The sequence below is a fragment of the Taudactylus pleione genome, unplaced genomic scaffold (assembly GCF_031769625.1).
Source record: "Taudactylus pleione unplaced genomic scaffold, aTauple2 ptg000309l, whole genome shotgun sequence".
Taxonomy (NCBI): domain Eukaryota; kingdom Metazoa; phylum Chordata; class Amphibia; order Anura; family Myobatrachidae; genus Taudactylus; species Taudactylus pleione.
In genome coordinates this window covers 5,392,126-5,536,304 of record NW_028284710.1, presented here as the reverse complement: position 1 = coordinate 5,536,304, position 144,179 = coordinate 5,392,126, and the positions used below count along the sequence as shown (strand labels likewise).

General features: G+C 43.6%; 2 protein-coding genes across 2 annotated transcripts; one reads left to right on the top strand and one right to left on the bottom strand.

Annotated features, from left to right (window-relative positions):
• The first annotated feature begins 26,678 nt into the window (after positions 1-26,678).
• Positions 26,679-91,357, top strand: EXOC3 (exocyst complex component 3). Its single transcript, XM_088442308.1, has 13 exons — positions 26,679-26,786; positions 31,305-31,455; positions 32,481-32,700; positions 33,984-34,665; positions 50,742-50,859; positions 51,429-51,554; positions 65,242-65,342; positions 67,014-67,124; positions 69,605-69,749; positions 73,415-73,537; positions 73,766-73,927; positions 74,351-74,478; positions 88,219-91,357. Exons 2-13 carry the CDS (start codon positions 31,312-31,314, stop codon positions 88,397-88,399), a joined length of 2,241 nt encoding a protein of 746 aa, XP_088298434.1. The 5' UTR covers positions 26,679-26,786; positions 31,305-31,311; the 3' UTR covers positions 88,400-91,357.
• Positions 91,358-95,720: 4,363 nt separating this feature from the next.
• LOC148511384 (uncharacterized) lies at positions 95,721-96,605 on the bottom strand. Its single transcript, XM_088442296.1, has one exon. The coding sequence runs from the start codon at positions 96,603-96,605 to the stop codon at positions 95,721-95,723; it is 885 nt and encodes a 294-aa protein (XP_088298422.1).
• Between the last annotated feature and the right edge of the window lie 47,574 nt (positions 96,606-144,179).

The following is a 144,179-nucleotide window of genomic DNA, read 5'->3' as shown; positions in this document are numbered from 1 at the left end:
ACTCTATAGCTATGGAACCTTTTGTGTAAGTGTGCATTATGTAAGATATGGGAAAAGATGCTAGTTAGGTTTATCTGATTTGGGGCAGATGTGCACGCATGCAGCTAATAAATAGCGTTCGCATGCAGGATATTATGCATTCGCTACTGAGAGTCATGTTAGCAGCTCAAATGTGCGTAATGTGCGGTGTTTATGCATGAGATTCTATCTATGATGGACTTAACATATACATATATATACATGTACATACACACACACAAATATATATATATATATATATATACACACACACATACATACACACACATCTCATTCCTCACTCACAGTTTCAAACTGCAATGCAAATGTGTTACCCCCAGCTGTGAAGCCGAGCCCTTCTGTCTGGGTGTGGGACTAAAACCTGTTTAGGATTCAGACAAATTCAATTGTGTAGATCAATGCCTGGGTTATATTACAATTGCCACAACTATACTTGTCTTCATATAGGGATTCCCAATTTGTATGTAAAACACTCACAGTATTCTGGTGCATTGTCTATTCTATTTACTTTTTCTCAGGAGGCTGTTCTTCCAGTTGCCCTTGGTAGATTATCAAAAACATTGCCATCTGTACTTAGCTAGTGAGTTGTAACTTAAAATGGCGCTGGTCGCAAAATGGCGTCTTGCAGATTCTTGTTTCTAAAATGGAGTCTAGTTGCCATTCACAAGATGGCGTCGCGCACGCTAATTTTTACGCTGATTCCGTCTCAGCCACTAATCCAGCTTCGACATCCCGCATGCTGGTACTTGTAGTTCTCCAAGTACCAGCATGCAGAAGAGGCTTGCTGGGACCTGTAGTTCCACAGCAAAAGACAATATTAACTCATCTATTTTTTTAAATCACACTACACTATCAACCCTGCACCCACCGGCCAGGGGTGCAGGGGATAGCCCCGGGCTATCAGCCTAGGCCTGGAGTGCCTTGGAGAGGAGGACCACTTTATTGGGGGGTGTCCAGCTCCCCAGGGATCCCCGGCCTGGGCTGACTAGTGGTCAGGGGTAATGCTTTGGCTGGGGGACCCAGTGAAAGGGTTTTCCTGGCTGTGGCATACCCCCCACTAGAAACAGTCCGGTGCTGGTTCTGGAATTTACAGGGGAACTCTATGCATTTTTCCCCCTGTATTTCCAGAACCAGGACTGGCTCAGAGACCAGTGCTGGTTGTGCTTAATACATGGGACCCCTGCGCCTTTTGTCCCCTGTATTTTGGCAATCAGGGCTGATTCTGAATAGACTTAACCCTTACATCATTTGTCCCATGTATTTAGCACAACCAGTACTGGGTTTCCAAAGCCCGGTGCTGGTTGTTCTTTTGAGGAGGGGGCCACACCGTTTTCTTTTCTAATTTTACACTAGTTTTCATTTTTTAACACAGAAGCACAGACAGATCTCACTGATCCTGTCCGTGCTTCTGTGTTTATTTATGTACACACAGATGCATGTATCACGAATCTCCTTGATCCGTGCATGCCTCTGTTCATTCGAGTTAGTGAAAACCGACCTAAATAGAAATGATTTATAGGAATAATTACACCATCGAACAACACAAATGACAGTAACTCAGCAGCTTAGTAAATTCAGTAACCTGTTTGAAAAATGAAACACATGAATCCGGACGATGGCATCTGAGATTGATCTCAAGATTAAATTGAATAGAAATCAGCACCTTAGTAAATTTACTCCTAAATCAGGGATTAATGCATTTTTAGTTATCAGACTCTATTAATTATGTTATGATTTGTAACACAATCAAAGTAAGCATTACTGACTCTTGTGAGAGAATATAAATTTTCATAATGGATTGATGAATGCCCTATTATTTGCAGTGTATATATGATTCTGTTATGAGAGAACTTTCAATTACATTTAGTCATGCATAAAGACTGAGGGCCTGATTCAGCTTGGATAGCAACTGCTAATACGCACACAATCGGCCAATTGTTGTGTACTGCACATGCGTATGCATCGCAGTGTGCGTGTGCGAACCAGCCACTGCGATCGGGACTGCGATCGCAGTAACTACGCAGACCCATCGCAGAGTGTTTGACAGAAAGTACTGTTTTGGGGAGGTGACAGGGGGGTTGGTCGGCGAAAAGCAGGCATGCCAGGGAGTTTGAACACCGTTGCAGGGGCGTGCATAAATTAGCTGTACGCAGCTTGAGGACTTATAGCGTGCGACAAGGTTAGCAATTCCTGAGTAAGGTCAGGGCTTGTGCAAGTTTGCGTGGGCTGCGATGGTACTCGATTGTACTGATGGTTTTGCAGTCTTGCTAAACATTACGGATGTGTGTAAGGTAAAGTTGGCATCCTTATGTAGTGCTGCAACAGCATTGCGATAGCAATGGATTAGCATACTATCGCAGTTGAACTATAGCGTAGTCGCTATTGCAATCGCTGTTGCAATCGGTAGTGAATCAGGCCCTGAAATCCTTACAACTGATGGATGAAGTGTAGATGTGGAGAATGTCTCAAGGAGATATTTACCTGATTATAAATGAACATAGGGATGTGTCCTTTTATGGAAGGTTAAGGATACATTGTAACCCTTACTATAACCACTGAAGTGTAGCCCTAATCTGAACACTTTGTATCCATATTTGCTATATAGTTTTTCCACACGAAATACTCTCATTACTAACTACTGAATGTAATACTTCAGATACGATTTGCATCATAGTCCCATGAACAAATACTTTGAAGAACAGAGAGTCACACATGATATGTGGGGAATTTATTTATTGTAAAGCAGTTTGCTTATTTTCTGGAAAACTCATGAATATTACTATCACACAAAATCATAAACAGTACTAGGTCATTATATGGGCCCCGAACCGCCTGGTGAAATTTTAATACACTTATTTCTTTCTTTATATACACATATAGTATATTTTATATTTCACTGTTTTAATTTGAATATATGGTTTTTAGTAAGGTAATAAATAAAAGTTATATTTTAATATAAGTGCATCCATAAAGGAAAATATTTTTTTTCCTTTTGTCATAAAAGTCATTGCTTTGTACACAAAACCCACTATTTTTCCTGGGCATGGAAAAGTCATCAGCATTTACGGCATACGATGGTTTTATATTACCGGATGGTAACGGATGTCTATATAATGGGTGCCGGGGGTGTGGGCTGCATACGAGCCCGTGGGTCTAGGGGGGCCCACACCGCACACCCTGCACCCATAGTCTTATACTTACCTGTCCGCAGTGCTGCTGAGCCAGCACTACAGAGCAGCAAAAATCAATGGGAAAATGTCGGCAGCCTATGTCCCGGTGACTCGCTGTCCCAGGGAAAAGGTGCTGGTGCCATTTTCCCGGAGAACTGCACATGCGCAGTAGATTCCGGCACTATCAGATTCTAGCTATTAACTTCTAGAAGGTGCTAGTTAAATATTAAGAAGAATCTGGTTGCTATGGGCAACATCTCCATTTCTAAAAACACTCACTTTTGTAAATATACCCCCTACTCTCAAAACCAAAATGAAAACGAGGAACATCATCATCTTCATCATACATAATGCTAACTTTTAAAAATATTTGTTTTTTCAGTAGACACTATTTTTTTTATGAAAATACATATAGTCAGGATAAATTGTGAACTTTAAATATTCTTAAATTGTTCAAAAATGACAAAATTCTATGTACAGCCTGTATTTTGCATTACATCCTCCATGGTGGTTTGTTTAGGACCCTTGGAACAGGGCCCATTTTATCCCACATCTGAGCACTAACTGTCGCGGCTAGATGCAGGAAACCAATGGAGACTGAAGTGCTTCATCTTTTATTCTAGCAGAAAGGTAAATCCAGTGCAACAATTTCTTACACAGGAGTATAAACATACACAAGGAAAAGGAAAAACAGGTATTCTTATGTAGGGCACACACAGATTATATCTTTCTCATGCTAACATATCAGGATAGAAATCTGGTTATATTATTAAAAAATAACTTTTATTAGATTTATTATAGCGGCAAAATATTACAAACTAATGTGCATAAAATGATGTGAAATTAAAATTGTGACTATATACCTGTTCCGTATTATTTTACAATTTATTCTTAAATAGATATAATATTATTTGTTTATAATGTTATTGACCGCTATGTTTAATATAAATTCTTTGTTGTGTATATAAAGCCTAGTAACATACAAATGGGCTTACTCAAATACCACTATTAAAAGTTTATACCAATTATGAGTCCAGATATATAACTGACACTGAGATTGTGCACAACTTCTAGGGAGAAGTAAATATATAAAGTGTATTTATTTGACTCTTAGCTATTATTACCACCAACCTTTGAATATATATTGACCTAATTTCCTTGAGGTTATATCTGTGGGAGTTAATACTACATTTATCTCCTTAATAAAATAGGAGAATATAATGATGTTTTATCATCTACTTCGTTCCTAATTTGTCAGAATAATCTGGAAATTCCTTACTGGATTTAGAAGATATATGAGTTTTATAGTAAATGAACTGGCTCTAATATCAATAGTGCTATGTATGTTCTTCCCTATATAATTTATATCGGGTAGCTAAGAATAGTGCCGCTATTTGTTGCTAACCATTAAGCTTATTATTGAAAATCAAGGTGCTTCAAAATATTTGCTTAACATTTTCATAAGAAGCACTATAGTAATTCAGCCGTGCTTATTACTCTTAAGGGGCCTATCCATTAAACGACTTTGTGAACAATCTGACCAAAACCAGGGTCCTTGCCGACCCCGACTGTCTACTGAACATGCCCGTCAATTTGACGACGCTCATCAGGTTCAGCATGTTCAGAGATAGGAGGTCGGGCTCCTGCACTGAATGACGTTCAGTGAATGCCGTTCAGTGCAGGCACCGCACCTCGGCGACCTGAAGGTCTGAGCGCTAGACGTTCAGTCTTTCAGATCGCTTAGTGGATAGGCCTCTTTACACAGTATCAGTTCCAACTAAACAGTGTACTGCTGCTCATCTAATTCAAATAGGCACAATGTATAAATTCAAAAGCACAAACCACTGTATTTCTTCATATATACATGAAATGCTGTCAACAGGCATGTATTCTGTGTGTCACAAATAGTCCTTAATTAGCTATTTATTAATTTTTAATGAAACAGCATAGATTCATATATAAATTAAGACCCAAGTGCTTCAAAATATGTGCTTAAGATTCTCACTAGAAGCACTATAGTAATTCAGTCGTACTTATTGCTATTACACAGTATCAGTTCCCAATAAACAGTGTACTGCTGCTCATCTAATTCACATAGGGCCATATTTACTACAATCAGCATTTTGAATGCAGATTGTAGTGTGATATTACTGCCTGAATTCGCATTGCGAATTCAGCCAATATCACAGGGATTTACTAAAAATCCCTTGCAGGGACAGAGCTTGCGATAAAGCTCTGTCCCTGCGAATCCCCTCTGTACACTTATCACGGTCTTTTTCGCAAAAAATACCATGACAAGTGCTTGTGTCAAAACCGGATAATTGGCGAAGACAGAATCTGTTTGCAATTGGAATCTGCGCAATGCTGTCTTGTAAAGGGCCAAGACTCCATCTTAGAAATAAAATCTCACAGCACTATTTTGTAAACAAAAGGTACATAGTCAGCCTTCCTCAAACACAGGCAGACTAGACAGGGAGGCTCCGACAGCACAGCTGGAAGCCTCCTTCCTGTATGAGAATTAAATTCACTGTATAAACACATTTTGCAATTTGCAGTTTAAGATTACTTGGTTTAAACGCAATGTCAGTATATAAAGAAATGAATGTTTGTTCTGTAACTATGGCTTAGTAAATGACAATTGGACTGTGTGTGGAACCGTACTGATCGACTTTGTTTCCACAGCACTCCGGTGACATCAATATGAAGATCGCAACATGCATTCTCAACTTATGGACCGTAGAGAGTTAAAACACCAAAATGTACCTTGTAAAATGTTAGCAGTTTAGTTATGCATGCAGGGGGGAATAAGGAGACAACAAGCTTTTGGAGGCTGATCTGTGTCCATTTGAAGTGACCTGTTTAGCATTTGTATCACACTGTTGGGATAGGAGTTTCACAGGTGGGGGGAGGAGTATGGCATTCTGAGGACACAAAGGCCGGCACACACACACACACACACTGGCAGATCTTTGGAGGAGAGAGAGGTTTCCTCTCTCACAAGACAACAGAATATGGATCTCAGTTCCCCTGGGTTATAGCTGAGTATAAAATGTGCAATATTTAGCCTATTTGGGTGTCTGTAGCTATGTTGGGTGTTAATCTGTTATTAGCTTAGCATGGTGTGTGGTTTGTAGTTTTCTAAGGATATTCATGGGTCTGTGTTGGCATGCAGTGGATGATGTGTTGTCTGGTCTGTGCTTTTCATCTGCACTGTAGGGTACAGTGGTCTGTTGTCAGCATGCAGGAAAGGGATTGATTGTGGAATTGTTGTGATATTTGTGAATGATTGATGCTGGTTGATTGAGATCCTCTGGTGTGTTCTGTGTTTGGGCCTTGCCATGTGTTCTGTGTTTGGGCCTTGCCATGTGTTCTGTGTTTGGGCCTTGCCGTGTGCTTGAACGGTATCTCTGCTTGGGAGAGATGGGCTTTGTGTGTGTTGTATACTCATGAATGTGATCATAGTGTGGTGTTGTGTGAGTCAGATGGGTATGTTGTCTGCGGTTTGTTGGAGATGGCTTGCCTCCATGTGGGGTGAACAAGGGAAATTGTGATTCTGCCCAGTTGTGGTGTTGTGTGGGTCAGATAGGTATATTGTCTTTGTTGTGGTTGTAGTCATTGATGGATGATTTGCGGAGTTGCAGCTTGGTGCAGGATGGAGTTTGCCTAGGGATCATGAGGCTTGCAAACAAAGGAAAAACATGTGCTTCGGCCCTTCCCCCTCCCCACGGTCTAGTGACTACTGGATGAGGTCTGTAGTAGGATGGTATTGTTGTATATTGGAATCAGCTTGTGTGGTACATGTTGGAATATTAAATGGTGCAGTGTTTGCCTGATGTGTTGGCATATGATATCCAGCGTGCATATTTAATTAACTATGGCATTATGGGAGATTTCAATGAGGTAGCTTCATAATGGAGTTTGTTTGTAGACCATGCATTATCACAGGGCTTTCCCCGGTACTTTTTCACAATTTATTTTTAGTAGCTTTGGCCAGATCACATTTCCCATTATAGTTATGGGAAATGCGATCTGCTTACTAAAAATAAGTGATAATTAGGGGTTGGAGTAGAATTTTACGAATTCTACTCCAATTGCCCTTTAGTAACTTTAGGTGATACTAAAATAATGTGAAAAGGGTGTGAAAACACCCTTTTTCACTTTATTTTAGTAAAAATAATGTTAAAAGATAGAGCCCAACAGCCCATAGACACAATGTATCAAGTCAGAAGCACAAAATGTAACACCACCATGCTTCTTCATTTACACATGGTATGCTGTTAATAAGCATGCATTTTGTGTGTCACGAATAGTCCTTGAATAACTATTTTCTTTTACTAATGAAACCGCCTAGATTCATATATAGGATTTTATTAGAAGTCAAATTCCTACTCAGCAGTGCTTGATACTGGGACACTGTGCTCCTAATAACCTGTTTCATATAGATATACAGCGTCTGTTTGACAATACAGAATGTAGCATACTGTGTCTCATTCAATATATATCCTGTGCTGCTAGTAAACATACACCTTGTATTTCACCAAAAGAATTTTCTACATTGACATAGTAAATAGTTAGTATTTACTAACAGGCAGTAGTGGCGGCTAAGTAACGTGGTGAGTATATGCACAGAGGTCAGCTGTGTTAACTTCCCAACCACGTGTATTTATTGCAGTGACTTGGTGTTAAGCTTCATAGTAATCGCACTTTTGATGGCATATATATTAGCTGTATCTCAGAACATAAAGCGGTTCACATGTAATGATTTAACAATATGAGGTTAAATCTATTAAAGCGGGGGAGACGCCATGCAGCGTGTCCTCCCGACCAGGGGCACCGAGAGGGGAGGGAGCGGGTATTATTTACTTGGGCCTGGGCTTCCTGAGGGGCCTGGCGCCGCCCCATTCTCCCTTGTCCCTCCCTCACAGCAGCCCAGCACACAGTGTGCGCTGAGTTGCAGTGGGAGACTGCTCGTGACTGCTAAGCAGCAGCTACAGCAGTCTCCTATGGCTGTGGGAGGGAGTGATCACACTGATCGCACCCCCCACTGCTTTGTGCCGGGCTGAGGGGCTCTCTACGCCCCTGCTCCCTACCCTGATGTGCGTATCACCAGTGGCTTACTCATAGGGACCAACCCATCCTGTTGGCTGTCTTCCCTCTTAAAGGAGTGTCTAACCAATCCTCACTTGTCTGTGATGATTGATGGCTCTATCTTCCAATCTGGAATAGATAGTGGGATTCTCATCCAATGTGGTTTGCCTGACAGTTTTCATTCATAAAATAGATCCCTCAGAGTATCATAGTGTAAAGGAATGGCTATTTCGCTGTATTATTAGGGGTTTACTTAGGGGGTGTTCATTTTAAGTTATTGTATGATAAGACTATTGATGATAAACCAAACTTCTCCATTAGTTCTTATTACCTTGGGTTGATAATATAGTAAATAAATGAAATAAAATAAATAAATAATGTGGATTGATATTAATTGATTAATATAAACCTATAATTCTATCTTTAACAATACATGATAAAATATTCGATAAGTGATTTTAAATTATTTGTTATCAGTAAAGTGAATAAAAGTAATCTGTGATTAAACAAATCATCGTGGGATTTATAAAGTGCAAAATCTCATCAACTCATTAAAATCTAAAAAAAAATAAGTACCCACTATAATATTTACAAAGTGTATAAAAGAAAATACTGTTTATAATTAGTTTATTATATGTATGTGAAATATATAGACAGAATATTGTTATGTATATATAGATATATCTGTAACCTTTCAAATTTTATAAAAATATACATTATACATTTCATTTATGTCCTAGTGTTGATGTGCTTAACCATAATATATAATAATAATGTTCAGTAAGTGATTTTAAATTATTTAATATCAATAAGGTGAATAAGTTATCTGTGATTTATTATATCGAAACATCATGGGATTTAGAAAGTGGAAAACCTCAACAACTCATGTGAAAATCTAAATAATTAAATAAGAACTCACTATAATGTTTATAAAGTGTATAAAAGAAAGTACTATTCATAAATACTATATAAATTATGGTGTATTATACAGTTGACATGTATATGAAATATATAGAATATTGCTACATGTATTGTTCAAGTAATAAAATATATCTATTACTTATCTAATTTTAAAGAAATATTTTAATTATTTAGATCTTCACATGAGTTGTTGAGGTTTTGCACTTTTTAAATCCCACGATGATTCAATATAATTAATCACAGATATCTTATTCACTTTATTGATATTAAATAATTTAAAATCACTTACTGAGACTTCCGGGCATCTTGAATAGCCGCTTCTTAACGGAGCTCTGGTGTATGAATTTTACAATCTGGCATAATTGATAGATGTGAGGATTAATGATCTCCAGACCGGTCTAGAGGCGGGATTGACCCGAATAGATTCACATGCCTCTCACATAACAGCATCGGAGTCAAGGGTTAGCGATACTGAGGATCATTTGCATTCCTGTCAGATAGAAGTGTCAGCACATGATAGTATGTTGCAACAACTTCAGGAGAAAGTAGATGACCTAGAGAATAGATCTAGGTGCAACAACCTACGATTTATAGGGGTGCCTGAAACAATAACTGGATCAGACTTAACATCTTTTAATACCACAGATGTTCCCACAGGGTTGGGGATCATGGATACTATATATTCCACACATTGAGAGAGTTCATAGAATTGGGAAGGAAAGAGTGGGAGGACGTCAAAGGACATGACCCTTGATAGCACAGTATCTTGATTACAGAGTAAGGAGCAGATCTTGATTGCATTTCATAGATATAGAGAATTATTGGTCAATGGTAACAAAATTCTGATATTCCAAGATTTTTCAGCTATAAGCCAAAAGAGGAATTAATTTTCAGAAGTCTGCTCTTTTCTACATAACAAGAATATTAGATTTGCCTTGCTGTACCCTACAAAGCTTCGAGTCCTGGAGAATGGATCCAATCTGTTCTTTACGGACCCTACCTTGGCCAAGTCGCACTTTATGTCAAATGTGTCTCCTCGTCAGTCTCCCAACAGATGATTACTCTCTAGGATTATTTTCAAAATGTAACTCTGCCTGAGCAGGAAAACAAAATATTTCAGTTATATCTTGGCAATTGAAATGTGTTTGTTCTTTTGAGTATTATAATGTACACTCTCTATAGGATTAATCCCTAAAACTTGTTCTTTTTTTTCTTTTTCCCCTTTTCCTATTTGGTATGTCACAAATGTTGAAGTGTATGCCTCTAAGTTTAGTGGGTGCCCACTATAGTTCTGTTAAGATGAAAAATTTTGAAAATGGAGGCAGGAGGGGCAGCGCAATAAGTTTTTTGCTTATTGGATATGGTCGTGATTCTGTCCGTGATTTTTATATTTTTCTAATATATTCAACTCAATTTTGTGTAGGGTAGAGTTCGGAATTTGGCACGGACCCAGGTGGGACACTAATAGCAAGATTTTCTGCAGGATATCTATGGGTGAACGGGGTGAGTAGTCATGTCGTCTTCTAGAATTGACTTTCCCACAACCCTCCCACCCCAGACCCTAGCTGTTGTTTCCTGGAATGTTGGTGGACTACATACATACTATCAAACGAAAAAGGATAATAACGCATTTAAAACTACTTAAATCAGATATAGTTTTCTTCAGGAGACACACTGGGTCTCAACTGAGGATAACTCATTAAAAGCTCCATGGATTGGTCAATGTATATCGGCCTCTTTCCATAGGAAGGTCCGGGGAGTAGCCATTTTGTTCCAGAGAGATTTACTGGTCTCAATAATTTCTAAAACCGTGGATCAGGAGGGTTGTTACATTATTATGGATGTGGAAATATTTCATACAAAACACACATTGGTAAATTTATATGCCCCTAATGTTAATACTCATTTATATATCCAGACCCTAGGTCAAATTCTGCAGGGGCGGACTAACTATGCCCTAATATTAGGAGGAGACTTAATATGGTAGAGGATCCTCTTGTAGACAAGACTCCTCCTGCCCCGAGACTTCCATTGTCACAATGCCAAATGCTTCAATCTTTTACGGTTGATCTTGGTTTGGCGAACCCTTGGAGGATTTTGAATCCTACAGACAGAACATGCACATGCCTTTCAATGGTGCATGGATCTCTCTCTAGGATTGACAAAATTCTGGTATCAGATGAATTGATGACGCATATCTCCCGAGTAGATATACATGACATAATTATATCTGACCATGCACCTGTGTCTATAGCCCTGACTCATTCCCATATGGGACAGAGAGATAGGACTTGGCGGTTCCCTCATTATTTGGCAAACTCTGATGATTTTAAGTCATATTTGACTCATCATTGGACAAATTATATTGATGATAATTTGGAATGTTGGGATCATCCAATTCTCTTTTGGGCCACATCTAAGGCCACTATGAGGGGGTGCATTATTGGTTATGTTTCACACAAAAAAAGAGAAGCTAGGGCAGAATACAACTCTCTCAGATCGGCTATGTATGCTATCGGCTATAAGCTCTTTCCAGGCTTATACAGCTAGCCCCTCCGAGGAGACATTACAAACATATAAACAAACACTTAGGTTTTTGGAGACTTATTTGGCGATGCAAGCTAAGCATTCATTGGACTACACTAGGACCAAGTACTATAGATGGGGCAATAAGGCAGGAAAATTACTGGCGGCAATGTTTAAACCGTTTAGAAAAAGACACACTATTGTCTCTTTAAAACAGTCTTCCACGGGAGCAATTTTAACTAGGTTTCCAGATATCGCGGCCGAATTCCAGACATATTTTGAGACCACATTTTGTTCTTTCCTGGTGGATCAGGAGACTCAGGAGGATAATTTTTTAACGGAGTCTGTAATACCGCACTTGACTCTGGAGCAAAGGGAGGGTTTGGTTGGGAACATAACTATGTAGGAGGTAAACATGGCCATCTCTCATCTCCCTAATGGTAAATCACCTGGCCCAGATGGTTTATCAGGGGATTACTACCACATTTTACAATCACATATAGCTCCTGTGCTACTGGAGTTGTATAGTGAGATATATACTAAAGGTTCTCAGTATACTACCTTTAATGAGTCGTTTATGACGTTGATGCCTAAGCCTGTTTATTAAATACAGATTACAAACTTTTGGCCAATATTATGGCCATGCGTCTTCAAAATATTTTATCTTATCTGACCATCAGTCAGGTTTTCTTCAGGGCCGAATACCAACAAAACTATTTGCACTGATTTAGACGCAATAATATCCTCCAAAGCTTCTCCTGCAAAATGCAATATGCTTTTAAGCCTGAATGCCAATAAGGCGTTCGATATGGTGCTTTGGCCACATCTCTTCAGAATCTTGGAACTACGGGGATTTGACAGGGCCTTTATTAATTTAATCAAATATTTTTATACTGATCATTCCACATCTCTATTGATTAATGGCATGATAGGTCCATGGTTCACTTTGGGGAGAGGGACTTGTCATTGGTGCCCATTATCTCCTCTTTTGTTTAACTTGGCTTTAGATCCTTTGCTGAGAACTCTTTAAAATTGGACGATTTTTAAGGGTATTAAGATTGGCCGTAAGGAAATTAAAATGTTGGCTTTTGCCGATGACATTCTTTTGTACATTCATGACCCTGAACACTCTCTTTCCCAAATTCTCGATAAAAATGGTCTATTTGGCTCTATTTCGGGCTTTAGTATTAACATGGACAAGTCAACAGCAATATTATTACATAATAGACAAACATATCCTCATTGGGCGAACAGATTTTCTTTTCAATGGGCCACGTCCCATATTCCATAATTGGTTAATAACCTTGCCTAGACACCATGCTAATCTATACAGTCTCAATGTAAACCGAGCTATACAAACATTGAATAGAGATATAAAAGAATGGGAAAGGTTACCACTTTCTTTTTTGGGGAGGGACAATTTATTGAAAATGTTTGCTGTACACACTCCAATCTCTTCCATTGATTTTAACAAAAAAAGATGTACAAATGATTAATGCTCTATTTTGAAAGTTTTTTTGGAAAGGGGGCCGATCCCGAATTGCCTTGAGAAAGTTACATCAACGAAAGAGCAATGGAGGAATCAATTTCTCAAATATTGAAACGTATAATCAAGTGGCACTCTTTAGGCACTTAAGGGATTGGCTCCATAAAACCTCTATTTATGCTGATATCTGATTAGACCAAGAATTTTTAGGTGATATTGATCTAATTTGTTTTCTCCACCAACATGACCAGGAAATTCCTGACTCACAAAGTTCAAACCCACTCCTCTGGACAACCAGAAAAATTTGACATATTCTACGACATAAAGCAGGATTAACTGCGTTCCATTCCCTATATCTACCCTTGATAGGAATCCCTAATTTCTTTGATGGCATGGCTGCTCACCTTTTTATTTTGTGGAGGATGGCGGGAATAGGTAATGTTGCATCATTGGTTTCCCGGAGCGATAAACGTATCCTCTCATATTCTGAGATTTCAACCAAATATGCAGTGGCAGGGTTCGCAAAATACGCGCTATAACGCGTTTTTACGCGCTTCAGCAACCTGGGGACCCAGTTTTAAAAACTGATCGGGTCCCGCAGGACGCGTTGGCGCTGTGTGTGCTGCAGCCGTCTCACCTGCCAATCCCTGCATGTCTGGCATCTCCCCAGCTAATCCCTGCATGGCGGCGTCCCCTCCGGCCAATCCCTGCATGGCGGCGTCCCCCCCCGGCAATCTCCGCGCGCGTCCCCTCCAGCCAATCACCGCGCGGCGTGCCCTCCAGCCAATCACCGCTCGGCAGACACCACTCCACATCGCTGCACGGTTACATAGGATCTAGCATCAACCGTCGCTGCACCCAGCCAGACATTGTGGATAAGAAGATACTGCCCAAGAGCCGCTACTTAAGGTACCATTCCTACATAGGGGCAGTAGGAGGGTGCATTCGGAGGACTGATAACTGCATCAATTGTACCCCATGTGCTGTTTATCCTTACCCCCTCCCTACCATCAGTACTACCCCAGCTGCAATGCTAATCCCTCCCTAATCCAAGTAATGCCCCAATATTATCTTCCCCTAACCCCTCCTTGCCCCCTAGTACTGCCCTATTTATCTACCCTTACCCCACCCTAACCCCAGTATTGCCTGCCCCCTGACCCCTTCCTTGTCCCCAGTACTGCCCTAGCTGCTAACAATGCTTTCCCCCCTCTACCTCCCATACTGCCCAAGCTGCTATCTACACTTACCCCCTCTCTAGCCCCCAGTGCTGTCCTAGCTGCTATCCTGACCTGACACTTCCCCTAACCCCCTTTGCCACCCCCAGGTACTGCTCTAGCTGCTATCTACCCTTGTCCCCTCCCTACACCCAGCACTGCCTGTCCTTAACCTCCTCCTTGCCCCCCAGCACTGTCTCAACAACTGTGTGCATTTACCCCTCCCTGCCCCCAGCCCTGCCTGCCCTTACTCCCAACTGCAGCTCTACCCCAACTTCTCCCTGCCTTTACCCTCAGCTTTATCCCAACCCCCTCTACCCCAACTGCTACATACCCCGCCCCCCAGCACTGTTCCAACTCCTGCCTGCCCTCAACCCCAATAATATGTGACGGGACCCAGAAAAAGTGGTGAAAGATCCCAATTTTTTAAAGTGAGGGGTCCCCGGGACCCACAATTTTTTTCGCTCAGCGCGAACACTGAGTGGTCGGTATGTACCCTTTGGCTTTTCTACAAGTACGTTTCTATGTATCACATTTGTTAGGTCATTTTTCAGATAATGATTGGGAGAATCGTTTGGATCAGCTACTGAGCAGGCAACTACCTACTCATAAAGCCATTTTGATACACTATACTTTTCTAAGGGAACTTATAGATCACATCACGACCTCAGGGAGTATGGCAGGATGGCTAATAAAATTCCCTACTTTAAGTATGGAACAACTTGACAAGGCTCTTTGGTTCTCTAGGAATACTTTAATGGCAAGCATGTACACAGAGCTCTTCCTAAATATTTACCATAACACTTATTTATCACCGATCCAACGTTTCCGTATAGGAACTTCGGCAACTACTGAATGCCCAAAATGCCATAGTGAAGAAGCTGACAATTACCATTGTTTATGGGCGTGCCCAATTGCTCAATATTTCTGGCATCTTGTCCGAAGATACGCTGAGGCGAAATTTATTAATTTTGTACCATTCACTCCGGAATGGGCAGCACTAGGGATTGTTGGTCCAGATACAAGAATTACAAAAGCAGGGAAGAAACTCCTGCTAGCACAGTGCTGCAGGGAGGAAAACTAATTTGCAAGGATGGATTGCTGCAGACCCCCCAAATACCTTTGTTTCTCAATAAACTTAATTTTCTATTTAGGATGGATCGGATAGAAATGCTTCTGCTCAGGGATATGAGAGCTGAAAGATTATTTATAACCTGGGAGTCTTATGTAAACACCCTACTATTAGCAGTAAGACTACAAATTCATCATAGTCTCAAAAATTCAACATGGTATTTATCTAGAGCAGTGCAGAACCAACCGATCTCATTAGATTAATCAGTGGGGACTGGTGGGTTTTTCACCTGGGGTTCCGTGTAGATACTTTATTCTGGGCTATGGAATTGCGACCATGATTAATATTATTTTATTGTTATTTGTATTGATGGTTGTATACATTTATTTCACTATTCGCTGATGTGTTTTATTGTATAGATTACTCTATACAATGCATTGTATTCAAGATTGATTGTCATGCCTTGACACTGCTTCTTGGAAATGTATTGAAGATGTTTCAGTGATTGTGAACTTTTGTTGAAAAAATGTTTCACTGTGCTTCAATAAAAATTGAAGCACATCAACACTAGGACATAAATTAAATTAATAATGTATATTTTTATAAAATTAGAAAGATTAAATATATATATATATATATATATATATATATATATAAAATACAAAAAGTGAGAACGAACGCCTTATAGTGTAATATATTAATATAATTACATGCACACTTATATAATTTACAAAGCGTACCGTGTGTGCCTAATAATTAGGCATATAGTGATATGTCCTGGGTTGGCAATCTTGCGTTCCTTTATAACATAGGATAATCACTTCACAGAATCACTGCAAAGAGGTGATAGAGCTGGCCAACTTTTGAGACTGGAAGCAAGATGGATTATGACCTTGGATACAATTAATCCCAAAAGATTGAATGACAAAATCTTGCTTGTAAGAACATGGGATTGTAATCACCAAAGAGTCACTGCCTTCTGATAGTACATAACAATATTCTATGTCTATATATTTCACATACATATAATACACTAATTATAAACAGTAGTTTCTTTTATACACTTTGTAAATATTATAGTGGGTTCTTATTTAATTTTTTAGATTTTACATGAGTTGGCGAGATTTTGCACTTTATAAATCCCACGATGATTTGTTTAATCACAGAATACTTATTCACTTTACTGATAACAAATAATTTAAAATCACTTATCGAATATTTTATCATGTATTGTTTAAGATAGAATTATATGTTTATATTAATCAATTAATATCAATTCACATTATTTATTTTATTTTATTTACTATATTATCAACCCTTGGAAATAAGAACTAATGAAGAAGTTTGGATTATCATCAATAGTCTTATCATACAATAAATTAAAATTAACACCCCCTAAGTAAACCCCTAATAATACAGCGAAATAGCCATTTCTTTACACTATGATACTCTGAGGGATGAATTTTATGAATGAAAACTGTCAGGCAAACCACATCGGATGAGAATCCCACTATCTATTCCGGATTGGAAGATAGAGCCATCAATCATCACAGACAAGTAAGGATTGGTTAGACATTCCTTTAAGAGGAAAGACAGCCCACGGGATGGGTTGGCCCCTATGAGTAAGTCACTGGTATCGCAGTGCTAATTTATGCACGCCCATGCAACAGCATGGAAACGCACTGACACGCCTGCATTCGCCCGTCCACCTCCCTATCACCACCCACAAACGGCACTTCCTGTCAATCACTCTGTCTTGGGTCTGAGTATCCTCTGCGATTGTAATCCTGATCGCAGCGTCTGGCTCGTGCACTGCAATATATACGTATGTATCAGTGATATACTGCCCTGCAACTCAAGTGTTGGTCAGCCGCTGGACCATACTTACTTACTCACCTGATTTGGCTGGGATCCCCCCCCCCGGAAAAATAGGTAAACCTCCTGGCCAGCCGCCGACCTCCTGCGACTCCCAGACAAACCCCCGCATCAGATGGGCCTATGATGCAATTCGCGCTGAATCGCATTACCATGACCGCCGCCGAAAATCTGGCCAATGTGTAGCGGGGAAGGGGCCAAATTGCCGCAATTACGTGGCTCCGCCCCCATTGCCAAGCAGTGTCCCTGGCCGCGTCCCCCTCTACCGCGTCAACCCTTGTTGTCCAACCTGGCAGCATTCTCCCGGAGGGGGCTGCAAGAATGTCGGCAAGCTTGCGCTGGACTCGCAGGGGATCTGCCATTTTGAAGAAAGTTGACTCATGGTCTCCTGCCCTGACTGCAGCTGCGGCTCAATAAGGTACCTGACGACTCCTGCTGCTCTGTTGACGATTCCTACCTTGGGGACTCATCAGGGCTGTAACTAGGGTGGTGCGGCTGGTGCCGAGTGCAGAATGCCCTGGGGCGGAACCTCTATTTTGCTGGGTGCCCGCTGCTGTGTATATCAATAGCGGTGAGCTCAGCAACTTCACTGCAGCCCTTCCTGTCTGTAACTTACAGGCAGCTCCGCCCTCCCCCATAGATCCCGCACTTGGCGCACTCTCAATAGGGATGGAAGAGACATTATAGGGTCTCCCCACACTCCCAGGGCCCACAGTAGAAAGAGGTAGAAGGGGCTGTTGGGCGCGCAGCAGCAGACCAGCATACACAAGCGGCAGACAGCCAGATTTCTCAGTCCACTAATGTCAGTGTAATTCTGTGCCTGGTCATAAAGTACCATTGACCAGGTAAGTGCACTGCTGACTGCATATAGGAGAGAGCCCGGGGAATAGGATGGGAGGAGGGGGGCGGGATTACAACATTACATGATAATAATATTAAAATGATCCTTACTGTTCCAAGTACAAGGTAATAATTTAACAGGTGACCAATAAACAAAATCTTATTTAAATAAAAACACAGGATCATATTTATTTAAGATGATGGCAAATGTATCTTTATACTCTCACAGGCTGAGCAAACTTTATGACTCATGCCATATTAAAACCAGAGTTAGTTATTTTTAAAATGACCATATATATTAGTCGGAATTGGTATGAGTTATTGCCGGACCTAAGTCCAGCAGTTCAAATCCCGACGCCGGAAGACCGGCACTAGAAGATCCTGACAGGGTAAGTATTTGTACTATTTCTAACCCTCTCCCCCCTAACCCTCCTTTAGGGGTGCCTAACCATAACCTCCCCCCCTAATGCCTAACCCTAACCTCCTCCTGTAAGTTCCTAAACCTAACTCCCCTCCCCGCTCCCTAAACCTAACCCTCCCAGGGGGGTGCCTAACCCTAACCTCCCCCCCAGGGTGCCTAACCCTAACCTCCCCTTTCCCTAGCCTGAGCCTAACCCTCCCGGGGGGGTGCCTAACTCTAAGTCCCCCCCAGGAACCCCTAACCTAACCCTCCCCCCTGCGGCTGTCCACACCCGGCGCCTGGCTTACCTTCCCAACATAGGGATAATGATAAATGTTGGGATTTCGACACCTATCATTAGTCTCTTGTCGGGATATGACAGTTGGGAAGCTGGCGGTTGGCATTTCGACCGTCGGTTTCCTGACTACATACCATATTAGTCAGCTGTGTTTGCATGCAAGGACGTAACTAGAACTTTGTGTGCCATATAGCAAAATCTAAAAAGGACAAACACAGCCCATTCAGGTTATGCCACACAGTAGTACAACTTATTCACATGATGCCACACAGTAGTAGTGCCCTTTTACAATATACCACATAGTAATGCACCTTACAGATTATGCCACATAGTAGTAGTTCCCCATATTCCACACAATAGTAGTAACCCTTACACGTTATGCCACACAGTAATGCCTTTTATAACATCATGCCACACAGTAATGCCCCTTACAAATTATGACCCCCCCCCAGCAAAGCACCTCCCTGTGTCCCTCCAGCAGCCTCTCGCCTCCTCCTATGTGCCATTAGCAGCTAGCAGATGTGGATTTGGTGCAAGAACGCCAGATAATTAAAACTGCCGCACCGGCAGGCAGCGGCAGACATAGACAGACAGTGCTGCGCAATGTTATGCCACTATTTGCATGCATGTTAGCAAACAGTTGGGTCCCTTTCAGGATAACTGGAATGGGGTTATATGTGAGGGCAATGTAAACAAATAAGGGCTGCAGATGTTCTTCAGGGTCCAGTCTTCAACCACAGATACTTCAATCCTGCTTCTACTTTTCAGGAAAAGAGAAGACTTTATAAAAAGAAAGTTTTAGAAAAATATACAAAAAGATAAATATATATATAACATTGAAATTAAGGAACATGTGTGTTAATACGAGAGAACAGGGGAAGGATGTGGCTACATGGGCAGCATGATGGCGCAATCACAGCATTGTGGCCCCACAGCATTGTGGCCCCACTCCTGCCACACAATACTGCGACACTGAAGCGGGGTCAGGGCCATGTTGACATTATTCAGTGTGAATTGCATCATCGGTCGCCCAGTTGCCCACTACTGGAGTGCCACCCAAGATTCAATAGTCTCCCAGGCAGGGGCATAGCCAGAACTTTGTGGGCCCCATAAGGCCATTCCATAGAAAGTGAAACCAAACTGAAAAAAATTATTTTGCAAACTCACTGCTTTTACAAGGTAAATTTAGTGGTGGAGAGATATGTGGCAAAACTAGTATTTCTGTAAATGCTAATCCTGAAGCTAGCTACTATTGGAAACAAATGGATGTGAATAGCAGTATTTTGTTACGGTTTTCCAAGGATACCCTGCATAAACCCCTAGAACTCAATGGGCGAGATCTTCTGCCACTAAAAGCCACCCGTTGTTCCCTTAGAACTAGAGACATTCACCGGTACTTAGGCGGCCGCCTGAACTTAAGCTTGGAGTTGTAGGGGTTTACACAGATCTCCCTGGAGCACCAGAATAATATATGACACCAACGAGAGCCGATTGCTGAGATGCAGCTAGTGCAGCACTGGCGGTATAGATGCGGCTAATGAAGCACTTGTGGTACAGATGAGGCAATTGCCGCAGGTGAAGTAATGCAGCTGGTACAGTCTGTGGAATTGATGCAGTTAATAACTGGTAGAATTGATGTGGCTGGTATAGCTTGTTGAATTGATGCAGCTAGTAGCTGGTAAAATTGAATTGGCTGGTATAGCCTGTTGAATTGATGCAGCTAGTAGCTGGTAGAACTGATGTGGCAGATATAGCCTGTTGAATTGATGCAGCAAGTAGCTGGTAGGATTGATGAGGCTAGTATAGGCTGTTGAATTGATGCAGCAAGTAGCTGGTAGAATTGATGAGGCTGGTATAGGCTGTGGAATTGATGCAGCAAGTAGCTGGAAGAATTGATATGGCTGGTATAGCCTGTTGAATTGATGCAGCAAGTAGCTGGTAGGATTGATGTGGCTGGTATAGCCTGTTGAATTAATGCAGCAAGTAGCTGGAAGAATTGATATGGCTGGAGGTGCGGCTTGGTGAGATGTGGTGCAGCTACTAGAGCCGGAGGATATGATACGGCCTGAGGACCGAGGTGCAGCTAGGTGAGCTGTGGTGCGACTACTAGAGCCGGAGGATACGATGCGGCCTGGGGACCGAAGTATGTCTTAGAGAGATGCATTAACAGAGTCCAGAGACAGGAACCGGAAGAGCACATACTGAGATGCTATAGCCGGCAAGGCCGTGAAGATGCTACCAGATATTTTAACAGACGAAGAACCAATCAAAGTAACGGAAGATCATTCTGTGTCCCAGTAACACGTGATGTCCTTCGCGTCCAGATCACCTAGCAACAGATGGTGCAGTTCTCGAATGGCAGGCAGAAGTAGAAGGAATAACCATCAAAGTGCTGGAGGGTAGCAAGCCGTGCCGGCAACTTGTAACAGTACCTCCCCTTGACGAGGGTTTAAGGAACCCTTAGAACCTGGTTTATAGGGGAAGTCTTCAAAAAACATCTTCTTCAATCTTGAAGCATGTAAAGACTTCTCTGGTACCCAAGACCTTTCCTCTGGACCATACCCCTTCCAATGGACCAGGAATTGTAATTGTCCTCATGAGAACCTAGAATCTAAAATCTTCTCCACCACGAATTCCTGTTGTCATTAAACCACGATTGGAGAAGGTCTAACCAGACACCTGGACTTGAATCTTGAGGAGAAGAAAACCGGTTTCAACAGGGAACAATGAAAAGTGTTGTTAATGCGTAAAGACTTAGGTAGTTTAAGTCGAAAAGCATCAGGATTAACCCGAGCAACAATTCGGAAAGGGCCAATGAAACGAGGGCCTAATTTTTGAGTGGGTTGTCGGAGCTTGATGGTCTTCGTAGCCAGCCAAACCCAATCTCCAACCTTGAATTTGCACTTCTTCTGATGCTTGTCCACAAGGTTCTTGGAGAGCATAGAAGTTTTAAGGAGAAATTGGTGAACCTTGGTCCAAATGGAGCGCAACTGGGAAACTGAGGCTGGAGACGTAGATCCCCAGGCATTGGGTTTCAAGGAATTTGCTCTGGGATGTTGTCCGGTGACTCAGTAGAATGGAGAAACTGAGGAAGCAGAATGGCAAAAATTATTAAAGGGAAACTTCGCCAAGGGCAAATGAGTAACCCAATCATTATGATATTTTGAAACAAAACAATGGAGGTACTGTTCCAGAGACTGACCTTTGGACTGAGGGTGATACTTAGGCCTTCCCTTTTACCGGTTTGTTTGGGCAGTTGTTAACTGAGTGTCCTCTGTTACCGCAGTACATACAAAGGCCCAAGGAGTGTATACAATACTTCTCAGGGGGCAGACAAAAAGCTCCTATCTGCATAGGCTCTTCTGAATCTGGAGGAGAACCCCAGAAAGAAACCCTAGGTGATCTAATAGGCAAATTACTTTCACGTCTGCGTTCACAAAGGCGATGATCAATGCAGATAACTAGATGCATAAGGTCATCCAGCAACTTTGATACAGGGTGTTGAAAAAAAATTTATTTTATAGGGTCAGAAAGCCCTAAGCAAAACTGACTATGGAGAGCAGGGTCATTCCAGCCAGAGTCAACTGCCCATCTATGGAACTCTGTGCAGTAGTCTTCTGTTGCCCTCAGTCCTTGCTTAAGAGATCATAAATTAGCCTCTGCCATTGCAGTCTTATACGGGTCATCATAAAGGAGACCTAAAGCTTTAAAAAATGCCTCCACGGAAAGAAGGGTGCTATGAGTGGAAGGTAACCCGAAAGTCCAGGTCTGAGGATCTCCTTGAAGGAGTGAAATAACTAATCCAACACGTTGTGCCTCAGTTCCAGAAGAAAAGGGGGCGTAGTTTAAAACAGAGCTGACATCTCTCTCGAAAATTGAGTAACCCCTTGCGATCACCCGAGAACTGGTCAGGGAGATGCATTTTGGGTTCCCTGATACTTGAGCTGAAGTGGAACGAACATTTTCCACTCTGAGGGAAGTCTCCTGCATCTTCAGGATTTGAATCTGGCTTGCCAGAACCTGAGCTTGATTCTGGGACGGCTCCATGCGTGTCACTACTATATTGTTACGATTTTCCAAGGATACCCTGCGTAAACCCCTAGAACTCAATGGACGAGATCTTCTGCCACTAACAACCACCCGTTGTTCCTTTACAGCTAGAAACGTTCACTGGTACTTAGATGGCCGCCTGGACTTAAGCTCGGAGTAGTAGGGGTTTACACAGATCTCCAGGAGTACCAGAATAAAATATGACACCAATGAGAGCCGGTAACTGAGATGCGGCTAGTGCTGCACTGGTGGTATACATGCGGCTAATGTAGCACTGGTGGTATAGATGCGGCTAATGTAGCACTGGTGGTACAGATGAGGCAATTGCCGCAGGTGAAGTAATGCAGCTGGTACAGTCTGTGGAATCGATGCAGCTAGTAGCTGGTAGAATTGATGTGGCTGATTTAGCCTGTTCAATCGATGCAGCTGGTAGCTGATAAAATTGATGTAGCTGGTATAATCTGTTGAATTGATGCTGTTTGTAGCTGGTAAAATTGATGAGGCTGGTATAGCCTTTTGAATTGATGCAGCAAGTAGCTGGTAGAATTGATGTGGCTGGTATAGCCTGTTGAATTGATGCAGCAAGTAACTGGTAGGATTGATGAGGCTGGTATAGCCTGTGGAATTGATGCAGCAAGTAGCTTGTAAAATTGATGTGGCTAGTATAGCCTGTTGAATTGATGCAGCAAGTAGCTGGTAGAATTGATGAGGCTGGAATAGCCTGTGGAATTGATGCAGCAAGTAGCTGGTAAAATGTATGTGGCTGGGGGCACATCAATGTTGAATTGATGCAGCAAGTAGCTGGTAGGATTGATGAGGCTGGTATAGCCTGTGGAATTGATTGCGCAAGTAGCTGCTAAAATTGATGTGACTGGTATAGCCTGTTGAATTGATGCAGCAAGTAGCTGGTAGGATTGATGAGGCTGGTATAGCCTGTGGAATTGACGCAGTAAGTAGCTGGTAAAATTTATGTGGCTGGTATAGCCTGTTGAATTGATGCAGCAAGTAGCTGGTAGGATTGATGAGGCTGGTATAGCCTGTGAAAATGATGCAGCAAGTAGCTGGAAGAATGGAAGTGGCTGGTATAGCCTGTTGAATTGATACAGCAAGTAGCTGGTAGGATTGATGAGGCTGGTATAGCCTGTGAAATTGGTGCAACAAGTAGCTGGAAGAATTGATGTGGCTAGTATAGCCTGTTGAATTGATGCAGCAAGTACTTGGTAGAATTGATGTGGCTGGTATAGCCTGTTGAATTGATACAGCAAGTAGCTGGTAGAATTGATGAGGCTGGATGCCGAGGTGCAGCTTGGTTAGCTGTGGTGCAACTACTAGAGCCGAAGGATATGATGCGGCCAAGAGGACCGAGGTGCGGCTAGGTGAGCCGTGGCGCGGCTACTAGAGTCAGAGGATACGATGCGGTCTGAGGACCAAGGTGCGGCTAGGTGAGCCAGGTGCGACTTCTAGAGCTGGAGGATACGATGCGGCCTGAGGACCGGGGTGCAGGCTAGGTGAGCTGTGGTGCAACTACTAGAGCCAGAGGATACGATACAGCCGAGGGACCGAAGTACAGCTTAGAGAGATGCAGGAACAAAGTCCAGAGACAGGAACCGGAAGGGCACGTACTGAGGCGCTATAGCTGGCAAGGCCGTGAAGATGCCGCCGGATATTTTAACAGACGAAGAACCAATCAAAGTAATGGAAGATCATTCTATGTCCCAGTACATAAAACCAGAAAACACAAAAAAGGTTGTTTAGGCAAGTTGGTTAAATCTGTTTGATTTAAAAAAAAAACTTGTCTGAACAGCTTCGGCCGTTTTCCGGTGTTTGGGAGCAAATGGCTGATTGTCATTTGCCCCCATGCATTATCGGATTTTCATTCCAACCAACCAACTAGTTGGACAGTGGGAGGAAAGTTGGTCTGGTGTATGGCCAGCTTTACTGAGAGGGTGAGACAGAGATTGTCACTGACAAGTCCCCCTTTTGAGACCTGGGCAATGGGCCGCACCCAATTTCTAAGCAGGCAATTTTGGGAATGTGATAGACAACTATATGAGCTGGGTCCGGGGCCTCCTTAAGGGCTCTATTAATTAATCTTTTTTTTTTAATTAAAATAATGTAAAAACAGGTGTCTACACTGAAATGTATTAAAGGGCTTTTGGAACAGTTTTCGTGAAAAACTACTCCAAGCCCTTTAATTCTCATTCCTTTAGCAAGCAGATCGCATTTCCCATACTGGGAAATGCGATCTGCTTGAAATTTATTAAGGAGGAATTGTGAAAAAATACTGGATGGGAGCCCTGCTATAACAACACCATCTGGAGATAGCGTTAAGAAGGGTTCCCCGACTCCTGCTCCACTCTAACAGGCAGGGCAGAGCCGGGAGAAGGCTTGCTGTGATCAGCATAGTGGTCTAAATAGACCACATGCTGATTACTGTAAAAAAAGAAAACCTCAAACACTTACCTGCAGCTGGAGTCCGCTGATCAGTGAGCTCTCTCCTCCGGTCAGCTGGTCGCTGGGGCTCCTGCACTGTGACCCCTGACAGCTGTGCTGTAAACTAGCAACTTACAGCACAACTGACCAGGGTCACAGACCAGGAGCCCCATCGACCAGCTGACTGGAGGAAAGAGAGCTCATCCATCATCGAGGTGTCAGTCGGTGGGGAGGGTCATGGTGGTGGTGGTGTCAGTTGCGGGGGGGGGAGCAGTGCTAGTCGGCGTTGGCACATGTGTGGTGGCACTCTCACTGTATTTTTTGTGAAGAATACATTGAATATTGTGCGGTGATGATTTGCAGGGACAGACCTTGCTCACAAGATCTGCCCCGGTGTGAGAATTGTAATAAATTCTCGTGATAATGCCTAAATTTGCAATGCCAATGTTATTATCACACTGCAATCCGCACTTGAAATGCGGATTGTAGCAAATAGGGGCCTAATGCTGCATACACACGGTCAGATTTTCTTATGAACGATAACGATTGTAAAAATCGTTCAAATCGTTGACATGTAGGGCATGCATCGACCAATGATGCGCGTTCCCGCATATCAGATAACGATCTCTGACATCGACTGTGTTTGCAGACAGATTTGGACGATTTCATTAATTTTAATACTGTCAGAAATCGTTCAATCATTCATCATTGAAGAAATCGTTCAAATTATTGATGAAATCGTTCTATCGTTATCGTTCAACGAAATCGATGATCTGACAAATCTGACCGTTTGTTTGCACCAATAACCTCTGGGCCTCATAGTAATGGCACCAACTACACCCACTATAGCTACTGACGAACGTATAGAGTAGGCAAACTATGCAACGTTGCACTTGCCTCTACATAACGAGTTTTAAAATTCAGTCTTTATTTAGAATACTTATAAGTGTACGTCCCTATTTATAATGCAAAAAAAAATCCATTGCATTTAGATTACATTTTCTCTAGCATTATAAAGTGGTGCAGACATTGTACATTTCATACCTAAAGCAGATACGCACCACCACCCCAGCCAGCGCCCCTATCACTAGTATACATCCACTGAGCACCTAGTACTGCCAACCATCGCTTCTCCCACTGAACACACATCTGTCACACTTTATTTTCCAACCACAGCATGTCTCATATGTTGCCGCACGACGTACAGTTAATAGCTAGATGGTGATTGGTCACCCCTTGTGTAGGCTTGATGCGGCAGGAGGGGCGAAGCACAGGGAAGTGTATCTCTGTGTTACCATATCAGCTTCCGGCAGTCACGGGTGTCCGTCCCCCGTCACCCACAACCAGAGACTGACACTGTGCGCTGCTGCTGGGGTATGTCTCCCTATAGTACAGTTTTACCTTTTTATTTTCTACGTGATTCATGTAATTACAGACACGTCTCATTGCAGTGCAATTTCTCTGTGTACCATGGTCATGTGTGTATGTGTTATTACAGTATCACATACATTCCTTATATGAGGGGCTCTGCCAGCCAGCAACAGATACATATTATTATTATTATTATTATTATTATTATTCACGTTTACCCCAGACACCTGCCTACACACCTAGGGGAGGGTCACATCACATCCACACCTGCATTATACCTCATTGTTTTCTGACTTCCTCTTTTACTGACAACTTGTATTGTCTGTATGGTTGTATTAAGGTCAGTGATTATCAAAGTTTCTGTAAATTATTCCTGTGTTAGAAAAGAAGTAACAATAGTCGGTGCCTACTGAATGCACAGAACAATAAGGATATTTAGGGCCGTACTCAATTTGTGGTAGAAAAACCATATTCGGTGAAAAAGTTTTGCTGGTGACGACATTTCGCCAGCGGAAACTTATCCCCATATTCAATTGTGGTGACTTTTCGCCGGTGCGGAAACGCAATGCAATGTACCCGGCGGAAAAGTTTCGCCTATGAATAGCTGTCGAAAAAAAGTGCAGAATTGCCATTTTGGGGTGCAAAGGTGGAGAAACCACCCTGCACCCTTAGGACAGGTCCTCAAAGGTAAACTGCGTCAAAAAAATTTAAAGAACACCCCAAAAATTTACTTTGAAGAAGGGGGTGAAAATTACAAAGTTGGGGTACAAACTTAAAAACTAGCAAAATAGACTTTGGGGGGGGTCTGCAAGTATGGGGGAGGTTTTTGTTTTTTTATTGCAGGTGTTTGCTGAAGGTGCGTTTTTTACGTTTTTTTAAAACCTCACTCATTTTCGTGTACCCCAAATTTGCTGGGACTAGTTATTTTCACCACAACAAAATGCTAAATGCTATTCTTCACACTAATTAGCAGCTATTGAGATCATTTAAGTATCCCAAATACCTTCAGCACGTCTATTCGGGTGTATCTACCATGATCCCCAATGTCAGTGCATTTTTTGGGGGTGTCAGGCTGATTTCCCCAAATCAGACAGTACTTTTCGCCTGTTTGTGTTTCGCCGGGTGCCTTTTTCGCAGATTTATAATTGAATACGGGGATAAGCAGGGACGCACGCAATACTTTTTTGCATGGAAAACCAGCGATGTCAGCAAAAAAGTCCGGCATGCGAAAAGTACGGGACTTTTCGCGTCTAATTGAATATGCCCCTTAATAGTGGTAAGTTATCCTTTCAATTATTGATAATTTGGGATATATTTATTTTGCTTCAAAACTGACCGCAGCATTAATATTAAATGTTTAACACCTTATGCTTTGCACATAATATTAGAGGCTCTTTAGATTTTGAGGTCAGATTGCAGAGAAGACAGCCTAATAGGGCCCATACACCTAGACGACCAGCATAAGATCCGATTCATATACGATTTCCCTACGACTCCCTGGAGCTACCTGGCAGTCCCGGCAGGATGTTTGTTGTTTTTCTTTAGCACACGATCTGACGTAAGATCGATCCTGTGTCTCACAGGCACATAAGGGAAACAGTCATTGAAATGACTTGAATTGCCACACGATGGATCACATGAACAAAATAAACGGTACGATCTGCACACGATAAGATGGACCATATGTGCTGCACATATTAATGATACTGCCTTTGAACCTTATGAATACCCCTGCCTATACCTTCTAATATCCTTCCTATAAACCTCTAAGGATGACGCTATTTTGCGTACGCAGTCATACAGTAAATAAAGACTCCAGACCTAGAACCTGTGGTTCCAAAGCACAAAGTATTATTCAAGTAAAAGTACAGCAGTTACACGCTATGATCCTCATATAATCTTAGCGCAAAGAGATTATACAGACCCAAGTACAATTATACATACGCCGCGCTCTCTGGTCCAGATGTTAGGCATCAGCAAGAAACCCCCGTCAATCAGCATTCAGCACGAAGACTAGGAACCCAGGGTCAGAGCACACATATTTATACCCCCCAGGAATAAACAACACAATAGAGAAGTTTGTTGCTAATACCATTGGTCCTAAAGGAGAGGGCATATGTTACAAGGCATTTAACAGGTTGGTTCAAATAGACACAGTCCAGCCTCTAACAACTGGTGGTCTCTTTTTTTTTCCCGCCTCATGCAAATCCTAACAGTTGTTCATATAATGTACATTTTGTTGCTTGAAGTCTCTGCGGTCCATAAGTTGAGAATGCCTGTTGCGATGTCTCCATCGATATTACCGGAATACTGTTGAGAGAGTACGCATCAGCACAATACCAAACATGGCTTACTTATCACGTATAAAACCTTAGTTACGAAGTAATGTTTATTTCCTAGCAATTATAATAAATGTGCATACTTGAATCTTATACCTTAATGGTGCATACACACGGTCAGATTTTTCCTTCAGATATGAACGATAACGATTTAAAAATCGTTCAGTCGTTCATATCTGAAGGAAAATCGTTCATATCTGACATGCCTGAACGATGGACGATCAACGATGCGCGTTCCCGATGGTCAGATAACGATTTCTGACATCTGATGTGTTTGCAGTCAGACTTGGACGATTCCATTCATTTTAATGCAGTCAAAAATCGTTCAATCGTTCAAATCTTTGGTAAAATCGTTCAAATCGTTTAATCGTTTATCTGACAAATCTGACAAGTCTGACAAATCTGACCGTGTGTATGCTCGATAAAGCTTATGGAACCTTGTATGTGAATATGTAATGTGTGAGTATGTGGGGTTTGATGTAAAGACGCTAGTTAACTTGGGGCAGATGTGTGTGCAGGAAGCTAATATTTGGCGTTTTCATACAGAATCTTATGCATTCGCTAATATGCGACTAGTTAACAGCGCTATTGTGCGTATTAATGTGTGTATGAGAAATGGTGTAAGATGCAATCGCATGATGCTAATAGTAATATCGCCACATGTACTAAAGTGTGAGTTTAGCTAAAATGGCGCTTAGGTGGCCATTCGCAAAATGGCGTCTTGCGGCCAGTCGCAAGATGGCGTCGCTGCAATCCAATTTTAAACTGATCTTGTCTCAGCCAATTATCCAGCTTCGACAATATGATCATAAGATCCGATTCCAGGAGCTGCGGGAGCGCACATCGGATCTGATCTTACTAAAAAAAAGACACGATTTTCACAAGATCCATCTTATGACTCGTCGAAAATGGTACAATCGGCCCGAAATTGTGTAGGTGTATGGGGGCCTTTAGTAAATCTAGCCCTATGAGACCACAATTCTACACGTATTACATGTTCTGATACATGTCAAACTGACACCTCTGCAAAATGTGATCACTTTCTGCTTCTACCACTTATCTTATAACTTCAATTACCTGTCATTAGTTGATGGTAAAAGTACCTGTGAATTTATTTTTTTTTATTAATCTTAAAAGCAGGAGTTTATTTAGCACTACCTCTTTAATGGATACTGACATAACTCACTGTTGCCTTACTATGCTTAAATAATGTAAAACTTCACTGGTCTGATTTATAAGGCCTTCTAGCTCTCATCTTAACCCACTGCTGTATCCTCCTCGCTCATGGTCTTTTTTTTTTTTTGTGTCACCTCTGCCTGTCTGCTGCTCACCTTTATGCTGGCCACACACATCGCGATATTTTACCCGATCTGGTCGATTCCGACACATTGGAACGATAGATCGTGTAAAATATGGCCAAATCTTGAGAAAATCGTGAGCTCGCGATTCGATGCGCGTCCCCGCTTGTCACACATCGCATCTTCAGATCTGCCGTGCTGTAGGGCAGATCTGCCAATCTGGGATACAAATGCAATGGAGAAATGTCTGGCTGCATGATAGATCGTTTGAAGATTGGACACTGCAAACACCAAATTGTGTGCAGAGCTGCCGAGGAGAGTTTTCCAGGGAAATCGTGCACAATGTCGGATCGTGAACACATCGCTATGTCTGTGGTCAGCTTAAAGCTAAGATCTCATGGGTAGAAGCCTTTTCCTTCCCTCACTTCTACCATAACCCCCCGCACCCTACCCACTGCCTGCAGTGTAGTCTTATCAGATGTTCTGCAATGTTATGTACTATAAGTCTTTTGCAATCTATTTTTCTTGTTTTGTTTGCACTATTTTTGCTTACGTATTTTGTAAGGTGCTAAGTAACCCTTTTGGTGCCAAATAAAGTATAACAACAACCTTATATTGTGTATTGATGCATTCAGTACAAATGTGACAATCCTAATCAATTGTAAAGCTTGCACCCAGTTATGGGGGGCATATAAACGTATGTCTCGTAGCTAATCATTTTCAAGTTTTGTCTATTTAATGCTTCTCACAATGGTATTCTTCATGTGTGTCTGAACACCACTACTGTACTGCACTTGTATGTTAAATCATGAAAACACAACTAAACTGTGGGTTACTAGTTTAATTGGTTTCTTAACATTTAAGATGTGTCTGGATTTTTGCAGGGTCAGAATGGAGGAGCCAGATAAGGAGGTGGTGGCCACTGCTGTGCAGCGTGTGGCTGGGATGCTGCAGAGACCAGATCAGCTGGATAAAGTGGAGCAATACCGGAGGAGGGAGGCTCGAAAAAAGGCATCTGTGGAGGCCAGACTAAAGGTCGCTATTTCATTAAAGGGATTTCCCATTTTGGGACACACTGCTTCATTTTAATAATGCCCCTTCCACAGAGGAAAACTATTATGAATATTACTTAACTTATTTCCCAATAGATTGTAAGCTTGTGAGCAGGACCTACCTTCCTATATAACTGTCTGTTATTACCCAGTTTTGTTCAATTAATGTTTACAATTGTAAAGCGCAACGGAATATGCTGCGTTATATAAGAAACTGTTAATAAATAAATTAAAAATAAATTTAGGGTGCTTCCAGATCTGGTGAGAGCGAGGGGTAAATTTACTAAGATGGGAGTTCTATTTAAGAAGTGATGTTGCCCATAGCAACCAATCAGATTCTACTTCTCATTTATCGAGCACCTTCTAGAAGATATTACCTGGAATCTGATTGGTTGCTGTGGGCAACATCACTTCTTAATAGAACTCCCATCTTAGTAAATTTACCCTCTAATCTTCCTCTTTTGTGGAACTGTTTGGTGCCTGGTTTATTATGTCGGTTTGTCCCCTGTCATGAATTATATGCAGGTTTCATTCCTTATCCCAGAGGTTCCCAAACTTTTTGGAATCAGGGCGCCCTAGTGTATCCAGTATTGTTTTCACGGCACCCCTAAGCCAAAAGTTTATGATTGAGAAATTCAGAAAACAATGTAGTGAAGTAGTAAAGTGAAGTAAATTGTGCTGACCTGTCATCCATAGGTTCAGTTACATGGTGGTGGACAGGTTTGAGCTTCTGTTTGTCCACCTATTTACATTACATTGATCAGAAATAATGTGATTTGGTGCTGGACCACCAACCTGAGACACCCCTGCAAGTTCCCTGAGGCACCCCAGGGTGCCACGGCGCACAGTTTTGGAACCATTGCCTTATCCTGAGCTAACAATCAGTACAAAGAAAAATAACTTTCATTCTCACTTGTTACACTTCCCACATAATAATGTAAAGGCGATATGAGATGTGGTTTGCACATTCTCTTAATATTCATACTATAAATGTTTTTTTTATTACAGGCAGCCATTCAGTCACAGCTGGATGGGGTGAGAACTGGTCTAAACCAACTTCATAATGCACTGAATGATGTAAAAGATATCCAGCAATCTCTGGGAAATGTCAGCAAAGACTGGCGGCAGAGCATTAATACTATTGAGAGCCTGAAAGATGTAAAAGATGCCGTGGTTCAGCACAGCCAGCTGGCAGCTGCAGTTGAGAATCTTAAGAACATTTTTTCAGGTAATTCATCTGGAAACACTGACCTGTACAAGAGGGTAGGGGTGTGGGTATATTGACATTCATCAGGTCGACGTGCTTGGTATGTTGACATTCATCATGTCAACAGTGATGACATGTCGACAGGCTTAGATTGTAGACAAAAAGTACTTTGAGGTCCATTGGTGACTTACCTTGTTGAGTGGGTCTAGCCTAGTGACTCCATCAATGTCTTCTGGGTCTGGCGGTGACGTCATGATGACTTCTGGCTCCTCCTGCAGCGGTTTCTGCAGATCACGCCCCCTAACTTTAGTCCTAACCACTAACCTCCCCCTAGTGCCTAACCCTCCGCTCCTGCAGCCTAACCATCGCTCCTTGCAGAATATCAACTCTTCACATGCCAACATGGTGATCGCATTCCAAGGGTAGAAATCGCTGCTTTCCTTATTGCAACAAGTAGCCTACCTTAATCCATATATAAATCAATTGAGATATTTTATTTTAAGTTTTGCAGTATTTTGGGAAAAATAGCCATGGTGTATATATGTTAGAAAGAAAAATAAATCATGTGGTCACCCCGTATCAGTGCCTAAAATTAATGGGGGGTTTTTCTTCTTTTGTCTGTGTGTTAAGGGGTGAAGTTGGGATTTTTTAGTTACAAGCCCTTACAATAGTCTTCTATTTATCCCAAGTATTTTTAAATTAATTGACTGTTGGGCGCCCTCCGTCACTGCTAGGAGACATGCATTTTGCCTTCTATGCCACTGGATTTTCCCCTATCGGCAGATTTGGGAACTACCGTTTTATTCACGCAATCCTTATCCCATGCCTTGAATAGTATACCTACTAATATTGGTTACAGCTACAGACAAACTATAGTTATGGCCATGTTATATATCACAGTATTAGCATTTATTACCACCAGATTTCTTTTCATATCATTTGATAGAGCGCAAATATTTGTCTTGACAGAAAATGTCTGCAACATGAATCTAATAATGATATTTTATTTTGCTGTCTATACCAATGACTTATAATGATTTTGGTGTTAAACTTATTAACAGACTACTAGCCTAAAACTATTTATTGCAGATACATACATGTTGTGTATTTTTGTAAAGGTCAATTCAGCAGTTACTAAGCAACATGGCACATTGAAACTGACAAGTTTGCATTGTGGTAAAATGTCTGTTTGAATTAATGGAAAAATAAGGTTTCCACAGATTGGAGTAGATATTCACATACATTAATTGTTACTGAATTATGGATATTTTCTGAAATTAATACATGTGTTGTTTTGGTCACAGTCCCAGAAATTGTAAAAGAAACCCAGGATCTTATTGAACATGGTGAGCTTCTGCAAGCACATCGGAAATTGATGGACCTGGAATGTTCTCGAGATGACCTTATGTATGAGCAGTACCGCATGGATAGCAAAAACACCCATGATATGAAACTAATTCAGAACTATTTTGGGAAAGTGCAGCATATATCTGATGAGCTGGCCAAACAGCTGTGGATGGTCATACAGAGATCCATAACCACTGTCCGCAAGGATCCTACCTTGCTTGTCTCAGTTGTTCGCATCATAGAGAGGGAAGAAAAGATAGATCGCCGCATGATGGATAGGAAAAAACAGACTGGTTTCATTCCCCCAGGAAGACCCAAGAAGTGGAAGGAAAAAATGTTTGAGGTACTCGAAAAAACAGTTGGAACCAGAATCGAAGGTAGTCAGGCAGACACAAGGGAGTCTGATAAAATGTGGCTGGTGCGCCATTTGGAAATTATTCGTCGCTATGTCCTGGATGATCTGGTAATTGTTAAAAATCTAATGGTACAGTGCTTTCCCCCATCTTACAACATATTCAACAAGGTGCTAGAATTGTACCACCAAGCGTTATCTTCTCGGATCCAGGAGTTAGCATCGGAAGATCTTGAAGCTAATGAGATTGTCAGCCTCCTTACTTGGGTTCTAAACACCTATCACAGGTAATGGTAAAGATTTCACTAGAAACATGGACCGTATTCGGTGACATATTTATTTCGATTGGACATGCTTTATGTAATACTAGACAAACTACTAGCGGGTGTGTGAGATGAAAGTTGCTACAACAGCTACTGGCATGCCTTGGCTTTGTGAAGCATGAAAATGTTTGATATCTCTGAGATGTGCAATATCTGTATCAAGGCGTATACCATCCATGTATTTTTAACTTTTGAGAGCTCTGCAGTGCTCCTTAGCTTACACAAGCACCTGTGTAGCCCTGCAGAGCAAGCAACTCCTGCTAGAGTCTGTAGTGCTTCATTTCTCCTCAAGTTTGCTTGTATCCTTTTAAGGATTCATCATATTTACCTGGTGTCAGTCAGGAGTTTTTTTTGTGGAGGTTTTAAATGGAGCTTTCCTATTTAGATTAGGGATGTGCAGGCTCGGATAGGTTCGAGTTTGCACGTGGAGTTCGGATTTTTCCCTCCAAAAAAACGGAACTCAGAACGAGGCAAAACGTCATCTTACATGGACGAACATCATCATTCCTGGACAAAAGACCAGGAATGATGATGTTCGTCCATGTAAGATGACGTTTTGCCTCGTTCTGAGTTCCGTTTTTTTGGAGGGAAAAATCCGAACTCCACGTGCAAACTCGAACCTATCCGAGCCTGCACATCCCTAATTTAGATGTATGGATTTTACATTATGTTGCAAAAGTTTGTTTCACATTTGTTCAGAATTTAAAATGTTTCATGCTATCTTTCAAGCCATCAGGAAAATTGCTGAAGCAACTAAGCTTTTCTTTTAGAAATGCATCTTTCACCAGATCAGACTACAGCTCAGCAGGGCCAGAGTAATGTCCAAATACGCCTGGAGCTGAAATCTATGAAGGGCCTATTGTGTGCCGCTGCAGGGGGTCTGACAAGCATTGCAGTGACCACCATATAATAAAGAGAGCATCACAGTGACCATCGTATAATACAAAGAACATCACCTTGACCACTAGATTATGCAGAGAATATCGCAGTGACCACCATATAATGCAGGCACCGTTATATAATACAGAAGGTATCTCTGTGACCGCCATATAATTCAAAGAGCATTGCCGAGACTACCATATAACACAGAGAACATTAGTGCCCCCCATATAATACACCAAACATCTAAGTGACCGCCATAAATGGTTACACACCATGGCCCCTGCAGTGGGATAAATTAAACAACAAGCTGCTGGCAGATCTATCTATACAGGGACAAATGCAGGATTTCTAGAGGGGGGTTTCCACGTCACACCACTAAAGTGTACATGACAACCATGCAAGAGGGTGTAGCTATAATTTTAGCTAATTCTAGGCTACATCTACTTCAAATATGATGCCTTAAGCTGGATCCACAACTTAATCGACCCAGCAACCAACCGACAGTCCTGCCGACCGAGAGGCCAATTTGGTAAGTGATACTAGCCTACCAATAGGCCACTCGAGGTCTGTAAAGCCATCACAACTGGAAATTGGCAGGCATTTAAATTTGCCCGCCCAGTTGTGACGCCTGTGTCGATGGTTCCTGTGGCCAGTGTACGGGTGGTCAGATGATCACCTGTACCCACAAGTAGATGTACCTTTGGCTGTGCTGCAGGACTGACCTGATATGTCTGTGAGTAGACAAATTGTTTGTACACACCCGCATATGCGATTTGCTGAATGACAGTGTGTACCCAGCATACTTTAGGCGGTAATCAGGCTTAAATTTGCATTATATTAATTTAAAAACATGACCCCCCGGTCAAACCATCAGGTACTGTTTCTGCTCACCTCCTCTTGTGGACTCCCACTCCTTGCACACACTCTCCTCTTATGGGTCACTTGAGCTATTCTTACATGACGTTAGGTCTGTTCCGCTCCCTCCTGCACTTTTTCCTACTCTTCTTTTGCTAAGCACGGACTACTCCTTCCTATGCCATACATTGCCCCCAGCCCCTGGCAGAGCTGCAATCAGCAGACCGAGAGCCCTGCAGTCTGCTCTGCTGTGAAAGATGCTGTCCTAGGCTGTCACAAACATATCAGTGCTGGGGCTCATCTGCTTCAATGATTGACAGCAGAGACAGCACCATACCTTACCGTCTCCTTGCTTCTGCTGGTTCCGGGGTGTACAGCTACAGAATGCATGGAGAGGAGCCTCAGCCGGTTTGGGGGTGGAGGTTCGGGTGACCCCGGGGGTAGGTGGGGCTTAAAACGGCTTTGGGAGTGGGATGTTTGTGTGTGAATGGGCGATGCTTTAGTCTAGGCGGCCAGGAGGTGAACGCATTGATGACAGGAAAAAAATGAATAAAACCTGTCTGCACTGCACAGGATGCTGTCGGACTATTTTCATGGGTGAGCCTGGAGCTGTAGCTCCACCCGTCCCATTGTTAATCCGGCCCTGCAGCTCAGACATTCTATACAGCTTTTCAGGCTAGCAAGATCATACAGCTCACTAAGGCCCTCTGCAAGACTAGAACAGTTTGTAATATGTAGTACTTATCCTTCTGTATCAAATTCCTATTTCTCTATAGATTGTCTGCTTGTGAGCCTCTTACCTCTCTGTCTTACCCAGATTTGTGTTATTACTATTTAGTTCCCAATTGTAAAGGGCAATGGAGTATTCAGGAGCGATATATTGATAAAGGTTAGTGAATAAATACCAGAAAAATTGCTCTCGTATATTATAAATGGTGGCTGTTGCACTGCTAACAAATCAGTTTGTGACACACATTCTGTTTACAGTTTGTGTACTTACAATGGATAAAACTGTTCTAGGTATGCATTGTTTGTCTGGCTTAGTTTCAATCCTTCTTTTAGGTGTAATATTAATCTATAATGTATTTTCAATATGGCAAGCCCATTTAGTGACTGTAAAAAAAGTTTGTTTATAAATAGTTGATAATTAAGAAATAAAGTTATCCTTTGTTTTTGTGATATTAAAAGTATATCATAGATTTTTGTGAGTGGGAAATGCATTCAAAATTAATCCATGGTTAATTAGAATTGTCTCCCTTTTTGTTTTGAGAATATGAGCCTTCATTTACCATAAAAACCATTCCACTGTTGTAAAGGATCATTTACTTATTTCCTACCCATCTCATTTATTTTGTAACTTGCTCTCTTTATTGTGACTTTTAACCCGATGATTGATAAGCTGATTTAGGTGTGTTCGGCTTCAGTATTCCAGCATTTAATTAGTTACCCAAAGAAATATTGCAGGAATATATACATAGATGCGCTGTAGTACAGTGCCAAGCAACAGGAGGCCTAGTTGGCTTTCACCTGTGGCCCCAAGGTAGTTGTTTCCGATTATTATAAATAAGACTGAATAGGAGCAGCCATCTTCTGTGCCACGTGATTGAACTGCAAAGGGAAGTCAGGCAGCATAGCAGGAGGAGGTGCAGAGCATTGTGCTCTCCCTTCTTCATTTGTGGGAGTTGTGCATCTGGAGGGCATGTGAGGTGGTCTGAAGGAAAGGGGAGGGAAGTTTTACAGTACATATTGGTTCTGAGTGCTTGTGGGTGTTTTTTTGACCCAAATGATCTCAGTAGCATGTAGTGGACCTTTGGAGTGAGGGGCATGTGTGAGGGTATACGTTCCAGATAATTTAATCTCGACGAGGGACGGATGACAGGCATCTAAATCTAGACACCTGTCATTTTACTGACGCTGGGAGACCGGCGCCAGGCATCCCGATCGAGCGGATGCCGGGCGCCGCAGCGGACAGCAGCGGGGGTGGGGGGTAGGTTAGGTTTAAGGCTCCCGGGGTGGACTTAGGGGTAGGCACCCCCGAGGGGAGCTTAGGGTTAGGCACCCCCCCGGGGGACTTAGGTATAGGCGGTGGGGAAGGGGGGATTAGGGTTAGGCACGGGGGGGGGGTTAGGGTTAGGCACCCTAAAGGAGGGTAAGGGGGAAAATAGGTTTGTTTATACTTCCCTAGGGACGATTGGAATTTCCTCATCTGTCGGCCAGCCGCTGTCGGGATTTGAACTGCCGGCCAGGGGTCCAGCGGTAATTCATACCGATTCCAAAGTGAGTACTTTCTGATGACTGGTGTGGACATACCAAAGTATCTTTTTGGGCTTTTTTTTTCATTCCTGAAATTAAGGGAAATGTACCCCCCTTTTGAAGTTTGTGGGGCAGCATGAACTGTACCATGTTGTCCTACTCTAGTAGCAAAGTTTAGGAGAGCGGTTAGAATATTTATTTGGTAAATTACTCTTTGTGGACTAAACATTTTAAACATTTTAATTTTACAAGGACAGCATTAGCCTCTATGGCCAGTGTATTTTACACCTATGTAAGCAGACCGGATTTTAAAATATTGCTTCGTGTTGGATAAGAATTTTCTGTTGCTGGATCAAATAGGGCTTTCTTTTCTATCATATTGGAATACATATATTTTTATTTCAAGTCTGTGAAAAATACAGGGAAAACAATATAATAAATGTATACTTTCTTTTTTCTGTTTTCCCATATATACTTTAAATGATTAGGCTCCCTAAAAAATGGATGACCTATTTATATTTTCTCATCTCTGAGTGCTGCTATATGTACAGGGGACACTGATTCTAACCGCAACTAATCTGCTAGCCACCTCTATGTATGCATCCAGCCAGAGGAGATGAGAGCGAGTTCTTCTGTGCAGCTCACTCCGGGGCCTCCTGGGGATGCAGTCAGGAAGCCAATGGTCGAAATGCCGACCGCCGGCTTCCCGAATGTCTAATCCTGGCAGGGGTCTAATGACAGGCGTCGAGATCCCGACGCCTGTCATTTTACCTACGCCGGGAGCCCAACACCCGGCATACTAATAGAAGGTAAGCAGGGCGGGAGGGTTAGGTTAGGGGCTCCCGGGGGGAACTTAGGGTTAGGCACCCTCTTGGGAGGGTTAGGGTTAAGCTAGGGAAAGGGTGGGGGGTTAGGGTTAGGTGTTCAGCTGTATTTACCGATCCCGCCTCCAGTACAACATTTACATTTCTCCTTTATACACTCCTCTGTGTACAGTGATAAAGTTTAGAGATAAGACTGTATCCTCACCTCTCCTGTCCCTTGCAGCTCCTGCTCATCTGTCGGCAGCTAGTCAGCATCCAGTGTTCTGCCCCATTTCCATTCTTCTGGGTTATTGCTGGCTCTTCACCTCACCTATTCTAACAAGATCTCTATCATTAATATTGCTGACAAACTTGCTGCAGATTCTTTATTAGAAGCTTATATAAAGGCAAATCAGGTCTAAATTTTCTGTCCATCTGAAGACACCATCAAATCAACTATTAGGCTCTATATCAGCATGGTCAGAGACTCATAGAACCAAACAATTCTAATTTATATATATATATAATATATATATATATATATATATATATATATATATATATATAACCTACCTGATATCAATCTGACCTATCCATCCCATGAATGTTCAAGGTGGGGATGCTGTAAGCATAGTATGTGATTATTGTTCCTAGTCAGTCTGCTTTTTTGTTTGTACAGCCATGGCCAAAAGTTTTGAGATTGACACAAGTATTGGTTTTCACAAAGTTTGCTGCTTCAGTTTTTATGATGACAATTTGCATATACTCCAGAATGTCATGAAGAGTGATCAGATGAATTGCAAAGTCTCTTTTCCATGACAATGAACTTATCGCTTGATTCAGACTCGCAAGCGCATATCGCTCGCAAGCGGGTCGATGGTCGGCCAGTCGGGTCGATGGTCAGCTTGGCGAGCGCAATATGCGTGCGTGAGCCCCGGAGCGAGTGAGAATTTCACTTGCTCCAGGGCTCGCTACAAAACGGGGCGGCTGTCGATGTTGATCGACAGCTCGCCCCGTTTTGTAGGCGGGGAGGGGGGGTGGCTGGACAAACTGAGGCATTCGCGAAGGAACGCCTGCCGTTTGTGGGCGGCCCTACTGACATCATTCGTGATGTCAGTAGTGAACTTCCTGCTCTATTAGAGCAGGAAGTTCACTCGGGCTTGCGGAAGCAGAGACCCTACCACAAGGGTCTCGTTGCAAGCCCGATGGTCGCGATAATCACGACCATCACCAGGCTGCTCACCCACAGCTATGCGAGCGGCCTGGAGGTGGATTTTTAAAATTAAAAAAAAAAAATCCGCCCTGATTCAGAGCGAGCGCTCGCAAATAGCGAGCGCCTCTGAATCAGGACCTTAATCCCAAAAACAAAATTTCCACTGCATTTCAGCCCTGCCACAAAAGGAAAAGCTGACATCACTGTCAGTGATTCTCTCGTTAACACAGGTGAGAGTGTTGACAAGGACAAGGCTGGAGATCACTTTGTCATGCTGATTGAGTATTACAGACTGACAGCTTTAAAAGGAGGATGGAGCTTGAAATCATTGTTCTTCCTCTGTTAACCATGGTTACCTGCTTGGGAACACGTGCATTCATAATAAAAGGGCACAAAAAGGGATTCACAGGCAAGGATATTGCTGCTAGTAAGATTTCACCTAAATCAACCATTTATTGGATCATCAAGAACTTCAAGGAGAGAGGTTCAATAGTTGTGAAGAAGGTTTCAGGGCGCCATGACAGTCTCCTATAGTTGATTCAGCTGCGGGAACGGGGCACCACAAGTGCAGAGCTTGCTCAGGAATGGCAGCAGGCAGGTGTGAGTGTATCTTCACGCACAGTGAGGCGAAGACTTTTGGAGGATGGCCTGGTGTCAAGAAGGGCAGCAAAGAAACCATTTCTCTCCAGGAAAAACATCTGGGACAGACTGATATCATGCAAAAGTTACAGGGATTGGACTGCTGGTGACTGAGGTCAAGTTATTTTCTCTGATGAATCCCCTTTCACATTGTTTGGAGCATCTTGAAAAAAACGCTTGTCCCGAGAAGTAAAGGTGAGCGCTACCATCAGTCCTGTGTCATGCCAACAGTAAAGCACTCTGAGACCATTCATGTGTGGGATTACTTCTCAGCCAAGGGAGTGAGCTCACTCACAATTTTGCCTAAGAACACAGCCATGAATAAAGAATGGTACCAAATCTCTCAACCATCCTAGAACAGTTTGGTGACAAACAATGCCTTTTCCAGTATGTTGGAGCACCTTGCCATAAGGCAAAAGTGATAACTAAGTGGCTCGGGGAACAAAACATCAAGATTTTGGGTCCATGGGCAGGAAACTCCCCAGATCTTAGGGCCTGATTCAGAGCCGCTCGTAAGCGGCCGCTCGTTCGCTCCGAGCGATGTTTGCCCAACTGTGCATGCGTACGGATCGTTATACGCATGCGCGAACCAGTCAGTGCGTTCGAAATTCCTGTGCTCGCAAAATAGCGAATGCCTGAAAATTTGAGTGACAGAAAGAGACGTATGTGGGTGGTAACAGGGGAAGGTGCTTGAAAACGGGGAGTGGAGATCCAAACGCAGGCGTGCTTAAAGGTCAAAACGGGCGTTTTATGGGTGTGCATAATTAAAACAGCAGCGTCATTGACCACGTCACTGGGTTATTTTATAGCCAGAACTGCTCGCAAGATTGTGGCAGCAAAAACCAACCCCAAGAATAGCGAGCAGTTCATACCCTGGTCGATGTACTCGATTAATCTAATAAATAGCGGACATGACGTAGGTTGCGAGGGGCCAGGGGGCGTAGTTTTCCAAAAAACGACCGCAAGTTTTTTTCGCTCGTTCAGACCTAGAGGCGTGAACAGACCGCAAATAGCGAACGGTTCATTTCAATAGCCACCCCTATTTTCTGGACGAGCGAGCACTAATTGCGTCCGGCTCTGAATCAGGCCCTTAATCCCATTGAGAATTTGTGGTCAATCCTCAAGAGGAGGGTGGACAAACAAAAACCCACAAATTCTGACAAACTCCTAGAATTGATGGCTGCCCATTCTTGCCTAATCAGTCAGTATGTGGCCCAGAAGTTGATTGACAGCATGCAGGGCGAATTACAGAGGTCTTGAAAGAGAAGGATCAACACTGCAAATAATGACTCTTTGCAAACCCTTAATTATACTTCAGTATACCATAGTAACATCTGACAAAAAGGTCTAAAAAACACTGAAGCTGCAAACTTTGTGAAAACCAATACTTGTGTCATTCTCAACTTTTGGCCATGCCTGTATTATCTAATTCTTTTTCCTTATTGCTGTAGGAAGAGTGAGCTTCCAGGATGGAGTAAATTATTATGGTTGGATAGCCGGGACAGTAACTTTCTCCTGTGAAGGTTGTCTTTGTCCCCAGCCGGGCATTTTATTGCCACCCTACTGACACTGAAATAGGGTTTTCTACTTCAGGGTCCATAGTGGGTCCACAGGGTTGACCTTGGGGTATAGCTGGATCTGGATCCACGGGCACCACGTAGTTAAAGCTTTGCTCCTCCCAGGATGCACTTGGGTCCGTCCTCCTCTATACCCCACCCCCGAGCCACAGGCACCTCAGTTTTAGTTGGTGCCCGGCCGGAGTCGGGTCACCCTGGCGCAGTGGGGCTGCGTAAGCAGCCCCTAAGCTTTATTTATTTTTTTAAGAAGAAGATTTTATTAGTAAAAAAAAATATCTTCAGAGCGGCAGCATCAGACTGTCCATCTGGACATCCACGCTGCCGCTCCAACAGCCCCGCTGGCGCTGCGACGCCAGTACTGATATGGGGATCGCAGCGGGACCCCGGAGTCAGTACAAGCGTGGCTCCGGGACCTCCCACTGACTGCTGCCGGATTCTACAGGGCCAGGTAAGCCGCGTGCAGCGCTTTGCGCGGGGGAAAATGCAGTCTTCTGCCGCCGGTCTCTGGGGACAGACCGGCGGCTCTAGTAGCGGCGGCGGGCTCCCCCCTCTGTGGCATACCCCGCTGGACCACCAGGGAGTAATGGCTGGAAGGGAACCAGCGTCCCTGGGGTTAATTGCTAGCCAGGGGAGGCAGCCTTCCCTGGTTTAGCGGCTCCTCCCCTCAGCCCAGCGCGCCTTCTCTCATGCGTGCTGGCGTCGCTGGGCTGTTCCTGTTTCGGCCACTCCTCCTCAGAGCTCTCCGGTGGCCATCTTCTCAGAGGCAACGCAGATCTCCCAGGCGGGGCATGGTCCGGTCCCCCTGCGTACCTCTCCCCTGCAGACGGATTGTGTTCGCAGCGCTTTAGCCTTCCCAGACACTGAATCTGGGAGGTTGATTGTAGCGAAAGGTGCAGTGAGTATAACTTCTCTGCATGGTATGTGACATTTGCTAGTGCTGCTGTCTGTGCTTATTTATTCTTACTGTCAGCTTATACCTATCCCTTTCCTTCTCCTACGGCCCGCAGGTGCGTGGGGGAGGGGTGTTCTCTCTGTGTACCTCACTTATATAGATCTAAGTATTTGTGAGGTCCGTCACATACAGCGGTGTGCTACACAGTACCATATTGTGGGCTGTTTGTGTTGCATACGTGGGAGTGCGTGGGTGTTTTACGCCTCACCTCTTTTCAATGATACACTTTTATTGCAAAAGTTATTGTGTCATGTCTGATGAGGAGAATGAGCGCTCCGTGGCTCCTGTGTTGTTTTCCTGCCGGCGCTGTTTGGCAGGGGTTGATGGGGTGGATTTGTCTCAGGACGGTCTGTGCGGGTGGTGCCAGCTGGTACCTGGTCCCTCTAAACCCCCGGTGGTGCAGAATCCTCCTTGGGCGATGTTTACGCAAGTGCTGGCGTTGATCGCGGACCGGCTTGCGTTCCCGACTGCGGTCCCTTCTAGGTCGTTGCCCCAGCCTACCATCCCCCGTTCCCCGGGGGTTACGCACCTGGTGCAGTCTCCTCCCGGGTCTCAGACTGTGGGTCCTTATGCGGGATTGCCTGTCGTACAGTCTCCCACGGTGACGCAACAGTCAGTGGTACCCTTTCAGGGGTACCCTCAGACGGTACCCCCTCCCTGGGTGGATGTCCTCTCCAGCTCTTTTCAGAGCCTGGCGGCCTCGTCATCGGCTTTTCAGTCAATGTAGCACAGTGATTTGCCCCCAAAGGCGTCCAGTTCATGGACACGGAGGGGTCTTCGGATGACGGAGAGATCCATGAGGATTCTGACTCTGATGCCGGGGCCCAGGAGGTGGAGGCTATGTCCTCCATTAATGTGCCGGCTTTGGTTAGGGCGGTGCTGGCCATCCTTCATATAGAGGAGGATGCGCCGGCTCCCAGGTCGAAGTACCCTAATTTTAAAAAGGCCAAAGTAGCTTTGACGGTTTTTCCCCTGTCCGACCAGTTGACTGATCATATGGCGGGGGCCTGGCAGTTGCCTAGCAAGAGATTCCAACCGCAGAAACGGTTGGCTTCCAACTATCCTTTTCCTGAGGCTCATTGTAGGAAATGGGAAACTCCGCCTGCGGTGGATTCCCATGTCACCCGCTTAATTAAAAGCGCTACGTTGCCTTTGCCGTCGATCTCCTCCCTGAAAGATCCCACGGACAGGAAAGTGGAGACTTGTTTAAAGTCTATCTACTCTCTCTCTGGGGCTGTGGCCCGTCCGTCCATGGCCATCTCTTGGGTGGCTAAGGCCATCGAGAGCTGGGCCAACGCTTTAGAGGATACCTTTCCGGATGATGCTCCGGATATCCAGAGAGCGTTAATAGGACAAATGAGAGATGCGGCTTCCTACATTGGGGAAGCATCGTTGGATGCAAGCTTACTGACCCCTAGGGTGTCGGCGGCAGCTGTGTCGGCGCGTCGGTCCTTGTGGCTGCGGTCTTGGAGAGCTAACGCAGACTCCAAAAAGGACCTGGAGGCCTTACCTTTTAATGGAGAGTTGCTTTTTGGTCCAGACTTGGACAAAATAGTGGATACTCTGGCTAAGTCTAAATCAGCCTTCCTCCCTTCGGCTTCTGCACCTACCAAGGTACGGAGCTCTGCCTTTCGGTCCTTTCGGGTTCAGGGCAAGGCCAAAGGTCAGTCCTTCCCGAGGCAGTCGGCGACCAAGGCCGCTTCTAAGCCCAAGAAGCAGGCTTGTAGTTCCAGGCGCCCTTCTTCCAAGCAGGAAGATAAACCTTCTGTCTGATGGGACGGGCCTCCCTCTGGGGGACCCCAGAGTGGGAGGCCGACTTCTTCAATTTGCCCAGTGCTGGCACAATACCACTACGGATGCCTGGGTTCGAGAAGTGGTCTCCCAGAGGTACGCCCTGTCTTTTCGGCACAGACCGCCCCACCAGTTTTTCTGCACGAGTCCTTCTCAGGACAAGACCAAGGCTTTACAGATTCAGGAGGCTAGAGTCCTTGCTGAAAGCAGGGGTCATTGTTCCCGTTCCTCAATCACAACGAGGGACGGGGTACTTATCTACTCTGTTTCTGGTGCAGAAACCCAATGGTTCTCATCGCCCTATCCTCAATTTGAAGTCTCTGAACAAATTCCTCAGAGTTCCCAAATTCAGTATGGAAACGTTACGTTCTATCATTCTGGCGATGGAACCTGGGGATTACATGGTGTCCCTGGATATCCAGGACTCCTACCTCCATGTTCCGATAGCACCTTTGCACCAGCGGTATTTGAGGTTCGCTATCCTTCAGCATCATTATCAGTTCCGGGCACTACGCTTTGGCCTCTCCACGGCACCGAGGGTATTCACAAAGGTTATGGCAGTCATGGCCGCACATCTTCGGACCAGAATGTACGGCTGCTGCCGTATCTGGACGACCTCCTGTTGCTGGCGAGCTCCCCGGAGGTACTGCTTCAACATCTCCACCTGACGATCACTTGCCTGCATGCGCACGGGTGGTTGATAGATTGGAGAAAGTCCTCCCTGATTCCATCACAGCAGATGGTTCATTTGGGAGCCCTACTGGATTCTCGTCAGCAAAGGATCTTCCTGACTCCGGAGAAGGTCTCCTCCCTACAGCTGCGGATACACAGTTGCCTGAGCAGTTGCCGCCTGTCTGTCCATTTGGCTATGAGAGTTCTGGGGTCCATGGTGTCGACATTCGACATGGTGGAATTTGCCCAGTTTCATTCCCGGCCCCTGCAGGGGCTGATTTTATCGGAATGGAACGGGTTACCTCACCGGATCCGCTCTCAGTTGTTGGTGTTGTTCCCGGAGGTTCGGCAGTCTTTAGCTTGGTGGCTTCAGACAGCTCATCTGGTCGAGGGGCGCCCCTTTTGGATCCCGGACTGGGTCCTGCTCACGACGGATGCCAGTCTCCGGGGTTGGGGGGCAGTGACCGGCTCATTGTCGCTTCAGGGTCGTTGGTCTGCGGAAGCAGCACTTCTCCCCATCAACATCCTGGAACTGCGGGCAGTATACAGGGCCCTGCAGTCGTCCGGCCCCGCTCTTCACGGAAGGGCGGTTTAGGTGCAGTCCGACAACGCCACCACGGTGGCATATATCAACCACCAAGGAGGAACTCGCAGTCGTGCAGCGATGTCGGAGGTGTCTCGCATCCTTGCTTGGGCGGAGTGCCACATTCCAGCGATCTCGGCGGTCTCCATCCCCGGAGTCCTCAATTGGGAGGTGGACTTCCTAAGCCGTCACGACATGCATCCCGGGGAATGGTCGCTTCACCCAGAGGTGTTTCAGCTACTCGTGGACAGATGGGGGCTGCCGGAGCTGGACTTGATGGCCTCCCGTCACAATCACCAGTTGCCCGTTTACGGGTCAAGGACAGGAGACGCAGGCGCATGTCTGGTAGACGCGCTGTCGGTGAAATGGACGTTTCACCTGGCGTATCTGTTTCCTCCGATATCCCTACTTCCTCGGGTCTTGCGGAAATTCAAGCAGTACGGCGGCACGCTCGTGCTGGTGGCTCCGGCGTGGCCCAGACGTCCTTGGTACTCCGATCTGAGGAGCCTCTCCATCGACGCTCCGTACCTTCTTCCTCAGCGTCGGGACCTGTTGTCTCAAGGGCCCTGCCTTTACCCGGATCTGGGTCGGCTGTCTTTGACGGCGTGGCTCTTGAGACAGCCATCTTGAGGTCTCGGGGCTTCTCCAGTTCGGTTATTGGTACCATGCTCAGGGCACGCAAGCCTGCTTCCGCATGGATTTACCACAGGGTGTGGCGCACTTACTTTCAGTGATGTGAGTCCAGAAGCTATGATCCTCAGGTGTTCCGAGTTTCTAGAATCTTGGAATTTCTTCAATCAGGTTTGGACCTCGGCTTACGCCTTGCCTCTCTGAAGGTTCATGTGTCCGCTTTGTCCGTGTGGTTCCAACGATGGATTGCTACACTGCAAGATGTTCACACCTTTTTCCAAGGTGTTCTCAGGATCCAGCCTCCTGTGGCTCCTTGGGACTTGGCGGTGGTGCTACGGGTCCTGCAGGGTCCTCCTTTTGAGCCTCTGGAGTCAGTGGAACTCAAGTGGCTGACGTTTAAGACCGTTTTTCTCCTGGCGATTGCTTCTGCCAGGAGGGTGTCAGAATTGGGGGCGCTTTCCTGTCGGCCTACTTTTCTGATTTTTCACCAGGACAGAGTGGTGCTCCGCACTCGTCCTGAGTTTTTGCCTAAAGTGGTCTCAAAGTTCCACATCAATCAGGAACTTGTTGTGCCAGCTTTTCAGTCACCTGATCTTTCAGCTGGTGAGGCTTCCTTAGATGTAGTCCGGGTGCTTAGAATCTATGTGGACCAGACTGCTTCGGTTGGGAAGTCTGATTCATTGTTTGTCCTCTTTGGTTTTCACAAGAGGGGTTGGCCTGCCAACAAACTAACGTTAACCCGTTGGCTTTTTTCCGTTATTTGTGAGGCTTATACACAGGAGGGTTTGCCTGTGCCAGCCTCTGTTAAAGCTCATTCCACTCGTTCTGTGGGTCCCTCTTGGGCTGCTAGACGTGGCGCCTCTGCTGTTCAGCTGTGTAAGGCGTCCACTTGGTCTTCAATTCAGACGTTTTTGAGGTTTTATGCGTTTGACACCTTCGCCTCTCAGGATGCATCCTTTGGGCGCCGGGTTCTCCTTTCAGCACAGGAGCATCCCCGTCCTTAGTTGAACTGCTTTGGGACATCCCCAAGGTCAACCCTGTGGACCCCCTATGGACCCTGAAGTAGAAAACAAGAGCTATGGTAAGAACTTACCTTTGTTATCTCTGTTTCTACGAAGTCCATAGGGTCCACAGGGCGTCCGCCCTGACGCACCTGGCTTCATATGGGCTGTGGTCACCGGTTTTCCGTCTCCCATTTCTGTGAGTATGGTTTCTTGTGTGTTCCAGTCTTCCTTCTCTCTGTTTAGTCTCCTCCTCCGGCCTTGGCTGCTTACCAACTGAGGTGCCTGTGGCTCGGGGGCGGGGTATAGAGGAGGATGGACCCAAGTGCATCCTGGGAGCAGCAAAGCTTTAACTGCGTGGTGCCTGTGGATCCAGATCCAGCTGTACCCCAAGGTCAACCCTGTGGACCCTATGAACTTCGTAGAGACAGAGATAACAAAGGTAAGTTCTTACCATATCTCTTGTTTTATCCTTAAGTTTAATTTTAAAATTGACTGGCAACAATTATTGTAGCCTTGGACTGTCAGACAGTGAGGTTAGGATATTTGGCCTTGAACAGCAGCCCGTGTCCACTGTGTTGGACACATTTACATATAACGTGCACTGCCTGCAGATGAACTGACATCTGCCTGATGTATATTTGTTAGCAATTGATGTGTGTTAGCTGTATCCATATAAGTCGTATATAGGACACTACATTTGGAAATCCTTCTTCTGTGGTATTATGACTGCATATGCAACTATGATTATATAGCTTATATCCCATCTCCTGTAATGTTTTGTACTCCAAGGGGGTTATGTAATAGGTGTCGATTTCATGGAGCTGTCTGTTTTTAATGTGAGATTGGAGCTAAATTTAAAGACGCACTCCGTTATATGGCAGAATCAGCCTTATAACAGATTGCTTTAAATTTAGCCGCAATCTCACAAAAAAACAGCCGGCTCCATGAAATAGACATCTATTACATAGTATTAATTCTAGCACCCTGCACCTGTCACAACCCGTGCAGCTCCTCTTTCCTGCCTGGGGTGTCACTCTCTGCTTTGGTGCTAGCACCCCGCTCAGCTGATGCAAAAAAGATATACAGACTAGAGTTTGCTAGAAGCACCAGAGCAGGGAGCGACATCCCAAGCAGGAAAGAGGAACTACACGGGTTGTGACAGATGCAGGGTGCTAGAATGAACACTAATAATCCGCTAAGTCTTCTGAGCTTTTTATCAAGCTTTGTTTGCACTGTTTCTGATAACAGCGCTATGAGGAAAAATCAAAGACAATACTTAATGTAAAATGTAAAAGGTGTACTTTAATCCTTACTGCACAAAAAAAGACATACATTTATATATAAAAGATACACTGATCGCATAGCAGACGTCATTGACCCCCAAATACATGCTGTAGTTGGACCAATTTCTGTGGTTGTGTAGATGTTAATTCCTGGATATATCTTAATATAATTGGCAGCTGCCACCATTTTTAGGGAGAACTGTCCAGTTATTATGGTATATTACCAGACCATGCCTGTGAATCTGGGGTTCTTTTGCAGATCCTAGTCCATGCAGAGTAGTTGTCCCCACCATTATATTATGTTAAGTGTTGGTGCTCCCAGAGGTAGTTATAGATGGTTATTCCAGGTGAATTAAATGATAACTTCACAAAAAATCCATGACCAGGCCACCGCCGATTGGTGTCTGAATATTGTGGTCAAATAGTCCCACCTAACATGTTTCGCTGACATAACATGCAGCTTTATCAAAAGTGATTAACTTGATATGCGACACTTGTATATCTGTGTGACTGAGTCTGTTAATGAAACGCTACGGAACTTGGCGTTGGTTAAAAGCCGCTCCATCCATAGCACTTTGTATAACGATTCAGACTCTGGCACACAGAGATATATAAGTGTCACATATAAAATTAATCAGCACAGTCTGCTGGTGCAGCCTAGTCGTCACTAAGATGCATTTGTGGGCAAAAAAGATACTTGGCGCTAGCAGAGCGGCACGTAACCTGGCGTACCAAGAGGGGCTTTTTGACATTACTGAAGAAACAATGTTAGAAGATACATCTGTAACAACATTTGGAAAAACTCCTATTTTTATAGTGTTTATATATTTAACCTCATTCACACTGTTACTATTTCCTTTTGAATTCTTACCTAAATGAACAAGTTTTGTTCTGCCCTTACAGTTCAGAAATGATGGGGAATGCAGAACTAATTCCTGAAGTAGATGTGAAGTCAATGAGTCCACTTCTCTCCCAAAAAGTAGTGGACCAGCTTCTTCATATGTATATGGCAACTCTCCAAGTAAGTAATGCTACCTGTAGAAGAGCTTTCATGTCTTTCCCATTACCTAATGTTAATATATGGGCAGTTGTCAGAGGCATTTGATTGTTAGCCAACTATTTTTATTGGTCGTCATTCATTTAAGGCTGTACACGATACACGATGCAATATAGCAGCCGATCCAACAGATTGGTATGATATCGCTGCTGTATCGTACCGTGTGTGAGCATGATATCGGCCAGTGGACACTCCCGTGGAGCCTTCCATCGCACCTCCAGATCTTACTGCGTGTTCACTTGATCTGGGGATGCGATGTAGGATCCCATGCAGTGCTATGCGGGTGGGGGTGCTGGCATATCGGGCGGTCGGCCACCCGATCGCTCCGTGTGTGGGGACCGCCCGATATGTCTGTTGTCGGATCGCATGTCACATAGCAAGGTGCATATCGCACTGTGTATGGGTAGCTTTACAGTAGCTACTCACTGTCTTGTAGTAAATTCTGGCGTGTTAGGTTGTGTTAGGGATGATATTTAATTTTAAGCTGCTACAAATATTACTTTTGCCTTATTTCATTTTTTTAATTTCTTTAGTCCAATATCATTGCTTGGCTGAGAAAAGCATTAGAGACAGACAAAAAGGATTGGAATAAAAACTCAGAGCCTGAAGCGGATCAGGATGGGTACTACCAGACCACACTACCATCTATTGTTTTCCAGGTAACTGATGTTGGTCATTTTGTCTGTGTCATAGAGATGGATTAATGAGGGAGTGAGCTGGTAATCATTGAAGTAAGCTAAGCAGTGCAATGGGGTTTCAAGCAACCTCCAGGACAATTAACAAAGCAGAAAACTGACCATGATTAACAGGTGAAAGCCCATGTTTTATTGAGCAGCTGTCTGTCATCAGGGTATTATTTTTCATGCAGGAAAAAAAGGCCAATATGTGCTGCAATAAACCTGACTATTCACTTCCTAAAGCATGTTTGTAGTAGCCACCACTATGCAATGGTAAAGGCCCAGCAAAGACTAGAGCTTCTGCAGTTATGCTTATATAAACCCCTCTGCTCTCACTAACTGTCTGATTCGTTACGGATCGTTATTGCAGCTCCATAATCGCATGCAGATCCACTGCTAAAATATGGTAATGTTTGCAATCGTAATGCCGTCGCAACCTAACATAAGGACACCCACATCCGAAATACTTAACAAAACAGCGAAACCATCGGTAACATCGAGTACCATTGCAGCATCACGCACAGTTGCACAAGGTCTGACCATACTAAGACAGGCATTCATTGAGAAAGCCCAAGATACAGCCCAAGCGCTGAGGGGTTGATATTTACTGAACAGATTCAATGTGGTTGTGTGGGGTAGTCAGTCCCACTCAATAAAAAGTACATGAAAGATAAAGCAACCACAGATTCTGTTAGTATAATTAAAAATCACTCAAACCAGTAGCAACAATGTATATAATAAATGAATTATATCTTTATTAAGACAAAGCAGCCAATGCTTATAAATTCAATAAGAGCAATAAAACACACATGTAAATAATGAAATTGCATGTAAATAATGGTTCCTAAAATGTATGAATATAGAGTCCCAGACTTTTGAACAACATTTGGTGAAACCCTCTGAAGAATTCCTCCATACACAAATATATTTTTTGAACTGATGTTGATTAGTTCATCATCCGGTATAAAAGTTACAAAGTAATAAATGGGTGTCGATATTACCTTCCGTATAGTTGGATCAGACCCAGATCTGGGTATATGACCACAATGTGGATGATGGTTACCGTGGCTGAAGATGGCAGACCTCCCGATCTCGACCCAGCTGACGATGGAGATGCAGAGGGGAGTGGGTGGTCGCTCTAGTGCTCCAGGTCCGGCACAGGAGGGGCAAAACAATGTACTCCGTGCTCTATGAGTGAATGGGTCGTCTGACCAAGATGCACGTGCTCTACCCGGCCAGCGGGTGAAAAGGTGAAAAAGGCGTCAGAAGGACGTTGAAACGCGTTGGTGCTTGATTTTGCTACATCTACCCGGTTTTTGATTCCTGGAGTCTCATCACTGGCTCTCTCTGCACGTCTACACACCGTGCCTGGCAAGCTTCAAGCCATTCTATCAGCTTGCAGTGGAATATCCTCCATACCCATCCGGGACGCAGAGCCCTCTGTTCCTTTCCCCCTGACACGGAGCCTCAGAGCGGCGTCATTCAATTCTTCCCAAGTCTCCCCGCTGGCCGGGTAGAGCACGTGCATCTTGGTCAGACGACCCATTCACTCATAGAGCACGGAGTACATTGTTTTGCCCCTCCTGTGCCGGACCTGGAGCACTAGAGCGACCACCCACTCCCCTCTGCATCTCCATCGTCAGCTGGGTCGAGATCGGTAGGTCTGCCATCTTCAGCCACGGTAACCATCATCCACATTGTGGTCATGTACCCAGATCTGGGTCTGATCCAACTATACGGAAGGTAATATCGACACCCATTTATTACTTTGTAACTTTTATACCGGATGATGAACTAATCAACATCAGTTAAAAAAATATATTTGTGTATGGAGGAATTCTTCAGAGGGTTTCACCAAATGTTGTTCAAAAGTCTGGGACTCTATATTCATACATTTTAGGAACCATTATTTACATGCAATTTCATTATTTACATGTGTGTTTTATTGCTCTTATTGAATTTATAAGCATTGGCTGCTTTGTCTTAATAAAGATATAATTCATTTATTATATACATTGTTGCTACTGGTTTGAGTGATTTTTAATTATACTAACAGAATCTGTGGTTGCTTTATCTTTCATTCATTGAGAAAGCCCCATGCATGGCAAAATGTACGTCTGACCCTTCTTGGAGGGACATAGGCACTGCCGTGACCCTCCTCAGTCTGTCACCCGGCAATCAGCGTCTTTCAAGGTACTATTTTCTTTTTACAGGCACTGGTCTGGTTTTCATTCTCCTGACTCAGCCTGCGCTGCACATGCAACAGGCAGCCTGAGAACAAAGAACTTGACATTTGATAACAAGCAATATCACAATAAAGTAATATGAATGAGAGCGCTACAGTATAATCAATATTTATTAAAGCATTTATTACGTTAAACAGCAATTAGCAATAATAAAAACAATAAAGTGCATAAAGCCTATACCAGCTATACAAGAAAGAAAAAAAGAGTCTTTTTAAAGGAAAAAATCATCCATAATCAGTTCAATGAACAATTATATTCCCAGTTAAATGGCACAGTGATGATTTATTTGTAAATCCAGGTATCTAGCAATTTAATTAGGAATCCTGAAAATTAAGTTCTTAACGTGTTTCTCCGTTCTTGTAATTATAACGGTTTCATCAACGGTACCTTCTGATGAAACCGAAACGCTTTAAGGACTCGGATATACTAGCTATTATTTTCCCTGTGCATCAGTTGATGAAGTTTGAGGCTGACTCCATTTACATCGACATCAAATATTGAGACCGCGGCACAAGTGGCACTGCATCTCACAGCTGAACCTGGGAGCTTGAGACGGGTGATCCTATACACTAAAACCGGACAGAGACTGTGAGTACGCCGGCAAGTGAGTGCTGATAAGCGGAATCTCCTGCAATACATGCCCTGGAGGCACTGTCATCATGAGTTGCATTTAGCCTGTTTCTCTGCCTAGTCGGCGAGCGGGCGGCAGTCAGCAGAACTTAATTTTCAGGATTCCTAATTAAATTGCTAGATACCTGGATTTACAAATAAATCATCACTGTGCCATTTAACTGGGAATATAATTGTTCATTGAACTGATTATGGATGATTTTTTCCTTTAAAAATACTTTTTTTTTTTTTTTTTTCTTTCTTGTATACAGTAGCTGGTATAGATCATATATCTCTTGATATTTTTATATGATTGAGCCTTATAGGCTTTATGCACTTTATTGTTTTTATTATTGCTAATTGCTGTTTAGAGTAATAAATGCTTTAATAAATATTGATTATACTGTAGCGCTCTCATTCATATTACTTTATTGTGATCTTGCTTGTTATTTCTGTTTGTGGAGTGTCCCCAAACGCTCCTTCTTGAGAGCTGCTGAATCAGCTGTTTGTAATTAATTTTATTAAAGTGCGCCTGATATATGATCCTTTGGAGCATATATAGAGTTTTTTAACTTGACATTTGCCCTGTACACTGCCTCTTTTCTGGGGGTGGGGACTGGACATAGGCTTGCTCACCTAGAGTTCACTGTGCATAGCACACACCTTGGGTAGTGGCAGCCTTACCCAGCTCTCCTCCCTTCCCCCCTTGTCCTGTCACTACCTTTCTGACACTCTCATTGACCCTCGGAATCAACACCTCCTGTCTGCAATACCTGGTAACAGACGGACGTGTGCAGGACGGCCCAACAGCAGATGCCGGTATCTTACTTACCTCCTTATACTCCATACAGGTTCCCTTACGCATCATCCACTGTATTAGACATGTGATGTGCAGCAGCCACCTTCTCCAGTGAGGCTAATAGGAGTTAACTCTTTTTTCTATTTATTTTCTTCCACAAGAATATCTGATCACACTGATCTCTGTCTAAGATACACGCTTCTCATTTACTGGTCAGTCAGCTCTCTTCTTCAAGCCCTAAACTCATGTATATACAATGGTACTTTGTTTGGACTACTCACAATATTATGTAACCTGTATGTTGTGCATTTAAACTATGACCTATTGTATTTTTACAGTGTCTTTAGTATGAAGATGATTATTTTGTCTTAAGCTGTATCTAAATTCACTAAAGCCGCTAGTAGCAAAATTTTTGCTTTTTACTAGTATTTTGAGCCTGAAGCTGATTACTTTGTCTGAAGCCGCATTTACATTCCAGATTCATGGTTTATTTAATATATCGCCGTGGTGACTGCTGTTAATTTATTATTCAGAATCAGTTCTTATCACATTGTATGTTATTATACTATATATTATCGCCAGGGGATGGTGGTGGAGTATCACACCACTGTCTAATGATTGGATCATATCTAATACTGTATATCCACACCATTTTTATTGACTATTCCTGATTTGAATTTTTGTGAGATAATCCTCTTAAAACATAATACCTGACTTTGATTTTGACCCAGATGGTGTCATTCTATGTTTGTATGTTGTGTTAGTTTCATATTATACAGGTTGAGTCTCCCATATCCAAATATTCCGAAATACGGAATAATTTTGGCATGACTGAGATAATGAAACCTTTGATTTTTGATGGGTCAGTGTACACAAACTTTGTCTAAGGCACATATTATTAATATTGTATAACATTACCTCATGCTGTGTGTATAAGGTGTATATGAAACATAAATGAAGTTAATTTCTGTACACAAACTTGGCTTGAGCCACAAAATTGTTGAAAATATTGTATGAAATTACCTGCAGGCTGTGTATAAGGTGTTTCTACATCAGGGTCCATAGGGTATCCACAGGATACCTCGGGGTATAGGTGATGACGTCAGGCATCGGGCACCATAGAGTTAAGTTTTCAGCCTCCCAGGATGCACTAGGGTCCCCCTCCTATACCCCGCCCCCGAGCCAAGGCATCTCAGTTTCGTTTGGTGTCCGGCCGAAGTCGGATGCACCTGTTAGAGGGGGGCTAAGAAGAGCCCCTGAAGTTTTCTTCAATGCAGCTGTGGCTGCACATCTGGAAGTACAGCATGGACAGTAGTGCTGACGTCCATGCTGTCTTCCCTACACCCCCGCCGGTACCGATCCGGGGATGCTGGTAAGCATCTGGGGTCACAGCTAGTGGTGACCCCAGATGTTTGGGACCATGGCCGGATCCAAGGGGGCAGCAGGTAAGCAGCGGGGTCCCGCGGTGGGACCCTGCTGAAACATGGTCCAGAGTCCCCAGGCAGGGGGCTCCCTGGGGACTGGCTGCAGCGTGGAGCCAGGTACCTAACCTGCGCTTCCACCACCCCCCTGGGACAGCGGACCGCGGCTGAGCGGTAGCGCTGCGGCATCCCAGGGGTCAATTGCATGCCAGGGAAGCGCGCCTTCCCTGTAGACAGCCGGCGCCTCCCCCGCTGCACACAGCCCTCTCTGCACTGTGCTGACTGGCCCTGTGGCAGCGCTCCTCCCCCAGGCCGGCCTCTATGCTCCTCGGTGGCCATCTTTCAAGACGCATGGCGAACGCTGCTGGAAGCTTTGGAGCGGTGGCATCGCGGTCTGGGTCCCCCGGCATACCTCTCCTCCGTTGGGTTCATGTCTGTGTATGCAGAGCTGTGTCCTACCAGGCTCTGTGTCTACGTAGTTGAGTATCAGCGCTGATAGTGCAGGAATTGATTTTCTTTGCATTGTATGTGACTTGTATGTGACTTCTGCTAACGCTGCTGCCTGTACTTTCATTTTCTACTGTCAGCCTTTTCACTGTCCCTGATCTTTTTCTGCTAAAGCCCTTGCGGTGCGGTGATTGCAGGGTGGTCTCACACTATACTAACAAGTATCAGTGAGAGGGGACACATACTTACCATCATGTCTGAGAGTGACTTTCCTCTCCAGCTTTTGTGTACTACGTGTAAGGTACCAATAGCGGAGGGGGAGGGTAGCGCGGAGGGGCTATGTCGGCAGTGTTATTTATTGGCGCGGCCAATTACTGTCACGGCCCCGGCACAGGAGCCGTCCTGGGCTTGTTTCACCAAATCGCTTACAACCCTCGTGGGCCAGTTAGCTCCGCAGCCTGCGTTCCCACAGATGGGATTGTCCCAGCAGTCAGTGGTGTCGTCACCCATGCAGGGTTTCCCGAGACAATTGATGGTACCGCAAAGTCTCCCTATTTCCCCTCCCCAGGTCTCTCAGGAGCCTGCGTGGGTTAATTCTCTGTCGGACGTGTTACAAGGGGAGTCTGTGTTGAGGCCACATAAGCGCCCATGGCGTGTCTGTCCGCTCCTTATGATGATGGGGAGATTCTGGATCTTTCTGACCAGGAACCTCTCCGTACTAAAGAATCGAATGCTAGGTCCAAGGTGTATATTCCTGGACTTATTCGGGCGGTCCGCACAGCTTTAGTGATTGAGGGTGAAGATCCTCCGGTGTCCAAGTCTAAATATGCCACAGTGTTTCCTCTTTCGGGTCAGTTAGTGGACCATTTAGAGGAGGCGTGGAAACATCCTGGCAAACGGTATCAGCCTCAGAGACGCTTGACGGTGGCTTATCCGTTTGCGGATAATAATTTTTCTAAGTGGGAATCCCCTCCACAGGTGGATTCTCATGTGACACGCCTAGTCCGTAGTGCCACATTGCCTATGCCCTCCATGTCTTCCCTGAAGGATGCTACGGACCGTAAGGTGATCTGCCTAAAGTCCGTTTATTCCCTTGCGGGGGGGGCAGCTAGGCCGGCTATGGCCATTTGTTGGGTAGCCAGAGCTATGGAGCGCTGGGCTGATAGTTTGGTGGCGTCTTTCGATTCCGACTGTTCGGCTGAACAGATCGAGTTGATAGGCAATCTCCGGGATTCGGCCACTTATATCAATGAAGTGGCCTTGGATATCAGTACCCTGGCGCCTCGGATTTCTTCGGCAGCTGTAGCTGCTCGTCGCACCTTATGTTTGCGATCTTGGAAGGCGGACGCTGATTCCAAAAAGGGCTTGAAAGCTTTGCCTTTTAATGGAGAAGTCCTATTTGGTCCGGACCTGGACAAAATTGTAGCCACGCTGGCGGCTGCCAAATCTGCATGTCTCCCGTCTGCTGCAGTTCCTTCCAGTTCAGGTACGTCGTCCTTATAGGGCCAGGGTAGGCCTAAAGCATAGTCCTTTCCCCGACAGGCTGGCCCCAAAAAATCGGCCAAGCCCCGGAAGCAGGCCTGAAGTACCAGACGTCCGGCCCCTAAGCCAGATGACAAGCCTGCGGCCTGATGGTCCGGGCCTCCCTTTGGGGGATCCCAAAGTGGGAGGCCGCCTGCTGCAGTTCGCCCAGTGTTGGTCGGTTACCACGACAGACACTTGGGTTCTCGAGGTGGTTTCTCACTGGTACGCCCTCTCCTTTCGGCACAGGCCTCAGTCTCGATTCTTCACCACGGGTCTTCCATCAGACGGAACAAAGCCTTGGAACTGCGGAAGGTTTTGCACACTATGCTCCAGGCTGGAGTTATAGTGCCTGTTCCATTCTCCCAGAAGGGCCAGGGTTTCTATTCCAATCTGTTTTTGGTGCAGAAACCCAATGGGTCGTATCGTCCGATCCTCAACCTCAAAGCACTCAACAAGTCTTTGCGGGTGCCGAGGTTTCGGATGGAGACCCTACGGTCCATCATTCTGGCGCTGGAACCAGGGGATTATATGGTGTGTTGGACATACAGGACGCTTACCTGCATGTCCCTATTCTTTTACGCCATCAACCGTTCCTCAGGTTTGCAATCCGCAACGACCACTTTCAGTTCCGGGCGTTACCTTTTGGGCTGGCAAAAGCACCACGTGTTTTCACCAAGGTGATGGCGGTCATGGCGGCTTCCCTGCGGCTGCAGGGAGTCCGCATGTTACCGTACTTGGACGACCTTCTGTTGGTGGCAGGATCTCCAGAGATCCTTCTACGCCACTTGGACCTGACCATTGCGGTACTGCAACGGCACGGCTGGTTGATAAACTGGCAGAAGTCCACCCTGATCCCGTCTCAGCAGATTCTGCACCTTGGAGCCTTATTGGACTCCGGACAGCAAAGATCTTTGTGACGGGGGAAAAGATCTCTGCCTTGCAGTTGAGGGTGCGCAGTTGTCTGCAGAATCGCCGGGTGTCTCTGCACTCGGCGATGAGGTTACTGTGCTCCATGGTGTCTGTATTCGACATGGTGGAATATGCCCAGTTTCACTCCCGACCTCTGCAGCAATTGATCCTGTCCAAATGGAATGGACTGCCTCCGAGTCTAAAATCCCAGATGATGGTGCTCACTCCGGAGGTTCGCCTGTCCCTAGCCTGGTGGTTGCAGACGACCCATCTCAACAGGGGTCATCCGTTCTGGGTGGCGAATTGTGTCCTGTTGACAACGGACGCTAGTCTTCGGGGCTGAGGAGCAGTCACGGGTCCACACTTGTTCCAGGGCAGGTGGACTCGGGCGGAAACAGAGCTTCCAATAAACATCTTGGAGCTCCGCGCGGTGTTCAATGCTCTCCAGCAGGCACATTGGGTTCTCCAAGGTCACCCAGTGCAGGTCCAGTCGGACAACGCTACCACCGTGGCCTACATAAATCGGCAATGAGGAACCCGAAGTCGGGCGGCTCTCGTAGAGGTGTCCCGAATCCTGGTTTGGGCGGAGCGCAATCTCCCGGCCATATCAGCAGTATTCATCCCGGGAGTTCTAAACTGGGAGGCGGATTTTCTTAGTCGCTAGGACGTTCATCCAGGGGAATGGTCTCTGCACCAGACCGTCTTTCAACTGCTGGTGGACAGGTGGGGTCTTCCAGAGATCGACCTCATGGCGTCACGGCACAACAACAAGTTGCCGGTGTACGGGTCTCGCACAAGAGACGAAAAGGCGTCTCTGGTGGATGCTCTGTCCATCCGGTGGACGTTCCGGTTTGCTTATCTGTTTCCTCCGTTTTCCCTTCTTCCTCGGGTAATCCGGAAATTCAAACAGGAAGGAGGGACGCTCCTGTTGATAGCTCCCGCGTGGCCCCGGAGGCACTGGTTCTCAGACCTCCAGGGACTGTCCGTGGACATTCCTCTGCTGTTGCCGTTACGCCCGGACCTCCTGTCACAGGGTCCTTGTCTTTGTCTTCACCCGGACCTGACTCTGCTCTCTTTGACGGCATGGCTGTTGAGACGGCCATGTTAAGGTCCAGGGGGTTTTCTAGCTCTGTAGTGCAAACTATGCTAAGAGCTCGGAAACCATCTTCTGCATGGATATTCCATCGTGTGTGGCATACGTTCTTCCAGTGGTGTCGGCCGAGAGGTTATGCTCCTCTGGAGTTCCGTCTGTCTAGAGTGTTAGCTTTCCTACAGGCGGGACTGGACCATGGGCTTCGCCTTGCGTCTCTGAAGGTGCTGGTGTCTGCCCTGTCTGTCTGGTTCCATCGTAGGATTGCTGCAATCCCCGATGTGCGTACCTTTATGCAAGGTGTTCTCAGAATTCAGCCACCTTTTGTTCCACCGGTGGCGCCTTGGTATTTAGCTGTGGTCCTGAGGGCTCTCCAGGGACCGCCGTTTGAACCACTGGGCTCAGTGGACCTCAAATGGCTGACAGCTAAAACAATTTTCCTTCTGGCCATTGCTTCGGCCAGACATGTTTCTGACTTAGGGGCGCTCTCCTGTAGACCCCCTTTTCTGATTTTTCATAGGAACAGGGCGGTGCTGCGAACTCGTCCTGGTTTCCTTCCTAAAGTTTGTTTCCAGTTTTCACATCAACGAGGAAATCGTTGTGCCGGCTTTTAACTCACCTGAGCTTTTAGTGGGTGAGGCCACTTTGGACGTTGTGTGGGCCTTAAGGATTTATGTTGACCGCACTTCTTTGTTTAGGAAGTCGGACGCCTTGTTTGTCCTCTATGGCTTCCGTAAAAAGGGTTGGCCTGCTTCAAAGCAAACTTTGGCAGGCTGGATTCGTATGGCCATTTCAAAAGCTTATCTTCATGAAGGCCTTTCGGTTCCTTCATCTGAGAGGGCTCATTCCACTAGTTCTGTGGGTCCTTCGTGGGCTGCTTGACGTGGTGCCTCTGCAGTCCAGATCTGCAAGGCTGCCACATGGACCTCGGTCCATACCTTTGTGAGGTATTACGCGTTTGACACCTTTGCCTCTCAGGATTCTTCCTTCGGGCGGCGGATTCTCCTTTCAGCACAGGAGCGTCCCCACCCTTAAAGGATACTGCTTTGGGACATCCCCAAGGTATCCTGTGGATACCCTATGGACCCTGATGTAGAAAATATGAGATATGGTAAGAACTTACCCATGTTATCTCTATTTCTACGAAGTCCATGGGTTCCACAGGACTCCCGCCCTGTCGCACCTGTGCTGCAGATGGGCTTTATTCTGGTCACCGGTTTTTCCGTCTCCCTCTGGTGAGAATGTGATTCTTGTGTGTGTCCAGATCTTTTTTCTCTCTCTTCCTTCTCCTCCTCCGGCCTATGGCTTGGTACGTAACTGAGATGTCTTGGCTCGGGGGCATGGTATAGGAGGGGGACCCTAGTGCATCCTGGGAGGCTGAAAACTTAACTCTATGGTGCCCGATGCCTGACGTCATCACCTATACCCCGAGGTATCCTGTGGAACCCTATGGACTTCGTAGAAATAGAGATAACAAGGGTAAGTTCTTACCATATCTCATATTATATAACACATAAATGCATTCTGTGTGTATATTGGGTCCTATTCCCAAGATATTTCATTATGATATGCAAATATTCCAAAATACGGAATATTCCGTTATCCATAATACCCCTGGTCCCAAGCATTTTGGATATGGTAGACTCAACCTGTATGTGAGTACGTCTGCTCCTTATCACTCTTTTGAATATTTAATAAAAGTAAAGTTTTAATTAAATCATACTTATTTATGAATCAATCTTATTTATGATGGATTAATGCCCCAACAAAGAGAGTACTGCCTTTCTTCTCCTCTTCCCTCGAATACTCTACTTACTCTCATGGGAGCAACTCTGTGAACTTCTTTATTTTCCTTTGTCATATATTACTTACCACTGTAATCTATCCATCATTTCCGAATATTTAATATTTCTTTGTACGAGGTCATATAGCCAGTGCGCCAGTCATATCCCATCCCTTCCATGGGATGCAGTCAGGAAGCCGACGGTCGAAATGCCGACCGCCGGCATCCCGGCAAGGTACTAATGACAGGCATCGAAATCATGACACCTGTCATTAGACCTACGCCGACAGCCCGACGCCCGGCATACCGAACGAAGGGAGGGTTAGGTTTAGGCTAGGGGAAGGTGGGGTTATGGTTAGGCACCCACCTGGATAGGGGGTAAGGTTACCGGTACTTGCCTCAATTAGCGATCGGGATCTTCATCCCTGTTGGGCTTCCGCTGATTGCCCTTCCATCCCCCCACATTTCTACTTAGAAATTGCTAAGCTCGTTGCACGCAGTCAGTACACAAGCTGCGTAAGCCATTGCAGTGGCTAATTTATGCACACCCCTGTAACGGTGTTCAAACACAGAAACGTCTGCGTTTCGCCGCCCCCAAATGGTCACTTCCTGTCAATCGCTCTGCGTAGTCACTGTGATCGCAGAGAGACCTTCACGCACGCTCGTTGAGATGCATGTGCAGAACGCAACAATCTGCCGACTACGTGCGTAATCGCTGTTGCGATCGGTAATGAATCAGACCCGAAGGACATAAATATATAAATCTGTTTGTGGCCACGTGATATTTAGAATCTTTGCATTTTGAACATGGACAGCTGCAGTACTCTTGAACAGAAACGTATATTAGTACTACCGAAGAATGTGCAATCTCCATTTATTGATCATTTGGATAATATGAATTTCATGCTAAATTGCTAATGTTAATGTCAAAAAAATTCTGCACACACTGTATATATTCATCATTAAAGTAATACATGGACATTTGCCTTTTATTTTTTTTCTTCTCTTTGCACATCTGTGTTAAATATATTCTGGAACCACAAAGAACATAATGGCTTCACTAAAAGTGCAACTGATTTACCCTTCTGTCTGCATAGTCGCAGCATTTGCACTGGATGCAAGCTTTCGATTCATGATCAGTGTGCATGGTTCTACCAACAATTTTACACTTTCATGGTCTCTTACTTCATTTACATACGAGAAGCACATATCTGCCATAATGGGATCACACATTTATTTCATTTTTTGGCGTTTATTGCAGGCTACCTTACTGCAGGCACACGTCCATATATCCCAGCTACATCATTACTTTAGAAAAGCTCAACTTTTGTATAGCTGATAGTGATTATATTGTATGGTGCTCCTTGGTATTATTGGTCTGAAGCTATTTTTGTAGGAGCATATGTTCTCAATCCAAGCCTTTAAAAAATGTGTAACAGATATAGGGTTGTGAGCCCTTGGAGCAGGGGTGGCCAACCAGTCAGAGGCGAAGAGCCCAAAAATATCTGTAGGTATGTCAAAGAGCCGAGATCATGCGCATGCCGAAGGCACACGTGCAAAAAGTGGCTTGACCAGCTAGGCCACGCCCCCTGGTATGATGTTTGAAGGAGCATGTAAAAGCGCATGCACATAATCACCGTGGAGGTAACTATTAAAGAGAGAGAAAAAGCCAGAACAATATAAAAAACATTGAAAAAGCCAGATCCACATAAAATACACTGAAAAAGCCACATCCACAAACAATACATAAACCCCCCCCCAAAAAAAAACAGGATTCACATGATACAATCCAACCCCTCCATGTGTCACTCCAGCAACCCCCCATGTGCCCTCCAGCTCCCCTCCCCATCCCTTCTTGCCAGGCCCCTCCAGTCCAGCCTCCTTCCCCCACACTCCCTTCCACTCCACAGGCCACTCTAGCCCTCCCCATGTCACAAATAAAGTGAAAAAAAAAACTCCCACAGCTCTTGTTGTGACTGTCTGTGTCACATAGGTAGGCTCCGGCGTCTGCAACTGCGTCCTCCTGGTGGTTGCAGGTTCAGTCACAAGTTGAACTCCGCCTCCTTTTTGTGGTGTGACCACGTCGCCCATACAAGCCACCAGAGCGGAGCAGACTGCTGCAATAAAGCATGAGCCTCCTCTGAACAGCTGCGCACCTATCAGTGGAGGCAGTCAGTGTCAGTCAGGGGAGCCAGCTGGAGAGCCGCATCAGAATAACAGAAGAGCCACAGGTTGGCCAACGCTGCCTTGGAGCATCATGGGACTGTAGGTCCTGGCAGAGACAGAGTTCTCCTGAAACACAACAGTCCTAATATGGGGCTACCATGTTTTTGCTACTTAAAGTATAAAATATTTTGAGAATTATTTATTTATTTTTTTAAAAGGTTTGTTTATTAGATTTCTAGTATACACAACATACAGGTAATTAGAAAATAGGAAGACAAAATAAGGTAAATTGTAGTTGACCGTAAGAAAGCATAATATTATTTTGGCAGGTAGGAACTACACAATAGTTAATACTTTTAATGTACTGTGCTGTGACTGCTTGGTCTGCATGAAGGGTTAAAAGGGTTATGAAGCCACATTTCAAAATGATTAATTGGAACAGGGAACCAATATCTGTGGCCAACTAGAGAAAGAGATTTATATTATTTTGTTGTTTTTATAATTGCTGTAAATTAGCACTTTCAGTATTTGTTCTTATTTCTTTCTTTTGTACTTTTGTTGGGCTTTTCTAAAGTAATGATGTAGCTGGGATGTAAATATTGTGCTGCAAATAATTATTTATGAGAGGCTTATGTTCTATGTATACAAACAAACATTTCCTGTTTTTCATTCCAGATGTTTGAGCAAAATCTACAGGTGGCTGCACAGATTAGTGAAGATTTGAAAAAGAAGGTTTTACATTTGTGCCTGCAACAAATGATTGCTTTTCTTAACAGGTACCAAGAGGCATAATACAATGACCTCCTAAGGCAGAGGTTCTCAAAAGCGGTAGTCAAGGCTCCCCAATAGTTCAGGTTTTAGAGATATCCATGGTTGAGCACAGGTGACTTAATTAGTACCGCAGTCAATTTGATGTAACTACCTGTGCTCAACCATGGATATCTCTTAATACCTTAACTCTTGGGGAGCCTTGAGGACTGCGTTTGGGAATCTAATCCCTAAGGGACTAACACATTAGTCACTTCTGATCATTGTATTTTCTTTATAGTTTAAATTTTTTTCCTTAGATCTACTGTAGCACAAAATGCTTTTTTAGTCTATAATTTAGTAGGGTAAAGAAACACCTGTAACTATCCCTACCCCCTTCGGAATATTGCTATGTGTACACACACAGACACACACAGACAGACAGAGACACACACACACACGTACATAACATTGAAACCAGCTGCATAATATTCTGTAGATCCTACTCATGCCCCTGACTCTAACCCTCCTGGGGGGCTGCCTAACCTTAAGCCCCCCCCCCCCGGGAGCCCCAACCTAACCCCCTTCCCGCACGGCTGTCTGCGCCTGGCTTACCTTCGACTGAGATGCCGGGTGTCGGGCTCCCGGCGTAGGTAAAATGACAGGCGTCGGGATTTCAACACCTGTCATTAGACCCTTGCCGGGCTTAGACAATCGGGATGCTGACGGTCGGCATTTAGACCGTCTTGCAGTCCGACTGCATACCCTTTCATACACGTTGCAGGCACTTGCGATTGTTGATAGGGGCTAGCATAGGCAATCTGATTGGTCTACAGCTACGCAGCAAGCTGTGTTGCACTGTGTATTCTGACACATTTCTATCATAGCCAGCATTAACATTTTTCAGCATATTGTGCTACAGTAGCTCTTCTGTGTGATCAGACTAGACGTGCTAGCCTTCGCTCCCCACGCATCCATGACCCTGTTGCCGGTTCATCTGTTGTCCTTCCTTGAACGATTTTTGGTAGGTACTAGCCACTTCATACATTTCACAATACCGGTTTGGAGATGATCTGACCCCTATGTCTAGCCATCACAATTTGGCTCTTGTCAAAGTCTCTTAGATCCTTACACTTGCCCAATTTTTTTCTGCTTGCAATACATGAACTTCATGAAGTGACTGTTCATTTGCTGCCTAAAATCTAACCCCTTGACAGGTGACATTGTAACAAGATTATCAATGTTATTCACTTCACCTGTCAGTGGTTTTACTGTTTTATGGTTGATGAGTGTATTTATATAAAATGTTGTGTTGTAGAGAATCAATTGTAAGTCTGAAAAGATAATATGATTTATTTTTCTTTGTGAACAACCATTACTTTTAATCACTTAACTGGCAGACACTACGAGAGGGTGCAGGGAGGCCTGAAGGTCCCTCTGCTATTGGTTGCTGCTGAAAGATTATCTTCCCGAAGCCACCCAGTGGGTCACATTGTTTGCGTCCATGTCTGGTAACGCACAGCCATGCATGAACACAAATAATGCGACCATGCCAGGCAAGTGGTTAACTGGTAAAATGTTATTGTCATGACAAATGTAAAACCATGAGTTTTTCTTTTATTTATTTATTTATTTATTTGTATGTTTTAGTCTATTTACTATACGATGATTTTTAATCTGTAAATGTGTTCTTCTATTAGGTACAATGAGGAAGCACAGTTGTATAAAGAAGAACACTTAAAGAACCGTCAGCACCCTGCATGCTACGTCCAGTATGTGATCGCCATCATTAACAACTGCCAGACTTTTAAGTAAGGAAGTTCTACCATATGGGAAGTGTACATGTCTTAGACAGCATGAATAGAAGTTTGGATAGCGTGTAACTCTGGACTGTTTGTTCCCAACAAATAGTGTTATTTCTCAGACAGGTGGTATGAAAAATAAAAGAACCAAGAAGTGAGCGTACACTCCTCCAGGTAGATTACATCTCCGTAACATGCGAAATGGCTTTTGCAATGGGAATCTCTATACTTATACTTACACAGCCCCAGTCTGCCTGCTTTATTTGGAAAATGGTGAGAAATGATACCACAGAGTTTCTTTTATTTTAACACCATTTTCTGGAAACAGGTAATCCGCTGCACTCTATTAAAACTCCTATGATAGGCACATTTTACATAGGAAAAGTTTGTTTGTCTTTGGAGCTATTAGGGAGGCTATTTTTCTCATCCAAGCAGCAAAAGACTTGTCTTATGGACTTCAGCGCAGAAATTCAGCATTGCATACACCATCGCCTACACCACAGGTTCTCAGACTCTGTCCTCAGGACCCCAAACAGTGCATGTTTTCTAGGTCTCCTCACAGAATCACAAGTGAAATAATTATCTTCACCTGTGGATCTTTTAAAATGTGTCAGTGAGTAATAAACACACTTGTGCACCTGCTAGGTGACCTGGAAAACGTGCACTGTGTGGGGTCCTGGGGACCGAGTTTGAGAACCACTGGCCTACACCATCGCCTGTCTGCAGCTGGTCTCTCTATGCTTTTAACCTACTGGGACAATCTACTTACTGGTCAAGCGACCATCCGGGAGGCCATCTTTTTATACAAATCACCATGCACACCCTTTCTCAATTTGGTTGGATTAACAGCAGAAACAAATGCTACCTCATCTCATAATATGCTGTTCTTAGGGAGGGAGTTTGACCCTTGCATGACTGGGATATCTGTTGCTATGAACTAGCTAAACCTTCTCTGAATACAGATGTGAGCTCGTACACCAAAGCCTCAATACTCCACGAGACACAAGACGCCCCGGGATGAGGGTGCCGAGCTTTGTAGCGTAGCAACTTTTTATTTACATTTGTGTCGCAGAGACAGCAAAACACCACTCAATCTGTACCAGAGATGTCAGGCTGCGACTATAACAACAGAGATATTTGTTTTAAACCTGTAAAAAGACAACAGAACTTGGAGTGAAAAAAAGCAGCAACCACTGTATCATAACACTTCGTATACAGATTCACACACAGATGTACAAGTGTCACACAACAAATTAATCAGTGCAGTCTTGTTAAGAATCTTGTTGCATTCAATTGTTTGTGTGACTAAGACACACATTCAAGCAAAAATGATGCTTGGTGCAAGCCGAATCGCACGGGAGCTGGCGCGCTGATAAGGGCTGTTAAGCGTGACTGCAGCCATAGTGTATGAGAACACATCTGTACATCTTTTTCAGTGTGTTCTCTAACTTTATTGATGAAATGTTTCTCCAGTGGTTGGTTCAAGTGACCCTATCCCCCCCCCCCCCTACCCCCTCACTCCCAAATATAAAGTTTATGTGAATCTTTAGGACCTTCCCTTAGTTCTTGTGTTCCATCAAGTGTCTCTATTTGAACAACCTCCCTTCAGCTCCTTTCCTAAAATACAAATGATTTGGTGGCATCTTGCACTCTAGTGTTTTTGCATAATGAGTCTTGAGTTTGCTGGACAATGGAATCACATCATAAGAGATACATATGATAGCTATATAATCTGCACTAAGATCAGCACACTGTTACATTGTTGGCCTGTACTTGGAGCATAGGGAACCATATGGACCAATTCCAGTTTCCAATATGACTATACTGATTGCTTTTAAAATCTTCCTACTTACAAGTATTGAGTATATTTCTGTCTCTATCTGTTTGGAATAAACTCCTTAAGGAGTGCATTATTCAGCTCTACAGGTCTGTAAAACATCCTCATGATCTTCCACCAGGTTATCGAAGATTAACATAATGGCCTCCACTGACCCCATCATGCCCATAAGGTCCCACAGGCAGCTTCTCTTTAGGATTGGCAGCATTTTTTTCCATCCAAAAGTAACAGCTTTTGGACATCCCCTAGGTGCTGTCTGCTGTTATCCTCAATCAAATGAGTTAAATGAAATGACTGTGAAATATTCTCAGATTCCCACCATTGTTACTTTTTATGCCATGAAAGCAATGGTTATTGTTACTGTGTGTTTCACTGGTTGCTTGTTTTTTGTGTTTGCTTGTGGCTTCTCTATTATTCTGGTACTAATCTGATTTAGCTCATATATTCATAATGTGGATTGATTCTCTTAGTGGCAGGACCAAAACACATGCTACTGCTCCCCCATCCCCCCTCCTTACATGAATTAGATGGTAAAAAATTTTATGGTGAGTACAAGATATACAGTTTTTACAAATAGATGGGTTATTCACTTTTTTTTTTTTTTTTGTTATACTGGATGCAATCATTGAAAGATATGACTGTTGTTTTGTAGGGAATCCATTGTAAGCCTGAGAAGAAAATATTTAAGTGATGAGGATATCATGGCAACTGGCTCCACAAATATGGACTCCATATTAGACACCATAGCCAGTAATGGATGCAAAAGTCTACTTGATGAGGTGTTCATGGATTTAGAGGTGAGGACATGCTGCCCTAAACTTCTTCAGTTCTGTATGGCTTAGTTTACATATATTTCTTACCATGTATTGTGGCAGGGAGGCCACGGGCCAACAAGGCAGAGGTAATACTCACCACCTGGGTGTAGGGTGCTTGTTAGGTCCAGTCCAGGTCTTGCAGTGTTCTGAGGTTCACAACCAAGCGATCAGCAGCACCTGTGAGTTGGGCTTAAAGCTCTGCTGCAGAGTACTGAGTAATGTGCTTACATTAAGCAGCTTGATGTAGTCATATCAAGGTATCTTTAAATATAGTGCATAGTGATGATCATGCAGAAACATACATAAATCGAATGCTCACATTTCAGCTTACATGGGATAATTTTGGACAAGCATATAAAGGTGTCTTTTCATTTCCTGGACAGATTTCACCAAGATATGATCTCCAATATATGGGACAGAAAAAATCTCATAGTGTAGTATCTCAGATAAATATGAAGTTTAATAAAGAACAAATAAATAAAAACAGAGTGGATAACCTCCGTACCAGATGATGTAAAAGGATCTGCATATACAGGATAAGAAGATGGATGGCACCCGGGTGTTTCTTATGCCGTTAATGTAGGTGATCCTGCTGGTAAACTGGAAACTGAAGGCTTCCGTCCTGTCACTCCTCCGACATGTTTCGACACATAGGTGTCTTTCTCAAGGATGGAGTGTATTGATAAAACAGGGGGTTTAAATCCCCGCGGACCGGAAGTATTGGACCGGAAGTGCTAAACGTGTGTAAATAGAACCATAACAAAGGGGATCCTATTAGTGCCCAGAAAGGCTGACTGGAGTGCCTTCAAGCATTCATATCGCTAATCACTGACCTTTTAAAACTTGGTCCGCCTAGATGACTTGCTTCCCGTAGCACATATCTATCCGCTGCTTACCCACTCCCCCACCCACTTCCGTGGCCACCGCCCATTGTGCTTCAGTTTTTATTTTTTTTGTCTGTGGACACACAAGTGGGGGCTGGCTGTCTGGGGTCACATGTGGGTGCTGGCTGTCTGGGGACACAGAAAGTGGGGGCTGGCTGTCTGGGGTCACAAGTGGGTGCTGGCTGTCTGGGGACACAGAGTGGGGGCTGGCTGTCTTGGTACACATGTGGGTGCTGGCTGTCTGGGGACACAGAAAGTGGGGGCTGTCTGGGGACCCAAGTGGGGGCTGGCTGTCTGGGGACAGAGAAAGTGGAGGCTGGCTGTCTTGGTACACATGTGGGTGCTGGCTGTCTGGGGACACAGAAAGTGGGGGCTGGCTGACTGGGGACACAGAAGTGGGGCTGGCTGGGGAACAATGATATTTATCTTTATGGGGAGCAATGTTAATCTCTGTGGGGGAGCAATGTATTTTTTCTATTGGGGAGCAGTTTGGTTCTTTCCCTGTGGGGTGGACGACTGATGGTGTAACTTGGAAATTTTAACAGGTCTTGCCGTCCCTAATCCTATGGTTATGTTAATGTTATTTATTCATAAGGCAGTCCTTTCATTTGAGGCCACGCCTCTTATCGTGGGACCACATTTACTATCTTAAGCTTTTAATGTGGGGGGGGGGGCATTATTTTAGATATTTACACTGGGAGCTCCAGCCCTGCCACTGTGGCCGCACGCACGGGTAGGTTCTCCAGGCCAGTCCAATGTCCGGTCTGGGTGTTCCTGTTGTGTTGTGCGGCTATGCCATCATAGTTAGTGCCTACTGTATCTCGCCAATACATATATATACAGACATAGATGATAGATAGGTAGATAGATATTTATCTGTATATCCGTGTTCTCCCTACACTTAATTTCTCAGGTGTTTTGCCCAGCAAAATGCACCTGCCATCTGGCACTTTGATGTGGCCGAGAAATGGGCACTGGGAAAACACGCAAAACTTCTTATTAAGACTTATTGTCACAGTGCGGGCGGCATCAGACTGGAGGGCAGAGCAGATCCCTCTCCCAGTGTAAAAGGAAGGGTGCTTTGTTGTCGGCAGGAACAGATGCCAGAGAAGAGTGGGATTCATGCGACCACTCCCTACATTTCATGGGCCGTGTGGTGTGTTACTGGGCCTTCTGTGTAGCCAGTAAGTGGTGCAGTTTCTGGGCTGCTAACTGTGTCCAAAAAAAAGTGGGGCAGGTTCTGGGCACTGTTGAAAAAAAAAAAAAAAAACATTTGTTTCCAAAAAGCAAGTGGGCAGTATATGGTCAGCTGTTAAACAATGCTGACCTGTCATGTTCCCATGCGTGGGTGCCTCTCACATGCTAAACACAACCCCATAAAGGTGCAGCCATTCTCCCACACCCTCTCCAGGGGATCCCAGGGAGGTTGCTGTACCAGGGCCCAAAATTTCTCTTGGCGACCCTGCGTGAACACCCCCCCCCCACACGCGCTGCCGCTACCACCACCCTGCCCACACCCACCAGTCCGCTCTCCCCTACCACTCCCGATGCGTGGATGGACTGGAGGCGGCAGTATTTTGGTCTAGTCTTTTCAGACCGTCCTCCTCTCTACTCAGAACGCAGGGCGTGACACGGCATTCTGGGAGAAGCACTGCAGTGTGAGTGCTGGACTGGGAGAGGCGTGATAATTAATGAGCACCCAGTGTTTCAATTCAATTGATCTGTGCTCTCGTTAATTATCACCCTCTTCGCCCCGGGTTTAGCCGTTCAGGTTAGAGCGCACTAACCAGGGGGTTTCTCACACATTTCTGCTCGCACCCTCCTGAGTATAGTCTCTATGTGAGAGCGACATTTAGGGCCGAATTCAATTAGTCGCAAGTCTCGTTAACGTGGGTTACTGTGGATTTTTTTATAAAAAAAACTGTGACCACAACTTTTTCCTATTGATTCAGAATCCGCGTTAAGCTAATGTGGATCTCAATGGGAGTTAACTTGGATTTTAGTTTGCACATTGGCTCAGAACCAATGAAACACCCAACCCCCAAGATGATTATTAAGGTGTTTAGAGGTTTTTGAAATAGTCAGATCTGGTCAATAAAGACATGCCATTTATGAGGCTATTTTCTACTAAAAGCTGAAAAAATGGTTAAATGCAAAGAGGAGACTTATGTTGCTTACCTGTTAAGTCTCGTTTTTAGACCCCATTGGGGCACAGGGATGACACTGAAGCCTGGAGAGGAGAGTCTGGGCACCAAATAATGAATTAAAATTACAGATAAGCCCAGGCTCCTCTCCTCTATACCCCTCCCCCAGCCACAGGCCATCAGTTTTGTTTGCAAGCCCATGGCAGGAACAAGGCAGAGGAGAAGGAAGTACGGCATACACACAGAACCATACAATCCATGGAAAGACTATACTTCGTGGCAGGAGCTAATGTTACACATTTTCCGCACCCCTTCATGTACCATGTTTCCTGGCCAGCATAATATGGGAATGAAAACTATAGGGTACTATACCATTACTGTAGTCTGCCAGTGTAGTATTTATTATATGCTATACAGTATTTCAATATAATGTGCCACCTACTGTTGTGTAAAATAGCATTAGAAGTTACAAGGAGGTTTGTGACCAAATGCAGACAGGAGTTTACGTAATAATTTTAAAGCTCTGCCACTACATAAATAAATATATACAGATATTATTATTTGCATTAGTTTATACTATATCAGCACTTTTATTATTATTATTCATTCATTACTTTAGCAACATCTGAATGACCTGATGACCAGGAAATGGCTTGGTGGCTCTAACGCTGTAGATACCATATGTGTCACCATAGAAGATTATTTTAATGACTTTGCGAGAATTAAAACCCATTACAAGCAGGTATGTGCCACTTTAATTTGTTCAGATCCCAATAAAATACTAAGTATGTTAGTCGTGCTTGTATTATATGTGAATAGCTGTTTATACCTTTTCACAGGAAGGCTCTCTGAAAGGTTATATTTGGGGAAAGTTTGAGGTTTAAAAAGTAATGTTAAAGTGTAGTTATAAATATGTCCTGTAACAGGAAATCTGCACATCTGCTTGTCATATTGTTTTCATTTTTCATAGAAAATGACCAGTAAAGCCCACAGGAAAGTAGTGACAGAATACATTAAAGCCATAATGCAGAGGCGGATTTGCTTCAGAAATGCCGAAGAACGCAAAGAGGGTGCAGAGCGCATGATTAAGGAAGCGGAACAGTTCAAATTTCTGTTTAAGCGTCTCACTTCTGTAAGTGGTCATTGCTTTGAATATAAAAGTAGCTACATTGTTGTATTGACATGCAATATGCAATAATTGCGCTAAACAAACTATTACAACTGACTTGGTAAATGCTGCCTTGTAACAAAATAGTGAATACCAGTTTTATAGCAGCAGTACCCCCTAGTTCTTCTACAGGGAGAATCCTCTAAGGCCACAGTTGGCTGTCAATGTTTCCATAGGCAATATATTGTAGCAGTTGTTCCATACAATGGTAGCACCGAAATGCCTGTAGTCTCCAATTCCTTTGTATTCTGTCTGCACGCGGATATGCTGTTTGAGAGTTCTGAATTCCATATAACAATGTTCTGTGTTTTTGTTTTTCTTACTGAAATGTGTCCAACTTGGATTATTTTAAACTGTATTAAATCTCAATTTTTTTTTTCTTTTCAGGGATTTGGTGAAGAGACAGATGGACTATGTAAAACTATTATAGACATTGCAGAGGTTATAAAGCTTACAGATCCCTCACTTCTTTACTTGGAAGTCTCCACTTTGGTCACTAGATATCCAGATCTCAGGTAATTTTCTTCTGCTGCTTTGTACATGTTGTGCCCTTTTTTTTCCCATTACTTAATATTCTAGCCATATTAACATTTGTTAACATGTGTAACCCTTGAGGTGTATATAGCCCAAATATCTTGTTTTTGGCGGTACAGTCCTCGTTTGCGGTCCGGCGGTTCAAATCCCGACAGCGTCAGGCCGACACGGCTGAAAATCCCAATCGTCCACAGGTAAGTATCCACTAACCTAACCCCCCAAACCCTCCTTAGGGATGCCTAAACCCAAGTCCCCCGGGGGGGTGCCTAACCCTCCCTCCCCCTAGCCTAACCCTAACCTCCCGAGGGGATGCCTAACCCTAAGTCCCCCCCGTGAGCCCTAAACCTAACCATCCCCCCCCCCACGGCTGTCCCGATCGAAGTGATGCCGGGCGCCGCTCTCCCGGCGTCGGTAAAATGACAGGCGTCTAGATTTAGACGTCTGTCATTAAACCCTCGCCGGGATAAAGCAGTCGGGAAGCCGGCTGTAGGGCTTACGTCCGCCGGCTTCCCGATTGCATACCTCGTTTGCGACCCTCAAGAGGGGTGGTGTTTCGACCAAAAGAGTGCATCTAGTCGGTAGTGGCTGATCTGGAGTGACTTTTGGGTGGATCACTAGTAGACTTATTTTGCCCGGCTATCTAATGCTTAACTGTTGGGAGATATGTTCTAGAACATAACAACTGAATGATGTAACACAACCATAATTTGTTGTTCTTTATTTTGTTTCTTTAGTAATTTGTTGTGTGTATTGTGCCATTTGTAGGGACTGACATTTGTGTTCATCACAGTGCTGTATAGGAGGGAGACGCTTAGATGTGTAAATTAATTGAGATATACAGTGCCTTGCAAAAGTATTCACCCCACTTTGCATTTTTCATGTTTTGTTGCCTCACAACCTGGAATTAAAATGGGTTGTTTGAAGGTGTGCATCATTTCATTCACAGAACATGCCTACAACTGTGAAGTTGTGTTTTGGGTTTTTTTTATATTGTGAATCAAACAACATTTAGGACAACATAACAGAAAACTTCAGCATGCATAACTATTCATCCCCCTAAAGTCAGTACTTTGTCGAGACACCTTTTGCGGCAATTGCAGCTGCAAGTCGCTTTGTATAAGTCTCTATGAGCTTACCACATCTCGCCCCTGGGATTTTTGCCCATTCCTCAAGGCAAAACTGCTCCAGCTCCTTCATGTTGGATGGTTTCCGCTCGTGAACCGCAATCTTCAAGTCTGACCACAGATTCTCAATTGGATTGAGATCTGGGCTTTGACTCGGCCGTTCCAACACATTTAAATGTTTCCCCTTCAACCACTCGAGTTTTGCTTTAGCAGTATGCTTCTGGTCATTGTCCTGCTAGAAGGTGAACCTCCGTCCCAGTCTCAAATCACAGGCAGTCTGAAACAGGTTTTGCTCAAGATTATCCTGTATTTAGCACCATCCATCTTTCCCTCAACTCGAATCAGTTTCCCAGTCCCTGCTACTGAAAAACATCCCCACACCATGATGCTGTCACCACCATGTTTCACTGTGTTCTTGGGGTGATGGATGTGTTGGGTTTGCGCCAGACATAGCGTTTTCCTTGGTGGCCGAAAAGTAAAATTTTAGTCTCGTCTGACCAGAGCACCTTCCTCCATACATTTGGGGAGTCGCCCACATGCCTTTTTGGCAAACTCAAATCGTGTCTTTTTTTTTTTTTTTTTTTTTATCGTTTATGGAATGAATTTCAGAGTACATTGAAAAAATGCAATGAGCAATAATGTAAATCATTAGAATACAATTCAAATTGGTGAAAAATCTATACAATACAATTAGAATTGGTTTATAGAATTGATTGGAGTGGGTAAAGTTGAAATTAGGGGTAAGGAGGGTTAAAGGAAAAAAAAAAAAAAACATGTGGGGAAGATAAAAGATAAAATAGATGAGAGGGTGAGGGGGGCGTTTTGGAAGAGTTGCAGCGAGAATAATCACCACTGTATTATCTAAGACCAGGAAGGGGCTCATTTTGATAATAATACCAAGGGTTCCATGTGCGTTGGAACTTCTGAACGCTATTGTTCCTTAAACTAGTAATGTATTCCATTTTTGCAACAAACCAGACTCTGTTCACGAGTTCTTGTCGGCTGGGAGTGTTCGGGGCCTTCCAATTATGGGCAATCTGATACTTGGCAGCAGAGAAAATGTGAAAAGCTAATTTATTGGAAATATTGGGTAAGTTATCGATCGGGGCGCAAAGTAGAAGATTAACAGGAGTGGGAATAGTCAGAGGTCTAATGAGTTGGGAGAGTAGGGTGCGAACCATGTTCCAGAATGGGACGATCACTGGACAGGTCCACCAAATATGGAAAAATGTACCTGTTTGACCGCAGCCTCTCCAACATAAGTTAGAAGAGTTAGGGTACATCTGATGAAGACGTTCAGGCACTAAGTACCACCTGGTGTACACCTTGTAAGAGTTCTCTCTGATAGCTACGCTGAAAGAACACTTTGAGATAGTTAGGCATATAGTATCAGAGGCCTCCTCTCCAAGGGATAAGGCTAGGTCTGATTCCCAGGCCTGTTCATGTGGTTCAAGTGGAGGAGACTCCAATGCTAGAATAGAATGATATATAGATGAGAGAGCCCCCTTGTTGTTAATTTTATAAATGCATAATATTTCAAAGGGTAGAGGATTGAGTGAGGGGTGTGCAGGGGAAGATGAATTCACAAATTGGCGGATTTGTAGGTATTGGTAGTGTAGAGTATTCGGAATTTATGTTTTTGTTGAATGTCTGCAAAGGACAAAGGGGAAAATGCCCCGACGATGTGGTGGAACCTTGTAACGCCAGCTAAGTTCCAGGGGCGAGCCATGCCAGCAGAAAGGCCTGGGAGGAATGCGGGATTGTTCCAGATGGGTGTTAAAGGGGAAGGGCGTGAGGAAAGGTTTAGTTTTTTATTTATTAGATCCCAGTTAGTAAGTGCCGATTTTATGGTGGGAAATAGAAAGGAGGACTTGGGACTGTTTTTATGAGAAAGCAATGGGAGGTAAGAGATTGAATGTAAATCAACAAGGTCACTTTCCAGGTCGACCCAACGCTTGATATGTCAAGGAGAATGCCATGAGACCAACTGACTCAGTCGGGTAGCATTATAGTAACGGCGTAGGTTGAGTAGACCCAAACCTCCCTCCCATGTGCGTTTGACAAGTATATCTCGACGGATGCGGGGTTTTTTATTGTCCCATATAAATTTGCCGAGCGTAGTTTGAAGAGAGTCTAGGGTGTGGGAAGGGATAGGTACAGGGAGTGTCTGAAAAAAATATAGCAATTTGGGAAGGACATTAATTTTTATGGCATTAATACGTCCTATCCATGAGAGATAATACGTTCGCCATTGTTGTAGGTCATTACAGATTGATCTGATGAGGGGGGGATAATTGGTTTTGGAGAGTGAGTCATAGGATTTTGTAATGTAGACTCCCAGGTACCTCAGGAAATCCCTCTTCCAAACGAATTTAAAGTTTGACTGTAACAACCTCCTCATATTACCTGGGATATGGAGGGGAAGGGCTTCAGATTTGTCATGGTTAATTTTGTAGCCCGATAAAGAGCCATAGAGAGAGAGCTCCTGAAATAGGTTGGGAAGTGACGTGAGCGGTCTTGTTAGTGTGAGAAGTACATCATCAGCGAATAAGGAAAGGGTGTATTGGGATTGTTTGATTTTAACACCGGCTATGTTAGGGTTTGCTCTAATACAGCTCGCGAATGGTTCTATGATAAGGGCAAATAACAGGGGTGATAAGGGGCATCCTTGTCTGGTCTCATTATTAATAGAAAATGAGTCTGATAGTATACTGCCTGCGGAAACCGAGGCGGAGGGGTTAAAATAGAGGGCATGAATCGCCTGTAAAAACTTGCCGCAGAGTCCGAAACTACAAGGTGTTTGGAACATAAATGACCAAGAGACCCTATCAAAGGCCTTCTCCGCGTCCAAGGCAGCACCAGAGAAGGAAGCTTGTGGGTATTGATATACTGGATTACATCAATAGTGCGTCTGGTATTGTCTAGTGCCTGCCTGGACGGGACAAAGCCCACCTGGTGAACCAGAGTGGGGAGAAGTGGGTTTAGCCTATTTGCAAGTACCTTGGCGAAAAGTTTTAGGTCGGTATTAAGCAGAGAAATTGGGCGGTAGTTAGACACTAATAATGGGTCTTTATTGGGTTTTGGGATGACGGTGATAGTAGCTTTGGTCGTATCCGGGTGAAATGATGATCCGTCTAGGATTTGGTTAAAAACCGTGGTTAAGTGGGGTATCAAGGTGGATTGGAAGGTTTTATAATAAGACATTGGAAATCCATCAGGACCTGGGGTTTTAAAGGGTTTTTGCATTTTAAGGGCCGAAAGAATTTCTTCGGCGGAGATAGAGTTGTCGAGAGCAGTGGAAGCCGCAGTATCAATGTGGGGAAGATTACAAGATTTATTATTAACAAGATGCTATGTAATCCGTAATTGAAGTGTCGGCTAGAGAGGGGAGAGGAGAACACTCAGGAATATTATAGAGGTGTTCATAATATGTTTTGAGTATCGAGTTGATGGTGGTAGGGTTATATTGAGGAGTGCCCTGATTATCTTTTAATACTGGGATTACGGTTTTGGCCTTCCGGGCTTTCAACCTATTGGCGAGTAGGGAGTCTGCTTTATTACTTTTTTCATAGAATTTTTGGTTAAGCCAACGTAAGGACTGTTCAGTTTTTTCAGCCTGAAGGGCATTGAAGGATACTTTTGCAGAAGTTAGTTGGTTATACAGGGAACGGGAGGCGAGTTGTTTATGAGAGGTTTCCAGGCGGAGGACCTCTTCTGTCAGGGAAGTCATTTGGTATCTACGTTTTTTGTTTCTGAAGGAGGCATAGCTGATATGTCCCCGGATAATGCCTTTATGTGTTTCCCATGCCAGTGGTGTGCATGTCGAGTTTGTAGTGTTCAGGGAAAAATAATCTTCAAGGGCAAGTTTAATTTTCTCCTGGAATTTTGGGATCTTCAAAAGAGTTTCGTGTAGACGTGTCGAAAAAAATCGAATGATGTAGTAATTATGGAGTGGTCAGACCAGTGATTAGTGACTATAGATGAGTCGGTGAGGTGTTTAGATGCTGGGGTGCAGCAGACGAAGAGATCAATCCTCGAGTAGGATTGATAGGGAATGGAAAAAAAGGTGAAGTCGCTGGAAGTAGGATGGAGAGCTCGCCAAGCATCAAAAAGGCCTGATTCCCGAAGATGTGAATTCAAAGATCTGGTCAAGGGACAAGGTCGTGAAGTAGTAGGGGCGGCAGATTTGTCAAGTTCATGATTGAGAACGGCATTGAAGTCTCCGCACACAAGAAGGTAGCCCCTCCTGTATTTATTTAGCTTGGAGAAAAAGGAGTTAAAAAATTATATCTGGCCATTATTAGGAGCATACACATTTGCTATTGTACATTCCAGGTTACCCAGTTTACCAGTTAATATAATGAATCTTCCATCAGAGTCGGTGTGTACTGAGTTTTGGACAAAGGGTACATTTTTGCTGATTAAAATCGCCACCCCGTTGTATTTCGATTGACTAGAGGAACAGTAGGAGGTAGGGAAGCTCTTGGAATGTAGAGAAGGGTGTATATTAGCTTTAAAATGAGTCTCTTGAATTAGAACTATCCCAGCTTTGAGACTTCGGACAGTTCGAAAAAGCGAGGATCGCTATTGAGGGGTATTCAAACCCTTGGCATTTAAGGAGGTGAAGGTTAGTGGCATAATTAAAGGGAATATTATAAAAAAATAAAAAATAATTAGTTTATAATAAGAAAGAAGGGAATCCGACTCGCTGGGGAGGTGGGGGGAATAGAAGGTCAGAGTAAAAGGGGGTAATGGGGAACGATCCAGATGGGAATTCCTCTTGTCCTGCAGAGGAAGACGCACACGGTTTTCAGGACTATAAAGTCCAAAAAGGTGGCAGGGAAAATGATCCGAGCTATCTTAGGGAAATTAGAAAATTTAAATTGTAAGATGGAGCAGTATTCAATATGGTGGGCGTGTGGAGGAAATCAGAAGTATAAGGTAGGATTGTTGGAGAGTCGTAACCCTCCAGTGGTGGTCATATAGTGAATGAAAAGAGAAATATGGCGGAAGGCGAAGAGGTCAGTGAAAGGTTAGGTATGAAGTACACAAAATTAAACCTTGAGATCAAAAGGAACAGAGCACCAAATATATAAACATACTTTAACAATCAATTGGGGTTCCCTTAGGGTTCACTAAAATTAAGTATATTACACGCATATATAAACTAAGGTAAACCGTTGAGGAATTATTGAATTGTCTGGGTGTACACAAACTTAAGAAAATAACTATTGATTGGAGCCACGACCAGACAATGGAACATTGAAAATAACTAATATATATCAGGAAGTAGAATAATAATACAGTTGAAAAGGATATAAAATGGTCGTTGGGGAAAGACCAAAAAAGTGTGTTGGGTGACCATTGAAAAAAAAGAGGGCAGTCCTGTTTGGTGACAACGAATCTCAAATTTGTAAAGTTCCCAGCAAGCATGTATTAGAATCTACAAAGTGAGGAAACAGTTAACTTCTTCAGGTAGTAGATGACGTCGTGGGAGAAGGGCCGGAATCTTCCAGATGAGTGAGAAAGTCTTTGTCCTCTCTGGGGTCTCTAATGGTAACTGTTTTCCCATTGAAGTCGATCAACAGTTTGAAGGGGAAGCCCCATCGCTAGCGGATACCCCGTGAACGTAGTGCGCTAGTCAGTTCTCTGAGTTCCCGGCGTTTGATGATTGTGAGAGGTGACAGGTCTTGAAAGAACTGGAGTTTAATGTTGTCGTATAAGATATGAGACTTATTGCGTGTTGGAGCCAGGACTCTTTCCTTATCTTTAAAACCGAGAAAGCGCACGATTACATCCCGTGGGGGTTCGCCATCTCGGGGTTTGGGTCTAAGGGCCCGGTGGGCTCTTTCTAGTTGTAGTTGCTGGGGACCCAGATCAGGGATAATAAAGGTGAATAATTTGTGTAGATAGTTCTCCAGGTTGTCTGGGGTTACAAATTCTGGGATATTCCGGATACGAAGGTTATTTCTTCTTTCCCGATTCTCTTAAGTCCTCATTTTTGGTGTGAAGATCAGCAAGGTCTTGAATAATATGGTCGAGGTCTCTGTGGGTTTCGTTTTGTGATTTTTGGAGAGCATCCTGACGGGACTCCAATTTAGAGGTTCTGGAGGACAATGATGAGAGATCGGATTTAATGGATGAGACCGCTTTGTCTAGTTTGGATTCCAAAGATTCCTTGAGGTCTGTGATAAGGGATCGTAAAGCCATGATGTCCTCTTAAGTGGATAGGGCTGGAGGTGGAGATTCATCGTCATCCGTCTGGTGACGATGCGGTGATGGGGGGGTCGATAGTCGTTGAGGATTTATCACCTTTGGAGAAGTGTTGAGCTATGTCACCACCCACTCGTTTTCTGGTGTTTGCGTTAGACCAGTTCATAATGATATCGTAGAAACAGCAGTGAGAGGGAGGTGGATTGGTGAAGGGAATACTTGGAGTAAGTTGATCAATGATAGGAGACCTGATATAACAGTGAGTTAGAGAAAAATACTATATTGAGCTAATTAACCTAATCTAGTAGCACTGGAGGGTGCAACATCGATGTGCTCAGGGACTCATTAATACAAGTTGTTGTTATATCAAATAAAGAGTGTCGTAGCAGCTCTGGATTGTTAAAGGGGGACCAACACTGCTAGCGGGAAAGTTCTGCAGGGAACTCAGAGATATATACAGTAGGTGCCAAGGACAGGAGAGTTATCTGGTTGCCTGTAGTGATGGTGACCCGCAGGGAGAAGGCAGGTCTCCTTACAAAATGGCGCCGGAGTGACTACTGGCTCAGTGCCCAGATTCCCGGTAAGTGTTGCTGTGTGGGATGAGGGTGGCAGGTAACTGTACCCCCAGGTCGTAATACCAGCAGACAGAGTGGGAGTGGGTGAAACTCTCAGTGATGGCGTCCGCAATAATGGTGTCCGCTTCAGATCCCCTGCAGGTCGCGATCAGGGGAGCAGCTTCGGGAGCTCAGGACCACTCTGTGCGGGTGTCGGTAAGCGGGGTCGGATCGGGAGCAGGTCCCGTGGGCGGCAGAGTGTGAGAAGTGCACTCCGGTGTGCACCAGGTGCTCCGTCGCGGGACGCGGACGGAAATTGAGGCCGCGGCTTCACTGGAGGCTGAGGGCCGCAACCCGCAGCTGTGTTTATAAACACTGCCCGGCTCCGCAAATCTGACTGCCCCAAGGTGTCGGGTCACTGTGGGATGAGGAGGGTGGTGATAAGCCGTCCGGGGTAGAAAATAGGCCAGAAGGTCTATCGAATTAGCAGGAGCTCCGGACACACAGGTCTGGCTTCTCTGGTTGTTAGGCCACGCCCCCCAAATTGTGTCTTATTTTATCACTAAGTAATGGCTTTTTTCTGGCCACTCTTCCATAAAGCCCAGCTCTATGTAGTATACAGATTATTGTGGCCACATGTACAGATACACCAGTCTCTGCTGTGGTACTCTGCAGCTCCTTCAGGGTTACCTTTGGTGTCTGTGCTGCCTCTTTGATTAATGCCCTCCTTGCCCAGTATGTGAGTTTTGGTGGGCGGCCCTCTCTTGGCAGGTTTGTTGCGGTACCATGTTCTTTCCATTTGATGATGATGGATTTGATGGTGCTCGGGGGATCATCAAAGATTTGGATATTTTTTTTTATAACCCAACCCAGAATTGTACTTCTCAACAACGTTGTCCCTGATTTGTTTGGAGAGCTCCTTGGTCTTCATGGTGTGATGCCTCTTGCTTAGTGGTGTTGCAGCCTCTGGGGCCTTTCAGAAAAGGTGGGTTTATACTGACATATAGCAAAGGGTGTGATTACATATGCACATGCCAATTTTCAGAATTTTATTTATAAAGATTTTTTATATATATTTTTCTCATTTCACTTCAACAAATTAGACTATTTTGTGCAGATGCATCAAATAAAATTCAGATAAAAAAAAATAAAAATACAGGTTGTAATGTAACAGAAAAAGGTAAAAAGCCAAGGGGTTGAATACTTTTGCAAGGTACTGTATGTAATATATATATATATATTTGTAGTAGAGAGAGGGGTCTATAAATATTGGTGGAAATTGTTGCTCTAAGAATGGATATGTGGCTTTCTAGAGAGAGGTATTTCTGGGCAGCTTTCTTTTTTGCACTGATGATTTGACCACTAATGGTGGCCTTGTGTGCTTCCCATATGAGACCTGGGACAATATCAAGAGTAGCGTTCTCATTAAATTATCAATATTAGCTGCTTTTATTTCAGAGAATGCTGATGGGTGTAGAAGTAGGGAGTCATCCAAACACCATCGGGGAGGGCAATAAATGAAAGGATAAGTGTGTAAATTCTGTTGGCACTTTTGTTTGTGAATTTAGTACAACACGCATAGATTTTGCACATCGAAATTGTGACTGGTAGGTTGCAAAGATTTTAATGTTATAATTAGAGGTGTTGAGCATGGTATAATTTGTGTACCCAATATTACACACCCATGTGAAGATTAAGTAGAAAGGGCGCATGGGGCATCCCTGAAAAAAGGACTTGTTTTATCCATATCCTCAGTGGAGACAGAACCCAGGCCTTCCTAGGGCTGCTGTTTGCACCTTTTAAGAGCACTATACATGGTAAAGCACAATTCTAGGAACTTTCCTACGAATGTAATCCTCCAAATATACCATAGTGACACATTTACAAAATACAGTCCTGATATTCCTTCAGTCTATTTTTAGGATAAATATGGAAAAGTTGATATTAATGGATTATTTTTACTCTTTGGACAATGCAGATTTGCAGCTGGGCCTACAAGTGATCACACATATCATTTTCACAGGATCACTTCCAAAAGCTGGCGTTTATTTGTAGTCTAGTTGTTCTCAAACTAAACCTTCCCAACAGGCCACATGTTTTGTGGATTTCTGTCTGGAAGCAGGTGGAATAATTACTGACCCAGCAAAATGTAACTCACCTGTGCATGATTCACAAAACATGACCTCTTGGTGCAACTTGAGGATTGGGGTTGTGAACCATTGCTTTTAAAACATGTGGAGACAGTGTAGTGATTTCCAAAGTGGTACAATACATGAGGAGCAACGATAGAGGGAGGTCTTGCTGGGGCTTTTAAAATGGATTGGCACATGAGGGCAATGCCAGACAGGAGGAGGTTGCAGTAGCCAATGTTGGAGAAGACTAGAGAGAATCTTGGTGTATACTAGCAATATTTCTGATTTGGAGTTGACCAGAGTGGGATAAAGTCTGGATGTGAGTAATAAAGCAAAGGGCAGAGGGGTTTGGTAGACAGGAAATTGTGGTGGTGTTGATGGTGAGGGAGATGTGAGAGAAAGTGGTCACTCTGAAAAAGGGGTATACAGTATTTACAAATTGTAGAAGAGGAGATGTTGCCCATAGAAACAAATCAGATTCTACTTAAAATGTATCTAGTTTTTTCTAGAAGATAACTAGAATCTGATTTGTTGCTATGGGCAACATCTCCACTTCTAAAACCCGCACTTTAGTAATAATACCCCCTAGAGACCATTGGTTACACCAGATAGTACTGATAAGAGGAGAGATGGGTTTGAATTATCAGCACAGAGGCTGTACTGTGGAGGTCAAATGAGCACCAGGTCTGGGAGTATGTCTGAGAGAGAGACTTCTGTAGAAGGGAGCTTGAGCAGATGTAGTGTTAAAGTAAATAGACCATGGGGTTGGGTACAGGATGCCGGTGTTCGGGATCCAGGTGACCAGAATCCGGTGCCAGCATACAGGGTTAGAATACCGACATTTGAAGATTAGTATCTTAATCCTCCCTACCCCCAACCCTAACCCTCCCTTCCTGGTGCCTACACCTAAACCCCCTCCCCCCTAGTGTCTAAACCTAACCCCCCCCTCTAACCCTAGTACTTACCGTTGGAATGCTGGCACCAGGATTCTGACAGGTGTCGGATTCTGGTGCCTGTATGCGAAGCGCCGGCATCCCGACTGTCGGGACTGTGACTGGATCCCAGAGGTTATCGTAGTGACAAGGAGGTTGAGTATTTTTAAAATGAAGAGAAATTTTGATGTGGAACATAGTGTGATCAGATGTTTTTGTCAGATGTTACTATGGTAAACTGAAGTAAAATTACAAGCATTTCATAAGTGTCAAAGGCTTTTATTGATAATTACATTAAGTTTATGCAGAGAGTCAATATTTTGCAGTGTTGACCCTTCTTCATTTGGGCATTGTTCGTCGCCAAACTGTTCTTGGATGGTTGGGAGAAGTTGCTCTTGGAGGATGTTTTGGTACCATTCATTATTCATGGCAGTGTTCTTAGGCAAAATTGTGAGTGAGTCCATTCTCTTGGCTGAGAAGCAACCCCACACATGAATGGTATCTGGATGCTTTACTGTTGGCATGACACAGGACTGATGGTAGCGCTCGCCTTTCCTTCTCCGGACAAGTATTTTTCAGATGCCCCAAACAATCTGAAAGGGGATTCATCAGAGAAAATAACTTTACCCCAATCCCCAGCTGTCCAATCCCTGTACCTTTTTGAAGAAAATCAGTCTGGCCCTGATGTTTTTCCTGGAGAGAAGTGACTTCTTTGCTGCCCTTCTTGACACCAGCACATCCTCCAAAAGTCTTCGTCCTGTGTCATGTCAACAGTAAAGCATCCTGAGACCATTCATGTGAGGGGTTGCTTCTCAGCCAAGGGAATGGGCTCACTCACAATTTTTCCTAAGAACACTGCCATGAATAAACCAAAACATCCTCCAAGAGCAACTTCTCCCATCCATCCAAGAACAGTTTGGTGACGAACAATGCCTTTTCCAGAATGATGGGGCACCTTGCCATAAGGCAAAAGTGATAACTAAGTGGCTTGAGGAACAAAACATCGAAATCTTGGGTCCATGGCCAGGAAACTCCCCAGACCTTAATCCCATTAAGAACTTGTGAACAATCCTCAAGAGGCGGGTGGACAAACAAAAACCCACAAATTTCTGACACTCCAAGCATTGATTAGGCAAGAATGTGTGGCCATCAGTCAGTATGTGGCCCAGAAGTTGATTGACAGCATGCCAGGGCGAATTGCAGAGGTCTTGAAAAAATGGTCAACACTGCATATATTGACTCTTTGCATAAACTTAATGTAATTGTCAATAAAAGCCTTTGACACTTATGAAATAGTTGTAATTTTACTTCAGTATACCATAGTAACATCTGAAAAGGTCTAAAAATACTGAAGCTGCAAACTTTGTGAAAACCAATACTTGTGTCATTCTCAAAACTTTTTTGGCCATGGCTGTAGACCTAAGAAGGAGCAGGATAAGAAAGAAAGAGGACATGATTGGTGTGTTTGAGTTTTGTTTCTGCTTATGTTGACCAGTGAGAGTGGTGGGTGTAGGAACAGTTCATAGATTCAGATTATAAGGAGGAAAATAGTGAAGATGAAATAATAGGGAAGGACATATAGGAATCCGCAGAGAGAAGAGCAGTTTTGAGAGTAATGTGGTCAACTTGAGTAGGAGAAAGGAGTAATGCCAGAAGTGTAGACCAATGTGGTTTAGCTGGGGTAGGTAATGAGTGCAGGGAGGAACAATTGATTCACGATGTAAAGGGCAATGGAGGAGGTGGAGGCTACTTTACTGTTCCCTGGCTGGGATTAATAGAGTTGGCTGTCTCTGCAGCTTTTGATGCTACTGATAGTTGGGCTTAGTGGTTTCAGTTGCCAAATAGAAATGGCAGCAGCAATAACAGGTGCGCTGGGTGGGCAGCTTAACAGATATGACAACAGCAGTGACCGATGAGCTCTGTGGTTTCAGCAGCTTAACACAGATGATCGTTTAATAGATCCTAAAGCAGCTTTGTGTTTGGAGTGATGTAAATTTTTGGTGCAACTGTTTCATTTACCAGTAATATCCACAAATATCCGATGCTTTTATATTTGCAAAAACATTAAAAAGTTGAAGTAGGGCTTAGAGTTGAACTAATGTGCAGCTACTGTAATGTTAGCTGCCAACCTCATGCCACATAATAGTAGCATAGCCTATCCCTATCCCACTCTTTGCTGCATAATAGTAGCATAGCCTATCCCTATCCCACTCTTTGCTGCATAATAGTAGCATAGCCTATCCCTATCCCACTCTTTTCTGCATAATAGTAGCATAGCCTATCCCTATCCCACTCTTTTCTGCATAATAGTAGCCTAGCCTATCCCTATCCCACTCTTTTCTGCATAATAGTAGCATAGCCTATCCCTCTCCCATCAGAGTGCTGGAATTGCCCATATATCTCCTAGATACTCAGGTTAGCTTCATGTCGGTCTAGCACTACCTACTTTAAGCCTGCCCACATGAGGACACACAAGACTTGGTTGATCAACATTCTCATTCTGTTTTACCCACACTCACATCATATCCTGCCCTTTCGTGTATCACCTGTTTTGTAGAATGAGAACCCGGCATATACCAGTTCACCTCAGTGCCTGCTTTACCCCACCCCCGCTGTATTCGCTGATCTGCCTCATCTCTGTCCTATCATTTTTAGTGCTACTCCTATACTGAATTCATCGTATTAAAATAAATGAAGAATGATAGTCCAATCAAATGTTTATATTAACATTCTGATTTCTTTCTTTTTCAAAAAAATAAAAAATAGAGATGATCATATTGCAGCTCTCCTAGCGATCAGAGGAGACGCCAGCAGGGAGATGAAACAGACCATCATAGAAACTGTGGACCAAAGTCAGAGGCAACAAAGCCCGAACTACACTCCGATATTTAAAGACATAATAGTTCCAAGTCTCCCAACGCTGAGCGTGCCAAAGCTCCTGAAATAGAAATCACATCTGTTGTTGGAGTCCGCTTGGGTGTGAATTGATTTTGGGTTTTCTTGTTGGTGGGTAAATGATTGCGGCTCCAGGTCTTTGAATTGTAACAACTAAATGTAATGGAAGTTTGCTTGTTTTATTTTACTTTATTTGCAAACAAAAACAGTTTAATAGAGAAAGAGCTTCTATTTGAAAAATATCACAAAGCCCCAATTTGTTTTACGTGATACTTCCTATGTATGTTTAACCTTTTTTAACAAAATTCACCTCACTTGATTTTTGTCATTTACCCACAAAGATTTTTAAACACCAGACTACAGTGTAATGACTTACTAGGAGAGAGATGAGCTTGTAATTATCTGAAGATACCATACCAATATTTATTTATCAGAAAGCCACTGTTATTTTTGATGTGCTTTCAGCAAGCTGGAGGGAAGCAGACAGATTGAATGTTTTAAATTCCCCAATGTTCGTGTAATAAATGTAATTAATCATATATAGTGTTTGATTAACTATTCATTCTGAAAATGCTTTGTCATGTGATATATGTATTCCTGGTGTATAGCTATATGAGCCACTAGTAAATGAGCCCTGTATCTGCCGAGTCACCCCAGCAGAACATCCTCCTCGTGTCTCTATACCTACCCTCCCAATCTAGGTCCTCTTTTCTCCCATCACTGTGATGAGCATGTGCACATCACACATTACACATAATCTGCACATGAGGTGCTTTATTTTACATGTCATAGCTACACTCACACACATTGTGTTCTCTCTCTGACAGAAATGAAGAATGTTGCATTGTTTCTGAATAGTCTGCACTACTAATAAGTACATGAAATGCCACTTTCAGGTTTTTTATAATTTTTTTAAAATCCATCACGTCCCTGCTTAGAGCCTATGGGGCGTTTCACTTGTTTTATCGCACGGGAGATCAGGGTGCGATATTCTATTGGTTTTTAGCACCCTTGCTTTATCACACATTTCGCACCCAAAGGACTTATCGCACATTTCTGCTTGCCGCCTCAGGAGAGTGCCAGCAGAAATGCCGGCAACTATCACGTCCGAATGGAGCAACAATTGAATTCCCCTCTATTTGTGTATGACCTAATTTTCTGAGTCACGAGTCATCGCTCCTCAACGCTTTCAACAGCAGACATTAAAATACTAGAATAAATGTAATATTATTTGGAATAAAATTATACAATTAAATATTTACAAGCAAACAAATGTTTAGGATACATTTAATTACCCAGAAGAATTGCAGCAAGAGGGCAGAATGAAGCAGAAAGCTCTCTGCTGAATAGCTTCTCTTGATTTCGCCTTTCTTAATATTCCCCACTTGTCCTCTTTGCAAGGTTTGACAAACCTCGGCCTTAGTATGAATAGAATGGTTTACATTTGTAACATTGTAATAAAGTGGCAGTGAATGCTATGTGAATGTTTTACCCTGTAGTTTATTGGGCATGAGTGCATGCTTGTCTCCCATTGTACTTTCACCTAGTGTATCACAAATGTGAAAACAATTGGTACTGCACTTTCAGGCTTTTAAAGGTCATTTAAATAACTTTGTATGACTATAGGTGTTATAGCATACTACAGTTTGAAATCATTTGGAAAATATAAACAATGGAAAATGTTTTATTTTAGATGTGTATGTACATTTTTCAGCTTGGAAGTATGTGTTCTTAAATTGTGTTAATATTGACATCTCTGCGTTACATAATGTTTTTGGGAAAAACCACAATTAGCAGAAATAATCTATTTTTGTAAGGATTTGTGGGAGTAAGGAGCCAATCACAACCATCTTATAATGCAGCTTTATAGGAATAACATTATAAAATACTGTAGTTAGTACAGTTGTTTTCGCATTGTTTTTATTAAATAATTCTGTACAATATCTAATAAATCAAACCCTGCTTTTTAAATTTGATGTAAGAATATAAACTTATGGTGTGAAATGATGGTGGTTTATTATTTTGTAAAGTAAAATTTTCATTGTCTGACTTGCTGAAGCTCAGAAAAGCTGCAACAATTGCCATAGTTGCTTGAAAAATAATTGTAATTTTTCCAGACTGTGTGATTCCAACACTATAGTAACAACACACTGTATGGGTTTATAATGTAAATACAGACATTTTTATAGAATGTAAAATGAGCAGACCAATATTTAATGGCTTTTCAAATACAAAATACAGCTGATATTGATATATAGAAGTAATAGAGAATTTTAAAAAACCCATAGCATGATTAAAAAGATGATGACATGCAACTGTATCAAAACTTAATGAGGATAATACAATATCCGATCCTCATATTAGGTTTCCATTAGAAATCTTGGCCGTCTGGAACTTTACTCAAGTTTAGTTCAGTTTACTGGACATCTCATTCTATGGCAATTGTAAGCTGGGTACACATTGAGACAATTTGTTTCTAGCCGAATCTGAACAACATATTGGCCGCATCACTCAGTGTGAACGGTCAATATGTGCACTACCACGGTTGCATACAGTATTGGCCAGGCTGTGCTGCCACTAAACTGGACGATATTGCATGTGTTGGGATGATGAGGCTTCCTACCCCTGGATCACGGTATGAGAAACGCTGCTCTTCGGTTTTATTAATTTTCCAGCCGGCTGGGGAGATGAGAAAAACTCAGCACACACTGTGATGAATTCAATTCAGCTCTCGGGCACATCTCCTTTGAGCTTGTCTTTTTATCAGTTCAAGAAAACTGCTGTTACAAACATTTGCCAAAAATGGTTTAACAGAAAAGTACACATATGATTGCTTAACAAGTACATAGGATGTGTCAGAGGATCTTAACTTTGTCTTGTCTCCTTGAAATCCAAACTTAGTATCCTATTTTGGGAGCTGTCGGCTGTTCCTGTATGTCAGCTGCTGGTCCGATCTCATGATATTTGTGTAAAGGAAAATGGCTTTTTCTAATAAGTACTGATGAATCTTATGTTTTAAATAAACAATCTATACATTATTATAGACCCTCACAATCCTCTCTTTTTATTAAAACATAATATCCCTCCCTTATTGGAGTCATGGCTTTTCATAGTATCTATATTACTTCCATAGTCACCCTAATGATGGTATTCAAATAGATGCTAGCATCATTCATTACTAGATTACCAAGAGTCCTGGTGCATCTTTCCCTAGAAAGAGGGGTTTCTTCCAACATCGGTACTACAGAAAACACATTTCTTCTCAGGTGTGATCAATGTAATTCTTTCACACGCTAAGCACTTTTCCTACTCTGAGGCACTCTTCTTATGTGGGACAAAGAGAGTCCCTACCGGGGCAGATGCCTGATTTACAAGATTCCTAAAATTATAAGATAGATAGCAATTCCACAAAATGAGCAAAATTAATACAATGATTATAACTATTACTAGGTGAATGAGACCACTAAACATCCTATGGACTGAAGGTGAGTTACCTGTGAACACATCCCACCAATGGTGCTGTAAATTATCTTTTAATTGTGTGGCTACTTCCACAAATTTCTCTGCTTCTACAATTGTCTGCATTTGTGCATGATGGGCAGAATAGTTTACTTTCTGTAAGTGGTGAGCAAATTTTTCTGTATTATTAATGGCATTAATGATACTTTGGAGATTAACTGTAAGGTTATGGGGAGGTATCTCAGTCACCTGAAATTCAAACTGTACATCTTCTTGTCTCTTCGCATAGAACACATAAGTAGTGTTCTTCCACCTGAGGTGTGTAACGTTAAATAAGCAAAATGGATTTGGTAAATTATACAGGGAAGTTATATTCATATCATATGTGACTAGGCATACAACCTGAGGCTCTAACTCTAAACACATATCCACCTCTTTATCATACAATTCCCAGTTGCATACACTGGTGGGGTGTTCTAACTTACAAGGCTCATATAGCTGTGTTTGCTGAGGACATACTAATCCATCCTCTGTATCAGTACATAGGGATAAGTCATGTGTCCTATTACTGGTGTCTGTGTGTACCTCTCATCTGGGGAGTCCACAACTGAGTGCCTCCAGTAGTTGTCCACAAGGGGACTGGTAAGATAAAGTACTTACACATAACCTGTTTCTGTATGTCATTATACACATGAACTTCACCTGTGCAAAAGTTGTCAGTACACATCTTTCCTTGAATTTATAGCCATAACAAGGAAGATATATTAAACATCCTTCTGTATACTTGTTCGTTACCTGTCATTAACTGTGTTTGTACTTTGCCCCTTTTGCATATTTTGATGCATGGTTCTGAGAGAACATTCAGTCCAATTAAACAGTTCAGAAACATTTGTTGACAGGTAAAGTGTGTTAAACAATGTGCTATTAAACACCTGTAAATATTCATTATCCCAAGATATACTGGTCTGTAATGGGGTAAATACTGTAGGCCAGGGCTCGACAAATCCCGGGGGCCAGGTCGCCATGGCAACCAGATTTTGCTACCTGGCGACCAGATTATCTGGGGAAGCAGATCCTCGTCAGCCCTAGCGGAGATTTGTGGGTTTAAAACTTATCGGATCCTGTAGGACGCGCTGGCAGGCACTGTGTTGTGCAGCAGTAGCCAAGTGCCGCGCAACGGCGTATCCCCCAGCCAATTACCTCTTTTGCTCCTGCTGGGAGCAAAAGCCATTTGCCGCATGTCCCCATCGAAATAGTGTGTCCTCAGCCAGTCACCACGCGGCGCTGTGTCTCCCAGTCGCCGCGCGGCGACATGTCCTGAGACCACCTCTTCCCCCCAGCGCGCCGCGCTCTATATCTATTCCCGCCGGAGGCTAGAGCTACCCGGGGGGGGCGCATAAATGGAGATGGGAAAGGCAGCATAGGCTGGGCAGCAGCAGCAGAGAGGAGCCCGGTTCTTGCAAGCTGAGGTAGAGGCACCAGGTTCCTGAAGGAGAGCGGCATCACCCTCTAGCAGCAAGCGCTCCTGAGGTGGACACTGCACGGGGCAGAAAGGAACTGCAGGCATACAACAGTGAGCAAACGATGTAACCACTGCCCCAAGTGATATCTTCCATTACCCCCTCCACCAATACTGCGCCACCTGCCATCTACCCTGCCCCTTGTACTGCCCCAGCTGTTATCTACATTTGCGCTCTCCCTACCCCCCCAGGGCGGCCCCAGCTGCTATCTTGACCCCCTAACCCCATCCTTGCCCCCCAGTACTGTGCCAGCTTCTATCTAACCTTGCCACCCCTTCCTACCCCTAGTTCTGCCTGCCCCTAACCCCCTCCCTGCCCCCTCCCAGTACTGTGCCAGCTGCTCTCTGCCCTCACCCTGCATAATATCTGTTGGGACACCAAAGTGAGGGGTCCCTGGGACCCACAATTTTTCTCTCTGTGCAATCACTGTATGCCACACGGCGGCTGCTGCTGCATACACTATCAGCTGCATTCCTCATTGCACTGTAATATAATTTATAAGACTCATGCACATTTCTTCTGGACCGTCATTTTTTTAAAATATATATTAATTAGGGACCTACTGTGGCATAATGTGAACTTTGGTTTTAATGTGTGGCAATATATGTATTTGTTTCTACTGTGTGGCATAATGTGCATTTGGGCCCTACTGTGTTTCCTAAAATGAATGTGGGCCCTACTGCATGGCATATTTTGAATCTGGGACAGAATGTGCTGACCATTGAGGAGGCATGTGTGGCATATGGGGAGGTTGAGGGGCACATGGGGAGGTTGAGGGGCACTGAAGGGGCATGTGTGGTGGTCTATACAAGCTTTCATAAATTTTGGTATGTACGATGGTCTGGCTCCTAAACTTTTAAGATGGCTCCTAGATTTTACAAAAATTTGTCGAGCCCTGCTGTAGTCATCCATGTAGCTAATCATCTCATATCTTCTCCTGCTGGCTAAAGTTTCTATATCTATACTATTAAGTAACCCTATACCTGTTCCTGATGCTCCTAGCAATCTATCATACCATTCTCTCTTTTGTCTGCTATAGCACTTTGGATCTGGGCGGAAAGAACTATTAAATCTTAATATAGTGGTTTGTCTTTGGATACCCACATTTACACAAGTGGAGAGAACTTTAACTAGTGAGTCATTCCTTATAGTGGGCTTGCTATTTAGGACTTACATCCTTGTCATTATTACTGAATTATTTATTAATTGTGTGGTATTAGTGCAAACTAGCACTACACCTCTTTCTATAGTTGTTGGGCTTCCTATGGGTATACCAGGGTCCGTACTATTGACACACTGAATACCCTCTGCCCATGTATTCTTAAATCCTTTATAGCCCGTAAACTTATCAGTACAACACTTGATTTTTTTCCCCACTTATGATAGTAATATTATCATGCTCCCTTGGTGCCCAGTAGAGATGCCTTATATTATATTGTCCAAAACTTGTTATATATATCGAACCTCCTGACCAGGTTACATTAAATCTGTGTAACTGGTAAGTCTGGTTACCATAGACTACCCTAGAGTACTCTATTTGTCCTCCTGTTGTCCCCGGGTGTGTGTGCAATACCCTTAGACTAAGTATAGCCAACATTATCAAACAATAAGGATTCATGATGGTGGTTTAATCTTGACCATCAACTGCTTGCAATGTGAGGCGTGTATCCATGTGCTCTTTCCTCCAATTTTCACTGAAGTTGTTGTAATCAACAAAACCTGATATGGACCATCATATCTTGGCTCCAGAGACTTTCTGACGTGTCTCTTAGTGTATACTCAAACACCCGGTTCCAATGAATGTACATCAGGTACCGCTTCTGGGTCTGGAAGGGAGGAGAAAACTAAAGAATGGATGTTATTTTTTCTTGACTACAAAGAGTAGCTACATAGTCTGTTAAATCTGCATGATTGTGCTGCAACTGTTGGAGGATATAACACCTGTCTTAGGAGGTCCTGAGATTAATATTTCATAAGATGACAACTTATGTTTCTTACTGGGGGTGGTTCTTACTGAATATAAAGCTATGGGCAGACATTCCACCCATGTCTTGCCTGTCTGTGCCATCATCTTTTGTATCTTTAGTTTGAGGGTACCATTTAGTCTCTCTACACGCCCACTGGCCTGAGGCCTATAAGGGGTATGAAAGGCTTGTTCAATGCCCATATCCTTCATGATATGCTGCATAATTTCTCCTGTAAAGTGTGACCCTCTATCAGACTCTATAGTTTCTGGAATACCATATCTGCAAATTACTTCCATTTCTTGGCTGTTGTTATTGCAGTGACTTTAGCAACTGGCCAAGCCTCTGGCCAATTAGAGAAGAAGTCTGTACAAATGAGGGCGTACTCATATGTCCCCACCTTAGGCAACTGAATATAGTCTATCTGCAGTCACTGAAACGGGTAAAATGGCTTTGGTGTATGCCTCTGTGGTACTTTTACTGTTTGTCCTGGATTGTGTTTCCCACACACCTGGCATGATGCTATGTATGCTTTAGCTGCCTCATTAAAGCCTGGTGCTATCCAGTGCTGGAGCACCATGTTTACCATGGCCTCCTTTGAATTATGCACTGGACCGTGGGCCAGCTGGGTCATCAGTGGATATAGAGCCCTTGGGAGGCACCACCTGGTGGCTTTAGCCCAATGCATATTAACACAGGTGGCTCCCTCTTTTTCCCAGCCTCTCTTTTCACCTTCTGTGGCTTGTTCTTGAAACTGGTGTAATGCCTGTATGTCCATGGGGTCTTTCTTTGTGTCTGTTTCTATACCATAGAGGGCTAGGATAGGTAACAGGGCAGCTTGCTTAGCCGCAGCGTCTGCTTTGGCATTCCTCTTGGCCTCAGCTGTTTTCTCCTTGGTGTGTGCTTGCACCTTTAAAATGGCTACTCTACTTGGAAGCTGTAAGGCTGCAAACAATGATCTAATGAACTCAGCATGCTTACTGGGTTTACCAGCTGAGCCCATAAAATCCCTACTCTTCCAAATAGGCCCGAAATCATGGGCCACACCCCAGGCGTACCTGGAGTCAGTGTAAATGTTTGCTGTCTGATTTTCAGCCATTATACATGCCTCAGTGAGTGCCCTCAACTCTGCTTCCTGTGCTGAGCAGGAAGGTAGGAGTGGTTGCTGAATCAATACCTCATCTAAGGTGACTGCATACCCTGTTCTTGGGGACCCTTCATGATAATATCTATAGCCATCTACAAGCAATTCCCAGTCTGGATTAAATAATGGAACATCTGTCACATTCTCTAGGTACTTAATTTCCATTTTCATAAGTTCAAGACAATCATGGTCAGAAAAATTTTGATTTGTATTTTTATCTGACTATTTGCAGTACATTATCCCCCACATTATCCTCACTGTTGTGTTTCTTATTGCCATTACCTGGTATGTTGTCAACAGGTGTATGTATGCCTGCCTCACTATTCCCCTCTTTTGAATCCTGCATTGGAAACAATGTAGCAGGATTCAACACTGCACCTCTTAATGGTCACATTGGTAGGGATTAGTAGGGCTACCTCATACTTGGTTAACCTGGCTGCAGAATGATGCTTTGTTCTGGCCTGGTTAAGTATTTATGTTACTGAGTGGGGAACCTGTATGATCAATGAGTGGTCCAGCACTAAATCTGCTGCCTTGTCTTTAAGCATAGCTGCAGCTGCTACTGCTTTTATACAAGAGGGTGCTCCTTTGATTATACTATCAAGCTGCAATGAATAATATGCCAGGGGCCGTTGTTTACCACCATGTTCCTGCACTAATACGCCTTGAGCATGTGCTTGTGTTTCATGATAGAATAGCATAAAAGGCCTGTCATATCTGGGTAATCCTAATGATGGTGCTTGTGTAACTGCAGTTTTTATCTGCATAAAAGCTTCCTTCTGTTCTGATGTTACTGTTTTGTTTTTTGTATCTGTCAACGCATCATAGAGGGGCTGCATTATGAGGGATGCATTGGCAATCCATTCCCTGCAATACCCTATTAGTCCTAGAAATGCTCTGAGTTGTCTGGTGGGAGTGGGTTCTGGCACTTTCTGTATAGCTGATATCCTATCTTGGGTCAAATGTCTTGTACCTTGAGAAATACATTGTCCTAAAATGGTGACTTTTACTTGATCTGTTTGCAATTTTTCTTTTGACACTGCAATTTTGTTCACACAGAAAAATAAGTAATGATTTAATTTCACTTTGACACTGTCCCTCTGTATCTGCACATAGGAGCAAATCATCTATGTACTGCAACAACTGGGTAGTCTCAAACTGTGGTCTCCACCTTTGCAGTATGATGGACATAGCCTCTGTAAATGCAGATGGAGAGGTTGCCCCTCCTTGGGGTAATCTAGTGTTACGAATTCTGATGCCTACTCCATGTGACACCACAAGAACCCAGCTAGCGAGATCTTCCGCAAATAACAACCACCCGTTGTTCCCTCAGAACTAGGATACATTCACTGGTACTTAGGTGGCCGCCTGGACTTATGCTTGAGGAAGTAGTGGCTCACTTGAAGATACAGGGGAATTCAATAGGTAAAGAATGAACAGTTAGGACTGACACGATGATGATAAAGATATCTATGGTCCAGATGTTGTGAGAGTACAGTTTGGTTTTTTGGACAATAGCTTGGGAGCCAATGGTGTGGCAGCTGTGCCTATAGTGCAGCAGTGATGCCGATGGTGTGGCAGTGATGCCGATGGTGCGGCAATAGCCGTAGATAAAGTCTATGGTTTAATAATGGCTTTGAGAGCCGATGGTGTGGCAAGTGTGCCGATGGTGCGGCAATAGCTGTAGATAAAGGCTATGGATTAATAATGGCTATGAGAGCCGATGGTGCAGCAAGTGTGCCGATGTTGTGGCAAGGGAGCTGCTTGGACTGGCTAAGAAGCCAAATGAGGAATGGTGGTAGCACGGGAGTTACTAGGTGCGGCTAGGAAGCTGTATGGTGAACATTGGCAGCACAGGAGCTGCTGGACACGGCTAGGAATCCGTTTGGAGATTGGTGGTAGCACGGAAGCTACTTGGAGCGGCTAGGAAGCCGAATGGTGAACGTTGGCAGCACGGGAGCTGCTGGACGCGGCTAGGAAGCCGTTTGGAGATTGGTGGTAGCACAGAAGCTACTTGGAGCGGCTAGGAAGCCGTTTGGAGATTGGTGGTCCAGTGAACAGGAGAACAGGAACAACCTGACTCTGCAGCCAGGCTGCAGGAACTCACAGACACTCTGTAATGCAGCCTGTGTCACCCGGTTGACACAAGCAGCTGAGATGGTTTAGGCAGGGGCCTAAACAGCAGACAGGTGGATTCAGATGCTGCAGTAACACATAATGGAGGCAGTGAGGTGAAAACACTGCAGGTAACAAGATAAATGTCGACAGGACTGAATGGAGACTGCAGGGCTGAATGGAGACAGGAGCCAGATACAATAACCAAAGTACTCAGTAGACCGGCAAGCACTAGGAACTGAACACAGCAAACATACACTGGTAGTGACACAGTATAACCAGCAATGAGATCAGGGCTGGGTGTAACCTTATGAGATGCAGGATCCAATCAGAGATCATTCCTGGAGAGTGATTCCTAATTAAAAGGCATGTGTGTACCTGCTCTGCAGAGAGAGAGCTAGTTAATTAGTGAAGACATGAAACAATACAAACACAGACAGACCTGAATGACAGGCTATGAATTGACACAGACAAGACAGGATTTCTAGCAGCCTGCAAAAAGCCAGAACAAGGATAGGACATGATACAGTATCCCAGTAACAACTATGACTGGAAACTGCTACCAAGATGATTTGCTAACTGCAAATCCTAACATCTAGTTCAGCAATACTGTTTGCCCATACTTACGTAAAAGCTAAGTAGAGCTGACACTCTGATGTAAGAGGTACAGAAAAAAATGCATTAGCTAAGTCAATTACTGTGAAATGAGTTGCTGTTGCTGGTATTTGGTTTAACAAGGTGTGTGGATTAGGCACTATAGGTACGTCCACCACCAACCGTTTGTTTACCTCTCTTAGATCAATCTCCATCCAGTATTGCTGTTTACCATCTGTCCCCACCTTTTTCACCGGAAATAGAGTGGTGCTCCATGGGGGACCTGCATTCTCTTATAACCCCTGTTTTCTGATATGCAGCAATCTGCTGCTGTATGACCTTTTCCTGATCTCTGGTTAGTGGGTATTGTTTAATCTTTACTGGCACTACACCTGGTTTTTAAGGTTGTACATCCAGTAATCCCACATCTGTTTTACCCTTAGACCTTAATTTTTCAGGGACCCCTGAAAGCCAGTCAGGGACCATTACTTCTATCTGTGTCTGGTGTTGCAGCAAATATATTGCTGCTGCTAGCTGACATTGAAGATCCTGCCCTGTACTTCCTTTCAGTATTACATTACCATCCCTGTATTCAATGGTAGCTTGTAATTCATTAATGATATCTGCTCCTAACAAATTAACTGTACAGGATGTGGAGGTCAGGAATTCTTCCGCCAGGGACTTTTCATTTCTTCTGACCACACTGTAACTTTTATTGGCTTACTAACATGTAAGGATATGGTATGTCCTGTTAGTCCTATTCCAGGAACTGTCTGATTTGTTACATATTTTTTGGGGAACATCTTCTGCCCTTAAAACGGTACGGCTTGTGCCAGTGTCTATTATACAGTCAATCCCCCCCCCAGTTAGTGTCAATTGTATTATTCCCTTGGGACCTGAGGTATTAATAGTAGATTGTGGGGGACCTGACACTGGACAGCTATTTCCTGTGGGCTGTGCACTGTTTGAACCCTTACTCCAAATTGTTCCCTTTTCTCTGCCCATTCCTTAGATTTCTGACAATCCCTTTTCATGTGACCTGCTTTATTACAGAAGAAACATAACCCTTTCCTTTTTGCTTCTTCTGGTGATACTTTCCTGTTATCTCTGGTCTGTCTAGGCTTTGGTTCATTATAGGGACCATCCTGCATCAAATGAATTGTCACTCTTGGAACCTGACCTCTCTCTCTTACTTTCCTCTTTTTTTCTTCTTCCTGATCTTCTATAGCTCTTAATACATCCAGTACAGCTGGAAGTGTCATACAGTCAGGTGCATAAATATTTGGGACATTGACAGAATTTTCATATTTTGGCCTCTAATCACCACCACAATGGCTTTGAAATGAAACAAACAAGATGTGCTTTAACTGCAGACTTTCCGATTTAATTTGAGGGTAATTACATCCAAATCAGGTGAACGGTGTAGAAATTACAACGCTTTCTATATGTGCCTCCCACTTTTTAAGGGGCCAAAAGTAATGGGACAAACTAAACAATCCTAAATCAAACTTTCACTTTTTAATACTTTGTTGCAAATCCTTTGCAGGCAATTACAGCCTGAAGTCTGGAACGCATAGACATCACCAGACACTGGGTTTCATCCCTGGTGATGCTCTGCCAGGCCTCTACTGCAAATGTCTTCAGTTCCTGCTTGTTCTTGGGGCATTTTCCCTTCAGTTTTGTCTTCATCAAGTGAAATGCATGCTCAATCAGATTCAGGTCAGGAGATTGACTTGGCCATTGCATAACATTCCACTTTTTACCTTTAAAAAACTGTTTGGTTGCTTTTGCAGTATGCTTCGGGTCATTGTCCATCTGCACTGTGAAGCGCCGGCCAATGAGTTCTGAAGCATTTGACTGAATATGAGCATATAATATTGCCCGAAACACTTCAGAATTCATTCTGCTGCTTTTGTCAGCAGTCACATCATCAATAAATAAAAGGGAACCAGTTCCATTGGCAGCCATACATGCCCACGCCATGACACTACCACCACCATGCTTCACTGATGAGGTGGTATGTTTTGGATCATGAGCTGTTCCTTTCCTTCTCCATACTCTTCTCTTCCCATCACTCTGGTACAAGTTGATCTTTGTCTCATCTGTCCATAGGATGTTGTTCCAGAACTGTAATGGCTTTTTTAGATGTTGTTTGGCAAACTCTAATCTGGTCTTCCTGTTTTTGTGGCTCACCAATGGTTTACATCTTGTGGTGAACCCTCTATATTCATATTTGTGAAGTCTTCTCTTGATTGTTGACTTTGACACATATACACCTACCTTGTGGAGAGTGTTCTTGATTTGGCCAACTGTTGTGAAGGGGTCTTTCTTCACCAGGGAAATAATTCTTCTGTTATCCACCACAGTTGTTTTCCGTGGTCTTCCAGGTCTTTTGGTGTTGCTGAGCTCTCCGGTGCGTTCTTTCTTTTTAAGAATGTTCCAAACAGTTGATTTGGCCACACCTAATGTTTTTGTTATCTCTCTGATGGGTTTGTTTTGATTTTTCAGCCTAATGATGGCCTGCTTCACTGATAGTGATAGCTCTTTGGATCTCATATTGAGAGTTGACAGCAACTGATTCCAAATGCAAATGTCACACCAGACCTTTTAACTGCTTAATTGATAATGAAATAACCAGGGAATAGCCCACACCTGTCCATGAAATAGCTTTTGAGTTGATAGTCCCATTACTGTTGGCCCCTTAAAAAGTGGGAGGCACATATAGAAACCGTTTTAATTCCTATATCGTACACCTGATTTGGATGTAATTACCCTCAAATTAAATCTGAAAGTCTGCAGTTAATGCACATCTTGTTTGTTTCATTTCAAAGCCATTGTGGTGGTGAATAGAGGCCAAAATATGAAAATTCTGTCAATGTCCCAATATTTATGCACCTGACTGTAGTTCCTGCTTCTGGTCTCTTCTGATATAGTTCCACACTCAAATTTTCAAGTAAGCGGGGGCGTGGCTTGGTGGCCATTTGGTGTCGAAGTGAGATCCAGGGGCTCTTGGATACTCATCCACTTTCACCAATTTGATCCTCCTCTGCCCGGACTGAGTATCCCCTGCGGGCTTCCCACCAGTGCCCAGTACCTGCTGATCTCCGCGGGTGGCAATTGCAGAGCCGGGAGAGGTCTCCTACCTCCTTGCAGGTTGTAACCGCTTACCCCACCAGAAACCGGGACTTCATCTGCGCGGCGCTGTATGGTGGTGCCGAAGACTGCTGCCATTGGTGTGCCTGCTGCCAGATGCCCTACGGAGCTTGTCCTCCGGTCCCCTTCGAGTCCTGGTCTCCTGGTGCGCCTGGAGGCTGTATGTAACCGCCGACAAGAGGCGCCTGCCATCTTGGATTTTTTCTCAGTGAGGTAGGGGAGCCAGTGATCATCACAGTGCAGCGGTGAGCGCTGATCACTGTTATACACAGAGCAGCTGCAGTTTTCTTTATTCCATTTTTTTAAGGGTGACACAGCTTTCATCTCCAGCTGTTCGGCAATTAACCCCTCCATCTGCAGGCAGTAACAGTTACCCTGCAGTGACCCTAACCATTGCTTGCAGAACTTTCAAATTCCCTATACTTCACTGTATGAAAATTAAGAAGTTGGTGACAATTATAACATATATATTCTCCAAAGAGGCCTACTAGGGATTAATCCCTACATATTACTAAATAAAAGTCTCCTATAATTATTCTACACTGATTTTATACTCATTAACAATACCAGCTCCTTTGGCTCCCTCTTGTGATGAAATTTTGGAAACTCACCATAAAGAGTTATCAATATCCTCTAGAGACTGTCATACTTCACTCCAAGTATCTTTCTTACTTATTATACCCAGCACAAGTTTTGTTTTTCTCCAATGTTATGAGACCACACCTGGTCCTGTTCCCAAAGATGATGTGACGGTAATCCTGATGGCTGCCTAGGTCCTTCGGAGGGACGGTACCTGGCGATGACCCAACTTTCTCTCTAGCTGGCTTCACACATGAGAATTATATACAGATTATTTTTCATGTCACATACTTACACTATTTAAATTCGGAATGGGGAAGGATGAGAAACAAAGGTCCAGATCGGAAGTTGGTAGTAGATCGGATAGCGGATCCCATCAAGATCTACGTCAGTTCCTAAAGCCTGCTGGTACCACTGCTGCAGATGAATCCTCCGCACCAACCTCATCTGCTGCCTCTTCTTCTTCAGACAGAATGTCTCCAGGAGATACTCATACTTCCAGCCCACCAGCATCTACCTTCTGGGACGAGATTAGTGAAATTCTCTCCCATGTTAGATCACTACCTACGAAACAAGACTTTCAGTCTCTGGAGGCCAAACTTCAGTCTACTATTCGCCAAGAAGTGGCCACTATTCAATCGGATATGGCCGAATTGGCGACCAGAATTGATGGTCTGGAAGACTACAAAGAGGTATCTGTGGACGCATTCCACCAATTCACAGATATACTCTCTCACCAACAATCTGAGATCCGCCATCTTAAATCACATATGGATGACCTAGATAATCGCGGCAGACGCAACAATATCAGGATACGTGGTCTACCTGAAGATGTAACGCAACCCAATCTCACAGATGCCCTCACGAAGATATTTGGTGAAATCCTTGGCCTAGACCCCAATAGTGAAATCCTGTTTGATGGGGCACATCGTGCTCTCCGCCCAAGAGGTCTGCCTACTGACAAACCCCGAGATGTTATATGTCGCCTTCATTACCACACCCAAAAAGAAGCTATCCTGCAGAAGGTTCGACAACTTGAAGAGGTCGATTTTAACGGTGACAAAATTCAACTCTTTCCCGACCTATCATGGTATACCTTGCAACAAAGGAAAGCCCTGAGACCACTCACAGAACAACTTCGTAAACATTCTCTGAGATATCAGTGGGGTTTTCCATTTAATCTACAAGTAACTCATAATGGGAAAAATGTTGTTCTTCATACACCCGATGATCTTCCTTCCTTCTTCACGGCTTTGGGTATAGAATCAGTGGCACTTCCGGATTTGGAGAACCTTCACAGCCCTTTAACGATTCTTTCCCTTCATTCTGACGGAGATAGTTGGCAATGAGTTTCAAACTCCTAGCGGAATACAAGACGTCTATCTCTCCCAGCGCCCACGGAAGAGACTTGATTACTTCATTTCATATACAAAATTGGTGAGACTTCCAGTTTTTCCTAGCAACATAAGACCTCGGTCTTAACCTTATATTTAAATGTTTTGATGCCAACGTTCATTTTGACGCACTTTTAGTGCACTTTAACTAATTTTTGCAGTAATATCCGTGATGTTATATCATAACATGTCTGTAAGTTTTATATTGTAAAGTTATCTGTAAGATTCTCTTAGTAGAAATTAACTTAATTTCACAATTGTAAGTTTGGGTTATTGTTGTTACTGTCCCTTCGAACCCCCCAGTGCTGCATTCTTTTTTTCACATCCTGGACATGGAGCTGATATTTGTCTCCTGGTTGTCCAGATGCAGCATGTTCAAATCTCTATCTACATTCAATATTTCAATTGTATGTTTAATATTTGCGACTATGTTATTTTCTTTATTTTTTCTTTTTCCCTTCCCTTTTTTTCATCCCTTTTCCCTCTTCACAATCTTTCCATTTCTCAAAGGTGACACATATAATTGGGTAACTTACATTCTATCTCGAGGGGCGGTTTGTTACGCTATTTCCACACTAGGAATCTATGTCTAGTCGTAAACCTGTGTTGCGGATTGTCACCATTAATGCAAAAGGATTGAATATCCCTGAAAAGAGATCCCAAATGCTTCTGTCCTTTCGTGCTGATAAAGTGGACATAGCTTTTGTGCAGGAAACGCACTTTAAGAAAAGGCACGCCCCTCCTTTAAAAAATTATTATTACCGACACACATTTTCTAGTGATAATTCAGTTGGTAAAACCTTAGTTGTTGGGGTTTTGTTTGCTTGTCACTTACCAATATCTGACGTTTCCATATATAGCCTTGAAGAAGGTAGAGGTATTTTGGTTAAATGTACTTTATACCATCAGCGTTTCTCCTTTTTTAATGTATACACGCCTAATTCTGGTCAACCCTCCTTTATCTCAAATGTGTTAGACAAAGCTGAGACTTTACTGGAGGGGATCACAGTTGTAGGAGGAGATTTAAATTGGCCCCTTGATCCTCTTCGTGACACTTCTAATAAAAAATCTCATAGGCTGGGGAACGAATTTAGGCGAATGAGATGCACCCTTCACCATCAACTTGCTGACACCTGGCGGATCGCTCATCCAGCTGAATCTGATTTCACTTTCTTTTCTCGCCCCCACCACACTTACTCAAGAATTGATTATCTTTTTTTGAGTCACTGACATATACATCTCATATCAAACACCTCAATAGGAGGTATCCAGTTTTCCTTACACTTTCTCTGCCACAACACACTCTCAACCCTTGGTCTTGGCGTTTTAACGACCTCTTTTTACAAGATGCCTATTGCAAATCCCAAATCGAGTTCTCTTTAGACTCTTACATTGAACAAAATGATCAGGATGATATTTCCAAGGTAACGGTGTGGGAGGCACATAAATGTGTTCTTCGAGGCACTTGCATACAATTAGGTTCCTACTTAAAAAAACAGAAAATGCAGCAAAGGGATGCCCTTTTAGCTGAGATTAAATCCCTAGAAACTTCCCATAAAGCTTCCTTGTCCCCACATTTTTACTCTAAATTGGAGGAAGCTAGAGCTGCCCTCCATAAACTCTCCATGGATAAAATAAAGCTATCCTACTGTAAGTGCCGTAGTCGCTTCTACCAATGGGGAAATTGGCCAGGTAAGATGTTAGCTAGGACATTGCGGGAACAACATGCTATTACATTTATCCAAGCAATAAAAGACGAGCATGGTCAGATCCATAATGAAACCAAACTAATCACTGAGTCCTTTCGATCTTATTATGTAAAACTTTATAATCTAAAGAATCCAGGTCAAGGCTTGGATATTATTACTCATCGAGAGGCTATTTCTTCTTATTTACGATCGCTTAATTACCCTCAGCTTTCTTCAGAGGAGGTTGATACTCTTGAGACACCGTTTTCTGTTGAAGAGGTAGACCAGACAATCTCCTCCTCTCCAGCTGGCAAAAGCCCGGGTCCGGATGGATTTTCTACAGCCTAATACAAGGCTTTTAAGGATAGGTTGGCTCCCCTCATGACTCGTGCTTTTAATTCGATCTCAGATAGAACCAGTTTCTCCAAACAATCATTAGAGGCACACATTACCGTCATACCTAAGGAGGGTAAAGATCCTACCTTATGCCCTAGTTATAGGCCAATCTCACTCCTAAATATTGATTTGAAGATTTTTGCTAAGCTCCTAGCCAACCGGTTGAAGATGGTTTTGTCTTAGGTCGCGAGGCCAGAGACAACACAACTAAAGTTATCAATATAATACACCAAGCCTCTCTCTCACCCGCCCAGTCCATTATTTTATCAACTGACGCAGAGAAGGCTTTTGACAGGGTTGACTGGGAGTTTATGTCAGGTCTTTTACGGCATTTGGGATTAGGGCCTACATGTCTGCAGAGAATTTTGGCCTTATATGATGCTCCCACAGCAAGAATTAGGATAAACGGGTCTCTCTCCGACTCATTTGCTATATCAAATGGTACAAGACAGGGGTGCCCACTCTCCCCACTTTTATTCGTTCTTTGTATGTAGCTAGGGCCATATGGGGTAATGTAATTATCTCTGGTATCCACATAGGTGGTCAGGAATATAAACTAGCACTCTTTGCGGATGATCTTCTTGCACTGCTTACTAAACTAGCTATTTCTCTCCCGAACCTTATATCAGAATTCCAAAAATTTGGTATGTTTTAAAATTTTAAAATTAATTATTCCAAATCTGTGGCAATGAGCCTGACTGCACCCCCGTCCTTGGTAAGTTCCTTGAAACAATCCTTCTCCTTTGTCTGGCACCCCACTAGACTTAAATATCTAGGAGTCTATTTGACTAAAGATCTGTCCCAATTGTTCTCAATTTTATGCCATTATTGCAAGCTATCCGTTCTGATCTGACTAGGTGCGCCACTCGTTTATCCTGGATCGGCAGGATTAATGTGATAAAAATGAATTCACTACCCAATATTTTATACCTTGCAAACCCTTCCAATTCATATCCCTGCAACATGGTTTACGGAAATGGAACGCCTTATTCGTAGGTTTGTTTGGAACAATTCCACACCACGTTTTAAACATGCTATCCTATACCGCCACAAACAAGATGGAGGTTTGCAGCTTCCTCACATCACTAGCTATTACCATGCCATTATGCTCAATTGTGTTCTTGAATGGACCCGAGCGGGGTGTTTCAAGCAGTGGATCATGCTGGAGGAAAGCAGTCTGGCTCAGCCTATAGAAATTGTCCCATGGCTTTCTAAACTACCAACTATTAGACATCCCACTATAACACCGACATTACGCTATTGGCAGAAACTGCGACATCTCTCCCATATTTCATCTATGGTTTCCCCTCTCACTTCCTTTCTTGGGAATCTGGACTTTCCCCCTGGGCTATCCACACTGTCCTTTAAAAACTGGTCGAGCAAAGGCCTCTTTAGACTGGGTCAGATGGTTTGTTCATCAGGGGTGCGTCCGTTTACAGAACTCCAGGAATTATGGCAATTTCCCCAATCCGAATTCTGGAAATACCTCCAAATACGGCATTTTATTACCTCCTCATGTAAGCTGTCTGATCTCACTAGGACACTCACTCCGTTTGAAACCTTATGTTTCACCTCTCAAACTCCATCTCATACTATATCCACATTATACTCACTAATTATTAGAAACTTGTTTAAACTACCCCCTCAATTTACTACAGTGTGGGAAAAAGAACTCCAGGATAAGGTCCAAGACATAGACTGGGAGATTGTTTTTAATAGCACCTTTGCTAGTTCTTCTTGTATAGCTACTCTTGAAACTCTTTATAAAGTTATATCACGTTGGTATAGATATCCAGTACTTTTAAATAAAATGTTTCCTCAGGTCCCAAAAATATGCTGGAGATGTAATTCTGCACCAGGTAGCCTTCTCCATATATGGTAGGACTGCCCTTCCCTGGCCCCTTTTTGGCTAAATGTATTTGAGTGTTCTAAGATAATTCTTGGAGGAGAGGTCCCTAGAGATCCTGGTTTTTGGCTTTTAAACATAACCTCATCGTCTACAGCTTCCTATAGGAGTTCCTTACTGAGGCACCTAAATAATGCTGCTAAAGCGGTCATTCACATCCCCCCCTCCATTAAAGAATGGTTTAGGAGGATAGATTATTATATGGACATGGAGGACATAGTATCTTTTTCTAAGGGTAGACCTACCGACTTTACTGCTATGTGGTCCCCTTGGCTGATGTTCAAGGGCTCTACGCAATATTCCATGTTTAATGGCTTAAACTCTGTACCCATATCTGTGTCTTTTTGATCTCTATTCAACCAATTTGAGGCTATGATAAATCTCCCCCTTGATCACCCGTTAATCTACCGCTCAATTTCTTCTTTCCCCTCTGACTTTCCTTTCCCCGAACTCCCCTCTATATTGTTTATTACTTATTTTTTTTATTATTTGTTCTTTCTTTTTTTTATTGTTTATTTTATTTTATTGTATATTTTATATGTGATTTATCTATATTATATTACGATTTTGACTGTACTATTCGAGATGGAAACATCACGTGTCAACATTTGTATTAACGATAATGGGCCTGGACGAGTACTGAGGCAGACGTGGCTGCCATTAGCTCCTGAGACCTTGGAGCCTTAAACCCACTCGCTACACCCAACCAGTCCACTTTCATGCTCTCCTGGGCCACTGCTGACCGGGTCCCAACCCACTGCCAATCTTGAACCCGGAGCGGTGTCTGAGCCAGTGCCCCGTGCTCGGGGCCTATAGCTGGGCTGAACCCGTGGCCTAGATTCAAAGGCCGCGGAGGTCGCGATAGGCTCCACTACATGGCCTAGGATTACAGCCGCGGACCCTGAAGACCTCGTGGGGCAGTTTGCGGGACCGTCACTGCCGGAACTCAGCAGCGGCCTTTACCGGGCGCGAAGCCGTGGCATCAATTAGAGCGGCACTCCCGGCTAGCCACAGCCGCCGGCATACACGCGGCCTTACCTCCTATCCCGGCTCCTGCTCCATTCCGTCCGGAGGTCCCCTCCTGCGGTGGTGAGATCCCCACTGACGGCTGTCTGAGGTAGGTGTCTTCTCGTGGAGCCTCCTGCGTTCTGACCAAGAGGCAGCCGCGCTCATCACCTGACAGTCACCCGGTGCCCAGGCAGCCACGACTGAACAACTGAGGCTGCTGCTCATAATCTCCCCTCCTGGTTAACCAGTTGACTGCCCTCTTCTATGTGACTGTCCTGATTAGAGACCTGCGATCTCCCCCCAGGTACCTTGCTCTCTGTTTCGGGCTCTGGATCCTCTCACTACCGGTGCTGACCTATGGAGCTGGGGATTGTCCGACATCTTGGTCCCCTCTGCTGTGCTGAGCTCCGGTGTGCCTGCTGGGGTCTGATTCTGGGGCTCGTTTACTGCAGGTTGGCCCGTGTCTGCTGCTCTCAGTGCAGCTCAGCCCTAAGGCACTGTCAGAGGCTTAAGTCCTATCTCTGCCCTGTGTGCAATTGTCAGGTCCTTAACCCTGACTATTTGAGTACAATGACACACTAAGTGGACATGCCCCCCATCCCCTGGGTGCTTTGACCCCCTATATATTTTATTTTATTTAAAAAAAAATTCTCTCTAGCCTATTTGTTCATATTTACTGGCACTGGGTCTTTTTTCTCCGGCAACCCTGACACTGGTGGCCCACACATGCAGAAATCTACTACCAAGACTCCTAAACAAGGGGGAAGTGATATTTCGCAGCATTTCACGAGAGGCACGAAATCTTCTCAACAAAGGGGTCCCCCTTCCCCCCCTTCCATTGCCATGGATAAGGATGGTTCTCACTCACCCGCTCCATCCACTAAAGAAGACATTCTAGCTCTTCGCTCTCTCATCACAGATTTTAAGGACTCTCTTGAAACCAAACTCGACAAAGCAGTTGCCTCTATCAAAGCTGAAGTTTCAACTCTAGCTGCAAGAACCACTAAACTTGAATCTCGCCAGGACGGCTTCCAAAAAGCCTTAAATGAGACCAGCAGAGACCTGGATCATATCGTTACTGAACTTTCTGACCTTCGATCTAAAAACGAGGATCTGGAAAATCGGGAACGTAGGAATAATATCCGCATTCGTAACATCCCGGAATCAGTTTCTCCTGATGCTTTGGAATCATATCTTTATAGACTTTTCTCTTTCCTACTCCCTGACCTTGGCTCATGCTCACTACCACTTGAAAGGGCTCACCGCGCTCTTCGGCCGAAACCCAGGGATAGCGACCCTCCTCGTGACGTCATTATGAGGTTCCTTAGTTATAAGGACGAAGAACTCATTCTTAATCCTACAAAGGGTAAACCATACATCCTATTCGAATCAGCCAAGCTCCAATTCTACCAGGATCTTTCACCCCTGACGATTGCTAAGAGGAGAGATTTTCGAGACTTAACCAAGGCTCTTCGTGATAGAAGAATCAGATATCGCTGCGGGTTCCCCTTTAAGCTTATTGTAGACCTGAACGGCAAGACTGTTATCATTCGAGATCTTCGTGAATATAAGGACTTGCTTCACTACCTAGAAGAATCGGGCCCCTCCCCGGAAGGGAACCCCGACGTTTCATGAGTGCCTTACCCACCAACGATTGTGCCTTGTTCCTGCTCTACTATTCTCCACACTTAAGTCTTGATTTTTTACTAACTTACAACCATGATCTGATTACTGGTTTCCGCTCTGTATTCACCCCACCCCCTGTCTCTCCCCTTTCTTGCTCATCTCTCTTGTAGGTAATATAGTTGAGATGTAGATTGTTTATTTACTTCTTAGATATGGTTACTGTTTGTTACTAATATCTGGACAAATCTGTATTATGTTCTGTATCTATTTTTCATACACATATATCTAGCTGCTCCCTTCGTTAAGGTACTACCTCATACTGATCTGTTATGATATTTACTGTCTATTTTATTTTTTATTTTTTTAATTTTTTTATGAAGACTAGAGTATTGAGATATAGTAGTGATTTCCTGTCTTTTTTCTCTTTGTAATGATAGTAACTTTTATGGTTATAATTTGTCGCTATTATTGGGACAGTTCTGTATTATGTCATGTATCCACTTTCTATACATATAATATTTTTAGCTGTTCTCTCAGTTTTGGTACTAGCTAATATTGATCTGTTATGCTACCTTACTGTTTATTATCTCAATGTCTTGTTTTTCTTTTATGATGTTTAGAGCATTGAGATTTTGTAGTGATTCTCTGCCTTTTTCTCCTTACTACAATTGTAATCTATAACTTCACCCTATATATGTCTATTTGTATTAACATGTTTTTTCTGCTGTATTCCATCTAAAATGTCTGATCCTTTTTCAATAAAAACAATTTGCATAAAAAAAAAAAAATTCAAGTAAGCCTCCCAACAAAACAGTTCTAAGCAACCACTCATGGGTAGGATTATTATCTTGGAATCCACTGTCTAAGTGTGTTTGACCATAATAATCCTTCACTGACTGTCCCACTCTCTGCCTGCCTTCAGGCACAGCAGGCATATGCTACTGTTGCTGCTCACACCACCTCCTTAACCTAGTAACAAAGAGTGTTCCTGACTCAGGAGTTTTTCTGCTATCTGCAGCTGGGACTGCCACTACTCCTGCTTCACCTATTGGCAGAGCTAGTATTTCTGTCAGGCTGCCTGTTCCCACTGTCATCCTACATATTTCCTCCAAATCTGCCCAAGTAGCTCCCCAAATAGCTACTAATCTATCCACATATCTGTGGAGAGCCATTGGATTCTTTCTGGTGTCTGGGGCTTTATTTACAATATCATTCATCTCTGAGCTGTCTAGGGTCTATACTCATTTTGAGTTCTTATTCTTATCATTGCTGCTGCATTCTGGGGATTTGGTTCAAACACCTCATTTGTAGTTACAGAATAGCTTATCCTCTACAGATGTGTTTTGGTATGGGGGTGGACCTGTCCCTTTCTGAAAGTACATCTGTTCACCCCCACAGTGTTCACAGCCACAAGGTTCATCATTATTGCCTGTGGCTTGCTTCTTGCACACCTGTGTCTGTTATTAAACATCTAAGGGATTAAGGTGCCTAACCACCCTTGTATAGGAATAGGGCTGAAATGTTCTCCTGCATAAGGCAGTGGAGGAGCTGGTGGTGTAACTGGTGATAAGTGTGGAGGTGATGGATAATGAGGTGATCTGGTTAAGCCTTGTTGATCACAGGGTTACCCGGGCCAGGGCACTTGTTTCCCACAAAATGGGCAATTAGTGTTAGCATTATGTACACATTTACCACCTCCTGGGCATTTCCTGCCATCCCTTACTGGTGTGGTAAATGGAGCCAAACTTGGGTACTTTGGGCTTAAATCAGGGGCTGTTAGTGATGCCTGTTGATTTACAAAAGGGGTCACTGGGACAGGCCTCACAGTATTTGGACCACAATCTTCCATAAGCTCAGTGTCTTGTTACCTCCTGTTCTTTATGAATTTCTTTGGCTACCTTTAACCAAGCCTGTACTTGCTTGCCTACTTTCTTACACTCTATCCAAGCCTTGTTTTCTTTTGCAAAGGTTTCCCATCTTACAGGATCCAGGGAACCCACACTGTGCGTCCCTGCTTTCTGTAGTATCTTTTGAATATCTTTAAGTGCACTTTTCCCCTCCCTGGATATGACTAGATCCACAGGAGCACATGGTAATTCTTTTACCATGCCTGTACTGCCTTAAGTAACCATTGTGGGTTTTTAAGCTCCTAGTCTTTCCAGAATCCTCTGAGGAATCTTTATTTTGTTCAAACAAACACTCTCTACTTATTCCTTAATTCTGCGTTCCTACTGGGTAACCATACAACAATACCTGTCTTATCAGCTTCAAATGCCTATCAGCTGGCAACCCCTTAATAACTGGACAGGCTACTACAGAACTATCCCTGCACAAATTATCGGGTAGCTAATTTATTAGTCTAGCCCAGTCCTCCTCTATCCTGGTAGCCAAATATGTTGACCCCCTATGAGGCAAGTGTATACCACAAGGATTTACTACAGCTATTAGATCAGGACTTACAAATGATCTGTTTTTCTTTAATATCACTACACAAGTACACCCCCCCCTCACACTTTAGTTGTATGTGGTTCGTATATCAGACTCTGGAGACCTGTTATCCCTGTCCTTAATATCCAGCCAATACAGTATTCCCAATGTCACTATAACACTCCCACAGATTATGACCCACTGTTCTAACCCTTCTGGCATGCTACACAGATGAATAACATGTACAACCCTTCAGCCCCAGGTGCCAACTAGGGGTACCATTGTGGAAAAGTGAAGGACGCTATCCCAATTCAATGGGCACCTTTCTCTGCACCCCTAAACACTTTTGCCATTTTTAGGCACTAGGTGTCACTTTTTACAGCTACTATGAGAGCAAGGAGATCAGTGAATGTCTCAACCCAGGGGTCACACTTCTCAAAAGACAGGACAAGCCTTTAGTTGCAAATGAGAAGTGCAATCTTTGGTTCATTATTTAAAGATCTGGTTCCTTCATATACATCTCATAGTTAGCACACATACAATCATACTCCTTTCACTCATCTTCAAGACAAGACAACTTATACTTTAAAAGAGCAGGTTTGTCATACAATATATTCATAGATCCCTGATTAGCCCATCCATATTGAACCCCACAATACTAATTAGGAAGTGCAGAAGAGAGCATTGAAAAGCACAAATGCGCATTTGTTTTTAATACTCACCGATCGGATTTGCTTCTGCGATTCCAAATGTTCTGATGGTTATTGGTCAGTACTGGACAGGCAGTTGGGGATCCCAGACGAGCGCCCAGGAAATGTTGGAGTATGAGGCTTCCTACCCCTGGATCACGGTATGAGAAACACTGCTCATCTGTTTTATTAATTTTCCAGCTGGCAGGGAAGATAAGAAAAACTCAGCACACACTGTGATGAATTCAACTCAGCTCACATCCCCTTTGAGCTTGTCTTTTTATCAGTTCAAGAAAACTGCTGTTACAAACATTTGCCAAAAATGGTTTAACAGAAAAGTATACATATGATTGGTTAACAAGTACATAGGATGTGTCAGAGGATCTTCACTTTGTCTTGTCTCCTTGAAATCCAAACTTAGTATCCTATTTTGGAAGCTGTCAGCTGTTCCTGTATGTCAGCTGCTGGTCCGATCTTATGATATTTGTGTAAAGGAAAATGGCTTTTTCTCATAAGTACTGATGAATCTTATGTTTTAAATAAACACTCGATAAATTATTATAGATCCTCACACATGCGGCCCCCGTTGCAGGTAATGAAGGATGGAACAAGGGGTCGTTCATTACCTCGTTCCTATGTGTACCCGGGATCCAATATGTCGGCCCGCATCGCTGAGTGTGTACCCAGCTTAAGTCTGATTTATTGTTACATTTCCAGAACAATCCTGAACAATTAATGACTTGCCAAAAACCCTAAAATTACAATTGTGAACTCCTTTTGTACAGCATTACAGGCAAATGCTTCTTACTGTCACACATACATTATAAAAGAAATGGGTATCTTTTTGGAGAGTATAATATAGACATACTCTGCAAATAATCATTACAATAAATAGATATTTCTAAATCCTATATATAGAAGATCGGTATAAAGCGTTCAAGAATCTTTTGCCTTTGAAATATTGCAATCTAAGCATACAGGAGAACATTTTATTAAAGTAGTTGTTTTGGTTTAGTGATGTGATTTTCAGATTCTTTGTAAACATACTTTTTATAAATACGATTCTAAACAAAGCAGATTACGTAAAAAAATAATTAAAATAAAAAAGGATCTTCTTTGTACCCAGACCACCTGTTGGGGGATGGATGTGGTTTTGGAGTGACACTTTCAATATTTAGGACAGAGACACAAAACAAATTGCCCATTTTTCCAAATCCATAGCTGCAGCAAGGAAAATAAATTTTACAGGTTAATATTATTTATTTATTAACAGTTTCTTATATAGCGCAGCATATTCCGTTGCGCTTTACAATTGTAAACTTTAATAGAACAAAACTGGGTAATAACAGACAGATATATAGGTAGGAAGGCCCTGCTCGCAAGCTTACAATCTATAGGGAAATAGGCATTGATACACAAGGAAAGGAGCTATATATTGCATTTGGTCCAGCCAGAATGCACAGTTTCCTGGTAGGCTGCATGATCCAGTCACACAGGAATGTCGAACAAATGTCATGAGGATGTGAGAGAAATACAATGTGTGAGATTGTGTGTGGACTGTAAAAGGGGATGTAATTAGATATGGAAGCTATGAAGGTTATGTGGGAGGTTCTGGAATTTGATAAGCTTGCCTGAAGAGGTGAGTTTTCAGGGATCGCTTGAAGGATTGGAGACTAGATGAAAGTCTTATTGTGCGAGGTAGTTCATTCCATAGAGTGGGTGCAGCGCAAAGAAAGTCCTGTAACTGTGAATGGGAGCAAGTAATGCATGGGGATTAGAGACGCAGATCTTGTGCTGAGCGGAGAGGTTGGGTTGGGAGATATTTTGAGATGAGTGAAGAGATGTATGTTGGTGTGGTTTGGTTAATAGCCTTATGTGTAAGTGAAAGTATTTTGTATTGAATACGGTAGAAAACCGGCAACCAATGGAGGGACTGACAGAGCGGGGCAGCAGAAGAAGAACGTTTTGCAAGGAAGATAAGCCTTGCAGCTGCATTCATAATGGATTGTAATGGTGATAGCCTGTTTTTGGGAAGACCAGTAAGGAGGCTATTGCAATAGTCAATGCGGGAAATAATAAGTGCATGGATTAGAGTTTTTGCAGTGTCTTGTGTGAGATATGGTCGAATTTTGAATATGTTTTTTAGGTGTATGTAACATGGTTTTGAGACAGATTGAATGTGGGGAACAAGGGACAGTTCAGAGTCAAGGATGACACCAAGGCAGTGAGCTTGTGGTGCGGGGTGGATGGTCTAGGTATCAACAGTGATAGAGAGATCAGAATGGTAACTGTTATTGGCCGGTGGAAATATAATTAATTCTGTTTTAGAAATATTAAGTTTCAGGTGGCGAGATGACATCCAAGATGAAATGGCAGAAAGACATTCAGTGACACGGACCAATACAGATGGAGATAAATCTGGAGAGGATAGGTAGATTTGAGTATCATCCGCATACAGGTGGTACTGAAATCCAAAAGAGCTGATTAGTTTGCCAAGAGAGGTGGTATAGATTGAGAATAGCAGAGGACCTAAGACAGAGCCTTGCGGTACTCCAACTGATAGAGGTAGCGAAGAGGAGGCAGAATCAGAAAAATGAACAGTAAAATAGCGATCAGATAGGTAGGAAGAAAACCAAGAAAGAGCTGTGCCCTTAAGACCTATGGTTTGTATGAGAAGAGAGTGGTCAACAGTGTCAAAAGCAGCAGAGAGATCTAGAAGAATTAGGAGTGAGTAATGGCCTTTAGCCTTGGCAGTGACAAGATCATTTACTACCTTAGTCAGTGCTGTCTCTGTGGAGTGTTGGGAACAAAAGCCGGATTGAAGTGGGTCCAGTAAGTTGTGTGAGTTAAGAAAGTGTGTGAGGCGGGTGTAGACAAGTCTCTCAAGTAGCTTGGAGGGGCATGGGAGCTGGGAGATAGGACGGTAATTTGAGAGAGTACTAGGGTCAGAATTTTGTTTTTTCAGAATGGGAGTAATCACTGCGTGCTTGAACAGTGATGGAAAGTTGCCAGTAGAGAGAGAGAGATTACAGATTTTAGTTAGGGTTGGGATAAGCACAGGAGACAAAGCTTTACTGATTTGTGAGGGTATAGGATCTAGAGGAGAGGTAATAGAGTAGGAGGATGAGAAGAGTGTAGATACTTCATCTTCGTTTGTGAGATCAAATGAGGAGAATGTGCCAGAGGGTTCAGGTAGGGAATTGAGCAGGTCACTAGCTGAGGAAGAGCCTACTATTTCATTTTGGATCTTATCAATCTTGTCCCTAAAATAGGAAGCAAGATCTTGTGCACAGATAGTAGCAGGTGGTTTGGGTGATGGAGGGGTAAGAAGCAGTTTAAATGTATTAAAAAGTCGCTTTGGATTAGAAGCTTGAGCAGAGATTAGAGATTGGAAATATGTTTGTTTGGCAGTGTACAGAGCAGTACGATAAGAGTTGTAGATAGTCTTATATGTGAGGAAGTCACTTGGAGTATTAGACTTTCGCCACTGACGTTCAACTTTACGCGAGAGTTTTTGTAGATGCCTTGTTAAGCTAGAATGCCACGGTTGACGTCTAACTCTACGTGGTGTGTGATGGGTAGCTGGAGCTACTTCGAGGGCTTTTTCTAGAATCTGGTTTAGGTATGATGCAGCAGTCTCAGGAGAAGTGAATGTAGAAATTGGCGAAAGTTGTTGTATAAGAGAGGTAGATAGTTGTTGAAGGTTAATGGCATTAATATTTCTACGGGTTTTGGGTTTAGGTTTGGTTGATTTCAATGATGTTGATGTAATGGAGGAGAGTGTGCAGGTGATAAGGTTATGATCTGAGAGAGGGAAAGGAGCATTAGTGAAATCAGAGACTGAGCATAGTCTGGTGAATACAAGATCAAGACAGTGGCCCTCCTGATGAGTAGAGGAGTCTGTCCATTGGGAGAGGCCAAGAGAGGATGTTAAAGAGAGTAGTTTGGAGGCATGAGGAGATTGTGTACTGTCAATGGGGATATTGAAATCACCCATAATGATGGTGGAGATGTCTGAGGATAGAAAGTGAGGGAGCCAGGCAGGAAAGTGTTCCAGAAATTGTTGGGGTGGCCCAGGTGGGCAGTAGATAACAGCAACTCGCAGAGAGAAAGGGGTGAAAGTCCTGATAGAATGCACTTCAAATGATGTAAATGTGAGTGAAGGTACCTGTGGGAGAACTGTGTATGTGAAAGATTGGGAGAGTAATATTCCTACCCCACCTCCTTTACAATTACCAGGCCTGGAGGTGTGTGAGAAGTGTAGGTTACCATGTGAAAGTGCAGCAGGGGAGACAGTGTCTGATTGTGTAAGCCATGTTTCTGTTATTGCCAGAAGGTTGAGGTTGGTTGAAATAAAGAGGTCGTGGATGGATGTTAGCTTATTGCAGACAGAGCGTGCATTCCATAAGGCACATTTTAGTGACTTGGATGGTGAAGGGAGGCACGCAATGTTTATGAGGTTAGCTGGATTTATAGTTCGTTGTGGGTGCGGCATGTGGGTTGGGCCTGGATTTGGTGATATGTCACCAGCTAATAGAAGCAGCAGGAGAGAGATATAAATATAATTGTTGGATTTGTCCGAAAGATTTTTATGGCGACAGGTTGTAAATGTTATTTTCAGTGTGTGTAGATAATTTAAAAGCTCATGTGTGTTCATAAGTGGAGAGTAGATTAAAGAGGCAGCAATATGTACAGAAGGGTGAGTTGCAGGAAGAGTAAAGGATGTAGTAGCCTTAGAGAGTATTCCATGGAGTGAGATTATAAAAAGAAGTTTTTGATACATTATCTTTTTTTGTATTTGCAAAAAATAAAATTTTCTAAGTAATGGGTTTGTAATTACCTGGTCTTCAATGTTTTTCAACTGTTATTTAACTGTTCAGAAATAGATGTTCAGTTAATAGATAGTAAGGGCTATTGCACACACGATGGCTTTGTCCGTCCGGCAAAAACGGACTTTTTTTTTTGCGTTGTTTGAATTAAGTGGACGTTACAAATACATTCGGGCTTTCACACTGCATGAACACTGCACGGTCACCGTGTTACAGCTGTGCTAACCACTGACTAGGACGGCTGCCGTGCCATCGCCAGGTTTCTTTAAGTATAAATGGTCCTGCTGTTTGCACTCTGTAAGATTTGATGAAGTTGCATACTTACCTGGGCTTAATGAAGTTTGACCACAGTGCAAGCAGCAAGACCATATATGCTTATAGAAACCTTTTATATGAACAAGTCAAGCTTGCTGACAGCAAGTAGTCTCCCATTGGGAGTTCATATGTTGCAGTTTCCCTGGGCAACTGAAGATTGATACATATTGTATTACGTAAGGTAACAGCCATCACTACATAGAGACATCTGGCATAATAATTAACATGTATATCAGGACTGTGACCAGAATTAGCAGTGTTACTAATTTTGGATTTCAGCACTAGTGACCACTCCTCTGGTCTCTTATATATCTTAAGGCGGGTATCCACTACCCGACAGTAAAAAGACTGAACAATAACGATATAGATTATAAGCTTGCGAGCAGGGCCTTCCCACCTATATATCTGTCTGTTATTACCCAGTTTTGTTTTATTAATGTTTACAATTGTAAAGCGCAACGTAATATGCTGCTGTATAAGAAACTGTTACTAAATAAATAAAATAAAATCGCTATTGTTCAGTCGTTCACTACACTGAAGGGTGCCCACACTGAACGATATGTTGTTCAGTGCAGGCACAATCAATCATCTGCAAACATGCTGAAACTGACGATATCGTCAGGTTGACCAGAATGTTTACACGATGATAGATGTCTAAAAGACCAAATTTACAAACAATGTTCAAACGATTATCAAATGATTATAGAACGATATCGTTCAAACTAGGGATGAGCGGGTTCGGTTCCCTGAGAACCGAACCCACCCGAACTTCGGGGATCCGGGGCGATCCGAGCCCAAGCTCGGATCTCCCTGTCTGCCCCGGATCCCTCTCCCGAGGCAAAACCTCGAGATCTGCTGTCGGATCTCGAGGTTTTGCCTCGAGCGGCCATTTAAAAAAAAATGCCTTTGCCTTTAATGGGCAAAGTGCTGATTGGCTGACAGAGCCGTCTGTCACGGCTCTCAGCCAATCAGCATTATGGTGCTCATTTGCATGTAGCACGGACTCGTGAGATCCGTGCTACATGCATCTGTGTGATTGACAGTGACACAGAGCACAGATGGGTCAGTGAGACCCGTCTGTGCTGCTGTGTATTTCAATGACACAGATGCACGCACGGACCAGGAGATCCGTGCTACTTGCATCTGTGTCATTGACACAGAGCACTAACGGGTCCGTGAGACCCGTCTGTGCTGCTGTGGTAAATAAAAATAAAAAAACCTGTGTAAAAAGAGAAAAAAATGGCGTCCTCCCCCCCAAAAAAAGAGCAACCAGCCCCGGGCATTAGTGACCCAGTGCTGGGTGTGCTTAAATACAGGGGACAAACGACATAGGGGTCCCCTGTACTTAAACACAACCAGCACCGGGCTAGTCAGAACCAGAGCTGGTTGCCAAAATACGGGGGACAAACGACGTAGGGGTCCCCCGTATTCTGCGCAACCAGCTCTGGGCTCTGATCCGGTCCTGGTTCTGGAAATACAGGGGAAAAAAATGAGTAGGGTTCCCCTGTATGTTCCAGAACCAGCACTGGACTTTTTCTAGCGGGGGGCTGATGCCACAGCCAGGGGAGCCCTTTCACCGGGCCCCCCAGCCGCAGCATCAGCCCTGACCGCTAGTCAGCCCAGGCCGGGGATCCCTGGAGAGCTGGGGACCCCCCCAATAAAGGGGTCACCCTCTCCAGGGCACCCCAGGCCCAGGCTGATAGCCCGGGGCTATCCCCGCCACCCCTGGTGGCGGTGGGTGGCGGGTTGATTGTGTGGTGTGGTGTAAATAAAGAATATCAAACATTGTCTTTACAAGTAGAACTGCAAGTCCCAGCAAGCCTGCCCCGCATGCTGGTACTTGGAGAACCACAAGTACCAGCATGCAGGGCATTAAGGGCCCACTAGTACCTGTAGTTCACCTGTAAAAAAATGTTTAAAAAAAACACAGGACACACACACCGTGACAGTATAAGTTTATTAAACATACATACACACACACACACACACATGTACACATACTCACCTATGTAACCTGTAGCATCGGTCCACTTGTCCGGTAAAGTATCCATAGGGGACCTGTGAAAAAAAACATACTCACCATCTCCTATGCGAGGTTCTGTCCTCTTCGTTCCAAAGTAGGCATCCCCGGACTTGGCAAAAAAAAAAAAACGAAAACGCGATCCACGAACTTAGTACCGTTCTATAGAACGGTACTTCCCGAATGAGAGCTTAGCGGCGGGGTATCACCATGGAAACCCCGCTGCTAAGCGTTCATTGGCTGAGAGAGGCCATCTCCCGTCTCTCTCAGCCAATGAACGGCTCCCTCCATTGTAGTCAATGCTGGGAGCCGCAAGGTTATTAAAGTTTACCCTGCGGTTCCCACCATTGACTACAATGGAGGGAGCCGTTCATTGGCTGAGAGACGGGAGATGACCTCTCTCAGCCAATGAACGCTTAGCAGCGGGGTTTCCATGGTGATACCCCGCCGCTAAGCTCTCATTCGGGAAGTACCGTTCTATAGAACGGTACTAAGTTCGTGGATCGCGTTTTCGTTTTTTTTTTTTTGCCAAGTCCGGGGATGCCTACTTTGGAACGAAGAGGACAGAACCTCGCATAGGAGATGGTGAGTATGTTTTTTTTCACAGGTCCCCTAGGGATACTTTACCGGACAAGTGGACCGATGCTACAGGTTACATAGGTGAGTATGTGTACATGTGTGTGTGTGTATGTATGTTTAATAAACTTATACTGTCACGGTGTGTGTGTCCTGTGTTTTTTTAAAAATTTTTTTTACAGGTGAACTACAGGTACTAGTGGGCCCTTAATGCCCTGCATGCTGGTACTTGTGGTTCTCCAAGTACCAGCATGCGGGGCAGGCTAGCTGGGACTTGCAGTTCTACTTGTAAAGACAATGTTTGATATTCTTTATTTACACCACACCACACAATCAACCCGCCACCCACCGCCACCAGGGGTGGCGGGGATAGCCCCGGGCTATCAGCCTGGGCCTGGGGTGCCCTGGAGAGGGTGACCCCTTTATTGGGGGGGTCCCCAGCTCTCCAGGGATCCCCGGCCTGGGCTGACTAGCGGTCAGGGTTGATGCTGCGGCTGGGGGGCCCGGTGAAAGGGCTCCCCTGGCTGTGGCATCAGCCCCCCGCTAGAAAAAGTCCAGTGCTGGTTCTGGAACATACAGGGGAACCCTACTCATTTTTTGTCCCCTATATTTCCAGAACCAGGACCGGATCAGAGCCCAGAGCTGGTTGCGCAGAATACAGGGGACCCCTACGTCGTTTGTCCCCCGTATTTTGGCAACCAGCGCTGGTTCTGACTAGCCCGGTGCTGGTTGTGCTTAAGTACAGGGGACCCCTACGTCGTTTGTCCCCTGTATTTAAGCACACCCAGCACTGGGTTACTAATGCCCGGGGCTGGTTGCTCTTTTTTGGGGGGGTGCACGCCATTTTTTTCTTTTTTTACACAGGTTTTTTTTTTTTTTTTTTACCACAGCAGCACAGACGGGTCTCACGGACCTGTCATTGCTCTGTGCCAATCACACAGATGCATGTAGCACGGATCTCCCGGGTTCGTGCTACATGCAAATGGGCACCATAACGCTGATTGGCTTCCTGTCTGCCACTGCAGTGCCACTCCTAGATGGGCCACGTGTTTGTGCCGCCCCCTTGTGTCGCTTAGCATAGTCATCCAGCTTCCTCGGTACAACCTTTTGGCCTAAAAACAATATTGTGAGGTGTGAGGTGTTCAGAATAGAGTGGAAATGAGTGGAAATTAATGTTATTGGGGTTATTAATAGCGTAGGAACAAAAAAAGGCCCATTTATGTGATTTTAGCGGGTTTTTTTTATTTTTTAAGAAAAAATCCAGATCCAAAACACAAAACCCAGAACCCAAAACACGGAAGGGTGGTTTTGGCAAAACCAATCCAGATCCAAAACACGAAGAAAGATCCAGATCCAAAACCAAAACACAAAACACGAAAAGTGTCCGGTGCACACCCCTAGTTCAAACGCTCATTTTAATTGTCTAGTGGATAGGCACCTTTAGATTGTAGGTTAGAGGTTTAATAACCATATATATGCAGGAGAAATAAATTTAATTTGCACAGCCAGATGAAAAGAATCCTCCATCTTAGATGATTGCCACAATGCACCCACCATATTTATTTATTATAATGGTGGATACACATGGTCAGATTTGTCTTCAGATCTGAACGATAACGATTTTAAAAATCGTTCATATCTGAAAGAAAAATCTGACATGTGTGCAACTATGAACGATGCGCGTTCCCATTTGTCAGATAACGATATCTGACATCTGATGTGTTTGCAGTCAGTTTTGGACGATTTCCATTCATTTTAATGCAGTCAAAAATTGTTCAATCGTTCATCTGACATATCTGACCGTGTGTATTATGCACCTTAAGTTTTAGCTTATATTTGGAAATTCCTCAATATTCCATAGTAGGGTGAAGGTGAAACAGTTTTTTGGGTAGTGCTTTAGCCTCTTCGCTGCTGAGGGTTTTCTTGCTCTTTCCTGAGGCCATTTTCTGATGATAGTGCTCGTCACATTCCAACATCAATATCGCAGATTGTTTTTTATGTGGTACCCACACAATTTATATCTTGTTTTTTTTATTTAGTAGACTTTGTAGTTTTAGACAATGTCATTAGTCTTTTTACTCATTTTGACATATATATATATATATATATATTTTTTTTTTTTATTTTTTTTTTCATTTTTTTAACCCAAATGGCCAAGAAAAAATCAAGCATGATTTTTTTTAATCTTATAATCGCCACAAAGAAATACTTTGTGGTTCTTGTTTTGCCAATGTCACCTTTTCAAAATGGTAAGAAGCAGGATTCTATAGGGTACTCAAAAAATACGGGTCCAAAGGTATAATCAAATCCCACAATGGAACTACAACATTGAAAAACGTGACTATATGATAAATAGTTGTTACATTTACTTTATTATCGTATCTCTCCTAATGAAATTTGGGATTTGATTATACCCTTGGGGGCTGAGCGCTTGGATCTGTATTTTTTGAGTACTTTCTAGTTTATGATCTGGTGTTTATCATTGGGTGGATAAGCTGCCAGCCCACAAACGTGTGTGCGCAAGTGAGTTTCTTTGCTTTTTCAAGGATTCCATGGAGTATATTTACTAAGTGTGAGATTTGTTGTCTAATTGAAACAGATGGGGCATCGATAGGTGATTTCAATCCAAAAAAATACAGTATTTACTATCGTTACTGTCATTTATCATCTGTCAGATTTCAAACCCCTATTCCACAGCAAATCCAATGGCAATCTGCCGTCAATCTGTGGCGAATTTAAAGCACTACACAGATCACTACGATCTGTGCAGACTTCGTTATATTAACCACTTAACTGACAATGTTCTTAACAACTGTTACTTGAAAATTGTTGATTTTTATTTTGAGTTAAAACAGATCTTTTTGAAATTTAATTAAAATATTTTTTCTGGACAAAAAGCATAGGGCGTGTCCATAGGCCCCCAGTGGCAGTATAACCCCCACAGTGGTAATAGATTAGTTAAAGATTATATTCCACCCCCTTAATGGTAAAAGATACTCTGCTATATAACCCCTCCACCCCCAGTGTGATATGCCCCTGGTATTTGCACGCATCTCCCCTATAACCGGTGTAATTCTTTCTTCCACTATTTTACTACCCCCTTATCCCCTGCCCCCCATTACAAGGAGAGCCAACCCCAAAGGTATTAATCCCAATAAAGCATTAACCCCTCCTCCACATGCAGAGCATGTGTCGGGGGGGGGACTGATCATCAGTCCCCCATGCTGCAGCTGATCTCTGTACTTGCAGAGATCAGCCAAATAGCCCCGGACATATGTGCTCCAGAATGACATTCACACCTCATTCTGGGGCACGTTTCTGGCAGTGATATCAGCAGTTACGGACTGCTACATCACTGCCTGGGAGGCTGGAGAGCAGGGGCGTATCTATAATGAGTGCAAGGTGTGCGGTGCACACGGTCCAGGGGCACCCGCACACCCTGCACCCAATTAAATACCTCTCCGTTGGCTGGGCGCTCAGCTGCAGAAATCACCAGGAAAATGGCCAAAGCGGCCATTTTCCTGGTGATTCGAGCATGGTCAGTAGAGATGTCTCGGGAATGCGGCACGGGCACCATGTTCCCGTAATCCTGTGCATGTACAGTAGGCTGGCACAATGCCAGCGTCTACTGCACCTCCGGAGAGAAAGGGGCCCTGTTGGAGCCTGCATTCAGGCACTCTCCTCTCTTAAAGTGCCTCTGCTGTGGAGCTATAGGAACGACGTTTGGATAGAATGGATTTCCTTATCAAAAGATTGCTGGGTGGCACGGTCACATGGGATATGATCATGTCAGCCCAGTTAAGTGGTCAGTTATGTGAATTTAAAAAAAAAAATGGCAAAGGGTCCGCTTCAAATCATTAACTAGCCCTAGGCTGCTATTGGAAAAAAGGGGGAAAAAAAAGCCCCAAACTGGTCAGCCCTAAGGAGGTTGGGCTCCCCAAGGACAACAAGAAATCACAGAGCTCTTCTCCACACCCCCTAGGGCTTTAGGTGCAGTGGTAATAGTGTTATTAAATGGTTAAATAATTTTGTTTATACAGGTTGCCAGCATGCCTGGACATCAAAGGCCTGCTGGCACCTCTACTCAACCTGTAAAAAAAAAATATTAAAAGACAAGAGACGCACAGAATATTGAACTACCTTAATAAATAAAAACACCTTAAAGCTGGCCATCCACTATACAGTTTTCTGTCCGATATCTTTCCAATCTGGCTGGTTGTAATGAAAACTTGGTAATGTATTGGAGAAAATGACAGTCAATCATGTGGTTTTAAACACTGAAAAAAAGGGCCAAAAAATTGTTCAAATTGGTTAAATTTGTGTGTTTTAACCAATTTGTCTGAACAACCATTTTTGGCTATTTTCCAGTGTTTGTGACCAAATGGATGACTGTCATTTGCTCCCATACATTACCAGGTTTTCATTCGAACCAGCCAGATTGGACAGATATCTGACAGAAAATTGTATAGTGGATGGCCAGCTTTACACAACCCTTGTTTACCTATTTATTACTCACAAAATGTCTGGATTCAACACCTCCCCGGTCCATGTAACATCCCTGAATTTTGGCAACACAAAAAACCTATGTTAATGCTGCTCCAGGATCCCCCTCATGAATGAGAGGTCACTCGGGGATACTCTCCTCAGGAATTAAAATGGTCATAAAAACAAAGCCTGCACAGATCAGTTATCTGGAGTGCTTCTCATAAACTTGCCTATTATTTGGGTGGATCTGCCATCGGCTTTGCAGCAGGTTCTATACCCGACATATAGTAAAGCCAGGGTTTCTATTCTTGTAACTAAAACAACCTCGATAGTGAGCCAGTGTTCTAAGTCGGTAAGTCGGTAATTTGGTCAGTTTGTTGTTGGTTTGGCCTTTAGAAAAGGAGAGGATTGCAAAGTCCACGCTTAGGGGTTTATATACTATGTGTAGCTTTTAACAAAAACATCTGCACTTTAATTGGAAATGCATTTTTTATATTTTCAAATAAGGCGATCCATTTTAAAAACTAGACAATTTACTGCATTAAATGAGGGATGACGTTTATTTGGTACAAGATGGGGAGATAGGTGGGGGAGATAGGGGGCTTTAGATGTGTAAAAAAAAAAAAAAACATCAGTTATTGCCTGGTGATTCCCAGATTATAACTACTAAGGGGGCGCATCATTTGAAACAGGAGAGTGTCCTCTTTCAAGACAGGCTGCCCCATGTGTGTGCTGGCCAGTATGGAGGAGATGGGTGTGTTATGATATGCCAACATTCCTTATGTCAACATGGTCATAATGTTGACGATGTACACATTCATCATGTATATACTGCAGAAGTATTGACATATTGTCCCTGGTGGCCCAGCATTCACTTACCTGCTCCTGATGGTTGCAGCGGCTCCAGTGAGACTACCTAAGCCAGGCGGTCATGTGATTGCCAACAAAGTTTGAGTTACCAAGATAACTCAAATACTGGGCGCTTCCAAGATAAAGTGCAGTACTAATCACATTACATATATAAAAACTATTTAGAAAACGCTGCTCCCCAATGGGTACTTCTGTAGTAACCCCATGTGATTGCCACTTCCAGCACAGATCCTCCAGCATTACGGTATGTCGCTTCCCCTATTCCTCTCGTCAGGCAGCCCAATTCTAATGTTGACATTCTGACAATATAGGAAATCTATAAAACATTTGCCACATAGCAGTTGTAGGCAGGATGGCAGTTTTATAAACTGTAAAATTAAAAATGTCAGGCAGCAATGCCCCAAACAGCACATAATGCAAGAAAAGAGGTGCAAGATGGAACTGTCCTTGGGCCCTTCCACCGGAATTGGTATGAAATACCGCTGGCCGTTCGATTCCCAGCAGCGGCAGCCCGACATCAGCAGAGATCCCGGCAGCGGCAGCCCGACATCAGCAGAGATCCCGGCAGCGGAAGCCCGACAGCGCTGGAAATCACGATCGTGGATAGGTAAGTATTGTCTAACCTAACCCCCCTAACCCTAACCCTCCTTAGGGGTGCCTAACCCTAACCTCCCCCCCAAGTGCCTAACCCTAATCCCCCCTCTAAGTGCCAAACCCTAACCACCCCCTTCCCCGCTGCCTAAACCTAAGTCCCCCGGGGGGATGCCTAACCCTAAGTCCCCCCCCCGGGGTGCCTAACCCTAACCCTCCCTCCCCCTAGCCTAACCCTAACCCTCCCGGGGGGGTGCCTAACCCTAAGTCCCCCCCGGGAGCCCTAAACCTAACCCTCCCCCCCACGGCTGTTCGCTCGCGGCGCCCTGCATCACTACGATCGGGATGCCGGGTGCCGGTCTCCCGACATTGGGGAACTGCCGGGCGTCTACATCTAGACGCCCGGCATTTCACCCTTGCCGGGATATGACAGTCGGGAAGCCGGCTGCTGGTATTTAGGCAGTCGGCTTCCCGATTGCATACCCTCCCACCCACCCTTATATTGTATATATGAAACAGGACATGCACAGTTTAACAAATCAATCACTTCAGGTTCCTAGATGGATAAGGTCCCTACCTCTACTTACTACTCTGATTAGAAGTAGTCCTGCATCCAATTTGATTAGGATGTCTCAGTCCTCCCTTATGCAAGATTCCTCAGAAGAATCCTTGAGTGCTACGCCTGCTGCTTCTGCAAGGACTGTTAAACAATCCTTTGCAAGGGGGAACAAATATGACAGGAGTCACCCAGTTGCAAAGCGGATCACGGACACCATAACATCTATGCTGGTATTAGATGTGCATCCAATATCCGCCAATAATGCAGTGGGTTTTAGACAGTTAATTGAGGTCCTGTGTCCCTGCTACCAAATCCTATCTAGATTCCACTTCACTAGAAAAGCAATTTCTAGCCTATTCAGGGTTGTTAAAAAAAAAACTTAATTAGTGTCCTCCAAAATGCTGTTGTACCCACTGTCCACTTAACTACAAATATGTGGACAAACAGAACAGAGCAAATGCAAGATTACATAACTGTAACAGCCCACTGGGTTGGTGTATTGCCTTCAGCGGCACCAACAGCAGCAGCATTTAAGAAACAGTAGCTCATTCAGAGGCAGGCTACTCTGTGTATCAATGGTTTCACTAAGCGGCATACCGCTGACAACATTTTAGAAAAACTCAGGGAAGTCATGGCAAAATCGCTTACCCCGCTTGGACTCTCCTCAGGATTTGTGATTTCTGACGCCACCAAGATTGTGAGAGCATTACAGCTGGGTGAATTCCATCACGTCCCATGTTTTGCTCACACTTAGTGGTGCAAAACTTTATTTTTAAAGGACAGGGCAGTGCAAGAGATGCTCTATGTGGCCCGAAAAATTTCTGAACATTTTCGCTATTCAGCAGGTGCATGTAGAAGACTGCAGCACCTGCAAGAAATGTTGAATTTGCCCTGCCACCAGCTGAAGCAAGAGGTAGTGACTAGATGGTACTCCGCCCTTTATATGCTTCAGCAGATGGAGAAACATCAAAAAGCCATCCAAAGCTACACAGTGAACTATGACATAGGAAGAGGAGGGAGAATGTACTTTCCATGTTGTGCAAAGTGCCGAAACCCTTCGAAGTAGTCACCTGTGAAGTAAGTTTAGACACTGCCAGCTTTTACACTGCAGTATGATGAACATACAGCATCACTCACAATACTATATCTTACACTGCGGTATCAATGAACTACAGCGTCACAATATTTTTATGAATATTACACTGTGGTATTACTGACAAACAGTGTCACAATACTTGTATGAATAATATTACCAGGGCAGTAACTAAGGTAGTGCAACCTGTGCCATGGCACAGGGCACTGCAGGGCAGGGGGTGCTGCTCTGGCCTGTCAATTTTCTGTTTATTATCATTCTCACTTGTAGCTTCCTCCCCAGCATCTCCTGGCCTCCACTATCTCTTCCCTGGCCCTTCCCCATGAGGCCATGGCCCTTTTTCAGATGTGCTTCTTATGTCCCTATTTGAAAAATAGTGGAGGGGTGCGCCAATGCTCTTTCTGGTACAGGGCACCAAAAAGTCTAGTTACGGCTCTGAATATTACACTGCAGTATTAATCACCGACAGCGTCACTCACAATACTTTATGAATATTACACTGCAGTATGATGAACCTACAGCATCACTCACAATACGTTATAAATTTTATACTGCAGTGTGATGAACCTACAGCATCACTCACAATACTTTATGAATATTACACTGCAGTAAGATGAACCTACAGCATCACTCACAATACTTTATGAATATTACACTGCAGTATGATGAACCTACAGCGTTACTCACAATACTTTATGAATATTACACTGCAGTATGATGAACCTACAGCGTCACTCACAATACTTTATGAATATTACACTGCAGTATGATGAACCTACAGCGTTACTCACAATACTTTATGAATATTACACTGCAGTATGATGAACCTACAGCGTCACTCACAATACTTTATGAATATTACACTGCAGTATGATGAACCTACAGCGTCACTCACAATACTTTATGAATATTACACTGCAGTATGATGAACCTACAGCGTCACTCACAATACTTTATGAATATTACATTGCAGTATGATGAACCTACAGCGTCACTCACAATACTTTCAAAATTGTGCACTGCGGTATGACGAACCTACAGCGTCACTCACAATACTTTATGAATATTACACTGCAGTATGATGAACCTACAGCGTCACTCACAATACTTTATGAATATTACACTGCAGTATGATGAACTTACAGCGTCACTCACAGTACTTTATGAATATTACACTGCAGTACGATGAACCTACAGCGTCACTCACAACACTTTATGAATATTACACTGCAGTATGATGAATCTAAAGCATCACTCACAATACTTTATGAATATTACACTGCAGTATTACTCACCGACAGTGTCACTCACAATACTTTATGAATATTACACTGCAGTATGATGAACCCACAGCATCACTCACAATACGTTATAAATTTTATACTGCAGTATGATGAACCTACAGCGTCACTCACAATACTTTCAAAATTGTACACTGCGGTATGACGAACCTACAGTGTCACTCACAATACTTTATGAATATTACACTGCAGTATGATGAAACTACAGCATCACTCACAATACGTTATAAATTTTATACTGCAGTGTGATGAACCTACAGCGTCACTCACAATACTTTATGAATATTACACTGCAGTATGATGAACCTACAGCGTCACTCACAATACTTTATGAATATTACACTGCAGTATGATGAACCTACAGCGTCACTCACAATACTTTATGAATATTACACTGCACTATGATGAACCTACAGCGTCACTCACAATACTTTCAAAATTGTGCACTGCGGTATGACGAACCTACAGCGTCACTCACAATACTTTATGAATATTACACTGCAGTATGATGAACCTACAGCGTCACTCACAATACTTTATGAATATTACACTGCAGTATGATGAACTTACAGCGTCACTCACAGTACTTTATGAATATTACACTGCAGTACGATGAACCTACAGCGTCACTCACAATACTTTCTGAATATTACACTGCAGTATGAGGAACCTACAGCGTCACTCACAACACTTTATGAATATTACACTGCAGTATGATGAATCTACAGCGTCACTCACAATACTTTATGAATATTACACTGCAGTATTACTCACCGACAGTGTCACTCACAATACTTTATGAATATTACACTGCAGTATGATGAACCTACAGCATCACTCACAATACGTTATAAATTTTATACTGCAGTATGATGAAACTACAGCGTCACTCACAATACTTTCAAAATTGTACACTGCGGTATGACGAACCTACAGTGTCACTCACAATACTTTATGAATATTACACTGCAGTATGATGAACCTACAGCATCACTCACAATACTTTATGAATATTACACTGCAGTATGATGAACCTACAGCGTCACTCACAATACTTTATGAATATTACACTGCAGTATGATGAAACTACAGCATCACTCACAATACGTTATAAATTTTATACTGCAGTGTGATGAACCTACAGCGTCACTCACAATACTTTATGAATATTACACTGCAGTATGATGAACCTACAGCGTCACTCACAATACTTTATGAATATTACACTGCAGTATGATGAACCTACAGCGTCACTCACAATACTTTATGAATATTACACTGCACTATGATGAACCTACAGCGTCACTCACAATACTTTCAAAATTGTGCACTGCGGTATGACGAACCTACAGCGTCACTCACAATACTTTATGAATATTACACTGCAGTATGATGAACCTACAGCGTCACTCACAATACTTTATGAATATTACACTGCAGTATGATGAACTTACAGCGTCACTCACAGTACTTTATGAATATTACACTGCAGTACGATGAACCTACAGCGTCACTCACAATACTTTCTGAATATTACACTGCAGTATGAGGAACCTACAGCGTCACTCACAACACTTTATGAATATTACACTGCAGTATGATGAATCTACAGCGTCACTCACAATACTTTATGAATATTACACTGCAGTATTACTCACCGACAGTGTCACTCACAATACTTTATGAATATTACACTGCAGTATGATGAACCTACAGCATCACTCACAATACGTTATAAATTTTATACTGCAGTATGATGAACCTACAGCGTCACTCACAATACTTTCAAAATTGTACACTGCGGTATGACGAACCTACAGTGTCACTCACAATACTTTATGAATATTACACTGCAGTATGATGAACCTACAGCATCACTCACAATACTTTATGAATATTACACTGCAGTATGATGAACCTACAGCGTCACTCACAATACTTTATGAATATTACACTGCAGTATGATGAATCTACAGAGTCACTCACAATACTTTATGAATATTACACTGCAGTATTACTCACCGACAGTGTCACTCAATACTTTATGAATATTACACTGCAGTATGATGAACCTACAGCGTCACTCACAATACTTTATGAATATTACACTGCAGTATGATGAACTTACAGCGTCACTCACAGTACTTTATGAATATTACACTGCAGTACGATGAACCTACAGCGTCACTCACAACACTTTATGAATATTACACTGCAGTATGATGAATCTACAGCGTCACTCACAATACTTTATGAATATTACACTGCAGTATTACTCACCGACAGTGTCACTCACAATACTTTATGAATATTACACTGCAGTATGATGAACCCACAGCATCACTCACAATACGTTATAAATTTTATACTGCAGTATGATGAACCTACAGCGTCACTCACAATACTTTCAAAATTGTACACTGCGGTATGACGAACCTACAGTGTCACTCACAATACTTTATGAATATTACACTGCAGTATGATGAACCTACAGCATCACTCACAATACGTTATAAATTTTATACTGCAGTGTGATGAACCTACAGCGTCACTCACAATACTTTATGAATATTACACTGCAGTATGATGAACCTACAGCGTCACTCACAATACTTTATGAATATTACACTGCAGTATGATGAACCTACAGCGTCACTCACAATACTTTATGAATATTACACTGCAGTATGATGAACCTACAGCGTCACTCACAATACTTTCAAAATTGTGCACTGCGGTATGACGAACCTACAGCGTCACTCACAATACTTTATGAATATTACACTGCAGTATGATGAACCTACAGCGTCACTCACAATACTTTATGAATATTACACTGCAGTATGATGAACTTACAGCGTCACTCACAGTACTTTATGAATATTACACTGCAGTACGATGAACCTACAGCGTCACTCACAATACTTTATGAATATTACACTGCAGTATGATGAATCTACAGCGTCACTCACAATACTTTATGAATATTACACTGCAGTATTACTCACCGACAGTGTCACTCACAATACTTTATGAATATTACACTGCAGTATGATGAACCTACAGCATCACTCACAATACGTTATAAATTTTATACTGCAGTATGATGTACCTACAGCGTCACTCACAATACTTTCAAAATTGTACACTGCGGTATGACGAACCTACAGTGTCACTCACAATACTTTATGAATATTACACTGCAGTATGATGAACCTACAGCATCACTCACAATACTTTATGAATATTACACTGCAGTATGATGAACCTACAGCGTCACTCACAATACTTTATGAATATTACACTGCAGTATGATGAACCTACAGTGTCACTCACAATACTTTATGAATATTACACTGCAGTATGATGAATCTACAGCGTCACTCACAATACTTTATGAATATTACACTGCAGTATTACTCACCGACAGTGTCACTCACAATACTTTATGAATATTACACTGCAGTATGATGAACCTACAGCATCACTCACAATACGTTATAAATTTTATACTGCAGTATGATGAATCTACAGCGTCACTCACAATACTTTCAAAATTGTACACTGCGGTATGACGAACCTACAGTGTCACTCACAATACTTTATGAATATTACACTGCAGTATGATGAACCTACAGCATCACTCACAATACTTTATGAATATTACACTGCAGTATGATGAACCTACAGCGTCACTCACAATACTTTATGAATATTACACTGCGGTATGACGAACCTACAGTGTCACTCACAATACTTTATGAATATTACACTGCAGTATGATGAACCTACAGCATCACTCACAATACTTTATGAATATTACACTGCAGTATGATGAACCTACAGCGTCATTCACAATACTTTATGAATATTACACTGCAGTATGATGAACCTACAGCATCACTCACAATACTTTATGAATATTACACTGCAGTATGATGAACCTACAGCGTCACTCACAGTACTTTATGAATATTACACTGCAGTATGATGAACCTACAGCGTCACTCACAATACTTTATGAATATTACACTGAAGTATGATGAACCTACAGCGTCACTCACAACACTTTATGAATATTACACTGCAGTATGATGAATCTACAGCGTCACTCACAATACTTTATGAATATTACACTGCAGTATTACTCACTGACAGTGTCACTCACAATACTTTATGAATATTACACTGCAGTATGATGAACCTACAGCATCACTCACAATACGTTATAAATTTTATACTGCAGTATGATGAACCTACAGTGTCACTCACAATACTTTCAAAATTGTACACTGCGGTATGACGAACCTACAGTGTCACTCAGAATACTTTATGAATATTACACTGCAGTATGATGAACCTACAGCATCACTCACAATACTTTATGAATATTACACTGCAGTATGATGAACCTACAGCGTCACTCACAATACTTTATGAATATTACACTGCAGTATGATGAACCTACAGCGTCACTCACAATACTTTCAAAATTGTGCACTGCGGTCAGGGTTGTCTTAACAGCAGTGTGGGCCCTGGGCAAAGTAATGCACTGGGGCCCCTACCCACCCATTCACAGGAAAAAAATTTAAATGGTCAGTAAAATGAAACCCTCTTGCATGGCCATCAGACCTCGCACACATGCAGAGAGACTGGTCTGAAGCCGGCGGATTAAGTGAAACTGGGACTGAGGTGAGTACTCGTCACATGGGGGGATGGGGTGGGGAAGGTTAGATCAAAATACAGTGCACCGGTGGCCGGCTTATAAAAATATCCCAAATTTACCAACTGGCCGCAGCTACAGGGGGGCGGGTTGGCGGGCCCCTACGAGCTTCGGGCCCTTGGTCAACTGCCCAACAAGCCCAATGGAAGAGATGGCCCTGACTGCGGTATGACGAACCTACAGCGTCACTCACAATACTTTATGAATATTACACTGCAGTATAATGAACCTACAGCGTCACTCACAATACTTTGTGAATATTACACTGCAGTATGATGAACTTACAGCGTCACTCACAATACTTTATGAATTTTACACTGCAGTATGATGAACCTACAGCGTCACTCACAACACTTTATGAATATTACACTGCAGTATGATGAACCTACAGCGTCACTCACAATACTTTATGAATATTACACTGCAGTATGATGAACCTACAGTGTCACTCACAATACTTTATGAATTTTATTTTACACTGTGGTATCAATGACCTATAACGTCACAATATTTTTATGAATATTACACTGCGGTATTACTGACCAAAAGTGTCACAATACTTGTATGAATAATATTACACTGCGATATTACTTACTTACAGTGTCACAACACTTTCTGAATTTTACACTGCAGTATGATGAACCTGCAGCGTCACTCACAATATGGCTAGCAGCGTCACAGTGCTTTTGGATACACTAGGGGGAGGGGTCACTCACAATACTTTCAAAATTGTGCACTGCGGTCAGGGTTGTCTTAACAGCAGTGTGGGCCCTGGGCAAAGCAATGCAGTATGATGAACCTACAGCGTCACTCACAATACTTTATGAATATTACACTGCAGTATGATGAACCTACAGCGTCACTCACAATACTTTATGAATATTACACTGCAGTATGATGAACCTACAGCGTCACTCACAATACTTTCAAAATTGTGCACTGCGGTATGACGAACCTACAGCGTCACTCACAATACTTTATGAATATTACACTGCAGTATGATGAACCTACAGCGTCACTCACAATACTTTATGAATATTACACTGCAGTATGATGAACTTACAGCGTCACTCACAGTACTTTATGAATATTACACTGCAGTACGATTAACCTACAGCGTCACTCACAATACTTTATGAATATTACACTGCAGTATGATGAACCTACAGCGTCACTCACAACACTTTATGAATATTACACTGCAGTATGATAAATCTACAGCGTCACTCACAATACTTTATGAATATTACACTGCAGTATGATGAACCTACAGCATCACTCACAATACGTTATAAATTTTATACTGCAGTATGATGAACCTACAGCGTCACTCACAATACTTTCAAAATTGTACACTGCGGTATGACGAACCTACAGTGTCACTCACAATACTTTATGAATATTACACTGCAGTATGATGAACCTACAGCATCACTCACAATACGTTATAAATTTTATACTGCAGTATGATGAACCTACAGCGTCACTCACAATACTTTCAAAATTGTACACTGCGGTATGACTAACCTACAGTGTCACTCACAATACTTTATGAATATTACACTGCAGTATGATGAACCTACAGCATCACTCACAATACTTTATGAATATTACACTGCAGTATGATGAACCTACAGCGTCACTCACAATACTTTATGAATATTACACTGCAGTATGATGAACCTACATCGTCACTCACAATACTTTATGAATATTACACTGCAGTATGATGAACCTACAGCGTCACTCACAATACTTTCAAAATTGTGCACTGCGGTCAGGGTTGTCTTAACAGCAGTGTGGGCCCTGGGCAAAGCAATGCACTGGGGCCCCTACCCACCCATTCACAGGAAAAAAATGTAAATGGTCAATAAAATGAAACCCTCTTGCATGCCCATCAGACCTCGCACACATGCAGAGAGACTGGTCTGAAGCCGGCGGATTAAGTGAAACTGGGACTGAGGTGAGTACTCGTCACATGGGGGGATGGGGTGGGGAAGTTTAGATCAAAATACAGTGCACCGGTGGCCGGCTTATAAAAATATCCCAAATTTACCAACTGGCCGCAGCTACAGGGGGGCGGGTTGGCAGGCCCCTACGAGCTTCGGGCCCTTGGTCAACTGCCCAACAAGCCCAATGGAAGAGATGGCCCTGACTGCGGTATGACGAACCTACAGCGTCACTCACAATACTTTATGAATATTACACTGCGATATTACTTACTTACAGTGTCACAACACTTTCTGAATTTTACACTGCAGTATGATGAACCTGCAGCGTCACTCACAATATGGGTAGCAGCGTCACAGTGCTTTTGGATACACTAGGGGGAGGGGTACGGCATACAGTGTCACAGTTTGGGGTACAGCACAAAAAAACATTTTGAACTTATTTTTTTTTTTACTTTTAGTGATTTTTTTTTTTTTACAGCCTGTAGACAGACAGCACACCACTGGATGGACAGCACACTGGATGGACAGTGCAACCCTGGACAGCACACCCCTTTATGGACAGCACAGCACACCCTGCCTGGATTGGATAACAGCCCAGCACAGCAAACCCCAGGTGGATGGGCAACACAGCCCTCTGGACAGAGCAGAGCACACCCTTGGATTGGACAACACAGCCCTCCCACAATGGAGCACAGCCGCACAGCCAAGATTCAGCAAGCAAATGGCTCTGATCACTGTGGGGAGGGACTTATACACAATCCAAAACCCGCGAGAATCCGACAGCAGGAGGATGACGTTTTGCCTCGTTTATTGCGAGTCAGGCCGGAAAATCCCAGCCTGACTCGGACCCTGCTCAGATCGGATATATTCGGGTGGGTCCGGTTCTCTGAGAACCAGACCCGTTCATCTCTAATATATGTGTATATATATATTAGGGATGTGTACCTGCCACTTTTCGTGTTTTGGTTTTGGATCTGGATCTTTCTTCGTGTTTTGGATCTGGATTGGTTTTGCCAAAACCACCCTTCCGTGTTTTGGGTTCTGGGTTTTGTGTCTTGGATCTGTATTTTTTTTTAAAAAGCATAAAAACAGCTAAAATCAGAGAATTTGTGGGTTTTTCTGCTCCTATGCTATTATTAACCTCAATAACATTAATTTCCACTCACTTCCAGTCTATTCTGAACACCTCACACCTCACAATATTGTTTTTAGTCCAAAAGGTTGCACCGAGGTAGCTGGATGACAATGCTAAGCGACACGAGTGGGCAGCACAAACACATGGCCCATCTAGGAGTGACACTGCAGTGGCAGACAGGATGGCAGTTTGAAAAACTAGGCCCAAAACAGTACATAATTCAAAGAAAAAAAAGAGGTGCAAGATGGAATTGTCCTTGGGCCCTCCAACCCACCCTTATGTTGTATAAACAGGACATGCACACTTTAACAAACCAATCATTTCAGCGCCAGGGTCTGCCACACGACTGTGGCTGAAATGATTGGTTCGTTTGGGCCCCCACAAAACAAGCTGGCAATTAATCTGTCCCTGCACAAACTGGCTCTACGGAGGCAAGATGTCGTCCTCATCCTCATCCACCAATTCCTCACCCTCTTCAGTGTTGTGTACATCCTCATCCTCACAGAGTATTAACTCGTCCCCGCTGGAATCCACCACCACAGGTCATTCTCTACGTTCTGGAGGCTGGTCTCCCTGGAAGAGTTGATAATTCATTTTTATGAACATCATCTTCTCAACATTTTGTGGAAGCAACCTCCTACGTCTTTCACTGACAAGGTTCCCGGCTGCACTAAACACTCTTTCGGAGTACACACTGGAGGGGGGGCAACTCAGGTAAAATAGAGCCAGTTTGTACAGGGGCCTCCAAATTGCCTCTTTTTCCTGCAAGTACAGGTACGGACTGTCTGACATGCCTACTTGGATGCTGTCACCGATGTAATCCTCCACCATTCTGTCAATGGTGACAGTATCATATGCAGTGACAGTAGACATGTCAGAAATTGTTGCCAGGTCCTTCAGTCCGGACCAGATGTCCAAACTTGGTCCTGCCTACCCTGCATCACCGCCAGCGGGTTGCTTAGGATACCTAAGTTTTTTCCTAGCAGCCCCAGTTGCGGGAGAAAATGAAGAAGGAGCTGTTGACTTGTCACGTTCCACTTCAGCTGACAGTGTTTTCACCAGCAGGTCTTTGCACCTCTGCAGGCTTGTGTCGGCCGGAAAGAGAGACACCACATAGGCTTTAAACCTAGGATCGAGCACGGTGGCCAAAATGTAGTGGTCTGATTTCAACAGATTGACCACCCTGGAATCCTGGCAAAGCGAAAGAAGGGCTTCATCCACAAGTCCCACATGCCAAGCGGAATCGCTCTGTCTTAGCTCCTCCTTCATTTTCTCCAGCTGCTTCTGCAAAAGCCTGATAAGGGGAATGACCTGACTCAAGCTGGCAGTGTCTGAACTGACTTCACGTGTGGCAAGTTCGAAGGGCTGGAGAACCTTGCACAATACGTAAATCATTCTCCACTGTGCTTGAGTCAGGTGCATACCCCCTCCTTTGCCTATGTCATAGGTGGATGTATAGGCTTGAATGGCCTTTTGCTGCTCCTCCATCCTCTGAAGCATATAGAGGGTTGAGTTCCACCGCATCACAACCTCTTGCTTCAGGTGATGGCGGGGCAGGTTCAAGAGTGTTTGCTGGTGCTCCAGTCTTCGGCACGCAGTCGCTGAATGGCGAAAGTGGGCAGAAATTTTTCGGGCCACCCAGAGTGTCTATTGCACGTCCCTGTCGCTTTTCAGAAAATTCTGCACCACCAAGTTTATTGTGTGAGCAAAACATGGGACGTGCTGGAATTTGCCCAGATGTAATGCCGCACAATATTGGTGGCGTTGTCAGATATCACAAATCCCCAGGAGAGTCTAAGTGGGGTAAGCCACTGGGCGATGATTTCCCTCAGTTTCTCTAAGAGGTTGTCGGCGGTGTGCCTCTTACTGAAACCGGTGATACACAGCGTAGCCTGCCTTGGAACGAGCTATCGTTTCTGAGATGCTGCTACTGGTGACGCTGCTGCTGTTGCTGCGTAAGGTGATACATCTACCCAGTGGGCTGTCACAGTCATATAGTCCTTAGTCTGCCTTGTTCCACTTGTCCACATGTCCGTGGTTAAGTGGACATTGGGTACAACGGCATTTTTCAGGACACTGAGGACACTTTTTCTGACGTTTCTGTACAGTCTCGGTATCGCCTGCCTAGTGAAGTGGAATCTAGACGGGATTTGGAACCGGGGACACACTACCTCCATCAATTGTCTAAATCCCACTGCACTAATGGCGGATACCGGACGCACGTCTAACACCAACATAGCAGTCAAGGCCTCAGTTATACGTTTTGCTTCAGGATGACTGCTGTCGTACTTCATCCTCCTCGCTAAGGACTGTTGGAGGGTCAATTGTTTAGCAAAAGTAGTGGTGTTCCTACTTCCTCTCTGGGATGATGAATGACTCCCAGCAACAGCAGCAGCGGCAGCAGGAGGCGTAGCAATGCAGGATCCTCCGGAGGAATCCTGGATAGGAGAGTCAGTCATGCCAGTGACATGGCCTGCAGGACTACTTCCGATCCTGACTAAGGAGGAAATTGACGAGGAGGGAGTTGACGGTGTGGTTTGCAGGCGCTTGGATACAACAGGACAACGGGATTTAGGTGTCCCTGGACTGCTTACGGTCTTAGCCAAAGTTTCTGAACTTGACAGTAACTTTTTATGAACGCGCTGCAGGTGCCGTATAAGGGAGGATGTTTCTAGGTGGTTAACGTCCCTACCCCTACTTATTCCACCTTTACATATGGTACATATGGCAAGACAGTTGTTGTCCGGATTTGGATAGAAATATTGCCAGACCAAAGAGGTGGAATGTTTGGTCTTCTGCCCAGGCATGACCGTGATGGGCTTTTTCATCCCACGGACAACAACTGTCTCCCCTGGAGCCTGATTTAAACAAACCACATCACCATCAGAATCCTCCTCGCCAACTTCCTCCTCAGCGCCAGCTACACCAGTATCCTCATCCTGTTGTACTTCAACAGTGACATCTTCAATTTGCATATCAGCAAGTGGACTGTGGGTGCTCCTTTCAGCACTTGCAGGGGGCGTGCAAATGGTGGAAAGAGCCACCTCTTCCCGTCCAGTGCTGGGAAGGTCAGGCATCGCAACCACCACCACACTTGGACTCTCCTTGGGGATTTGTGATATCTTCTTAGAACGCACAGTTCTTCGCTGTGCTTTTGCCAGCTTAACTCGTTTGATTTTTTTAGTGGGAGGAGGGCTTCCATCGTCATGTGAAGCTGAACCACTAGTCATGAACATAGGGAAAGACCTTAGCCATTCCTTGCCACTCCGTGTCGTAAATGGCATATTGGCAAGTTTACGTTTCTCTTCAGATGATTTAAATGTTTTTTTCAAGGTCATTTTCCTGAACTATGTCATTTGGGATTGTATGTGCCCTCTACTATGACATTGGGCATCGGCCTTGGCAGACGACGTTGATGGCATGTTATCGTCTATGTCATGACTAGTGGCAGCAGCTTCAGCACTAGGAGGAAGTGGTTCTTGATCTTATTTTGTTTGGAGTGCCCTTTGGGGGTTACAGCACCCTTTAACAGACAAGCCAGCTGGCCTTTTACTTATGGGACACAGGCGCACGCTTGGCGTTGCTCCTTTGTTGATGCACGTACAGCCACAGTGCACACAATTCACAAACACAGAATTATTTTTTTTTAGCACTTTGGGGGAGCACCCCTGACGGACAGAGCACCCCCTGGACAACACTACAGCACCCCTTTAGGACTGGGACACTGCACAGGACTTTGGAGTGGACACAGCCCCTATGGACAACTGACTGCACAACACAGTCCAGCCAGCCCCTATGGACTTTGAAGTAGTGGACACAGCCCCTATGGACAACAGCAGCACAGCGCAGCACAGCACAACACTACACTACACTACAACACTACACTACACTACACAGCCCAGCCAGCCCTAACTCCCACTCTCCCTCTTCACTGTCCACAGCCGAGTGAGACAATGGCGCCGACGCGGGTACCTTATATAGGATCCAAAACCTGCGAGACCCGGAAGGCGGGATGATGACGTTTTGCCTCGATTTCAGATCCGAGTCAGGCGGGAAAAGTCGAGCCTGACTCGGATCGGGGGGGTTCGGATTTCAGAAATCCGAACCCGCTCACCCCTAATATATATATATATATTATATATATATATATATATATATAATATATTCAACAGACGGGGTCCAAATCCTAAGATCTAAGCATAGCTCGCTCTCATACAATCAGATACAGACGGCACTCCTCGGGTACTCAATAATCCAAGCTTCCATTTCTGTGCCACGTTTCAAATGCATTTTATTACATAGTTTGTCAAGGCATCTGAAAGGTTGCACCGTAATGGATTAACAAGCTTGGATTATTGAGGAGGAGGAGTGCTGCCTGCATGTGTTTTTTGCCATTGGTTTTGTAACCAAGTATTGAAACCCCCCTTTCAAAATCCTGCATTTGCCACTGTGTCCCCCTCCCCCCCATTTGTAGCAAGCAGGGCTAGGCATAGACAGTAACAAATTGTGCCCCTGCCCCCTACACTGTTTGTAGCAATCAGGGCCAGGCTCAGACAGTGAGAGGTATTCAATTAAATATGAAAAGTCGGAACATCTTCGCATGTCCAACTTTTCGCCTCATTCGCCTGTTTCAGAGTCAAAATCATTCCGTGCTCGTCCCCGCTTTTCGCCTAATTTAATTGCAAAACAGGCGAAAAAGGAATAAGGCGAATGCGGAACAGGCGAAAAGTACTGAAAGAATTGTGGAAATCAGTCTGTACCCCAGAAAAAGATGCTCTAACATAGGGAATCAATATAGATGTGTACTAATAGCCCTAATAAAACTATTTGGTGTACTTCAGTTGTATAAATTGCTTGCTATTAGCGTCTTTGTAAAAGTGGTGAAGAATAGCGTTAAGCAGTATTTTTTGGTGAAAATAAGTAGTCCAGTCAAATTTGGGGTACTTGAAAATGAGTGCAAGCATATGTTTATGTCTCTAAAGTGAACTTTTAAAAAACATGAAAAACACACCTGCTACATGCACCTGCAATACCAAAAACACCTGACCTATCCTTGCAGCCCCCCAAGAAGCCTATTTCGCTAGTTTTTATGCTTGTCCCCCTACTTTTTGCATTTTTAACGCAAAAATGACATGTTTGCACCCCAAAATAAAGATTTTGCACTTCTTTTCACCTGCTATTGATTGGAGAATCTTTTTTGGAGAATTCAATGCATCAAGTTTCCGCTTGGGCGAAATTGTCCTGGAATTGAATTTGGCAAAATTTTTTTAGGCAAAATATTCTCAAAAAAACAGGCGAAAAGGGCTTTTCGCCTCTAACTGAATATGGCCCAGTGTTCACTCCCCTCCCCCTAATCGTAGCAAGCGGGGCCAGGCTAAGACAGTGACCATTTGTGCCCCCACTCTGTTTGTGCCCCCCTCCTGCCCCTGAGGCTAGGGGGTAAATTTACTAAAATGAGAGTTTTCAGAAGTCAGTTTTAAAAGTGATGTTGCCAATAGCAACCAATCAGTTTCTAGCTATTATCTTCCAGAAGGTGCTAGTTAAATGTTAAGTAGAATCTGACTGGTTGCTATGGGCAACATCACTTTTAAAACTCACTTCTAAAAACTGTCACTTTAGTAAACTTACCCCTAGTACTTTACATCAAACACTGGAGGCAGGGGCAGGCAGGAAGGGGATTATACACAACCGAAAGACATACAGGCCCTGATTCAGAGCCGG

What these genes read in the sequence shown, in the direction of transcription:
- EXOC3 (XM_088442308.1), top strand. Translation starts at nt 31,312, where the DNA reads ATGGAGGAGCCAGATAAGGAGGTGGTGGCCACTGCTGTGCAGCGTGTG. An exon ending in GTTCTAAACACCTATCACAG is followed by an intron (nt 34,666 to 50,741) that starts GTAATGGTAAAG and finishes CTGCCCTTACAG; the next exon opens with TTCAGAAATGATGGGGAATG. An exon ending in TGTTTAAGCGTCTCACTTCT is followed by an intron (nt 73,928 to 74,350) that starts GTAAGTGGTCAT and finishes TTTTCTTTTCAG; the next exon opens with GGATTTGGTGAAGAGACAGA.
- LOC148511384 (XM_088442296.1), bottom strand. Translation starts at nt 96,605, where the DNA reads ATGAAAATGGAAATTAAGTACCTAGAGAATGTGACAGATGTTCCATTA.